Source organism: Delphinapterus leucas, chromosome 8 (genome assembly GCF_059928025.1).
Source record: "Delphinapterus leucas isolate spDelLeu-1000000601 "Yukka" chromosome 8, BTC_Dleu_Yukka2, whole genome shotgun sequence".
Classification (NCBI taxonomy): domain Eukaryota; kingdom Metazoa; phylum Chordata; class Mammalia; order Artiodactyla; family Monodontidae; genus Delphinapterus; species Delphinapterus leucas.
The window spans coordinates 21,449,964-21,556,836 of NC_143136.1; the positions used below are offsets into that span (position 1 = coordinate 21,449,964).

The 106,873-nt window shown below is 40.2% G+C and overlaps 1 protein-coding gene across 2 annotated transcripts; it reads right to left on the bottom strand.

Moving 5' to 3' along the window:
* Nucleotides 1-5,100: 5,100 nt before the first annotated feature.
* On the bottom strand, nt 5,101-103,043 carry XRCC5 (X-ray repair cross complementing 5). Of its 2 annotated transcripts, XM_022567633.3 has the most exons (21): nt 102,939-103,043; nt 98,035-98,148; nt 95,028-95,211; nt 94,077-94,125; nt 93,503-93,625; nt 90,508-90,699; nt 87,596-87,710; nt 86,092-86,230; nt 83,124-83,236; nt 79,702-79,764; nt 75,095-75,232; nt 74,141-74,231; nt 70,534-70,667; nt 56,947-57,143; nt 49,017-49,110; nt 47,457-47,526; nt 25,152-25,261; nt 23,426-23,522; nt 21,535-21,602; nt 10,999-11,073; nt 5,101-5,349 (listed from the first exon to the last, which is right to left on the bottom strand). In XM_022567633.3, exons 1-21 carry the CDS (start codon nt 102,957-102,959, stop codon nt 5,335-5,337), a joined length of 2,202 nt encoding a protein of 733 aa, XP_022423341.2. In that variant the 5' UTR covers nt 102,960-103,043; the 3' UTR covers nt 5,101-5,334. The 2 variants fall into 2 exon arrangements, with proteins under 2 accessions (XP_022423341.2, XP_089772524.1); XM_089916398.1 differs by lacking the exons at nt 5,101-5,349; nt 10,999-11,073 and adding an exon at nt 11,080-18,214.
* Between the last annotated feature and the right edge of the window lie 3,830 nt (nt 103,044-106,873).

Genomic DNA, 106,873 nt, shown 5'->3' on the forward strand with positions numbered 1-106,873 from the left:
GCAGGCCACAGGAACTCAGTGTTGACAAACAGGGTTCTTGGGTGCTGCTAAAGCTGCAGAAATGACACGTCAGCCTTAGGATAGCTTCTGCTGGATTCTGCCAACCCCTATCACACATTCCCAGGTGGGACTAGGGTATTACACCACCTGGCATCAGAAATGCCTTATAACTTCCTTTAACCCCCATCCTCTGCCAGCTTCTGTCAATGCAAACTAGTAAGAAACGACATATTTTTCAACCTTTTATTCTTGCTAGGGCAGGGACAGCGAAAAGCCACGCACACATTACTTAAGGTTGGATTTGCCAGAGGTTCACCATGCCCTTCCTTCTGCCTCTCTGGGCAGGACTGTTTCTAATCCAAGTGGGTGGACCACCAGAATAGGGAGAGGAATCTCTTTCCTGTTTTCAAAATCGCTGGAGACCCCTCAGCAGGGCACAGTCTTAACACTATGGACAGACATAGCATCCTGTGAAATACACAACAAAGGCACGTGGCCACGTGGCATGCGTCTGCATCTTCGATGGTGTGTTGGATCTGGTCTCAGTTTCCCTCATTTGATCAAATTCAAGCCCAACAGCCGGGAATGCCATTTTTAAATTAGGAGCAATGAAAAAGGTATCACAGACACTGCCTTCTGTGCTGTCCTGGTCCAGCTGTTATCTGCTTGCTGTTACTTTCAAGAACAGAGTTCATTTTCGTTCGTACTCCTGGAAGGGGAATTGTTACACAGATGTTTGGTTTTGGCCATGAAACCACAGCTTGGGGGCATGGGGGCCTATACTGTGACCTAAGGAGTAGAGTTCGCTGTTACTCACATTTGACTAATTTCAGGTTTCAGCAGTAAGGAACCCACGTAATTCAGAGATGACTGGACTCTCCGTGGGCAGCCTATGTCACCCTTGCCCTCCTTGATGCAGGTCAGAGTTCATCACAGTTATACGCATCCTCTAAAATAACCAACTCTAAACACACTAGTGAGAAATAGAGATTTCACTGAATATTTAGAGGGGATGTGAAGACTCACACCCCACACGGGAAAAAACTAAGAACAACGTGCCCCACAGATGCCCGTGCTTCCCTACTCCCAAATTTCCCCTCCCTGCCAGCCGCTGGACCACTCTTTTCTCCTCAATCTCCTCCATCTCTAAAACTCTGCCCTCATTTACAACACAACATTTATCCAAAGGGAGGCTGGTAATTACCCAGAACACCCTACCACCACTTCTGTTGTTCCCCAAGCTTCCCCGTGATGACGTCATCTTCCTCCCACGCCCCTCTCCCCATCCTGCCGTCACGCTATGTGCTCACTAATCCTAACAACCACTCTGTGAGGGGCTTAGAGAAATTCAGAGACTCACCCAAGCTAAGACATGATAGTCGAGCACTCCTCCCAGGTCTGTCAGACCCCCCTCAGGGTCCTCACCCACCCCACATGCCGCAGTGCAAAGGCCATGGGCCTGGGGAATGTACACGTGAGGCTGGGAGAGGGGCATGTGTCTGGGGCTGTTTTCTCTACACCCCGGGCAGCACCTGTTCCCCTTATTCAAGCAGCTCCTACAAAGCCAGCTGTGAACCCCCTTTGAGTGATAAGGTCCTGCCTTCTCCCAGGCCATCCTGCCTGCTGCCTGCTGGGAGGAAGACTTACCAATGTGATTGGTGACTCGACCTTATTTATTAGGGGTCATTAAAAGCCCCGATAGATTGTAAGTACATTAAACTACATATGCATTTCTTCTCTCCTCCAGGCGGCCAGTCTGGCCCTACTCTTTCTGAGTGGGCCCAACAGGATGCTCTTGCTCTGCCCCAGGCTTGGCAGCCAGCTGGTGGCAAGATCTGGATGCAGGAGGCAGGCTACAAACATAGGTCATGAGCTACAACCCAGCTGCCCCTGATTTCCACCTTGCTGTTTGCTCCCTGTGTATTTAGCTCCAGCAGGGCACTAACAGGAGAGGGGTGGTTCGCAGGGTAGGGTATGTCCATTGCTTGGGCCCTGGTTTTGATACTAATTTAATATGATCAAAACCCAGGGGGACCATATAATCCATACTCCATATTAGGAGGACACTTCTGAGAGTGAAAGCGGACACTGTTAATTATGCCAGGACAACAGCTCCTAAGTAAACTGGGATGCGTGGTCACCTTATTGAAACTATTAAAAACCTGGGCTTCCCTGGTGGCGCAGTGGTTGCGAGTCCGCCTGCCGATGCAGGGGACACGGGTTCGTGCCCCAGTATGGGAAGATCCCACATGCCGCGGAGCGGCTGGGCCCGTGAGCCATGGCCGCTGAGCCTGCGTGTCCGGAGCCTGTGCTCCGCAACGGGACAGGCCACGACAATGAGAGGCCCACGTACCGCAAAAACAAACAAACAAACAAACAAACAAAAAACCTACCCTGGGTCCTAACACCCTACCTTGATCACACAGAGACTGGAACACTCAAGGTTCTGCAAGAAATAAGATGGAAATAAAGACAGAAGGCAGACCTATTAAAAAGTTCTGCCCATGCCTTCCTTCTACTTTGAGTTTTCATAATACCATAATGTTTCATTCATGTAAAGCATTTTATAGTTTACCAAGTACTTTCATGAGCATGCTCTTCCTTAATAAGCCTGGAAGGCAGGTAATATGTTTAGCATTTTGAAAAGGCCACAGAGTGAGCTGCAGAGGGAGAACACGAATCCAGGATGAGGGTGAGCCTAGTGTCCTTTCCTCACCCACACCGTGTCCCCTCACGGCCTCTACTCTGGACTGAGCTACCAGCTTGTGTTCTGAACCTAGCATACCTGGGAGAACAATATAGTGAGGCCAGTGGGTGATGGTGGACTGCATCAGTGTTGTCTGAATCGAAATGAGCTGCAAACCCAGTCATCAGCGCTGTGCATATTCAAAATAGAAGTATATATGTGTTCGTTTGCTTTCAAAACCCAAGCTGGACTAGGTAAGACACTGCCTATCCCCAACATGGCTTTCCAAGGAATTTTTCAAGATTCTAAATTTTATACATATATTAATTGGCAAAGGACCAAACTCCAACATTTGAGACAGTGGCTTTTAATGGGGGGCAGCACATTTGGGCGGTGACTGGGGGGGAGTCCCCTCCTTTATCTCTACCACCTCTGCAAGTCAGTGAATGTTAGTGACACAGAGGTCCAAAGGCACCAGGCCCGATAGCAACTTCCAATTCCCACACAAGCCTACCGTGTGTGGGACTAGTGGCCTTCCGGGGACTAGCCTGCAGCTAATGATGACATCTTGCGTGCTGCTCTCTGGGGCCACGGCAGGCACAACACCTAGAAGTTCTACAGATCTGCACATCTCATTTCAGGGAAACGGGACCTTGGTGTGTTCATCTAAAACATGATGCCCCTACTCAAAAGAGTATGTTCTGAACAAGTCCACACAGCATGGATACTCTGCCTACATGAAATTACATGGCTAATTTAGTCCTTTCTCTCCCTAGCCTGTTAAACTTGCTTCTTCTTTTGGGTATTAAGATAACTTAGGTAAAAGTGGAGTTAGGGGAAGCACAAATAATCCCACTGTGTATAACATAAATCAAAAAGTATCACAAAGGACTAACCTGATGCAAACTTTTCCTGGTTTGACAGAAGGACTGATGTTTCCGAGAAAGAATTCCCCAAACCGTCAAAGACACCGGGATGCTTATGAGGCCATACTCATGGAACTGATTCACACTGCCAGGAGGATCTGATGTGAATAACGAAGAATTTAGAGAAAAAAGTTTGCCCTCTTGATTCTGACAAATGTCTCAGTTTTGCCCAAGTCACAAAGCTCCCCTGGGCCTCAACTATCCAACTGGACAGTAAGATATGATATCCTTCATTGGGGTTGCTTTAAATGGGCAAACTGTTTGTCAAGATTGATTGAAGTGTGCACGGTATAAGAAGATGTCCTAAAGGCCCAGAGTACACAGCTCCCCTCTCTCTTCATGGAGTTCCATTTTCAATCAAAGCACAGAGGGTTTTTAATTCTCAGCACAGTACTGAAGAATTCTTCTGCAATTAGTAATTAGCAGCAGTCCACAGGAGGAATGAATCATTGATGCCTTTAATGTTCGCAAAATAAAGTGAGTCAATGACTATTTATGGGGCTCCTGAGGATATGGGAGCCTGGGTACCATGAAGTTTGTGACACCAAGGAAGGAGAAGTTAGAATTTGGGGAAGAAATGAGGATAGGAAGAAAATAAGGGTTTCTTATTATAGGAAAGGAAACATCATCCAGAGAGATAGGAAAGGAGACTTGGGTAGAGCTGGGAAAGATGGGGAAATTAAGGAAGAAGTGTTTTAACACAACCGAACTTTCTGTGAGACCTGCAAGTAGAATGTAATGAAATGACAGAATCTTTTAACTATTGGTGATGAATCTCTCAGTTATTGTGTTGGTTTTATTTCTTCTTCTTTTTTTTTTGCGGTACGCGGGCCTCTCACTGTCGTGGCCTCTCCCGTTGCGGAGCACAGGCTCCGGACGTGCAGGCTCAGCGGCTATGGCTCATGGGCCCAGCCACTCCATGGCATGTGGGATCTTCCCGGAACAGGTCACGAACCCGTGTCCCCTGCATCGGCAGGCGGACTCCCAACTGCTGCACCACCAGGGAAGCCCTGTTTGCTGGTTTTTGTTTTAGGGTTCACTGATATGTCAGAGGCTGGGTCAAAATAGCATCCTTTCTTCGTGAGCACATCATCGTAACTTTGCTTAAAATGGGTACACAGGGAAACGGTGCTCCCGCTCCCACCCTGCTGTACAGCCAAAGTAATGTGATGACTAAAATGCTTAAAAAAAAAAAAAAAAGCTGGCCATGATTTTCCAAAGCCAGATTTCTGTTGGTAAGAAACTAATGCCACCATTTGATCAGAATAAGCTGTGATGCTGTAAGAGGATCAGACAATGGACTAGACCTCACGGGGAGTATTGACAAACTCACCAGTGACCATGCCATCATTCTACACGAGATAATTTCATGAGGCCTGCAATCCTCAACAATATACCAGATCGGGATGAAATCCATTTTCCAGGAACTTCAAAGCACGTGTGTAATACACTGAGATCAATAAGACCACAAAAGAAAGAATACACCGATCAGAAAATAATGACTCTTTATTAACTCTTTAACTCTTTATGGGGTCTAAATTATCCCTTATATACGTTTGTATTCATTCCACAGGGAATTAGGTGATTCACTTCTATATAATCTGCAGGGACCATCTCCAGATCTTCCGGTTCTACTCGAATGACCTCCTCTAGGTTGTTCTGTACAGAACTCTCAGCACCACAGTGATAGAAACTCTGGTAGATTCCCCACACATCCATGAGCTATATCAAGTCCAGCTGTAAACAGGAACAACAAATTTAGAGAGGAAGCAGGCCAACTCCAGAACACTGGTTCTCTGGGGAGAGAACCATAGTGACAATGGTTCTCTTCACTGGTGGCATGCATGGACTTGCACACTTACTCACTGCTAACTAAATTAGGAGTTAAATTTAGGAGTTAAATTCTAAGTACCTCTTCATTTCAATCCTAAGAACTTCTCCACAAAACGGCTGAAAGTTTTTACTGGACTGCTGTCATGTGAGGCTTAAAGGCAGGAAGTTTCCACACATGAAAGATGGATACAAAAGCCAATACTCTACACAGCGTCCCAGGCATCCAGACACAGTGTGATAAGGTCCAGAAGTCCCCAAATACCTATCAGCCTATTCTGTTTACATAAAGTTAACTGAGAACATTTAAGAATTAGGCTTTTTAAAAGCTGTTTTTATTTGTCAACCCACACAAATCGTACATTGTATTGCTTATTTTGGTTGAGAGCAATTTCAGTAAATTATGACATTTTGCTGCTACAGGAATAGCCTTCCCAGCTCTTTTTTAGTCCTTCAATGACAGGATTAAACTGAATGAACAATAAACTTAAAAAACCATAGAGCACAGGAACATCCATTATGAAATTACTTATCTGATTACAAGTATAATGGCAATAAATAATAGTGTAGAGAGTTGCTGGTATGTTAGAAATTAAAACACAAATATGTGAGCTGGAAAACAAAACGGTGGAAATAACTGCTGAGGAGCAGAATAAAGAAAAAAGAATGAAAAAGAATTGAAGACAATCTCAGAGACCTCTGGGACAACACTAAACACACCAACATTCGAATTACAGGGGTCCCAGAAGAAGAAAAGAAAAAGAAAGGGTCTGAGAAAATATTTGAAGAGATTATAGTTGAAAACTTCCCTAATGGGAAAGGAAACAGTCACCTAAGTTCAGGAAGAACAGAGAGTCCCATATAGGATAAACCCTAGGAAAAACACACCAAGACACATATTAATCAAACTAACAAAAATTAAATTCATAGAAAAAATATTAAAAGCATCAAGGGAAAAACAAAAAGTAACATACAAAGGAATTCCCATAAGGTTACCAGCTGATTTTTCAGCAGAAACTCTGCAGGCCAGAGTAGGATATACTTAAAGTGATGAAAGAGAAAAACCTACAACACAGATTACTCTACCCAGCAAGGATCTCCTTCAGATTTGATGGAGAAATCAAAAGCTTCTCAGACAAGCAAAAGCTAAGAGAATTCAGCACCATCAAACCAGCTTTACAACAAATGCTAAAGAAACTTATCTAGGCGGGAAACACAAGAAAAGAAAAAGACCCGCAAAAACAAACCCAAATGAATTAAGAAAATGGTAATAGGAACATACATATTGATAATAACCTTGAATGTAAATGGATTAAATGCCCCAACCAAAAGACACAGACTGGCTGAATGGATACAAAAAAAAGACCCACATATATGCTGTCTACAGGACCCACTTCAGACCTAGGGACACATATAGACTGAAGGTGAAGGGACGGAAAAAGATATTCCATGCAAATGGAAATCAAAAGAAAGCTGGACTAGCAATACTCATATCTGATAAAATAGACTTTAAAATAAAGACTGTTACAAGAGATAAGGAAGGACACTACATAATGATCAAAGGATCAATTCAAGAAGAAGATATAACAATTATAAATGTTTATACACCCAACATAGGAGCACCTCAGTACATAAGGCAAATGCTAACAACCATGAAAGGAGAAATCGACAGTAACACAATCATAGTAGGGAACTTTAACACACCACTTACATCAATGGACAGATTATCCAAACAGAAAATAAATAAGGAAACACAAGCTTTAAATGACACAATAGACCAGATAGATCTAATTGATATTTATAGAACATTCCACCCGAAAGTGGCAGAATACACTTTCTTCTCAAGTGCACACGGAACATACTCCAGGATAGATCACATCTTGGGTCACAAATCAAGCCTCAGAAAATTTAAGAAAAATGAAATCGTATCAAGTTTCTTTTTTGAACACAACGCTATGAGACTGGAAATCAATTACAGGAAAAAAAATGTAAAAAACACAAAATACATGGAGGCTAAACAATGCCCTACTAAATAACCAAGAGGTCACTGAAGAGATCAAAGAAGAAATTAAAAAATATATAGAAACAAATGACAATGAAAATACGATGACCCAAAACCTATGGGGCACAGCAAAAGCAGTTCTAAGAGGGAAGTTTATAGCAATTCAATCTCACCTCAAGAAACAAGAAAAATCTCAAATAAACAATCTAACCCTACACTTAAAACAACTAGAGAAAGAAGAGCAAAGAAAACCCAAAGTCAGTAGAAGGAAAGAAATCACAAAAATCAGAGCAGAAATAAATGAAATAGAAATGAAGAAAACAATAGCAAAGATCAATAAAACTAAAAGCGGCTCTTTGAGAAGATAAACAAAACTGATAAACCCTTAGGCAGACTCATCAAGAAAAAAAGGGAGAGGACGTAAATCAATAAAATTAGAAACAAAAAAGGAGAAATCAAAACTGACACTGCAGAAATACAAAGGATTATAAGAGACTACTACAAACAGCTATATGCCAATAAAATGTACACACAAAGAAATGGACAAATCCTTGGAAAGGTACAATTTTCCAAGACTGAACGACGACAAACTAGAAAATATAAACAGACCTATCCCAAGTAATGAAATTGAAACCATAATTTAAAATCTTCCAACAAACAAAAGTCCAGGACCAGATGGCTTCACAGGCAAATTCTATCAAATATTTAGAGAAGAGCTAACACCTATCCTTCTCAAACTCTTCCAAAAAATTGCAGAGGGAGAAACACTCTCAAATTCATTCTACGAAGCCACCATCACCCTGATACCAACACCAGACAAAGGTATCACAAAAAAAGAAAATTATAGACCAATATCACTGATGAACATAGATGCAAAAATTCTCAACAAAATACTAGCAAACAGAATTCAACAACGTATTAAAAGGATCATACACCATGACCAAGTGGGATTTATCCCAAGGATGCAAGGATTCTTCAATATATGCAAATTAATCAATGTGATATACCATATTAACAAATTAAGGAATGAAAACCATATGATCATCTCAATAGATGCAGAAAAAGCTTTTGACAAAATTCAACACACATCTATGATAAAAACTCTCCAGAAAATAGGCATAGAGGGAAACTACCTCAACATAATAAAGGCCATATATGACAAACCCACAGCAAGCATCATACTCAATGCTGAAAAACTGAAAGCGTTTCCACTAAGAACAGGTACAAGACAGGGATGTCCACTCCCACCACTCTTACTCAACATAGTTTTGGAAGTCCTAGCCACGGCAATCAGAGAGAAAAAGGAGAAAAAGGAATACAAATTGGAAAAGAAGTAGTAAAACTGTCACTGTTTGCTGATGACATGATACTATACATCGAAAATCCTAAAGATGCCACCAGAAAACTACTAGAACTAATCAATGAATTTGATAAGGTTGCAGGATACCAAGTTAATGCACAGAAATCTCTGGCATTCCTATACACCAACAACGAAAAATCAGAAAGAGAAATTAAGGAAACAATCCCATTTACCACTGCAACAAAAAGAATAAAATACCTAGGAATAAACCTGCCTAAAACACTTGTACTCAGAAAACTATAAAACACTGATGAAAGAAATCAAAGATGACATAAACAGATGGAGAAATATACCATGTTCTTGGATTGGAAGAATCAATACTGTGAAAATGACTATACTACCCAAAGCACTCTACAGATTCAACGCAATCCCTATCAAACTACTAATGGCATCCTTCACAGAATTAGAACAAAAAATTTTACAATTCGTATGGAAACACAAAAGACCCTGAACAGCCAAAGCAATCTTGAGAAAGAAAAACGGCGTCAGAGGAATCAGGCTCCCCGACTTCAAACTATACCACAAAGTTACAGTAATCAAGACAGTATGGTACTGGCACAAAAACAGAAATATAGATCAATGGTACAGGATAGAAAGCCCAGAGATAAACCCATGCACATATGATCACTTAATTTACAACAAAGGAGGCAAGAACATACAATGGAGAAAAGACAGCCTGTTCAATAAATGGTGCTGGGAAAAGTGGACAGCTACATGTAAAAAAATGAAATTAGAACACTCCCTAACACCATACACAAAAATAAACTCTAAATAGATTAAAGACCTAAATGTAAGACCAGACACTATAAAACTCTTAAAGGGAAACACAGAAAAAACACTCTTTGACATAAACCACAGGAAGATCCTTTTCGACCCACCTCCTACAGCAACGGAAATAAAAACAAAAATAAACAAATGGGACTTAATTAGACTTCAAAGCTTTTGCACAGCAAAGGAAGCCATAAACAAGACAAAAAGACAACCCTCAGAATAGGAGAAAATATTTGCAAGTGAAACAACAGACAAAGGATTAATCTACGAAGTATACAAACAGCTCATAGAGCTCAATAACAAAAAAACAAACAATCCAGTTAAAAACTGGGTGGAAGACCTAAATAGACATTTCACCAAGGAAGACATACAGATGGCCAAGAGGCGCATGAAAAGATGTTCAACATCATTAATTATTAAAGAAATGCAAATCAAAACTACAGTGAGGTATCACCTCACGCCCATCAGAATGTCTATTATCAAAAAATCTAGAAACAATAAATGCTGGAAAGGGTGTGGTGAAAAGGGAACCCTCCTGCACTGTTGGTGGGAATGTAAATTGATACAACCACTATGGAAAATAGTATGGAGGTTCCTTAAAAAACTAAAAATAGAACTACCACATGACCCAGTGATCCCACTACTGGGCATATACCCTGAGAAAACCATAATTCAAAAAGAGACATGTACCACAATGTTCACTGCAGTACTATTTACAGCAGCCAGGACATGGAAGCAACCTAAATGTCCATCGACAGATGAATGGATAAAGATGTGGCACATATATACAATGGAATATTACTCAACCATAAAAAGAAATGAAACTGAGTTATTTGTAGTGAGGTGGGTGGACCTAGAGTCTATCATACAGAGTGAAGTAAGTCAGAAAGACAAAAACAAATACTGCATTCTAATGCATATATACGGAATGTAAAAAAAAAAAAAAAAAAAAAAGGTACTGATGAACCTAGTTGCAGGGCAGGAATAAAGATGTAGATATAGAGAATGGACTTGAGGACATGGGGTGGGAGGCGGAAGCTGGGGCGAAGTGAGAGTAGCATCGACATGTATACACTACCGAATGTAAAGTAGATAGCTAGTGGGAAGCAGCCGCATAGCACAGGGAGATCAGCTCGGTGCTTTGCAATGACCTAGAGGGGTGGGATAGGGAGGATGGGAGGGAGGCTCAAGAGGGAGGGGATATGGTGGCATGTGCATGCTTATGGCTGATTCACTTTGGTGTACAACAGAAACTAGCACGGTATTGTGAAGCAATTATATTCCAATAAAGATCTATTTAAAAAAAAAGAGAAAAAGAAAATAAGAAGCAAGTCTATGATAAGCAGGCTTTGTGGCTGTATTTACAGCTTAGGCAAGTTCAAGCATTAGAACATTAGAACTGCTATATATTAAAAGTACTTACCAAATCATCCACGTCACCACCTTCCTCACATACAGCTGCTGTGTCTTCATCTGGATTTTCTTTGGGGGCCAGAAACTGTGAATAGAAGTCAGGCACAACACCAAAAGGACGTTTTTGCCTCCTTTAATGGAGGAACGCATGCAAATGGCCCCAAAGAAACACCATCTTGACGTACGCTCCTTCATTTGGCTCTGGATGAGAGGACCAATTGTGAGGTTGAATAGTGCACTAACTAGTCACAGAGAAAGTTCTTGACGAGAGGGAGGAAATGACACGGCTCGCCAAGGCAGCGAGCACGCGGAGGGTCCTACATCAGGCACAGAGGACAGCAGATATTCCCATTTCTGCTTCCACAGGGGGCACGTGGGCTCCTGAGGGTTCAGAAGAGAACCAAACACCCCAAACAGGTATGTCTCTGCCTCTTTTGAAGAGAGCATTAAGAATCAAGTGTCTGGACTTAAAGATTATAACCATCTATTCCTCAGTTTCACTGAGGACAAAAAAGGTAAAAGGAAGGACTTCTTTTAGAGATGTGAAACACAAAAATGGGTGAGCTTGGGAGATTGTTCAATTCTTTTCCTGGCAATCTTTAAATTTCTGTTAGAAATTGTTTGAAAACAGGAAGGTGGATGAGAAAACTTCTAGTGTACACTTCTGCTTAGCATCAGTGTTGTAGACTTGGAACTTCTAAAAGGCAGCTACGTAGAAAAGCAAGGGCCCTGAATTGAAGTTTGCAAGCATCTAGGAATGCAACTCAGATGTTAAAAGGGTAGTGAGTGCCCTTGAAGACTATCTGAACATTCCTGCCCTCCATCCTGTCCCTCCAAGAGATAGCAGTGGGGACTCTTATCCTTTAAGGTGTGTGGTAACTGCATCTAAGAGCTAGTTTCTATGAACCACTTATCCATCCTCACACCAGAGTTGATCTTCTTGTAGCACAAGTACATAACATGGTGGCAGAGACAAGGCTGCAGGAGTGAGTGTTTTTAAAAGGGGAGGTGGGAGGCGAGGCACGCCTCTCCCGGCAAGCATCCCTCAGGGTCAGTGTGCACGGAGCCTGCAGGCAGTGAGCGAGGCTTTCGGCCCACTTGCTCCTGTAGTAGCTCCACCCAAGAAGGAAAGGTGTACTCGTACGCACTTTCCTCACTTTCTCGACATGAAAGCACGGCAAGAACCGCTTTCCCTATATATCCCTGTGATTTCTACGGTACAGTGGACATAATGGAGGCCTCGGAAACCTAAGATCTGTAAATAGGCCTTGTTAGCACCTTGGACATGGCCATGACAGGTTTTTTTGGTTTTTTTAAAATTAATTAATTTATTTTTGGCTGTGTTGGGCCTTCACTGCTGTGCGCAGGCTTTCTCTAGCTGCAGCGAACGGGGGCTACTCTTCGTTGTGGTGCACGGGCTTCTCATTGCGCTGGCTTCTTTTGTTGTGGAGCACAGGCTCTAGGTGCGTGGGCTTCAGTAGTTGTGGCTCTCAGGCTCTAGAGCACAGGCTCAGTAGATATGGCGCACGGGCTTAGTTGCTCCGTGGCATGTGGGATCTTCCTGGCCCAGGGCTCGAACCCGTGTCCCCTGCATTGGCAGGCGGATTCTTAACCACTGCACCACCAGGGAAGTCCCTGACAGTTTGTTTTTGACTCAACATCCCTCCTGGAATTTTTCCTCCTCAGTCAAAACCATCTCATCATTCATTAACTTCAATTTTGATTGAGAGATTAAGGAATTTTTCTTCTTCTAAGGACATTTACAAATCTTTCCATAGCCCTCTGTTGACCCTGAACTGGACTGTGTTCGGCGCTGGGCATCTACAGTTTAGGGGACAGAAAATGCTAGCAGTGGGCACACAGCCTGGAACAGAACTGTAACGCAGCATCCATATCATTAATTCTATTTATTCTGGTTGATTTTTAATAAAGATATCTGAGGGCCACATAGAGATACATGAATAAGAAATTCATACTGTATTTGCATATGGTTTACATCTAAAGCTTAAACCCTGCTCTTAGATGCCCAAATTAATCTTTACTTATGATTCTAATTATTATCAATATTAAAAAAATATTTTTTATTTTATTCCTCTCCTCTCCTACTCACGATCATTAATCCCCACATGGTTTTCCCTGCAGCAAGAATACCAGCGCAAAGGACAAAGACTTATCCAGCTGGTAAGAAGTGAATAAAAGGTAGAGCTGTGTCTTACCATACGCCTCTGGGGGGCTACAAACAACCGGCACCTTCAAACACAAGCTCCATGGTCTCAGTGTTTCTGTAGTCCACTATGTCTTTTATCATCCCTTAGAAACCTGATACATGGTAGGTATTTATTGATGAATCTAGAAAATTCCTAATGTTTTTTGGCACGCAGCCTCTAAAAGCTCTAATTCCCATTCCCTCCTCACCTGCAAAAGCCCCTTTCGCACTGCAATTACAGGATAAATGAAGATAGGGCTGTCTGCACAGTACGACCATGGTATATACAATTCAACACAAATGGCATGTCTCTGAGGTGAGGCCAAGCTCCTAGGAAGAAAGGAACGGCAGCAAACAAACTCCCATTTCCATCAAGTGCTGAACATCTGCAACTGATTTCCTGGCAGGTCTGCGTCACATTCCTGCTCAAGCGAATTACAGCTAAGAGCTGGGCTGCCATCCACTAGCCTCCCCAAAGCCCCAGGCAAGGCTGATCTCTTACACATATCATATCACTCCTTACCATCAGGGTTTTTAACTACAAGTAATTTCCAGGCTGTGCAGTGACAGGGAAGCTAGAGGTAAAGCAGAGAATTCAACGACTGGCCTGTTTTCTCAATAAAAGCAACAGGTTCTCTGAACGCAGCCGAAAGGGTCACACGTCAACTCTTGACTTTTCTTTTGTTCTTTCTCTCTGCAATATGCTGAAAAAGCAGAGAATAAACAGAAAGAACCGTTGTGTGACACAGTCCTCCATCCTCAAACCACCATCATTTACTTGGGGTTACCAAGAAAGAACCTCCTTACTTGGAGATCTTTATGAAATGGATAAACTACTACTTCTCAGGTACACCGAAATACAATCCTGGCCACAAGCAGAGAAACGGCATCAATAACCTCTATAGAGAAGCTTCCAGTCCTATTCCTCCATAAGACTAAAAACTAAAAATCAGCTTGTCCTCAGACCCTTACCAATCCCCAAATTGAAAACACATGGCTTCCACCGGGCTTATTCCAACACCATCAGGTGATTCCAAAGAATCACCCATAATCCAGATACACAAAAGCATCAGGAAGAAAGAAAATCTGCTTGCATGAATTTTGTCTAAAATGACACACACTTAGGTTTCATTAATGCTATTTTCATGCTATAAAGGCAATACAGTGCAGCAGAGAAATCCTGCAAACTAGTGTGGAGGAAAGAACCATAACCTAAGCACTGCCCGTTCCTCAGTAACCCTGGGCAAGCCGCCTGGCCTCTCTATAACTAGTCTTCCTCAAAAATAAGATGGGAATACTACTACTGACCCTATCTATTTCATGGGGTTGTATTGCTTCTCAGGTAAAATAAAGTATACAAAAATGCTTTGTGGTACTGTAGATTTTATGTTCCAATTCCTAGGAATACACCCAAAACATGTCTACCGAATGACAGGTATAAGAATACTCACAGCATTTTTATTCACAATTCCCAAAGTTTGGAAACAATCAAATGTCCATCATTAGGAGAATGGATGAATAAATTGTGGTACAGCCATAAAAGCGAATACTACCTAGCTATAATAAAGAATGAACAATTTTAACATCATGGATGAATCATAAAAGGCATGATTCCAATTATGTGAAGGTTAAGCCAGGCAAAATGACTCTCAAGTGACAGATGTCATCAGGGAGCCTTCTGAGGAGTTGGAAATGCTCTTTATTTTGATCTGGGTGGTGGGTACTCCGATATATGAGCATGTAAGAATTTATCAGTGTACACATTTAAGATTTGTGCATTTACTGTATGTTCCACCTCAAAAAAAAGTTTTAATTGTATCTTAAAAGTATCAAGCTCTAAACAAATATAAGGTAACACTGTGATATTTTAATTATCGCTTTTCTCATACTAACATCCAGAACAATTACACTAGAGATTTAAGGCAGAAAAGGAAAGTGGAAAAGAGCAAAGAAAAGTGTCATGGGGTCCAAGAGCGGCCGGCAGTGAGAGAAAACTGTTCTCAAGAAATGATTCCTAAATTTTATCTTATAAACCTTCACAAGGTTTTGGAGATCTCTTTTGAAAGAGGGAGCATGAGCCTCTTTTCTTTATGTACATGCGGCTGGTGGCATTCTAAGGCATGGAGATGACTATAGTGGGAATCCAGGGTCTGGGCTCTAGGCAGTTCAGCTAGCCATGAACTTGTTGTGAGACACCGAGAAAGTCAACTTCACATCTCTAGACTGCATCTAGAAAATGACCAGATCACTAAGCATTGAGCATCTGTGATGCTACGATGGAAAAATCAATAAATGTCAACAACAAAAAAGCAGGCTAGATTAGGCAGCTATAAGGAAAACAAGTGCTAAAATGATGCTTTCTCCCCCATAGATTTTGTATCAAATGATTGTTTAGACATAGCTCAGCATCCTGGAATCCCGTGAGAAACAATATTCCAAAGCCATGGGAAGAAATCCTCTTTCCCCTCTGTGCTCTTAATATGGAGTAAAAAGAATGGAGGACTGGGGGTCAGTCCAACAACTGGATTCCTGGCCAGTGACTTACTATGAGATCTCAGACACATCATTTTACGTCTCAGCCCTAAGTTTCTTCATATATAAAATAAGGAGTTTGGACTAGATCAGTATTTTTCAGGTTCTGTTCCTTGAGGTCCTGAGGGTTCTTCCAAGTCCCGTGGGCATGGGTAACCCCAATTTGCCACTCCCACTGCCCATCAAGTGAGAAGCATCACCTTTCTCTGTTTTATCTATCAGGCTTCCTTGTAAGCTTTCAGTTTTAAGAAATAAAAACTCAGCTAGGAGATCATGAGGATTCATTCCAGCTGAATAAAATTCTACACAACTTAAGCCAGTATCTTCTGCCTTAGTGAAGGCTCTGACTTGTTTAAATTCTTTTAGCCCAGGGCTTCTCAGAAGCAGCATCCTTTGTTGTGGGGGCCTGCACCCACTAGGAGGCAGTAGCACGCCGCCTGCTGTAACCACCCAGAATCTCTGGACAATGGCAATGACTCCTGGGGAACAAAATCAACCTTGGCTGAGAACCACTGTTCTATCCCTAACACAGGTTAGTAGGAAAAACTTGAAAGAAACATTTTTTTTAATAAAGAAGATAAACTTCAAGTGAAGAATCAGCTTATCTCGACCTTTCACAAGTCCAGGTCTCTCACTGACTGTGGTTCTCAGATGCTCCTGGAATGTGCCAGGATAAACAGGCACACCTCCTACCCACCACAGAGCCACGCCCTGTGAAATGAGCTGACGGAGGGAAGGGTGCACAGGCGCTACGAAGGCCCATCCATGTTGTCGCAAATGGCAGGATTTCCATCTTTTTACGGCTAAGGAGTATTCCATTGTATATGTATACCACATCTTTATCCATTCATCAACAATGGGCACTTAGGTTTTTTCCATATCTTGGTTATTGTAAATAATGCTGCGGTGAACAAAGAAGTGTATATATCTTTTTGAATGATGGACCTTGAGAGTATTACGCTAAGAGAAATAAGTCAGATAGAGAAAGACAAATAGTATATGATTTCACTCATATGTGGAATATAAAACCAAAACGAAACAAAATAAATGAACAAACCAAACTAAACAAAAACAAACACACAGATACAGAGAATAGAGTGGTGGTTACCAAAAGGGAAGGCATGAGGGGAGGGCGAAATGGGTAGAGGAGGTCAACTGTATGGGGATGAATGGACACTAAACTTTTGGTGGTGAGCATGCTGTAGTGTATACAGAAGTCAAAATATAATGTTGTACACAGAAATTTACATAATGTTATAAACCAATGTTAACTCAATAAATATAAATAAATAAAATAAAGCTGGAGGAAAAAATATAAAAGACCTCATCAAACATCAAACATTGATGGCATGTCTAACAATAAAAACTAGAAACAGAAAAGTTAAATGAAAGAATTCACAGGTTATAATGACAATAAGCATGAATGAAAAAGAGGGGTAATATTTATGTCTAGGCTTTGAAATGAAACAGAGGTATCAGTTATTGAAAAGAAAAGTGACTGTCTACGCTTATGTCATGAAAGAACTTTCTATTTCTGCAGCAAGGCTGGAGTACCTATGTTTCTCAAAGAATCATAAAATCCACATATTTCTAGAATACACTGGAGGGAAACAGCTCTCCTTAAGACGTACAAGTGTAAAGTTATGATTTAACTTTCATTTAAAATGGACATCCTGAATAATTATTTCCTTTCAAATCATCAACATTTAATAGCAATAATGTGACAGCTGCTAACTTTAAATAACTTATGGTAAATATCTTGAAAGAATTTTAATGGACTATGAGGACTGTTCTCCAATCTCTGATTATAGCCAAGTTTCCTTAAGTGATTATTTGGTAAGTGGCCAAACTTAACACTTGCTTTGGGACTTCCCTGGTGGCGCAGTGGTTAAGAATTCGTCTGCCAATGCAGGGGACACGGGTTCGAGTGCTGGTCCGGGAAGATCCCACATGCTGCGGGGCAACTAAGCCCCTGTGCCACAACTACTGAGCCTGCGCTCTAGAGCCCGTGAGCCACAACTACTAAGCCCGCGTGCCACAACTACTGAAGCCCACACGCCTAGAGCCTGTGCTCTGCAACAAGAGAAGCCACTGCAGTAAGAAGCCCATGTACCGCAATGAAGAGTAGCCCCCACTTGCCGCAACTAGAGAAAGCCCGTGTGCAGCAACGGAGACCCAACACAGCCAAAAAAACAAAAAATAAATAAATAAATTTAAATAAATAAATAAAAACACTTGCTCTGAAGAAAATGTAAATGAATATTTTAGTGTATGGCCAAAAGTGATTACACTTCCATAACTTACCTAAGAGAAAAAGCTGAAGCATGTCTCTCCTATTAAAACCACAAGGAATCAACTTCCTTGAGCCAGAATCTCACTAATTCTCCCCATTATCATCTGTATGTACACTTTTCCTTCCACATTTCTCTCCAAAAATCAACGGGTGCCATTTAAAAATATTTTTAATATAAAGGATTAAGTTTTCATTCTGAAAAAAAAAATGAAGGATTCATGTGATACTGAAGCAGACACAAAGGCATAACTGCAAGTCAGACAGGACAGAGTGTGCGCTGAGCGTGAATCACAACAATGGGCTCCACTCTGCTGTTTACCATGTTTTCTTCCTATTCAAACATGGTGATGTTTTCAGAGTTGTCTTAAACCGCAACCAACTGAAATCAGTTCTGTTGATACTAGAATCATGTAAGGACACCAGCCCATATCTAGTCTTAACTGAAACTCCTCTCTGCAGCTTCATTACCAGACATTACAATTCATGATGGTTAGGCTCTGTGCCCTTAAATTCCAAAGATGATACTGCATTTGCAACAAAGACTAAGCCCCAGACACTTGCAAGCAGCACACTATCCCTTCCTAGATTTCTTTCTTTTCTGATTTTCTGGAGTCACTTAGCTGTGACACCTTTGGTTAAGAGGTACTGCTGGGAGGAAAGACTACCTTTTTCTCCCAAAACTGTAATGTGTACTCAACTCTCACCTGGATGATAGGTTTTTTTTTTAATGCAATGACTAAAATTATTTGCCTTGACTTATTTTACCTGTTTAACAAAAACTGATTGATAAGCTTTCACCCTATGTGATTTTATGTGTCAACTTGGCTACACTATGGTGACCAGCTGCTGTGTCAAACACTAGTCTAGAGGTTTCTGTACAGGTATTTTGTAAATGCGACTAAAATTTACAATCAGCTGACTTTAAGTAAAGGTTACCCTTGGTAATGTTGGTAGGCCTCATCCAATCAGTTGAAGGAATTCTGTCTCTGGACTGTAATAGAGAAATCCTGCCTGAATTTCCAACTTGCTGGCCTGCTCTACAAATTTCAAGTTTGCCAGCCCCAACAATTGTGTGAGCCAATTCCTTAAAATAAATCAGTCCCCACCACCCCCATACATACATACACACAGACACCAGACACACACGCATTCTATTGGTTCTGTCTCTCTGGAGAGTCCTGAATGATGCATCCTAGTTCAAGGGGGAAAGATTATCATGCCATTGTATAAAATAACAAACAGAAATAGAACCACTTAAGTGGCACTCTGAAGCCCAAGGCACTCAGTCCTGACTGTGGCAGAAGGGGGTACAGACACCACTGAACCCTTTCTGAGACAATAATCAGCACCTTGGAGTATGCTTTTTTTTTTTTTTTTTTAAATCCTGGTTTAAAAATTCAATTATTGGGGCTTCCCTGGTGGCGCAGTGGCTGAGGGTCCGCCTGCCGATGCAGGGGACACGGGTTCGTGCCCCGGTCCGGGAAGATCCCACATGCTGCAGAGCGGCTGGGCCCGTGAGCCATGGCCGCTGAGCCTGCGCATCCGGAGCCTGTGCTCCACAATGGGAGAGGCCACAACAGTGAGAGGCCCGCGTACCGCAAAAAAAAAAAAAAAAAAAAAAAAATTCAATTATTTCCCTTTGAAGCATGAGGATGGATAGCTTCACTTTAACTAGGCCCTAACATCAGCCCATCTCGCCAAAAGACATTTAACAAGACAAGTGATGTTTTCTACTCTTATATAGCAGTCCACGTGGCCTTCTAATCCCAAGCTGGTCGTGGCGAGGAGGCAGAATCCCTCACATCCTTTCTCTGAAAATGGCTGCTGCTACTTAAGCACCTCAAGCATCTGGAAACCTTCATTAACTGATGCTTACTATGAAGTTTAAAATTAAGCAAAAAAGGCCTCTGCGTAATCGTACTTCATAAATATTCATCTACTATGATGTATGCCTCACTGGACGTTAACTCTCGTGGGGACTGTGGTTAACAGTGCAGAGGGCTTGGCCTCTGTTCGCCCAGGCTCTTCCTATCCCAGGATCCAGGGCCATGGGCAGCTTATCTAAGGAGACAACATGGAGTATGCTTTTTAAATTCTGGGATCTTACTTCCTGAAAGCGGGGGCCATATCTGTTCTTTAACAAAATGCTTTTGCCAGGCAAAGTGCTTAATAAAAATTCTTGTATACTCTAACTCCTCTGCCAAACAATATTATGGTTTTTTCCAAGTGCATTTATTGAGCTGAAAATTCAAGGTATTTAAAATTTGGCCTGAATTTGGCCATAGATGAACATCTCCAGCCTTGTTTCTGCCATTTCCTTAGATTACTGTCCACCAGTCCCAGACCAAGCTCTCCCTTAGCTTGGCAGTTAACTTTTGAGTCTCCAGTTTTTCCTTCTACTACCTTATAACCAGCTGTTTGAGTTTCTAGAGGGCGGAGTGCTGTCTTATCATCGAGCACAGTGCCTAGCAAACAGCACAGGCTTAGCACATAACTGACAGATGCCAGGTGTGGTACTAGCAGGGCTGGGTCAACCAGTGACTGGAAGTGACACTGAATGTTACAAACCATATACTTTTGAGCTACTCAACTTAATTTCATTAAACTTTCACCACAAATCTGAGGTATAATGAAGGACTACTGAGCTAAATAGCTATATGTTTTTGACTCATAACTGAAATCAGATTCAATGCTCATACATCAAGCAGGAAGACACCAAGCATATTGACCATTTGTGTCAATATGAAGATCATGGCGTCTGCATACATGGGGTGCTCTACTGTAAAGACCTAGATATGCCTTATGTTAGAATACCACTACTGTTCTACCTTGTTGCACATCACAATCATCTGAGGGGCTTTAAAAACTCAAAATCATGCCCAAAACACATCTCAGACCAACAGAACCTCAGGGGAGAGAGAGAGGTACCTGTCATCAGTAATTTTTCTTTTAAAATAGCTCCCCAGGTGACTAACAGGTGGCCTGGCTGGGAATCACTGGGCTGGATAGATTTCCTAGCCTTAACCAGGGTCTAGACTAAGCGTGGTTTATACTATGGACCAGGAACTCTAGAGGTACTGAGTTCTAGAAACACTAATCTAGTTACCCTTAGAATTTTACTTCTTCAAGAAAGAATGGGCATCAGGACTTCCCTGGTGGCGCAGTGGTTAAGAATCTGCCTACCAATGCAGGGGACACGGGTTTGAGCCCTGGTCCGGGAAGATCCCACATGCTGTGGAGCAACTAAGCCCATGTGCCACAACTACTGAGCCTGTGCTCTAGAGCCCGTGAGCCACAGCTACTGAAGCCCACACACCTAGAGCCCGTGCTCTGCAACGAAGAGTAGCCCCTGCTCGCTGCAACTAGAGAAAGCCTGCACGCAGCAATGAAGACCCAACGCAGCCATAAATGAATGAATGAATGAAACTTAAAAAACAAAAAAGAAAGAATGGGCATCAAGAAAATAATATCCACTGCAATAATTCATCTAAAGACAGGGAGCTACCCCTCAATACCTTTTTGGCTTCCTCAGCAGTAACAGAGCTTCCAGAGGCTTCATCTTTGGTGATCAGAGTAATTCCATCTAGAAAGTAATTCACAGAGTAAAATTCAAGTACAAAGAATCAATCCCAATCCCACCTTCCTTTCCACCACACCTCCTCACATCTTTGCACTGGAGATTTTTAGAACTATAAAGGTGCTCTTCTCTATAAGAAATATAAAACTTTATTAAAGGCACTCAACTCACATTGCTCCTCCCATCTTACATTACCCTTTCTCCTATTTTTGCTTATATAAAATGAAGGGCACATCGCAAATGCTACCAGCTGTGTGCAGTCTTTCTTGATTGACTCTCCCCTTTAGAACTCTCAGATCAGTTTGTTTATCCCCTTGAAATGGCTCTCATCATATCGTATCCCGTATAACTATTCGTACATATTTTATCCCTCCTAACAGATTACACTTTTCTCTAGGGCAGGGACTATGCTTTATTCATCTTTATATTCCTCTCAATGTAGTACATAGCAGGAGCTCAGTAAATAAGTGAAAACTGAATGACTATACTTTGGTCCCAACCCATGAGGTACCAAATACGGGAATGTGCAGTAAAATTTTGACTTCTAGTAGTGTTACTGGCTATTGATGGAATGGCAAGAGAGCTAAGGTCAGGAGGAAACATGCTCTTACAATGAATGGCCTTGTCTATCATTTAGCACAGTACATCGAGTTTAGCTCAGTGAGAGCAAATCAAGGATAGAAAATTTACCCTTTAGTTTTCTCTTTTTCCTAAGATTTTCTTCTGCCTCAAATGGCTGATGCATGAAACGCTTTCAGAAAAGCACATGCATTTAACATCCATTTGCACCTAGAAATGGCACAGGTCATGTGTATTCTCTCAATAGGTTATAGGCTCTTAGAAAATATGTATCTTGTGTGTGTCCTACAAGTTTCTTTTCAGCAAGCAGTATGTTAGAGGCATTCAATAAATACCAAAACCAATCGCTTTCATCTATTGGGTCGGCAGCAGGGACACAAAAGCGATTTGAATAAGCCCCACTCACCACCTATTCTAATAGCTTTTGCTCCCGAGTGTAGAAGTTAAAGGGCTGAAAAATTAACTGTCAGAGAAATGCTTGCCTGAGTGATGAAAAGCTGCCTGTTAGAAGCTGGATAGATAGGAATGCAACTCCTTTTATACAGAATTTGCATAGAAAGACAGGTTGAAACTAATTTGGGGGGCTCTACTTCAAGTACAAAGTTTCGTACTTTGCAATATCATTGTTTTCATAATATGTACTTTTAATAGGTAACCTCTTATATTTGGGTTCTGAAAGAAAATCAAGTCAGGTTAAAGAAAATGGGCAAAGGACATGACAAATCAAACATCAAGCCTAAAATTGAAAGATTTGCCCTCTTTCTACGAGTAATTTGCATTGGTCACTGTAAGTGAGGAACTGAATGGCTTTGGTGCATGAAGATGCTGGTCAGCTGATATGGAAAGCCAAAGAACATGGCAATGAAAGGTGGAGGAGGGGAAAATGTGGGGGAGGTCAGTGAAAGTGCTGTGGATCCAGCAGGACTGACAGGTCTAAGAATCGCAGAAAGGGGACAATGTCTGCCTGCACAGTTTCTTTACTCATCAAACAGAAAGGCGTAATCTCTGAAAGGGTCACGCTGCATAACGAGTTTAAGATGGAACTTATATGTTTACTTATTATTTATCACTTTGTATTTATGCTTATTAAGCAAAATTTTTAGTTCACTGAATCCTGAGCGTTTCCCAAATCCACATGGAAAGTTATCAGGTCCTCATATAACACATCACACAATATAATTTATATTTAGAATTTATACTTAGAAAAAAATAGCATAAATATTTGGATAAAAAGATAAATGACACCTTACCCTGGATGACAATCTCCCAGAAATGATTTAATTGTTTAACTTCCACTTTCTCTCGAAGGGCTTTCAGGAAACTGTTAAAGTGCTGCTCTTCTGAAAACTGTGGTAGCATGTGGAGGTAGAGGAGGTGGCAGGTCAGAGCTCATACAGAAACGTACTTCATCCCCAGACCAAAGCAACACATATACAAGAATCCACGATATTTATTAAAAATATATAAAATGTTCTTCTTTGGTAAATGGGAAACTGGCATTTCAAATTTCACCTTCATTTGCTGGGAGCCAGAAGAAATCTTTCCATCTGTTGAAGGCGCAGAAATTTCCATAGCCACACAGTTTTTTTGGTGGCCTGGTACTTTGGTTTTTAAGTTTTAATACAGACAGAGTCAAACAAAGACAGAGTAATTTAGTGGGATGCTTGTGTACCCATCACCCAGCTTCCATAACTGTTACGTCGGCCAATCTTGTTTCATTGATAACCCTCAACTTCTCCCACAACCCTTGGATTGTTTTGAAGCAAATTTCAATCACATTAGCTCATCTATAAATATTTCAGTATGCAATATCTAAAATATAGAGACTTATTAAAATATTCACAAAAAATTAATAACAGGAGCAAATAACCAGTCACATTTTCCCAACTTACTTTCTTTTTACATTTTTAGTTTAAAAAGGTCATTAAGATGGACTGATATGTCTCTAAAGTCTCTCTGGATCCTCCTCCATCTCCTTCTCTCTCTCTCTTTTTTGGACTCCAATGACCTGGTACTCTAAAGGACATGTGGTGGCAACAGTGCACAGAAGCGTTATCAGATACTCCATCCAGCCTGGGGGCGGGGCATGGGGTAGAGGTGCTAAAAAACCATTTTCACTACCTTTTCATCTAAGCAAATCTTTCTCCACCTGACTGAGTCATCCTTAGTCTTATACTGACTCTACTTTGCCAAAATTTTGTTTTTTTATCTGTAGGGAATTTGGATTATCTACCTCTGAATCTTTTATCCCATTTTAATTTGAACAATTTTCTCATTTTCTTATCATTCTTTGTAACTACCTAAACAATTCAAGAAGTAATTTGTTCATTTACTCAGCAAATACGTAATAAGCACCCACATACAAACTAATGTACACTACAACCGTGCCTACTTTAAAAATATACTTTCTAATTTCAACTTACTCACTCTCGTCTACAGTTTATGTATAAAAGCCTAGAAATAATTTGGAAGATTTTTAGATGCGTTTTCTAATATTCCTGCTAAAACAAAGAGAAAACCTCACAAAAGGTGGGACAGGAGTGCTGAGTTATTCATTTTCAGTGTTCTTTTTTTCCTGGCATTCAGATCCCTACTTCTGTCTTCATCAAATCCTTCTCAATAATTACACAACTATATTTTTTCCATCCATTTCCCTAAAATAGTTAGCCAAATATAATACAATACAATAGAAATTTCATTGGCTCCCTAAATAGAAATCATAAAGCCAGAGCTACAGAGTGTAATAAAAAGCTAACTCCCAGGGATAAAAGATCCCACTCACCCACACATCTTTATTCCTCCTCAGAAATTACACCAATAGCAAAATGAGTTAGTCATCTCTACTTCCTTGGCATACGCTGCTCTTCACAGTAAGGATGAGTATTTCCAAAGCCTAGGCTTATTTGTGGGGTGCTGTATGTCTCCCCGCTGTGATGGTGACCAACTGGTTAGGAAGAGGACACAGGATAGCATTACCTGAATGGCTTCTTCCCGGAAGACTCTGATACAGTCCATGCTCTTCATAAAATACAGTGTTTCGTTAGTATCCAAAAACTGCTCAATGTGATTTATTAACTGGTGACTTGCTAGAACATAAGACAATAAATTTATTTTCCTTGATTTGAGTGATGCTTGTTAGAGAGAATGTATGCTCTTGTGTGCTTGTAAGTATGTGTTATGGATCAAAAGCCTCGTGGTCCCTATGCACAAAAGCCATTTTTCTTGTAAGGGGGTGGATGGGAAGGAAAGATGAGATGCAAAACACTGACTTCAAAAGTCTACATTTAGAAAGTCTGCATAATACTTATTGACATTTGACAAGAAATAAAATTTCTAAAATGCTTAGAATTATAGCTAAATGTTCCTTTTGGAATTTCAAACACTAAGCTGTTGCTGCTTTTTATTTTCCCCCCACAATTCAGGGGTCATTTGGATATTTCAAAACTGCCTTTCCTGATACAGTCATAGAAAGTAGATCTTCTATTCCCTCCCCTAATTCCACTCAGGATAAATGTCAAACAGTGAAATGTCACACAATGAAAAATAATGAGCCAGGGACACTCCGTCTTCTAATCACAGGTCAAATTAGAAAAGACCAGCTCTCATCTTAATTTCATAAAGTCCTTTTAGAATGGAAAATCATTGCTACCTATCTTCTGCCCTTAGCTGAATCTGAATAGTCTCTAAGTTACTCAGCACTCTACAGAGCCATGAATACTTAACAATAATGGTCGGCAAGCAACATCATAAATGCTATAGGAAGAGGAAATGCGTTAATAATGTTATAGTTTCCAAGGTGGTTTGCAACTTGAGACTACCTCATAAACAAAAAAATAAACATTCTTCATAAAAAAAAAGCAGAGGAAAATAAAAGCATGAAGTCATTAGGGAACTTAAGTTGCTGAGCAGATCAAAATAGACACTTACGATCTGTGTGGAGGAACAAACCAAGGAGATGTGCAGTCATGGCCTAAAGGCTCACTCTCACTTGTCCCCTGAAACTGCTTGCTAGCTGGCTGTTCAGCAGTTTGTGCTGAATGGTCAAGATATTGTAAGACTGCAGGTCTGCCATCGTCGTGGCCTCATCCAAGCATTCTCATAGTTACGAATGTGTGTGCGTGCAGTAATAATGAAAACTACTTTCAAGGCTTGCCCATAAAGGCTCAAGGCCACTAACTGAATCACAGTGACCTGAGCATTGCTCAATGCCTTATGAAAGACATGAAACGCGGTGCCATCAACTTATTTCCTAAGGATCCTGCAGCATGTGTAAAGGATTAAAAAACTGGACAGAGTATTTCCTAATATAATAATATTGCAGCAAGAGAAAACATCCCCAGTAACCATTTCATCTTTTCTACCAACTAGGAGATTATTATCTCTATTACAATAAAGTACTTAACCAACTTGAGGGATTAAAGAAACACTTCCCTGCAATTTCAGAAATCTTTACCAATGTATCCGGCAGCAGTGAATTAATATCCAACTACAATTCAAAGGAGAGAAGGAACGTTTGGATGGGTCTTTTTAAACAAGGTAAATAACCCTAATTAGTAAGCAGAGCAGAAAACCATCAACAAGAAACTCAAAGCAATAGAAGCTATCTCCCTTTTTTAGCCTGGAAAGGCGAAGTAACAGAAATGTTTGATATTTCCTATACCACTCAAGTAGCCTGCTTTCTCAGACAGTCTGATATGAAGTTCACTCAGCGTTTCATATCTGTGCACAAATAACAGCCTTTACAGGCCAAGGGCAGTAATCCCGGAGATGCCAAGTTTCTCATTTCTTTTGAAATGTGAATAAGGAGTCTCAGCAAGCTATAATGTAAATATTTCTCTTTGCTTGATTTAGTGATTATTTTAATTTAGCCTAGTACATATTTACTGTGTAACTGCTACATATAAAATGCTATGCTACATTCTATAGGAGATACAATTAAGTTGAAGATAAGATCCTTACCCTTGGGAAGTTTACAGTCTAACAGAGGATATAATACATATACACAAATAGTAACAGGAGGTAAATGTGAACAGGGCTGTGAGTGGTACGGAAATATATCAACTATTCTGAATTTTAAAAAATCTTTGGTGATTAAAAGAAAGCTTCATGAATTAACATGGCATTTTTGCTGGGCAATGAAAAACAGAATTTGGCTATCAGACAGCAAAAAACAGAGTGAGCAAAAAGTATAAAGAAGAGAGGTGGGGGCTTCCCTGGTGGCACAGTGGTTGAGAATCTGCCTGCCTATGCAGGGGACACGGGTTCGAGCCCTGGTCCGGGAAGATCCCACGTGCCACGGAGCAACTAAGCCTGTGTGCCACAACTTCTGAGCCTGTGCTCTAGAGCCCGTGAGCCACTACTACTGAAGCCTGTGCACCTAGAGCTTAGGCTCCGCAATAAGAGAAGCCACCGCAGTGAGAAGCCCGCGCACCACAAAGAAGAGTAGCCCCCGCTCACTGTAACTAGAGAAAGCCTGCACGCAGCAACGAAGACTCAACACAGCCTAAAATAAATAAATTTTTTTAAAAAAAGAAGAGAGGTGGGAAAGCACAGGGTGTATCTGGAGAAAAGCACATGGTCCAGCACATGGAGTCCATGGACAGGAGTAGAGAAGAAAAAGGAGGAGGAAGAATTAGACAGGAGAGGAGGTGGGAGGAAAGGGAGTTCCAAGGAGGACGAACAATGTGTGCAAGGGGCCTGTGGCAGGATAGAGGAAGTGTAGGAAAAAAAAGGGTTCAAGAACAAGCCTTTTAGGAACTGCAGCGTTTAGAGGTTGTACAGCGGCAAGGGAGCTGACAAAGGAGGCCAAGAAGGAATGGTCAGGGAGATGGGAAAAAGGAGGGTAAGGCAACACAGATACTGAGAGAAGAAATTATTTGAAGAGGAGAATTGTCTACTGTGTTATAAAGTATTACATAAATAATATTATGTATAATTATTATATAAATTCTGCAAGAAAGAGTATAATGAGCACAAAAGATTAAGTACTGAAACTTAGGGTGTCCTTACATCCAGGAACCCATGAAACAACTAGAGACTGCTGAATGGCTTTGCAAAAAACACAGCTTCCAGACCCATTTTTATCTTGAAATATGATGGAATACACACACACACACACACACACACACACAGTTGCCATCTTATAGAAAAAAATATTCAAAAGAAACTAAAATAAAGCAAGTGCAAAGCCAAAAATCCATGTGCAATAACAGTATGGAAAAGAAAAGATACAAAGAAAAGAAGTAGGAGTCTCAATAACCAGTTTCCGTTTAAGAATGAAGTCTTTATGTATTTGCAGGCCTATCTGGATTTAGTTTTCTTATTTACATGTTAGACCGTTCTGTTCTTTCCTCCAGAAGGTTCAGGAATGCAGGTACTAGATAAACATATCCAAACTTCTAATAAATCCAATGAATACACAGAACCAGGTTTTGCCCTTCTAGGAATATTCAGTTACATGGCCTGTGCGTCTGGTCCATAGTTCTGAATTCTGTCCCTCTACCTAGACTATTTTGTGGTTCACTGACTATAATGAATCATTTAACACCAGTGAACAGATGTGATGGATGATGCTTTAATATACTGAATATCAGAATGGGATGTGGATAAGGGACCTCTCATCCAAACTTTGGTGGATTTCCCTGCCATTTTTAATAAAAGTAAAATGCAGAAATGGCTAAAAAAATAATCTACTTTGACTCCCACTTTCCCCCTGCTCCTCATACAGGAAATACTGATCATCAGGGTGCTTTTCTCTGCTTCTACATCAATTATAGGGCTAAGGAATGGCCTGTCAGTGTTCATACTCAGTAAATCACAGCCCTAATTATAATTCACCAAAATGCTTTTCAGAGTTAGTCAGAGGCTCAGTAATACTCATTAGCAGATAAAATAAAAAATGGCCATTGGAAAGGCCAACCATCTTAGGATACCAGGTCAGGCAAAGGCTGTCATTTATCTCAAGAAGTTTTCAAAAACAAAATGTCTATTCTGGATTTCAAAAGTTTCTGTTCTGGATTTTGAGGTTTATAATAGGGACATTATATATTAAGCCAGCATCTGACAGGAGTACAGACTGTCGATACATAAAATGAGTCAACACAATAATACTTTAATGTTATATTAAAATGTTATCGAGATTCAGAAGTGTCATGTAAGAGGAAAATGGCAGTGTTTCCTTGTTTAATCTCTTTAGAGAAAACATTCAACACCTTCCAAAGTCCTACAAAATGAGTCCTCTCCCTTCCTGCTGCAGTCACAAACATCTGGGGCCATGTGCTTGCTGGCCTCTGACTTAACATTTACTTACTCCCTCTGTTCTCTGCAAAGATGTTTCCAACAAAGTGAAAGGAAGTCATTTGTTGTGGGTTTTTTCCCTCCACCGTACAGAGCCAAAAGAGCAGTAGGTTCATTGAGCTGTCACACATTATATATAAAGGACTGGGAAACCATCTCAAATGATTTTGCTGAGCCCAGACATCATTCAGGATGTTTCCCAGTTTAATTCTTCTCATGATCTCAATCAATGCCTTATGAGAATTTTACTTATTGAAGAGGTGCACATTTTGCAGATGTCAGCAGTTAAATCATTTTTAAATGTCAAACAAACAGTTTACATAGTCAATGGCATCTTTATAAAACAAAATAAGGTGACAATAAAGATCAAGCATTTAAATCAAATAAGTATATGATCAGATCAGTCATTAAGAGAATTAAAAGGAATAACATCTATCAGTAGCAAATAAAAATCTGAGCAAGTAGTCCAGTCTGCCGCCAATTAAATCCACATGTAAATTACAATCACTGTTTTAAAGCAAAAACTTAACAAGAAACACTTGCCTGGTAAGAAAACAAGTCTGTGTTTTTAGTAAAGGTTACAGAAACAGAAATCTGTCACAAAGAAGCTTCTTTGTGTCTCTTTACTATAGGGTATAAACTGGCCATTGTGGTTAGAGGCTTCGTGTATTATTGGCCAGGGTCCAACCAGAAAAACAGAAATCACTGAATATTTAACCAGGAAATTTAATGCAGGCAACTGTTACACGGGTGATAAAGAACTATTAAGCCAACTGAGAATGGGTGCTGTAACCCAGAGATTAGGAACAGCAAGAAGCTCCTAGCACCCCTGGCACTGTGGAGGAGAACAGAACAGAGCAGAAAAGAAATGAGAGGGGGTATAACTAAAGTTCAGGGGCCTGTCCTATGGGAGCCAAAACCATGGAGGACTTGGAGCTACTGCCCTACTCGGTAAAGGAAAAAGAGAGATATCCTGGCTTCTCCCTCCTTCCTTACTTCCCCCCAATCTCTCACACTGGCTGAACCCAGTAGGAAGCTAGCAGCTGTGGGAGCCTGGAAAATGCAACCCGCAGGGGCTGGACCTGCCCCAGTCCTCCCCCAAGAGCTGGTGCACACAGGGGAAGGGTGAGCTACATACACTTCCCTTTCCTTCAGGTTTATGATGAAACACAGTCAACAGGTTTCTCACAATTGTGTGGACCATGTTGATAAACCTGAGTAACTAGAAGTGACTGAACCCTTCCCATGGTATTCATGTCCTTTCAGGAGCAAATGCACTTCTGAAAATGTAAGTACAAAAAAAAGGTATCCTAAATATTTTCCCTCTAAATGACATTTTATGCTGATTTATTTCTTAAATACCCTTTCTGCTTCCATTTCCAAAAGAGTCTGGATCTAAGATACCAAGGATTTGTCCTGAATGTCTGTGCTCCTTGGTCTGGTGTTATTCCCGTTTTTAGTCTTACAGTCTTTAATGAAATCTGCTTACTAGGGGAAAATAAATCACTGGTGGCAACAAAAGAAACTGAGAACTAGGGAAAAAATATAAGCTTTATGAGCCTGAAAGTGTAATTCAATTGTTGTCTTATTTTTAAGCAGGTGGACTGTGGAGTAGACACAGCTCTGTCCTGCACTCTGCCTCTGCCCCACCCTTCCCCCTTTTAGAAACTGTTGTGCTAGATTCTTTGCCACCCTTTTAAGAACAGAAAAAGTCAGTAGATATGACAGAGAATACCACAGCAGTAATATTATGCATGATCAGTAGCACAGGAAATTGTACGAAGGTATATAAAGCACTGACCACTTCAACAGTACAGATATAGCCCTGGTTTTTTAAATTATTATTTTTCTTACCAATAACTAAAAAACTCAATTAAAACCTCAACGTTTAAGCTCCATAAGTTTAGTCACAGCCCATTTTTTCCATGCTTAACGATTTTCTCATTAAATGCAGTCGTTTCTTACAAATTGCACTAATAAAAGTAAGTCCTGCTGGGTGTTTACCCCCTTTTTAAACGCTAACTTTTCATTGATGTGTTAAATTAAAACCCCAGGCACAGGAGCAGAGTAAATGCAAAACCTTTATTGTTAGACTCCAATCCTGCAGACTATGATCTCTCTCTTGTTTTATTTTTGGAGTTCTACTGTGTAGCCACAGGAAGAAAGATTTTGAAGGTCTCTTGGTCTTAGCTCACTCTAGAAAAAAAGGTGATAGTGTAAGCTAATGAGAAACTAAAATAATGGCATCTGGTTCAGCCCACTGGCCTCAAGACGAGTTTATATAGGGAACATTACGACAAGTCTTTTTCATTCTGGATGAATAATATATCTCATCTTAAATAACTCGTATGTAAGACCAGACCTGTTCCCAAGTCAGCTGGAAATTTTTAAGTTTGCTGGCCAATGGGTGGGTTTCATGGCATTCTATGGTCTTTTAATTTTTTTACTAAAAACACTCAGTTTAACTATTAAAGACCCACTGAACATGTCCCATAAAACCTGAAGGTTATTAGTTCATATTTACAGGGCATATAGCAGTTAAGTTAAGAACAAGGAACATCCACTCTTTAGTCTAATTCCTCCATTTCCAGAAAGGATTGCACTTGAAGTAGTGCAAAACCGGGACATGATGCTAACATAAGAAAGAAACTAAAGGAAGTTCTTTTCATCAAATGAGGAAGTGATTTTTTGCTCCGGACACGCAGGCTCAGCGGCCATGGCTCACGGGCCCAGCCGCTCCGCGGCATGTGGGATCTTCCCGGCCCGGGGCACAAACCCGTGTGCCCTGCATCGGCAGGCGGACTCTCAACCACTGTGCCACCAGGGAAGCCCTCGAGGAAGTGATTTTTTTAGCTCATTTATGTAATGTACACATGCTATATGCTTGGCAGTGTGCGTTGAGGTTGGGAGTAGGGAGTGGAGAGGGCAGAGAAAGAGCATCTCCAAGATTTTCTTTTTTTCTTTTTCCATAATTTTCTAAGGTCCTAAAACAAATTCTAAAACTTGGTGAACCATACTAAAATATGATAATTTACTAAATACTAAAGTGATACAGAATTCAGAACACCGTCTAGACTTGATCCCATTCTAGATGAGTGGTAGGAGGGAGGCAGAATGCAAGATGACAGGAGTGCTGTAGTAATACTGTACTAATAGTGCTGTAGTAATTTTATAGTATCTGTCTAGCTTCAGACCTGAGTGGGTGCCATCAAACTAATACAGGAAGTTGGCAGAAGGAACCAAGTAGCCATAGGAACAGTGCAGCCAAGAGAAAATGCTCTGGAACAGACCAATCTGGCAATGAGATCCAGCTAGAAGTTGGTAATTGAATGAAACTGAAATTCATGGATTAGCCGAAGAGATGCAGTGAGTGATGAGTCAGACCCCTCAGCAAGGAGAGAAGCAGGTGGCCACCAGTTGAATGTGCTTTTGTGGATGATGGAGGAGGGGATGCAGCTGGATGCAAACATCCAGCACTGTTTTGCAATATGCCTCAAGAATTTGACTCATTCTTAAATGGAAATATCAAGTACCAGAAATTTTCAAACCATATTCCATGTAGTAAATCTTCTTGAAAACTGGTAAATAATGATGTACTGTGTTTATATTGTATCTTTCCTTAAGGACCCCTCATTTTTTTTCTTTCATTTTTTTAAAATCTTTTTCTGATTTTGTGAAGAAAGTTGTATAATATTCTAGAGCTCAAAATACAGAGATGTTATTTTTCTCTACTTCTTCTTCGATGAGGCTAAGATTTATAAATCAATACAGAGAACCTGAGGATTAGTTCTGCTGTAATTCAAAATTTCAAATCGTTATTATTAAAGACAGTGATGGAAACAAAAAAATTACTACTAACCGGCAGTACTCAGAGAGCATAAAAATAAATAGAGGTTTTATTTGTCCCACTGATGGCAGACCAGCAGCAGCACCTTTGATAATGAATCATATTACAATAAAACTACCACTGGGCATTAGTAACCCAGCATACACTGGCTCTTAAACCTCAAGAATCTCTTTAGAGGAAATTTGGGGGTGAGAAAAAAGAATGGACATTCTTTGTGGAAGAAAAACATACAGAAGAGCCGGAAAGCCAAGAGTATTAGCGGGAGTACAGTTTGGTTTGAGTACAGGGTGCACAGAGGGGACCTGTAGAAATATGGGTCTAGAATGGTGGGATGGGACAAGGTTGTGGAAAGTCTTGGTTGGGGGACTAATTTCAAAGAAACAGAGAGTGACTAAGAAGGGCTGACCCATAATCAGATCTGTGCTATAAGAAGCTAAATCTGTACCAACATACGGGATGAGTTGAACAAGAAGAACTTCGAGGGTAATTAATATAGGATGCTATAACTGTCCAATGGTAAAATAATGAAAGCCTAAATTAGTGTTTTTTAGGATGGAGAGAAAAAGACAGATATGAAACAACTGGATTAGAAAGTGATTAAAATTAGAAGAAACTTAGAAATGGTACAAAGTGGTCAGAAATGCTCATCAACAGTAAACTCAAGAGACAAAGTAACAGCAGTAACAAAAATCCCTATTTCTGGAGAAAGTCCTGTTAGTACTCATAGCACTAGGACACCCCATCACTTTGGCTGTTGCCTCACTTGGGATACCTTTCTCTGGGCCCTTTCCTATCCAGCCTTTTATGGCTCAGGTCACGCCAGCCTCTTCCACGAATTCTTCCTCAAACTGGTCAACCCACCTGCTTCTATACCCATACTCTGCATCCTTCCTATTGGCTTGGATGAACTATCTGTGTGTGCATCTATCTAAGTTACCCCTTCCACCTGTGCCCTAGATCCCACACCTCTGCCCCACTTAAGGATCTCGCCCATTCTCATGTCTTTATAGACCATCTCTATGATGACTTCTCCCAGATTTATATTTATAACCCAGGACTTTTTCCTGAAGTCAAGACCTATATAACCAACTTAGTATGTCTTTCCCTTCTCAGTAAATGCCAATTCCTTCCAGTTGCTCAGGCCCAAAAACTTAACAATCACCCTTGACTTGTTTCCTTTTCTCACATCCTATTTTCAAACTGCCAGCAAAACCTGCCAAGTCTACTTTCAAAATATATCGAGCGTCTGACCTCTTCTCGCTACCTCCATCACTACCTCTCTCACTTGGATCACTGCAGTAGCCTTCTAACACATCTGCCTACTTCAACCTTGCCCATGCTCATCACGGCAGCCAGAGTGCCTTTTAAATCAGATCATCCTCTACTTAGAACTCTTTAGTTGTTTCCCATTTCACTCAGAGTAAAAGCAGAAGGTCTAGGAGGCCCTATGTGATATGTGCCCCAGATACCTCTCTGATCTCACCTCTGCTTCTTTCCTCCAGACACACTGGTTTCCCTGATGCTTCTGGGCAATGCTCCCTCTTGTCTGCAAGGCTTTCCCCAGAGATATCCACCAGGCTCTATCTTCCACTTTCCTCAATTCTCTGTTCAAATGATAACCAAGCAACAAGCCTTCCTTGATCCTCTACATAAAATCACAAGCCCCTCACAACCCCAGCAGTCACCATCCCACTATCCTGTTTTAAGTTTTCTCTATAGTGCCGTCATGAGTTGAACAGTGTTCCCCCCCAAATTCAAGTTCTTTCCAGAGCCTCAGAATGTGACCTTATTTGGAAATAGGGTCCTTGCAGATGTAATCAATTTAAGATGAGTTCATAAAGGGGGGTGAGCTAATCCAATATGACTGATGTCCATACAAGAAGAGGTCAATTTGGACACAGTCACACACAACTCCAACTGAAGATGCGGCAGAGACTGGAGTGATGCATCTACAAGCCAAGGAACACCAAGGATTGCCAGCTGTCACCACAAGCTAGCAGAGGGCCATGGAATGGATTCTCCCTCAAAAGTCCTTAGATAGAACCAACCCTGTTAACACCTTCATTCTGGGCTTCTAACCTCCAGAAGTGAGAGAAAATAAACTTTTGTTGTTTTAAGCTAGCCAGTTTGGTTACAGCGGCCCTAGAACATAGATTTTATTTGTTTATTGTCTGTATCTTGCCACAATGACTAGCACATAATAGGCATTCAACAACCATTTGCTGAATGGATGAATAAATGATCAAGGCCTCACTGAGTTACTCCTCTAAAAGCTTCATGTCTAAAAGACATGAAGATGTCTTTTTGTGTTCCTTCAATTTAAACCCATACACTGTGTATTCAGTACTGGCTATTGCTGAATGGATGAATAAATGATCAAGGCCTCACTGAGTTACTCCTCTAAAAGCTTCATGTCTAAAAGACATGAAGGTGTCTTTTTGTGTTCCTTCAATTTAAACCCATACACTGTGTATTCAGTACTGGCTATCACTGAATGGGGGAATGGACAGTCTAGAATTCTGATCACCACCCTTTACCTTAATTTTATAGCAATATAAATGGTTAAAATAAAGCTCTATGGAAAGGGAAAATACATAGACAAAGAGTAATGGGCTATGTAAGATGTATGCAGGTATGTGTGGATAAGATATCATTTCCACATTATCATGACTATATATGTAGGCATCTTTGTTGTTGTCACTTACTAAGTATGAATTAGCCTCATCCCATCTTGTTGTAAGCTCTTTTTTTCCCTCTTAGGTCAAGATGCTTGATCCCATGAGGAATGGGAGGTTCTCTAAAATGTACTGCCTGTGGCTATAACCTCAATTTACCATACACTAAAACAATTAACCATCTTGACTATGATATAGAACATTAATAGGGATTAACAGGGTTATTCCTATGAAGTGAGAGAAAGCAAGACAAAGAATGTGGGTATGAGGAGGGTTTGGAAGAGAGGGGGACAATGAATGAAGAGAGTTCCCCTTTTTATGTACTACTGAATTACTATTTGATTTTTTTCCAATGAGCATGTATTTATTTTTTAATGAGACGCCAAAGAAGCAATTAAGTCATCTTGAAATATATAAGAGACTATTACATAAGTTAACAATAAACAATTGTTTGTATTTTTAGTGAGTTCTAAATGGAAAGACATTTTTCATGGGTTGACATTTACTGATGGCAGTTACTCAGGACCCTTCTATTTCACTGATCCTTTGATTTCTTTTTTGTTTTATTCTTTCTCTTCCACCTACTTCCTTCTGTTTATTACTCATATACTTAAAGGAGAGTACGAAAAAGGATCTTAGAAATTAGTTAATTTCACCCACCATCCTCAGGATAGTCTACCAATTTGAACCAGATTTGTGGCAGGCAAATTTTATCCTTAGTTTGTAGATTCAACCTCCCCTGTAATTCTATACATTTAAAATTCCAATGTGTAAGTCCTGCTGGCTTCATTATAGTCCATCTAAGAGTAATTAGAAATGGGACAATTATGAGATAATTGGGATAATCCAAACTTATGTATGAGGCAAATAATGAATCAAACAAAATACACCCATGCTTGAGAAAAAGAGCACCAAAGAAGAAACAAATGAAAGGAGGGAGCAATGAACCTATGAATTTTCCGAATCTTTAAAACACTGAAATAAGACTTGCCAGCAAGTTCCTGAAATCTCCACAGTTTTTCCTGTACTGAGTAAGCTTGTCATTTACTAACGTAAGTGAATTCCTCCTATGAAGCAGAGGACTCTGAAACACAAACATAATCCTGTGATACATACATCTAAGTTGTTTTTTTTTTAACTCCAATACCTGAAGACCTTTATTTAAAATACACTCTATTACTTGAACTGACAATGTTTTCTTTATTGGTACTCTAGAAATTCACTTGGGTTTCTAGATTTTTGTTTAGCTAGGTGAGGCAAAAATTATAAAGGTCTTAACAGCCCACAAGGTCTCAAGGTGAATAAACCTTCAATACTCAAACCATCATGGAGAACAACTAGACATAACATCAACAAAGATATAGATTTGAGAAAACTATCATCCAAACTGGCCAAATTGACATTTACAGAACCCTCAACCTAGCAACAACAGAATACATATTATTTTAAAGGGCATATGAAACATTTGTCAGAACAGACTATATGCTAAGCTATAAAACAAGTCTCAATAAATTTAAAAGGACTGAAGCCATTCAAAATATGTTCTCCAGTCACAACAGAATTAAATTAAAAATCAACAACAGAAATAAATTTGGGAATTTCTTAGTATTTGGAAATTAAACAACACAGTCTTAAATAATCCAGCACAGTTCTAAATAATCCAAAGGTCAAAGTAATCACAAAAGAAATTAGAAAGCATTTCTAATTGAGTGAAAATGAAAACACGTTATCACAATTCATGGTGTGCAGCTCAAGAACTGGCTAGATGAAAATGTATAGATTTAAATACCTATGTTAGAAAAGAAGTTTCAAATCAGTAATCTAAACTTCCAGTGTAAGAAACTAGGAAAAAAAGCAAATTAAATCCAAAGCAAGTAAAAGGAAGGGAATAATCAAGATCAGAGCAGAAATCAATGAAATTTTAAAAAAATATAATGGAGGAAAATCAATAAAACTAAAAGTTAGGATCTTCTATAAAAGAGAAACAAAGCCCATAAACCTTTACTTAGGCTGACCAAGGAAAACAGAAGATACAAATTACCAAAATCAGGAATAATAGCAGGCATATAACTATAAACCACAGAACTTAAAAATATTGTAAGGGAAAAATAACATGAACAATGTTATGCCAACAAATTAGACAACTTAGATGAAATGGACAAATTCATATAAAGACACAAATGACCACCAATGACTCAAGAAGAAATAGAAAATCTGACTAATTCTATCATAAGTAAAATGACTATATTAGTTTTAAAAAGCTTCCCACAAATAAATCAGGTCCAGAAGGCTTCACTGGCAAATTCTATCAAATGTTTAAAGAAGAAATCATACCAATTCTGAAGAGGAGGAAAGAATACTTCTCAACTCATTCTATGAGGCCTGTATTCCCCTGATACCAAAGTCAGACAAAGATATCACAAGAAAACTACAGAAAAGTATCGCTCACGAATATATACACAAAAATCCTACCAAAATATTAGCAAAATGAATTCAGAAACATTCAGAAAGGATTATTTACCATGACTGACTGGAATTTACCCCTGTAATGCAAGGCTGGTTTAACAACTGAAAATCAATGAATATAGTATACCATATAAATAGAAGAATAAAACCCACATAATCATCTCAATAGATGTAGAACGTGCATCTGACAAAACTCAACATTCATTCACAATAAAAACTCTCAATCACATAGGAATGGAAGAAAACTTCTTCAAGATGATAAAGGGAATTTGAGAAAACTCAGAACTAACATCATACTAATGGTGAAAGTCTGAAAGCCAACACTGTACTGGATGTTCCAGCCAGTAAAATTAAAAAAAAAAAAGAAAAAAAAAGAAATTAAAAGCATACAAGTTTGAAAGAAAGAAGTAAAACTGAGTTTATTTGCAGACAATATGATCCTGTAAGTAGAAAATCCTAAAGAGTATATAAAAACAACTAGAACTAATAAACAAGTTTAACAAGGCTGCAGGATATAAGGCCAATATACACAAATCAATATTTCTATATACTAGCAAGACAGTCCAAAAATAAATTTTTAAAAATTTCATTCACAATTGCATTAAAAATTAAAAAACACTTGGCAAAAATTTAACAAAAGAAGTGCAGGTCTTGTACACTAAAATCTATAAAACACTATGGAGAGAAAGTAAACAAAATTTAAATAAATGGAAAAAGAATCCATGTTCATGGATTAGGAAATTCAATACTGTTAAGATGGAGATTCTTCCTTAATTATTTTATATACTCAATGCCAATCCCTATCAAAATCCCTAAAAAATCGAAAAGCTGATCCTAAAATTTATATGGAAATGTGAAGGACCTAGATTAACCAAAACAATTTTAGAAAAGAACGAAATTGGAAGACTTATGATACAGTATTTCAAAACTTACTATAGAGCTAAAGTAAACAAAGCAATGTATTAGTGAAGGACAGGCATAGATCAATGTAATTAAATTGAAGACTACAGAAATAAACTCTTACACTTATGGTCAAATAATTTTCAACAAGGTGCCAAGGCAATTCGATGGGAAAAGGACAGTCTTCTCAACAAACGGTGCTGGGACAATTAGTTATCCCTCTGAAAAACAATGAACCTACACACTTACCAAATACTCATTTACAAAAATCAACTCAAAATGAATTATAGGCCTAAAACTTTCAAAAGCAAACACAGGAGAAAATCTTTGTGGCTTGGGCTAGGCAAAGATTTCTTATAGATGACAACAATATGACAGCCCATAGAAGAATAAAAACATGATAAACAAGATAGAAGATATATGAATGGCTAATAAGCACATGAAAACTGGTCAGCGTCATTAGCAGTCTTTAAGAAACTGCAAACTAAAACCACAATGATACACTGACACATTCGCACTAAAATAGCTATAACTGAAACGACTGACAATGCAAGGTTATCAAGGATGTGGAGAAAGTGGAACCCTCATTCACTGCCAGTGGGGATATAAAATGGTACGCCACTTTTGAAAAGAGTTTGGCTATTTCTTAAAAAGTTAAACATAAACTTCCCATATGGTTCAGCAATTCTACTCCCACCCAAGAAAACTGAAAACATACAAAGACTTGTATGCAAATATCCATAGCAGCATTATTTGTAATAGCTAAAAACTGGAAACAATCCAAATAGCCATTAATTGCCGAGTGGATAAACAAACTGTGGCATATTCATTAAAACCGAATATTATTCAGCTCAAAAAGAAGTCAATTATTGATACATGCTACAACATAGACAAACTTCAAAAACCTTACGCTAAGTAAAAGAAGTCAGATGCAAAACACTGCATATTGAGTGATTCCATTTACGTAAAATTTCCAGAAAAGACAAAGCTATAGAGACAGAAAATAGTTGCTTGAGGTGGTGGTGGGGGAAAAAAAGAACTGACTACACACTGCCATGGGGAACTTCCTGGAGTTGAAGGAAAAGTTCTTTAACTGGGTTGTGGTGATGACTGTATAACCTTTTCCATTTATAAAGGATCACTAAATTGCACTTAGAATGACTACACTTTATAGTAGAAAATTATACTTCAATGAACTATTTAAAAACTGGCAATAAATAAGTGCAATTTAACTGAGAGATTTGTGGAGATTTACCACAGACAGAAAGGAGACACTAGATGTTTCTTTTATAGAATAACTGCTGAAAAGCTCACACAGTAAATCTTATCCTCAGTGCCCCAAGGAAACACTACAAGGTTCCAAGGGCAAGAGAATTATAGTTAGATAGTTCTCATATAAGAAATGGCTCCTGACTCCAATGGCCTACCAATGAAATACAGTGACTAGCTTGAGTGTTACAGTTGCATCTCATTACCACTAAAAGACATAAAGAGATAAAATACAGGATTTCAGCAGTTTAATCTGACAAAGGAAAAGAAAATGAGCCTGTATTAGTCAGCTCAGGCTGACATAACAAAATATCATGGGCTAGCTGCCTTCAACAACAGAAATTTATTTTGTCACAGTTTGGAAGCCGGTGCCAGCATGGTCAGGTTTGGGTGAGGGCTCTCTTCCTGGCTTGCAGACAGTCACCTTCACATCACAGAGAAAAAAAAAGAGCAAGAAAGAGAAGAGGAGAGTGCAAACTCTGGTGTCTCTTTTTATAAGGGCACTAATCCCATCATGAGGGCTCCACCCTCATGACATCATCTAAACCTAATGACCTCCCAAAGGCCCCATCTCAAAATACCATCACATGAGGAGTCAGGGCTTTAATATATGAATTTTGGGGGGAACACAATTCAATCCACAGCAGAGTCTTTAATCATAACTATTAACTAAAGATTTTTCTGCAACTGTCCATAAGAAACTACAAAAAAAAAAAGTTAATTTATGTCTAAGGACATCTACACTAATAATATTCTCAAGCCCTGCTGAAACTGTGTTCTATATCTGAACCAAACTTCTCTCCCTTTTCTGACCAAAGAAACTAGTATGCCATTTTAAAAATTTTATGTAGACATGGGAACAGACAGGACTAAGTGTACTAAATTATACTTGCCACTTCTTTCTGTGTAAGCATACTTTTTGCCCTGCGCTTATAATTTGAAAGGGGGAGGGGACCAAAATACTTTTACTGCCTTTAAATGGGACTCCAAGCTGTTTCTAGGTTCCTCTTAACACATTTCAGCCCATTAGTTACTATTTTAACAAAAGCCTAACATCCTTTCCTAAACATCTTAATTGGTTAAGAGCTTCTGCTGTTTGCCACAAGCAGTCACTTTAAGTCATTGATGAAAGCAGTTTGCACATCAGCACAACCTGAAATCAGTTTCCTTTATCAACCAGCTGGGCTTAAGAAACAATCGTGAAGACAGTTCTCCAATTCAAGGAGAACCAAGTGCAATGCCCTGCATGACAGTGATCTACCATGCACCATGAATGCACCATGAATTTATAGGCAATAAAGAAAAAACCAAATTGCCGTGAGTAAGTACTTCAACAGCTTTTTGCTTCACAAATCATTCTCATTAGCACTTCCTGCAAGGGTGAACTCCAAAAGCAAGTTGGGTAACACACCCTTTCTCCAAAGCACCCATCATTTAATTCCGTGTTTCCAGCAGCTGGCGCGGGTCAACAAAGCAAGCCAGTGGGTCACTACGTTAAATGCAGGCTTGAATGGACTCTGTTCTTCTAGCTGTTCTGACACAGGGAAAGCATTCATATGAGTTCCAAATTTTCAGCCAGAGGGAAAAATATTCTTTTATTTTTAACCTAAAAAGGGAAAAAAATACTCAGCAGGTTTAAGGCAAGCAACTTTACCACCTGGCATGAGAAAACAAAACACTGGGAGAATGAAAATGCTGTCGTGTATCACATACAGACGTCCTTTAATGCTCTCAGGAAGAAATCTTGGTGCTCACAGAGAGCTTACCTATAGCAAACAGGATTTGTACGCTCTCTTTTTTTAACAGACAGCCAGGCTACATTTTACAAGAGCCATACTCTGTAATTAGAGATATTCTGATCTACAGATTGACAGGAATTTGAAAAGATGCTAGAAGCTGAGTAAGAATGGACAGACGCCTTTTAGGGAGAATTGTGAAAACTGAAAACACTTACTTATAAAGTGGTTGTGTGTATATGACGGTCTTTGATTTCTAAGCTATGTCTTTTTTATTTTTTCTTTTTGTCTTCATTTCAATGATTTCATTTTAATTATTTGGTTAATGAGTTTTATTATATTAAAATGTAAACTTCAGAGCAGTGCTGTGCTGTCTAGTGAAATGTAAGCAACCAATGAAGATGTTTAAGCCACAAGAGGCCAAGAACTGGCTCTCTGGAATCTGATCCACATATCTGCAATAATCCGTGGAAAGTCATCTCAGCTATTCTGGGCCTCAATCCATGCCACACGGAAGATGAACAAGACCCTAAGGGTCACTGATACACAATTACCATGTCAAATAATAACATGTCCTTTTAGTAGTTATCCTTTACAATTCCAAATAAACTGATTTTTGTTTTCAAATGAGACTACTTGTCATTGATAAGTGAGGTGTAAAATAAGCCTGGATCATCAAGTCCCGGAGTTTAACAATTTAAAACTAGACAAGTTAAAAAGAAAGCCAGTGAAGAACAAGTAAGGTAGTTAATAAAAAATATAAAAGTATAGACTAAACCTCTAGAATATGTACTCATGTATTTTCTCTCTTGTGATTAGATGGATCACTGCTATTTTGGGAAAGGACTAAGAAAGTATGTCAAACTGTTAAAAAACAAAACAAAACTTTTATACAGCTAAAGATACTTAAAATTTTAGTTCTGTTTGTATTTGTATCCTTCTTTCAAGACGTTCAAGGTATTTAACGGAGGTTATTTTTCTTAAATTTACCAGCTCTGTGCAAAATAATAAAGGCCATATTTTTATCTTCTTATGTTTATCTGGAAAGAGCTATAATAGGTTACATAATCCATAGCCATAGATTAATACACCATTAAAAAAAGAAAATACATAACACACACACACACACACACACACGAAATTTCTCCTAGATCCCAACTCTTGAGAATCCACAAGTTAGGCTTGATTCATGGCAGAAAATCATATAATGTGTGTAAGTAAACTGCTCTACCCACAGAGTTGAAAAAAATTATCTATTTGACTTTGCTGAATAATATAACTTTATTACTAATTGTGGTAATAACGTTCTGCCTAATTTTGGGAGATCTTGCAGAAGTGAATTTTAAGAAATGTCCTTTAAAATTGAAAGGATGTTGTTTGATGTATGAGAATAAGATAGGTTAGAGAACAAAGGCAGCAGACTTGAGGATGAGATGTGATCCAAACAAAGTGAGAGAGAGGAAAGAGATGTGAGAAAAATGAAATATCTCAGTAGCCACAGAATAAAGTCATCATCACCTATCAAATGGACGTGTGCACATTACACTCACTGCACATGAATCTAATGTTAAATAACAGACCCCAGATAGGAGTCCATACCACTTCTACTTAGGACGCCTTTTCTTGACAGGTTGTTTTTTCAACCAATCAGGCTCCTGTGAATTCAGCTTGGTGGAACAGAGCTCTGCCACCCTGTCACTGCTGAGGAGTCTCTGAGAACTCTGTGGACTCAGGTTCTCCAATAATCCACAACTACACACAACAGACATCACAGATGATGGTGCTGATGTGCTTACGAATACTATGTGAGGGAAACAACCCCACTTTCACAACTGAGCGATGATTATTATATATACAGCTGTGGTCAAGAATTTTCTATTTTAAAACTGTAGTAATAGAAGAGTGGGTGGGTAGTGAGGGAGAAAGAAAGGGACCAGAAAAAGAAGAGCACCTGAGAATCAAAGACATCTTACAGAAGCATCAACAGCCAGAAAGAACACATTCCTGGGGTTCAGTGTTATCTACTCTATGCCAATAATCGTAGGACAAGAAACATCCCTCACACCAAAAACTAGATAAGAAAATGTGTAGCTGCCTACTGCTGATGTCAAGGGGATAGGGTCACAATACTCTCAGTATGACTCTGCTACTAGTACAGGTAAAAAGGAATTACACCCATATTTTAGTTTGTAACAATAGGTGAAAGGGCCAAGTTCTAACTAAGGGTAAAACTATCTAATATTAATCATGCTTTTGGCAACTGAATTTAAAAAACAGATACACTAGAGAGAAGAGAAGGGCTTCTGCCTCTAGAACACCAATACCAGGGAGGCAGCTTTAAGTCTGGAGGGGTACTTTGGGCTTGCAAGGTGAGTCCTGGCTCACAAAGAGCTTAGCAAAGAGATATACAAGTAGAAGAACAAAGGTAGAAAAGTAATGAAGAAACAAAATTTCTGGAACTTGAAGCAAAAAAGGGAAGCCAATTTAGGACCATGAAACAGAACTAGTTGCTAACAAGTGGGCAGTCCCATTTTCTTGCAGCTCTGCAGAAAGTCTGCTTTTGTGAGGTCACTGGAGATCTCTGACTGATAAGTCCCAGATGGAGGTACAGAGGGACATCCACCATCACAGCACTACAACGTGCCAGCATGCAGTCACGTTCAACAGAAAAGAACCGTCTACTCATCAAAAATCCTATCTATGGGCACAAGGTTTGAGATGCTTGACCTTATAATGTTTAAACAAAGAAGCGTGTAGGAAAGGAAGGCATTAGGAATCAGGAGAAATAGTACTGCTAGGTAGAAAATCCAGTATTCGAAGGAGACATGGATTTGAATCCCTGTGTGATTTGGAGGGGAAGTTCATTTCTTCCAGTTTTACAGTTTTTCCACCTATAAAATGGGAATAATAATACCTATTATAATCAATATGCCATCGAGGGGCCACTTGCCCTTGTTATTTTCACAAGACTGCTTTAAATCCCCAATTAGTCTAGGAGAAACACTGTTTTCCTAAGATGTAAGCAAATTCTCAGGAATTTACTCTCATGACCTCTTTAGACTCTGGCCTCTGGTGCTCTCAGGAGCTTTCTCTGCTCTGCCTGAAGGACTTTCAGACCCCAAACTGCCTCCTCACCAGTTTCCCCAGATGGAGCATTCCAGCCAAGCATTCCAGAGTTTTACTGACACCGAGTATCTGCAGTCATGAGCTGGGAACGTACTGCAGAACGCTGTGCCCTTACATAAATACATTCACATCCTCTCCCTCTTACCTGTTCTCCTCACCCCCTTCCCTCCTGAAACTAGCTCCAGTTTTTCCACTTCTACGGTGCTAGCAGCTTCCTCCTCCTCTGAACCCCAGCACTGGCCAACAACCAAGCCTGGGGACACGGACTCAGTCTCTACCCCAAAGGCTTATCAAAGTATTTTCCCAATAAACATAACTTTCTTTTTCAGAAAATTCTGACACCAGCTGTTGGAGCTCTACTATTTTCTCCACTTGCTCACGTGACTCTGCAGGACCGCTATGTGGAATAACCGAGACAAAGAGTAGATGCCAGCACAATGACCTGAACTAACTAGTAGGCTGCCTTTATAATTGTGATGATGCTACATTAGGTCCCTGAAGAGATCACACCTACACCAACCAGGAAGACCAATTACTTCCAAAGGGACGACCTTTGACTTTGGCTGATGTAATCCATAACATATCATCACAAGATAAGAAGGCCTCAATCTGTCTTCAAAAAACACAACAACCATGATAGATGACCGAGTTTGTTGACTTGTCACAGCGTTGTTTCTGCCCCCTTCCAAACACACAGTCACAATATGCAGCCTAAGAGACAAGACAGGTTCAATGCTGTGAAAGCCTCCTTTGAATAACCCAGTATTAGAAGGAGAGAAATTCTGAAGTACTGTTTCCCCCAATCCTTCTGGAAGCTGTCACTTTAATTTTAGATTTCCTCCTTCTATTTAGATGTAGTTTTGTTTTATGTTAAAACTCAAGGTTTTCTTCTATACTTCAGTCTTTAACAGGGCAAAAAGCTCTTCCCCATTCTCAGAACACAAAACGTACACACCCCACCTAAAAGAATGCAGATTACCATGAGGATGGGCTGGTCTTCCTCAGGAAATTCTCATGGGCTTGGCCTCTGTGTTCCCACCAACAAGATTTGGCAGATTATATGCTCTCAGCTGGTTATAACTGCCTTTGGGCAACAGCACAGGAAGTCTAGGCATCTTGCTAGGATTCTCACACTCTAAGCGGTAAGGCCCCTAGACCTACGCTAGGTACTATAGATGATTAAAAAGCTGTAGTGTTTCTAGGCATTTAGGACTCATTTCCCCCAAAATGCCAAGAAGTTGGAAGAGAAGGTTCTGTGCACACATGAACATAAACACTCAGAGAAGGCAGCTCGCAGTCCTGACCCTGGGTAGCAATAATGAATGCAGTACTGTTACACACAAACCTGCAGGATTACAATTGCCAGCTGCCATTCATTAAAGGTGAATGAACAGGAACCTGAATGCAATCAAGTGAATGAATGTCAGTCTGAGACCCTCTATCCATCCCTCAAAGCTGTTTTAATATCAGCTCAAGCCTAAATGGAATTCTAGGTTATATCTGAAAAGAAAAATGTGAGGACAGGGTCAATTTCAGAAGGATCAAATCTAAGGGCAGCAGTAAGGTCTTTCCGAGATTACTGTCAAGGGGCTGAAACTCTTAGGAGAGAACAAAAATTATATGTCTCAGAAAATAGGAAGATATGACACAAAAACGTTTTATTCCCAAAGGATTTCACTGAAGTGGAACTAAAAGCTCCAAGATTCTGGCCCCCAGTTTTCTTAACAGGGAGACCTACAAATTAGCTTGTCTCTGTTTAGCAGACCTGTGCTGAGTTTACCCTCCTGGGCTCATAATGTTATCTCGGTGAGCTTACTAACAAGGGACAGTCACAAAGATCCACCAGGAAAGAAAACTGCTATATAAGGCATTATGACCAAAGGTGACACTTACTAGTCTAGACTTAAATCAGTTAACCTAATTAACCACTTTTCCTTAACTGCAAAGCCTACGGCACATCTCTTACCTTCCTCAAAGCTGGTCTTCTTCTGCCTCACTAGAACACGGAAGTTTTCAGCAGGATTCACACTTCCAACCTAGAACACACCCACAGACAATGAAACTGCAGGTCACTTCTCTTTTTGGCAGCACCCAGGCAAGACAAGACAGCTTGATGTAATAAGTGTGTTCTCATAAAATAGAGGCAAAGACAAAGTGAAGGCCCTTTTCTGTTCATTTTCATTTCTACGGATCTGTTAAAAGCTAGTGGATTCCTGTGGTCAAAGGGCTGTCCTCTGTCTGTATTTTCACTTACCTCTCCTCATGCAAACTGACTTCTTTCCGGAGGGGTCAGAAGTATGACCCAAGGCGCCCAAGGCACCAGGCGGCCCAGTTTGAAGGCTTTATGTGGCAGACTGCCTGTCCATCCTGACACCCAACCAATTAGGAACGGGAGGATTCTGCAGTGCAGGGTCAGTTCAGAATACCTTTGTTCCACTAAGATGACACGAGAAATAATAGCCTGATGCTTAATTCACTGAACTGTCCTTCCTGGGGGCTGCTGCTGACCCTTTGGCATTGAAGTTTTGGTAGACTACTCAAACATGCCCAAACTAAACATGTCCCCCAGAGTAAAAGCAAATCAGTGCTAGGTGGGAAAGTTTCAAAGAAGAAAATCTCTGCCACACTATACGGCACTTTCTGATCATACCTATGTCTTTTACCTTCCGATCCCAACCTTAATAGGGCTTAAGTTCAGCTCGAGGGGGAGAAGACAATGGGATTCTACAATGGCTGGGAAATGTTGGTACAAAATGTACTAAAGTTTCCAGTCCACTCTGGTATAGAGCAGTCAGAAAAGCTCCCAGAATAAATAAGGTCATGATGCTTTTTCCTTTACTACAAGACATTGAAATAAAATCCAAATCATTTTTCAGACATTCAGTTTTTCTGAGAGCATTACTTTCTCAGGTGGGGAAAAGGTATGCCCTAGGGCTAGCTATCCTTCCTAGTACATTTGGCTAGTAGTAAGGGACAATTTTTAAGATCCACTGATTCAAAATAATGCCACTTAAAACAAGGCAATACGTTCAAGTTCCAAAAACCATCCCATTAAATAAAGAAGATCTCAAGTGTCAAAGGATACCTGGTTTGGGGAAATCCTAAACTAGTGAAAACTGTTATGAAGTTGTATATTAGAAAAAAGAGAATTATACTCTTAAAGCTTACATACTTGGAGATTAAGACTCGTATCATTAACCCCCCCCCACTTATCCTACCATTGTGACTAAACAGAAAGCTGCAAAATGAAGTTACCAAAAAAACTCTACGAAAGTGATGTTTCACGCTGTGTATACTATATAGTGCTCTATGTACTATATATATATATCAATATAAATAATTCTACAGGTAATTCACTGACAATAATTAAAGGAAGAAAGGAAAAAGTGTGGGATGGACATATATGGCTTATATGTTGAAAGGACCAAGGAAAGTGCTACGTTAAAAGACTAACAAAAATTGATGCAATCTCCCCAAGCCCCAACCTTCCTGAAAGAGGGGAGCACACCCAACAAGTTCTGCTTACACGGGTGACACTGCCTTCAGCCAGGCTGGAAATACTAAAGTGGGCTTCATCTCCCTCAGTCTTCAGTTTTTTAGAGGTGGGTCCCTCTTCATGGCTGGAAAAGAAATAAATGTTTGGTTTTTCTTTTTCTCTCCCCTTAAAACTGAACAAACAATACAAAACCCAGAATTGCTAATGTGAAAAGTATACATTTATTTTTCAAGACTCAAAAATAAGCAGCTGCGCTTAGTCCTCCTTTACAAACGGCTGCCTCCCCTCCCACCCTCTGGACCCCTGACAGCCTGCCTGGAGCAGCCCTGGCTTTGTTTCCAGCAGTAGGGAAATCAGAATTAGCAGCCGCATCACAAAGCCCTTTCAAAAGATGAAACTGCAAGCACAGGTAATGGAAACTTAGCATCTCAGTATGAAACCCATTTACCCTTCAGTTATTATGTGCTAGTTTCTGCCTGAGAACTGATAGCTATTAGCTTTCCATGTACATAGAAGACCTTTGTGTCTAATAACCTGTCTTCTTCATCGTGTATGTGAGAGCTTTATAAGCTTCTACTTACAGCTGTCAAAACTTACTAGACAATCCTCAAACATGCAAGAGCTTGCTCTTAGAGAAGTCTTAAACTAAAAAAACCACTTTCAAAAGAAAACTTTTAATCTGTTCCTTCATAAACCTAATTCTGTCTTGGGCAATATGCTAACAGTCCAAAAGCATCTGTGTGATAAGGGAAAGATGACTCGGAGGAAGTATATCAAACATCTTGCTTCAAGTAACAAGCTGGCTTTAACAGCCTGCCTAAAGTCAAAAGGAGGTCAAGTCAATTGCAAAGGAGAAAAAAAATCCAAAGACTCTGCCCATAATCTCACTTAAGCTGCTGAACACAAGAGATTATGAAGATCCTTCTCCCAGACAAATAATCAATCTGGGGCAAAAGCAGCTGTCAAGAAATGGCTGAAGATATGGGAACATATGTATATGTATAACTGATTCACTTTGTTATAAAGCAGAAACTAACACACCATTGTAAAGCAATTATACTCCAATAAAGATGTAAAAAAAAAAAAAAAAAAGAAATGGCTGAATGAGAAGGGAAATTAGTAACTAAGAGTACTACTATTAGTAACCATTTCTAAATGTGATGTTTTTATTCAAAAGCCCAGCTTTCAGATAGTGAGGCTTGAAGAGGTTATCCTAAAAATAAAGCAAAGTAAGACCTAAGTTAGCTTATTCAATGATATTTCAATAATGAATCTCCTCTTACAGCTAGATGAAAGAACTAAAGTAATCATTACGGCCTTACAAACAAGAATTAAGTTTTATTACTTGACATCTTTCCCATTCACCACTTGTCTTCTTCCTTTTGAGAAGTAAAGAAGAGATAAGGGGTGAGTCATTCAGAGCCCTTTCCTTCAAGGAGAATAATAAATAAACACACAAAGCCTTGGTGGCAAAAATGGAGGGAAAATGCACAAATCTGAGGCAGCACAAAATTCTATCAGAATTTGAGTTCTTTAAAAAAAAAAAAAAAGTCACAGCCACTTCAGTTAACCTTTGCCGGTTCTTCCCAAGAGAAAGACAACATGGTACTGCTGAAGATTTGGAGGAAAAAGACCCAGATTCTAGTCTCAGTTTTGCCACTGGCTAGCCCTGGAATCTTACACCTTCTTGAAGGTATTGACTGTGTATTCATTTTTGTATGTCTAGAGTTTAGAGTCTAGTAAGTTACTGTCCTCTCTGATCTTCAGTTTGTTCCTCAGGAGAACACTACAACAAAAAGTACCATATCAACTATTCACCTATTCTCTTCCAAAAATACAAATTAACTTATACAGTGGTATTAAGAAGCATTAAACATACAAAGCACTATGCTAAGTTCCATGAGAAAACACGGTTGAATCACATGAAGAATTTCTTAAACCCTCCCAAATAAGATTCTAGGGAAGGAAGAATAAGGAGACATATATACTAATTCGCCAGAACTGCACAGGTAAAGGCAAGTCCAGAAAATAGCAGAAAGTAGTGAAAATTTAATATGTTTAATAATCTCAAGATTGAATCATTTAACAGGATTTAATTAGGAATTTTACATATATTAAACTCATAATGTCTATCTGAAGTGGGAAAGCACAATGACTCTCATCCCCAAATTATCTATGAGGGAGCTGAGCTCTGGAAGGTACACATTATCCATGCAAGGTCACAGCAGACACAGAAATGTTAACAGTTGCTGCATTTGGATGTTGGGACCCTGGATAATTTGTTGTTCTTTCTTCTCTTCTCCTTTTCTTTCATATATGAGTATAAACCTTTTTTTTTTCTTTTTTTTTTTTTTGCGGTACACGGGCCTCCCACTGCCGTGGCCTCTCCTGGTACGGAGCACAGGCTCCGGACACGCAGCCTCAGCGGCCATGGCTCACGGGCCCAGCCGCTCTGCGGCATGTGGGATCTTCCCGGGCCGGGGCACGAACCTGCGTCCCCTGCATCGGCAGGCGGACTCTCAACCACTGCGCCACCAGGGAAGCCCGAGTATAAACCTTGTAATTCATTTATTTAGCCACACATTTACCTAATACTTACTATGTGTGGACCCCTAAATTAGGCTCTAGATTCTAAATATATAAAAGTTAATAATCATCACCTTCAAGAAGTTCAGCCAAATAAAAAAGATAAATATATAAACAGGCAATTAACAAAATATTGTGGTAAGCAGCATATCCCTTTGAGAGGATAGCAGGTAGCTGTGTTGGGCTGGGGCATGAAGTGCAAGCTGGGAAGTAGTGAGAGATGATGATAGAAAATATCTAAATCGTAGACACAAACTGTGAGGAAAGAAAGTGGTTCTCCAGGTAGCTGGACAGACATTTCTCTTCCTTCTGCTTATCTGGGTTTTCTCATCTGTGTAACAGAATTTGGTCTTAAGCTGAAGGTAATGGAAAGCCTTGAAAGCAAAGGTTTTTAATCAGGCATCCAAGGATGACATCAAGGAATTTGTGAACCACCTAAAACTACATGCAAAATTTATTATGTTAGGGCATTTTCCTGGGGAGAGGGTTCACAGTTTTTATCAGATTATCCAAAGGGTCCATCATGCACAAACACACACAGATTAAGAATCACTGCATTAAAGAATTTTAAGGAAGGGAGTGATGTGATTTGTTTTTAAAAAAATCACTCAGCAGAATGCAGAATGGGTGGGAAGGGGCTAAGACTGGAATTAGGGGAATCAGTCAAGGGGTTATCTCAGTAAAGCAGGCTAAAATGAAACCTACATAAAAGCAATGGCAGTGGGCGATGCTAGTAAGAACTAACTCACCATCAGTCACGGAGCCAAGCACACGCGTCAGCTATTGTTATTGTTATGTCCCTTTACAATTAAGCAAACCAAGGCTCAAAAGGGCCTGACCTTGTCTAAAGCACACAGTAAGGGGTCCACAGCCAACTCTGGACTTTTAACCACTCTCCTGAACAGCCTCCTAAAAGGCAGGTATTTGTTATCACAACTTGGCACACAGCAACTTGCCAATTTTAACCACTATTAAAAAGAAATACTTGGGTTTTGATCCAAATCAATGCTATTAGCCACTGTACTAACCCGAAGCAAAAGGAGTGAACTTGAGGTGAACCTAATACAACTTGGTAAGGCAGTTACATGTGGGCAGTGAAGAACAGGGATGACTCCCTGGAGATTAGGTGTCATTCACTGAAACAGAGAGTCACAGCATGAAGAGGGGGTTGAAGGGAGTGTGGAAAGAGAAAGAAGGTGATGAAGTCACTTCTGGACATACTGACCTTGAGTTGTCTGTAGACACTTAAGATCCAGCGGATAAGATGGAAGTATATTAGGATAGACAAGATTTTTAGTCATTTCTGGAGACCCATATGTGAAATATTGATAATAAAGGTCTTAGGATGTGCAGCCTGGCATAATCGTTGACAGGGTAAGCTCTGGGGTCAAACTGCCTGCGTTTAAATCCATCTCCATCGCTTAACCAGCTGTGATCCTGAGGAAGTTTCTTACCTCCTCTAAGCCTCAGTATCCTCAGCTTTAAGATGAAGTGAATAAAAGAATCTACTTCATAAGACGGCCAAAAGGATGCAAACAGATAATACATACCTGTGTCCAATAAATGTCAGCTCTTTCAGAGGAGGAGTCCTACAAAACATCAACATTTAAGGTTGATGGGGAAAGAAAAGCAGCCCCCAGAGGAATCTGAGAGGGAGCCTGTCAAAGGTTTAGAGAGAAAAATGTGGAGAATCTGAAGTTAAGGAAGACATATGAGTTTCAAGAGGGAATGGATAACTGACAATGTCATGTGCCACAAAGAGGTCAAGAAAGAAAAGGGGGCTTCCCTGGTGGCGCAGTGGTTGAGAGTCCACCTGCCGATGCAGGGGACACGGGTTCGTGCCCCGGTCCGGGAAGATCCCACATGCCATGGAGCGGCTGGGCCCGTGAGCCACGGCCGCTGAGCCTGCGCGTCTGGAGCCTGTGCTCCGCAATGGGAGAGGCCGCAACAGTGAGAGGCCCGCATACCGCAAAAAAAAAAAAAAAAAAAAGAAAGAAAGAAAAGGACTGCCACGCTTAAGTAAATCCAGCAGTTAGTGTCTTTTAGAAGACCAGTTTCAGGGCAGTGGTGCGGGCAGAAGGCTGAGCCAGTGAGTGCTAGGAAAAGAAGCAGTATAGGCTCTTCTGCTAATAAGCCTGGCTATGGAAGGAAAGATGATGATAACAGGGAGTAATAAGAGAGAGGAAACTGAGGGGATTACTTCATTTTCTTTTAGAGGAAAGAAATAAAATGTTAATGTGTGGAGGGAAAGGAGCTGGTACACAGGGAGAAGCTGAAGATACAGAAGGAAGGAAGAAATTATCAGTGGACTGAGGTACCAGATGGGACAGAAATAGCATCCCAGGACATAGGTGAAAGGATTAACTTGGGACAGGATGAGGTACCCTCTTCCACTGAGGCAGGAAAAAAGGAAGTGAAGGCAGATACAATACAGATATGTTTTTAGGTAAGATGGGCCAGAAAACTGAGACGTTCCCACCTACTGGCCTCTATTTTCTCTGTGAAGTCACCATCATGATCGTCGCCACTGCCGTAGTTGGTGAAAATGTGCTAGGGGCAGGACTAGGATCTTGTAAATCATCTCTTCACAAACACTATATTCTTACTATGTGTTCGGCACTGTGCCATTCTAGGGTGACAACAGTGAACAGCATATATTACTCAACTAACCTGCATGACAACTCTATGAGACAGATATTCCTATTATCCCTATTTACCCATGAGGAAACTGAGGCTTAGGGAGGATAAGCAACTTGCAACTAAGGTCACACTGCAGAGCAAGGGGACCAACTCACACTGTCTTGACCCTGGAGTCTGAAGTCTTAGCCAGTAAAACCAGGTGAGGTTGGTCTCTGACAGTAAGTAGGGACTGGGGTCTTAGGGGACTTGAAAAAAGTAGAAAACTTTACACTATTTGCATATAGAGATAAAAAGAAATCAAGATCACATACTAGTTCCATAGGCAGGATCAGACCTCAGATGTCCCTATTCTCATGTAAGTTCTGTCCAAGAGATGATGCTTTCATTTCAAGGGTGTTGTTCAGCAACACTAAGGGAAGCAATGCTTTTCTGTGATAAGAGTAATATTCAGTACATTTTTGGAATGCAATGTCAGATGGTACTTTTACCCTCTTGAACTGAAGAAATCACTTCAACACTAGGGATTGAACAGGTTCAGCATGAATAGTAGATCTTCTCAAATATTCAATGTTTTTATTGATAATGACAGTATTACTGCTCTGGGTTTTGACTACTGCCTTCCCTCCAAATAGTTTAAAGTCCTTTAATATCTGTGATTTTACTGTTATAATGTCTCCTACGATGAGCCTGTTTTTAGATGAAGGAACTCTCATAAAGGTAAAATTATTTAACCAAAATTAGATCAGGAGTGAAAAAGCTGGAATGAAAACTAGAGACTCCTAACTCAGAGGTCTTTCCTTGGCCTCTGACACTTCCTGAACAGACATTTGCCCCTCCCCCCAATCTCAGCCCCTCATCCGTATACTGGAAGTATGTACCCTGGACACAGGGATGCTGAATATAAACAAAAACATAGCTGGTTGTTAGCAATCTTTCTTTCCCTTAGGGAGACCACCTGTAAAGCTGATTGGAGCCTTATCACAAAAATTGAGTGGCTGTAAGAACCCTGCAGAAGGACTGAGTCATTCTTGAATATAGGAGGTGCTCAATAAATATTTGTTAAATGTGTCATTTCTGCAGTTCTTAAAAACTAAGACTTCTGAGAAGGAAGAGTAGAGAATTGGGGTGTGCGTAGGTGTGTGTGCGCAAGATTATTCTCCGGCCCCCCACAGCTAATTTGGCTGTGTGGCAAACCAAACCCATTATGGGGGCAGAGAACAAGAAGCCTGGCAGGCTCAAGCTTCCTGAAAGAGTGAGAGATGGGAACAGGGCTGAAGGTGTAATCACAGCAGGGATCAAATCACAGAACAGCCTTCTGGGCCTAGCTGGTATGTTTTTTTTTTAACCAGCTAATTTACAGTTTAATCAACAGGAGGAGGAGAAAATGGCCCACTTCTTTCCCACAATACCAGAAGGTAATCAAGATCATGAACTGGAGCTTTAATACACAGAGAGGGAACAGCCATGACTGCAGAAGAGACTAAGGCAAGGCTGTCATGGGAAGAAAAGGACTCAGAATTTTACTGAACTGTTCTCTAAGATACAAATCCAGCGGGATCTAGGTAGATGAGGAAAGCAGAATTTTTAGTGACAGTCTTCCTATGTAGAAGAAGCCGTGACAGACTAAAAAGAAACATAAAAGCCTCCAGGATGTGTTAGAAATGTACATGAGAGAATCTTTCAATCCCACGATTGTTTTTTTTTTCTTTTTCCCCCAATTCTGACAAAGTTTGGGGTATTAACCTCTAAAAAGCCACCGAAAATGCAAACCTGTCTTTTCAACTTGGCAGATAATTCACTAAATTAACAATTTACAGAACCCTGTAAATTGAAGGTTTCTGGAAATTACTCAATACTGGTCCAATGGGGTATTTACAAATAAAAGCTTTACTTTGTCAATACAGACACAGCCATGGGAAGGAACTCAAAGAAAAAGGAAAAAAATTGTGATCTAAAACTGGATCTTGGAATGCAACCTAAAGAAATGAGTAGATCGTTTTCATTTGGGGAGAAAAGTCACCAATAATAAAACCAAAACCTGGTAAAATCAATGTCATACACCCAAATAATTCTGGATAAGAACAGCTTCTTAAGGTTTGTTTTTGTTCTGCTTTGAATGGAAACTGATATAATTCTAAACAGACTTGATGTGGGGAAAAAACACTTAATAGCTACCTGAGAGCTTGATCTAAGGATATGAAAACCATTTTACAATCCTTAAACTACACCTCACTAATGGTATAACCAAGCACATCAACACAGTAACAGCACAACTACAGAGGGCCAGGTTTTTCATTCTCCTTCCCATTTTCCCTCCCAAAATCTCACCGATATTCTCCTGACACCTTACCTCCAAAACGAAAAACCTTACGACTTTCACCCCTCTCCTCTCATCCTTAGCACTTTACTTTAAAAATGTTAAAATTCAGTCTTAGATATTCAAAGATTGTTTGTCTTCCTATATATATAATTCATCAAGAATCTGATGCTGATCAAAAAGTCAACAACCCCAAAGGTAGCTCTAATTTCTAGGTGCACAAGGATAAAATATATCTACAGTGGACAGATGTGAGAAACCAGGATTTCCAATGCAAGGCTCAAATAGCAAAAGGTTTCTTCCTCCCACCTTTGTGATTCCACAAACCCAGGTTGCAACCCTTAATGCCACAGCCCCTCTAAGACCACAACCAATCTTTGTGTTCCAGCATCACACACAGCTCCATCGAGTACTCACTTATCTGGGAAAATGTCCTGAGCAGTCACTTGGTCCTTTTTCTTGAGGACTTCAGTCAGAGGGAAAAGGGTCTTTATTTTAGAGACAGGAACCTGACATTTAGCTGTCACCTCAGTGGGGGGATCCAGCATATTCAAAACGTGTTGCTGAATTGGGGGCAGAGGCTCCTGGGGGTGTAAAGCTCTGTGCAGCAGACACTGTGGAAAAGGCATAAGGATTTTAAAATGCAGATGCAGACATCACACACAGCTTCATTACACTCTTCTGATCGGGGATCCTCATTCTTTAATTTGGGAGGGTTATGGGATTCCTACCATGTGTAAAAGACAGTAAAGAGGGTGGATCCAGAACCGCCTTGGTTAGCAGGACGTTGGTAACGTCTAAAAGCAACTGTAAAACAGATCTAAGCCTAGCAGCGCCGTCAGCCGAAGCCATCCTGGAAAGGAGCCTCATCTCATAAAAAGAGGCCACTGCTCTGACTACTTGGAGGATATACGAGGTTCCCTGAGATGCAATTCCAAAAGCCTCTGACAATCTGCGATGATAACTTTTTGGTTATAATCCTTTAACCTCCCTCCAGCATGCTGTGCTTTCTCCCTTGCACAACCTTAGAAGACAACCTAAGGTGGATGAATCAGGTGCTAAAGGGGAGGTGCCCATGCTCTGTGAGTCCCAGGATGAACACTGTGGAAGAGATGAGACTACTGGTCTGTCCCAAAACTCCCCCGAGTGCCGAGCTTGGGCTATTCTCCACCCATCTACTCACTTGCGTCCATCTTCACTATACCACTCTTGTCCAGGCACCATCACCTCTCATGTGGGCTACCACAATCCCCTCCTAACTGGTCTCCCTGCATCCATTTTCACGGCTCTACTGTAGCTCAAGTCATCTTAAAACAAGTTCCTTTCCATATCCTAAAGTCAAACCTAACACAGCCCCTGCGTGCCTCCCTCCTCCTTGCTCACCCCAGCCGCCCCGTTAGACTGGTTTCCTCCTGCTTCACGCACATGCCAGCCCACTCCAGGCTTTGGGTCCTGTGCTTAACGCTCCCTCAGCCTCTTCTGCCTTCCCTTACATCTCAACAGAGCTGGCCTTTTTTAAAATCATTCTGTTATTTGCTAAATTATCATCTCTTCTGAGAGGATTTCCCTGACACCGTATGAAGGAGCCCTTTACCCCCATGTTACCACCCTGTCATTCTCTATCATTAAACTTGTCTTATACTTCTTATAGTATTTATCATTATCTAAAATTATCTCACCAATTTTTTAGTTTATCTTTTGTTACCTCCACTTACCCCTTGAAAGTAGAGATCTTGTTTGTCTTGTCTACTGCTGAATTCCAAGTACTGAAAAGAGCACCCCACACATGATAAGCACCTAAAAGGTACTGGCTGAGTGAATAAAGCGCTCTTTCTCAGAACTCTACAGAAGAGCTGACAGAGGTGTCAGGAAGCAGCACCAGGAGTGGGGCCAAGATCAAGCCAGGGCAGGTTCTCCACTGCTTACACAGGTGGAGATCCGGACCGCAAGCCACTCCCATTCAATCACTGACACTGCTTTCAGACTACCAGGCCTTGGCAGTAGTGTTATCTGCCCAGAAAAGTAAGTACTCTAAAAGGAGTGCAGGAATGTAATCAAAAAATGAGATAACCGTTAAGAAAAAAAGAAAAAAATGAAACTCTCAATTCATTGATGTTTTACTCCCCTTGCTAGAGGATAATTCCAAAATTAGGTTGGAGAACAAGGCTCCTATTCCCACCTTTGAACAACTTATATGTTAGTAATTGTAAAGAAAAAAATGGAGCTGAATAGCTCCTGCAATTTTAAAATTACTGTTTCATATCACAAGGTATATGATTTAAACTACTCCATGGATTGTTTTCATACCCTGCAAAAATGGAAGCTAGACTTCTCGGTTCTAAAAAAATAAAGATACTTGGGCTTAAACAGTAAATGTCATCAAAGAGTCAATGTTCTACAAATTCAGAAAACCCTGAAGTATGTATTAAATAGCAATTTCCTCTAGAAATTTCATGTTCTGCTCCCGATTTCAAGAGACCAACCCCAAGCCTTCCTTCTAGTAAATTCATTGTTTCAGAGCCTGACTCCTGCTTTCCTTTTCCATAATTACTCTACTTTCCCTGGAGCATCAATGACATTAGGCCTGTTTAATGTAAAGCAAAAGGGGAAACCAAAAAGATCCCAAACCCTGTGAATCTACCCCAACCTTCTAATACATAATTTGCAATTCACAGCGCTCACCTTCAGGTCAGCTATTAAAATACCAAAAACAGGACTTCCCTGGTGGCACAGTGGTTAAGAATCCGCCTGCCAGTGCAGGGGACATGGGTTCGAGCCCTGGTCTGGGAAGATCCCACATGCCGCGGAGCAACTAAGCCCATGCGCCACAACTACTAAGCCCACGTGCCACAACTACTGAAGCCTGTGCACCTAGAGCCCGTGCTCTGCAACAAGAGAAGCCACTGCAATGAGAAGCCAGCGCACCGCAACGAAGAGTAGCCCCCGCTCGCCACAACTAGAGAAAGCGTGCGTGCAGCAACGAAGACCCCAATGCAGCCAAAAATAATAAACAAATAAATTTATATTAAAAAAAAAATACCAAAAACAGCTTACAAAGCCCTAAAGATGTAAGCAGAAATCCAACACCCAACATAGCAGACTACCTCGCAAATACTCTGGGAGATTCTATCTGTGATATCCAAGTGACATTTGTGGAAAAAGAACTCTGAATTCCAGGCAATTCTTTCAAATAGTGTCATCACCCATAAGTCAGTAATAAGGGACCCACAAGAGATGTTCTAAAGCATCACCTTCTCATATTTTCTTAAAGGCCACATTTTAGATAAAGCTAAGTAGCATAAAAATTCAATCAAAAAAATTCCAATTCATTAAAAAAAAAAGGTTATGAGAAAGTGACACTTTTTAGTAGCTGAGAAGCTGAGATCTCAGTCCTCAAACTACTTAATTTCTCCTTTAAGCAACCGTTTTCCTTGATGTGATTTTTACAATTTGAAAAAGACTAGAGAAAAAACTGCAGGCCACCGTGGCTAGCTCGTAAGTTACTAATATGTTGATTTCAGCAACCCAGTATCAATTATTTAAAAGGCAGTATTAACTGTACACTTGACAAAAGACATATTTTTCAGCATTTGTTTCCAAAATTAGAATTAAATTAACCTCTTGCCAACAAGTTGATTACTAACCTCTCCCTCCTTCTGCCCCCTACTCCCAGCTCATTTACTCTTAGTTATAGCTATTTTAAAAGAAAAAAAAAAAGTCTTCCTGGGTCCTACATCCTCCTGTAGCTTCCTGGATCCTCTCTCTCTCTCTTCCCTTCATCAGTAAAGGTTTCTCCTACAGGTACTGTAACTGGCTAACGCCCCATCACTCTACTCCCACTGGGCCCTCAAAGTCATCAAAGACTTCACTACAAACCCCAAAGGCCCTTTGCCAGGCTCAGCTCTCCTCACCACTGTGCAACGTCTCATTTGTGATTCTTTCCTTTCCAACACTCTTCTAGTTCTTTCTGTCTCTCTGACCTTTTGGGGAGGGTGGAGGTAGGAACACTGTTTCATTTCTGGCAGCTTTTCTGTCTATCCCTAATTGTCCAATCACGGTGGTGTTCAGGACTTCATTCTCCCTCCTCCTCACTCAACAGACTCTCCCAGGTGACCTCATTCACTTCTGTTTCTACCTAAATGAGGAGGACTCTCAAATCTATACATTTAGTCCTGAACGCTCTCCTGGGCTCTGCACCCCTATTTCCAACTTCCCACTGAGTGTCTGTACTGGGACAGCCAACAGATAATAACTCAAATTTAACACTTGCAAGAATACATGAATTACCTTTTCTGTCTGTTCATTCTATATTCCTTATCATAATTAATGGTGACGTCATCCTTCCTGTCATCCAAGCTAGGATTCTGTTATCTTCAATTCCTATTTCTCATCAACCACCATCCAGTCCCTTAAGTCCTATCTACTTTACCTTCTAAATTTTCTCCTCTCCGCTCTCCGTCACTGCTTTAATTCAAGTCTTCCTGGGGGCCACTGCAGATTTCCTAACTGGTCTCTAGTCCATTTCCCATGCCACCATCAGACCTATTTTCTAAAAATCATGTCACCCGCCTGCTGACAAAATCCTTTAGTGATTACCCACTGCCTACAGGATAAAATAAAAACTACTGGCTCTTCATGACCTGTCTGCTACCTGCTGCCTTCTCCACCATTTTCCCATAGAGCCTATTCTCCAGCCAAATGGAACTATTTGTGGATCCCTAAATACATCACACTTCTTTGTGTTTTCTTGCTTTTGCATGTGCTACTTCTTTTGCCTGGCATGCCTACAGCACATCACACATTGCCTTTATTCCTAAATGAAATCTTCCTGAAGTCACTCACCTGCAAGAATCTCTCTTTCCTCTTATTTCCACAGTATTTTGTACCCACCACTATTGTGCCTATTGGTTTTATCTCTCTCTTCTCCTCTCACTCCTCTGGAGGGGTCCTTTCAGGTAATGAGCTCATAGTATCACCAGCACGTGCTACATTGTTAGTACTCAATAAATATTTGTTTTAGAAAAAGTGAATTCAATTTATGCATACCCTAGCAATGATACTTCTTTATACAGACAGGCCATGTTAACAACTCTCCGACGGCGGAGGAGTAAGATGCGAGATCGCCCTCCTCCCCACAAATACACCAGAAGTACGTCTACACGTGGAACAGCTCCTACAGAACACCTACTGAACGCTGGCAGAAGACCTCAGACCTCCCGAAAGGCAAGAAACTCCCCCACGTACCTGGGTAGGGCAAAAGAAAAAAAAAAAAAGAGACAAAAGAATAGGGACGGGACCTGCACCAGTGGGAGGGGGCTGTAAAGGAGGAAAGGTTTCCACACACTAGGAAGCCCCTAAACTGGCAGAGACGGGGGGAAGCTTCGGAGCCACGGAGGAGAGCGCAGCAACAGGGGTGCAGAGAGCAAAGTGGAGAGATTCCCGCACAGAGGATCGGTGCCGACCAGCACTCACCAGCCCGAGAGGCTTGTCTGCTCACCCGCCGGGACGGGCGGGGGCTGGGAGCTGAGGCTCCGGCTTCGGAGGTCAGATCCCAGGGAGAGGACTGGGGTTGGTGGCGTGAACACAGCCTGAAGGGGGCTGGTGCGCCACAGCTAGCTGGGTGGGAGTCTGGGAAAAAGTCTGCACCTGCCGGAGAGGCAAGAAACTGTTGTTTTGCGGTGCATGAGGAGAGGGGATTCCTTCCCCGTCTGCCAACAGAAGGCAGAGCACCGCCTAAACGAGCTCCAAAGAAGGGCGTGAGCCGTGGCTGTCAGCTGAGACCCCAGAGATGGGCATGAAACACTAACGCTGCTGCTGCAGCCACCAAGAATCCCGTGTGCAAGCACAGGTCACTATCCACGCCCCCAACCCCCCAGGAGCCTGTGCAGCCTGCCACTGCCAGGGTCCCGTGACCCAGGGACAACTTACCCGGGAGAACAGACGGCGTGCCTCAGGCTGGTGCAATGTCACACTGGCCTCTGCCGCCACAGGCTCACCCCGCATTCCAATTATAACTACCGCGCCCCTCCCTCCCCCCAGCATGAGTGAGCCAGAGCCCCCTAATCGGCCGCTGCTTTAACCCCGTCCTGTCTGGGCGGGAAAAGATGCCTGAAGGCGACCTACACAGAGAGGTGGGGCCAAATCCAAAGCTGAACCCCAGGAGCTGTGCGAACAGAGAAGAGAAAGGGAAACCTCTCCCAGCAGCCTCAGGAGCAGCGGATTAAATCTCCACAGTCAACTTGAGGTATGCTGCATCTGTGGAATACTTGAATAGACAACGAATCATCCCAAGTTGAGGAGGTGGACTTTGGGAGCAACTGCAGACTTGGGTTTTCTGTCTGCAACTGATTTGTTTCTGATTTTTATGTTTACATTAGTTTAGCCTTTAGCACTTGTTATCACTGGTGGATTTGTTTATTGGTTTGGTTGCTCTCTTCCTTTATTTAAATTATTTTTTATTATTTTAATAATTAAAAAAATTTTATTGATTGACTGACTGATTGATTTTCCCTTCTTTTTTTCTCCCTTGTCTTCTGAGCCGTGTGGCTGACAGGGTCTTGGTGCTCCGGTCTGGTGTCAGGCCTGAGCCTCTGAGGTGGGAGAGCCGAGTTCAGGACACTGGACCAGCAGAGGCCTCCCAGCCCCACGTAATTATCAATCGACCAGAGCTCTCCCAGAGATCTCCATCTCAATGCTAAGACCCAGCTCCACCCAGCGGCCAGCAAACTCCAGCGCTGGACGCCCCATGCCAAACAACTAGCAAGACAGGAAAACAACCTCACCCATTAGCAGAAAGGCTGCCTAAAATCATACTAAGTTCACAGACACCCCAAAACACACCACCAGACGCAGCCCTGCCCACCAGAAACATAAGATCCAGCCCCACCCAACAGAACACAGGCACCAATTCCCTCCACCAGGAAGCCTACCCAAGCCACTGAACCAACCTTACCCACTGGGGGCAGACACCAAAAACAATGGGAACTACGAACCTGCAGCCTGTGAAAAGGAGCCCCCAAACACAGTAAGTTAAACAAAATGAAAAGACAGAGAAATAAACAGCAGATGAAGGAGCAAGGTAAAAACCCAAGAGGCCAAACAAATGAAGAGGAAATAGGCAGTCTACCAGAAAAAGAATTCAGAGTAATGATAGTAAACATGATCCAAACGCTTGGAAACAGAATGAAGAAAAGTTTAACATGGACCCAGAAGAAAAACAATGATGAACAACACAATAAATAAAATTAAAAATTCTCTAGAAGGAGTCAATAGCAGAATAACTGAGGCAGAAGAACGGATAAGTGACCTGGAAGATAAAACAGTGGAAATAACTACTGCAGAGCAGAATAAAGAAAAAAAAAATGAAAAGAATTCAGGACAGTCCCAAACACCTCTGGGACAACATAAGATGCACCAACATTTGAATTATAGTGGTCTCAGGAGAAGAAGAGAAAAAGAAAGGGTCTGAGAAACTATTTGAAGAGATGATAGTTGAAAACTTCCCTAACATGGGAGGGGAAATAGTCAATCAAGTCCAGGAAGCACAGAGAGTCCCATACAGGATAAATCCAAGGAGAAACATGCCAAGACACATATTAATCAAACTATCAAAAGTTAAATACAAAGAAAAAATATTAAAAGCAGCAGGGAAAAGCAACAAATAACATACAAGGGAATCCCCATAAGGTTAAGAGCTGATCTTCCAGCAGAAACTATGCAAGCCACAAGGGAGTAGAAGGACCTATTTAAAGTGATGAAAGGGAAAAACCTACAACCAAGATTACTCTACCCAGCAAGGATCTTATTCAGATGTGATGGAAAAATTAAAACCTTTACAGACAAGCAAAAGCTAAGAGAATTCAGCATAACCAAACCAGCTTTACAACAAATGCTAAAGGAACTTCTCTAGGCAGGAAACAAGAGAAGGAAAAGACCTACAAAAACAAACCCAAAACAATTAAGAAATGGTAACAGGAACATACATATCGATAATTACCTTAAATGTAAATGGATTAAATGCTCCAACCAAAAGACATAGACGGTCAATGGATACAAAAACAAGATCCATATACATACTGTCTACAAGAGACTCACTTCAGATCTAGGGACACATACAGACTGAAAGTGAAGGGATGGAAAAAGATATTCCATGCAAATGGAAATCAAAAGAAAGCTGGAGCAGCAATTCTCATATCAGACAAAATAGACTTTAAAATAAACACTGTTACAAGAAACAAAGAAGAACACTGCATAATGATCAAGGGATAAATCCAAGAAGATATAACAATTGTAAATATTTATGCACCCAACACAGGAGCACCTTAATACATAAGGCAAATGCTAACAGCCATAAAAGGAGAAATCGACAGTAACACGATAACAGTGGGGGACTTTAATGCCCCACTTTCACCAATGGACAGATCACCAAAAATGAAAATAAATAAGGAAACACAAGCTTTAAATGACACATTAAACAAGAGGGACTTAACTGATGTTTATAGGACATTCCATCCAAAAACAACAGAATACCCTTTCTTCTCAAGTGCTCATGGAACATTCTCCAGGACAGATCATATGTTGGGTCACAAATCAAGCCTTGGTAAATTTAAGAAAATTGAAATCGTATCAAGTATCTTTTCCGACCACACTGCTATGAGACTAGACATAAATTACAGGAAAAAAAAACTGTAAAAAATACAAACACATGGAGGCTAAACAATACACTACTAAATAACCAAGAGATCACTGAAGAAATCAAAGAGGAAATCAAGAGATACCTAGAAACAAATGACAATGAAAACACAATGACCCAAAACCTATGGGATGCAGCAAAAGCAGTTCTAAGAGGGAAGTTTATAGCAATACAATCCTACCTCAAGAAATAAGAAACATCTCAAAAAACCTAACGCTACACCTAAAGTAATTAGAGAAAGAAGAACAAAAAAAACCCAAAGTAAGCAGAAGGATAGAAATCATAAAGATCAGATCAGAAATAAATGAACAAGAAATGAAGGAAATGATAGCAAAGATCAATAAAACTAAAACTGGTTCTTTGAGAAGATAAACAAAATTGATAAACCATTAGCCAGACTCACCAATAAAAAGAGGGAGAAGACTCAAATCAATAGAATTAGAAATGAAGAAGTAACAACTGACACTGCAGAAATACAAAGGATCATGAGATTACTACAAGCAACTATATGCCAATAAAATGGACAACCTGGAAGAAATGGACAAAATCTTAGAAAAGTACAACCTTCCGAGACTGAACCAGGAAGAAACAGAAAATATAAACAGACCAATCACAAGCACTGAAATTGAAACTGTGATTAAAAATCTTCCAACAAACAAAAGCCCAGGACCAGATGGCTTCGCAGGAGAATTCTATCAAACATATAGAGAAGAGCTAACACCTATCCTTCTCAAACTCTTCCAAAATACAGCAGAGGGAGGAACACTCCCAAACTCATCCTACGAGGTCACCATCACCCTGATACCAAAACCAGACAAAGATGTCACAAAAAAAAGGAAACTACAGGCCAATATCACTGATGAACACAGATGTAAAAATTCTCAACAAAATACCAGCAAACAGAATCCAACAGCACATTAAAAGGATCATCCACCATGATCAAGTGGGGTTTATCCCAGGAATGCAAGGATTCTTCAGTATATGCAAATCAATCAATGTGATACACCATATTAACAAATTGAAGGAGAAAAACCATATGATCATCTCAATAGATGCAGAAAAAGCTTTCAACAAAATTCAACACCCATTTGTGATAAAAACTCTCCAGAAAGTAGGTATAGAGGGAAACTACCTCAACATAATAAAGGCCATATATGACAAACCCGCAGCCAACATCATTTTCAGTGGTGAAAAACTGAACCCATTTCCTCTAAGATCAGGAACAAGACAAGGTTGCCCACTCTCACCACTATTATTTAACATAGTTTTGGAAGCTTTAGCCACAGCAATCAGAGAAGAAAAAGAAATAAAAGGAATCCAAATTGGAAAACGAGAAGTAAAACTGTCACTGTTTGCAGATGACATGATACTATACATAGAGAATCCTAAAGATGCTACCAGATAACTACTAGAGCTAATCAATGAATTTGTTAAAGTGGAAGGATACAAAATTAATGCACAGAAATCTCTTGCATTCTCATACACTAATAATGAAAAATCAGAAAGAGAAATTAAGGAAACAATCCCATTTACCACTGCAACAAAAAGAATAAAATACCTAGGAATAAACCTATCTAAGGAGACAAAAGACCTGTATGCAGAAAACTATAAGACACTGATGAAAGAAATTAAAGAGGATACAAACATCTTCCCTGCCAGGAGGCAGAACATTAGACCTTTCGACTCTGAGCCTACGCAGGACAAAACCTCAATAAACTGGACTGTACATGCAAAGGCAACTTGTGTTAATAAAAATTCTCTTAATTAAGAAAATGCCATTTGTTGTTTTCAAGTACTTAGAACAACAGAAACCAGTGTCAACAAAGGGTGTGGACTGTTTCAATGAAAAAATAAAAAAAAAGTTTAATGAGCACTCTGTATGCAAATAAATTTTGCTAAAGTTTTTTTTTTTTTTTTTTTTTGCGGTACGTGGGCCTCTCACTGTTGTGGCCTCTCCCGTTGCGGAGCACAGGCTCCGGACGCACAGGCTCAGCAGCCATGGCTCATGGGCCCAGCCGCTCCGCGGCATGTGGGATCCTCCCAGAGCAGGGCACGAACCCGTGTCCCCTGCATCAGCAGGCAGACTCTCAACCACTGCACCACCAGGGAAGCCCACTAAAGTTTTTGAAGAGAAAAAAAAAAGACAATACAAACAGATGGAGAGATATACCATGTTCTTGGATTGGAAGAATCAATATTGTGAAAATGACTATACTCCCCAAAGCAATCTACAGATTCAGTGTCCCTATCAAACTACCAATGGCATTTTTCACAGAACTAGAACAAAAAATTTCACAATTTGTATGGAAACACAAAAGACCCCGAATAGCCAAAGCAATCTTAAGAAAGAAAAACAGAGCTGGAGGAATCAGGCTCCAGGACTTCAGACTATACTACCAAGCTACAGTAATCAAGACAGTATGGTACGGGCACAAAAACTGAAATATAGATGAATGGAACAGGATAAAAAGCCCAGAGATAAACCCACACACATAGGGTCACCTTATCCTTGATAAAGGAGGCAAGAATATACAATGGAGAAAAGACAGCCTCTTCAATCAGTGGTGCTGGGAAAACTGGAGAGCTACATGTCAAAGAATGAAATTAGAACACTCCCTAACGCCATACACAAAAATAAACTCAAAACAGATTAAAGACCTAAATGTAAGGCCAGACAGTATAATACTCTTAGAGGAAAACATAGGCAGAACACTTTATGACATAAATCACAGCAAGATCCTTTTCAACCCACCACCTAGAGAAATGGAAATAAAAACAAAAATAAACAAATGGGACATAAGGAAACTCAAAAGCTTTTGCACAGCAGAGGAAACCATAAAGACGAGAAGACAACCCTCAGAATGGGAGAAAATACTTGCAAACGAAGGAACTGACAAAGGATTAATCTCCAAAATATACAAGCAGCTCATGCAGCTCAATATAAAAAAACAACCTGATCCAAAAACAGGCAGAGGACCTAAACAGACATTTCCCTAAAGAAGATATATAGATTGCCAACAAACACATGAAAGGATGCTCAATATCACTAATCATTAGAGAAATGCAAATCTAAACTATAATGAGGTATCATCTCACACCAGTCAGAATGGCCATCATCAAAAAACCTACAAACAATAAATGCTGGAGACGGTGTGGAAAAAAGGGAACCTTCCTGCACTGTTGGTGGGAATGTAAATTGATACAGCCAATATGGAGAACAGTATGGAGTTTCCTTAAAAAAACTAAAAATAGAACTACCACATGACCCAGCAATCCCACTACTGGGCATATACCCTGAGAAAGCAATAATTCAAAAAGAGTCATGTACCACGATGTTCACTGCAGCACTATTTACAATAGCCAGGACATGGAAGCAACCTAAGGGTCCACTGACAGATGAATGGATAAAGAAGATGTGGCACATATATACAACGGAGTATTACTCAGCCATAAAAAGAAACGAAATTGAGTTATTTGTAGTGAGGTGGATGGACCTAGAGTCTGTCACACGGAGTGAAGTAAGTCAGAAGGAGAAAAACACATACTGCATGCTAACACATATATATGGAATCTAAAAATTAAAAATGGTTCTGATGAACCTACGGACAGGACAGGAATAAAGATGCAGATGTAGAGAACGGACTTGAGGACACAGGGATGGGGAAGGGTAAGCTGGGACGAAGTGAGGGAGTAGCGCTGACATATATACACTACCAAATGTAAAATACATAGCTAGTGGGAAGCAGCTGCATCACATAGGCAGATCAGCTCGCTAGGTGCTTTGTGACCACCTAGATGGGTGACATAGGGAGGGTGAGAGGGAGACGCAAGAGGGAGGGGATATGGGGATATATGTATACATATAGGTGATTCACTTTGCTACACAGCAGAAACTAACACAACATTGTAAAGCAATCATACTCCAAAAAAGGTGTTAAGAAAAAATAAAAGAAAAACTCTCCCCTACAAAAGAAAACAAAGTTGATAGGTTGTAAAAATCAAAGTTGCCAGTTCTTAAAGCTTTAAAAGATAATAATGAAAAAAGATAACAATGCCTGCGCTTATGGTTTGCATCTGTTCATTAATACAACAAATATTTGTTGAAGATAATAGTACCTACCCTTGGTATCTGCCAAGTATTAGAAGTTTCTACTTTTCACCATAGTGACCTGTTTTTGCAAGGTTTCCACACCAACTAGTCTGCTCCTCCCTTCTCTACAAATGGCAAAGGCCTTCAGGTCTTGAAGTCTACTTGTCAAAAACCGCAAAGAAATGTATACAAGTAATTTATACTTGATTACACTTAGAATATGAAAGTATTCACTGAGTCAGGTCTTGACCTGTTAATCTTCATAGTTCTGATTTTAGAAAAAAAGATTTTTTTTAAATTACAAACATCAAAAAACCAGGCAGTTTCTTCTGAGTAGAAGATCCCTCAAAATCACAACAGGCCCTAACACGGACTTGAGTTAGTTAAGGATGCTTTGAGAAATGAGTCAAAAGGGGCAATCAAGGAACTCCCCAACATGCAGCCTCCTTTCCCACCTCCCCGCCTCCCCCCACCTGCCACAGCAGTAGGCCCTCCATTCCCCGAGGGGAAAAGTTTGCCTGGCAAAGCTGCTTGTGATTTTTTTCACCTTTGTGGGGTTCAGAGAAGCTTATGTCCTGCTTTCACCAGGTTATTCCAGGGTTGGGATAGCCCTACCACTTCATCCTTGGTCCATCCCTCCCCTTCCTTCACACAAATCAGCTCTCTTGTCAAGTTACCCAGCTTCCCTTAATCCAATGTCCATCTTCTAGTTCCTTTGTACCAAGACTCAGAAATTTATATTTTATATTTTTCTTTATTTTAGCTACTCTTTAATAAGTTCATACTATAACCTCTCTGACCTCTAACACTTCTTCCCTAATAATGGTTACATATTACACAGTTCATAAAAACCCCCCTCCTATTTGGATATTAAAAAAAAAAAACAAGGAAAAGTCTCATTCACATAAAACAGAGGAAGAAACCCAGTAAAAAGCATAAAAGAAGAATCTGCTTTTTATTTAGCCCTCCTGTTAAAAAAAAAAAAATCTAGCCTTCTCCCAGAAAAAAAATTTAAAACATCCTAACTTTACTTCTTTCTTTCTAAAAGCTCAGAGTATTTTTTTAATCTTTTTTCAGTAGGTAGAGAAAAGTGTTATTCTTCCATTAAATAGACAGAGCAACTGAGCCCTCAGTTTGATTGGGACCAGCCAATTACCCTAACTTCTCACTTAGCTCTCTTTCATCTAAAAAAGGTATGACTGGTTCACCTTTCCTCTCTCACCTGAAATAATCTCTGAAATTGAGGATTTGGGATTTTGCTGGTTGGAAATAAGTCTTCAATGGTGCCCTCCTCTTCGTCTTTCTTTACCAAGCTCATGGAGTCAATCAAAGCATCAACAGCACTCAACTGCGCCTCTAAGACAAGGATAAACAGAGCAGCAAAAGGAAATAATGATTACCTCCATTAGTCTCCAAAACAAATGCTTTCCATTCACAGATATTCACAGCAATACTGGCAGGATATTCAGTCCTGGCCCTGCCAAAAATACTCTCTAGTTATGCAAATCATTTCTTTACTTGAGCCTCGGTTTTCTTATTTGCAAAGAGAGCTATTTAGAGTAGCTAGTCTTTTAGGTACTTCCCAGCTCTAATGAACTTTTGATAGTGGAATATCCTATCAAAAGCAAAAGAGTTTGTTCAAGAAAAATGCACCAGAGCCATACAAAACCCACTTTCCATATGCTAATTCAAAATACTCAGTATTCATTGAGTTGACATTAAAAAAACTGGTAACTGGCAAAGGAGAATAACATTAAAAAAGAAAAGGAAAATGCCTTTGGAAATGAAGCATTAGCTTTATAAGGATTTAACATTACCTGTATCAGAGTATACCAACTTAACAGGAAGACGCCATTGGATCAGAGTGAGTGGATTCCTTTAGTTTCCCCAAGTCAGAATGAGTTCTTTCACAATGAATGAGTTTCTCTCACAAACCTCACGAAACTAATCACACAGACCTGTGTGCATGTCTTTTTTTTCAATCTTTTTTTTAATTGAAGTATAATTGATCTACAACACTACGTTAGTTCCAGGTGTACAACGTAGTGATTCAATATTTCTATACATTACAAAATGACCAACATGATAAGTCTAGTTACCATCTGTCACCATACAAAGTTATTACAATATTATAGACTATATTCCCCATGCTGTACATTTTATTCCTGTGACTTATTTATAACTAGAAGTTGGTACCTCTTAATCCCCCTCACCTATTTCACTCATCCCCTTACTCCACTCCACTCTAGCAACCCCCCAGTTTGTTCTCTGTATCTAAGAGTCTGTTTCTGTTTTATTTGTTCATTCGTTTTGTTTTTTAGATTCCACATTTAAGTGAAATCATATGGTATTTGTCTTTCCCTGTCGGACTTATTTCACCTAGAATAATACCTTCTAGGTCCATCCATGTTGTGGCAAATGGCAAGATTTCATTCTTTTTTATGGCTAAGTAATACTCCATTCTCTGTGTGTGTGTCTCTGTGTGTGTGTGTGTGTGTATCACATCTTCTTTGTCCATTCATTTATTGATGGACACTTAGGTTGCTCCCATAACTTGGCTACTGTAAATAATGTGGCAATGAACATAGGCATGCATATATCTTTTTGAGTTCGTCTTTTTGTTTTCTTTGGGAAAATGCCCAGAAGTAGAACTGCTGGATCATATGGTAGTTCTATTTTTTAATTTTTTGGGAAACTTCCATACTGTTTTCCATAGTGGTTGTACCAATTTACATTCCAACAACAGTGCTCAAGGGTTCCCTTTTCTCCACATCCTTGCAAACACATGTTATTTGTTGTCTTTTTGATGACAGCTATTCTGACAGGTGTGGTTTTAATTTGCACTTCCCTAATGATTAGTGATGCTGAGCATCTTTTCATGTGTCTGTTGGCCACGCGTATGTATGTCTTCTTTGGAAAAAAGTCCTGCATACATGTCTTACCCCACTCCATTCAAATTCTAAGGATCCTCGAGAGCAGAAACATGACGTCCTCTTCTTTATGTCTAATACCAGATAGGAAGCAAGTTCTCCCCGATAAAAATCTACCAACTCAGTGAAAACAACACAGCCCAAAGCAATGTGGATGAAAGGCAACTCTCCCAAAAATGCTTCTACCTAAACTGCCACGTGTAACTTTCATTCTGCTGATTCATATGGCAGTTCAGCTATTAAAACCGAAGTGCTATTTTGGGATCATTCACAGTCACTAGGCAAAAGGCAGAAAAGAGTAAGCAGTTCCTAAAAGTTCATTATGCTTCTATTCTTCACCTTTTCAAATATCCCTTTTGGACAGCTACTACAAAATGAACGAGCATACAGATATTTATCATGAGACATTTCTATCCCATTTTTGGAGTTTCCAAGGGAGGTTTCAGGCACCATCTCAAGCTGACTACTGCAGGGTCCACCCGGTAATAGGAAGCAGGTGGTATCTGTGTGGGTGAATATTTGGTGATTTCCATCTGCTATGACAGGCTAGTATCAGGCCAGACTATGCTGGCATTACACACCCCTACATAAATGCTGACCTGGGAAATATGCCAAACAATTTTAATGATCCGTTTTTCCAATGGAGCAAATGCAAACAAAAATGTCACAGAACTCACACAATATAAAGCAACAGGTAGAAAAATACTTAATGTTTTAGCTCCTGAGTGATTTATATCTATAAGGTAATCTCTCAACAAAGTTCTCTTCTTTAAATGTTCTTCTCATTTAAAGTTTGGAATTACCAAGAGGAAGAGACAGAATACTGTAACACGCTGGCACCCTCTACACATTCAAGTCCATGCCTGGTTCCACGTGATGCAGAGAGGCTCATTTCTGGAAGGTAAAGATACAAGCCCTAGGGGCCCATTTGATTCTTAGCTTTTGCCCTGCACACTGCTCCCAATGTACAGAGGGCACCCAGTTCTGAGACTCACCGCACAATTCCCTAATCCTACACTGATGCAGATTTCAACTTGTCAACTAAAACATCTACTCATCATTCTGTGTTCTTTTTGGTATGTTCTCTACATTCAGCCCACTGGTATATCTTACGATAACTGCCGTAAACTGTGAGATTTCTGGAAGACAGGATCTGTGTGTGTGAGAATCACTCTGGGTAGCACCCTGACATTTGCAGCCAGATGCTTAATAAAGACCTCTTCTCATTAAGCTCCCAGTAACTCCTGGAACAGGACTTGCACTGATAATGTAAACTGTGAAGAAAGGGCAAAGAGAAAAGGGCATCTACAGCACTGTCACTTTCTGGTTAAAGTTACATCATATTTTACATAGGACACTAGTCACAGGTTTGATACCACATGTCAGTTCACTTCAGTAGAGGGCAAACCTTCTGCTCACAATTAAAGAATGTACATCCATTTCCAGCAAGCTGCTCCCCAGATACAAGCTCTAAGTCAGAAGGGGGAAACTAGACAATGTTTGGAGCAAACCTATCCCTGCTATTGGAAAAAAATCACCCTCATCATTACCATATATGAGTGTGACTGGAATCCAACTACAGTTGACCCTTGAACAACGTGGGTTTGAACTGCTTAGATACACGTATATGTGGATTATAAGTATATATGTACATTACTACACAATCTGAGATTGGTTGAATCTGCAGATACAGAAGCATGGATACCAAGGGCCAACTGTAAAGCTATACGTGGACTTTCGACTGGGGGGAGTGGTGCCCCTAACCTCTTCGTTGTTCAAGGGTCAACTGTAACTCCACCCTGTGAAATCCTAGCCCCAAACCATGACTAAAGGCAGGTGATTTCCCCAAAACAATCTGTGTTTAGAGACAATCAGTGAGCAAAATGGAAATAAACTCACCTGTGGGAGTGCATTTCCTATTATTTTTCAAGGATGAAAACATGTACTGCCGCAAGTCTTCCATGAAAGGCAGCTGTACGTACATTAAACACTAATGAGAAAGAGTGGAGGTAAAAACAGAAACAACCGAATTAATGGAAAAAATTTAAAGTTGATCTCAAACACTGTGAGAGTGGCACAACAAAAGGATTTCAAAAATCAGACGGCTCAAGTCTGGGACATGGAGAATAAAGTGTTCCAATTTCTGTGATTAGCTGTACACAACTGCAAACAGTACAAAGAATATTAAACATAAAAGAAACGCTTAAAAGAAAGACTATCAAAGAATACCTACAAAATGCATGACCAACACAACAAATGAGAGAGTCAAGGTGACTGGCAAGCTGATGTGGAAGTCAAGATATCTGCCTTCTCGTTCCATTTCTGCTACAGTGAGTTCTCTGAGAAACGGGAAACGGCGAGGGATCTAGACCTGTATTTTAAACAGGAGAGCCCTAGGAAAACGGAACTTCACCAGGATCACAAGAAAATCACACCCTCAACCTTTATCCACACTAAAGGCTGTTGTAGAAAGGGAGGTAATCTGTACTCCCTTTAGATTCTGAGAAGTCAAGAAGGATGAGAATGGAGAGAAGGTCCCTGGACTGGGCAAACAGAAGATCACGGTTAACGTTTACTGATTTGATTTAATAAGAAGCTCTTTGCATCCTCTTATAATTCATGTCCTTTCACTGCATCTGAAAGTGTGGTTCACAGACCAGCAGCAACAGCATTACGTGGGAGTTGGTGAGAAATGCAGAATCTCAGGACCCCACCCCAGACCTACAAAATCAGAAACTGCATTTTAACAAGATCCGCCAAGTAATTCTCATGCACGTTAACAGTTGAGAAGCATTGTTTATAAAAGAACTGAAGGGAAAAAAATTAATATGAATAAAAGACTTTCAGGTTTACCTCATAGGCGTCCCTGATATAAGGAAAAGCCACGCCAACTTGAGGATTAGCTCTTCTGTCATAAGCATATCGAACTATGGCCACCATGTCCAATTCATCCAAAGCATGAATCAGGGAGGAAAGGGCAACTGCTGCCGCCTAGCAAGAAAGATGCATGTGTTAACACGTATCAAACACGTGAGGATTTTCACAGCACAATACTTACGAGATGGTTATTCGCTTTCTTCCTGTTTTAGATTTTAAGTGCCCCTCTAACCACTTTAAGGCTACACTGTGCACATCTGCATTTAATCACATTTACTGTACCTCTTCTGGAACTTTTCTTCACTATATTCTCTCATTCCTTCAATTTTCCTTCTCCTCTGAATTCCCACCCTCACTCTAAACAAAACCTTTCTTTGCCCCTCTCTCCACAAATTAGTATCTATAACTTTCTTTCCCTTCATCTTTACATTTCATGAAATAATAATCTTGCTGTTTCACTGCTTAGAACACAATTATTCTTCAATCTAATCAAGCTACTGACCCACTTCCTTACTGAAATTATCCTCTGAAGTCCCCCATGATCTCCAAATTGCCTAACTCTTAGTCCGCATTCTATTTGCTTGATCTATCAGTAGCATCTGACCATCCCTCTTTCTCTACACTTTCTCCTTCTTTGGCTTCAGAAGCAACACTCTGCCCTGTTATTCTACTTCTGTACACCACTCCTCCCCCAGCTCTTCTGTTCTTCCAACTAATCTTGAAATTCTGCTCTTGGCCTTTCTCTCCTCCTCTCACTCTAAAACTCTACTTTCACGACTATTTATTTTATCCAGTCCCATGAGTTGATGAATCAAAAGTCTGTACATTCAGCTTTAAAACTCTCCCAAGGGACTTCCCTGGTGGCGCAGTGGTTAGAATCCACCTGCCAGTGCAGGAGACACGGGTTCGAACCCTGGTCCGGGAAGATGCCACATGCCGCAGAGCAACTAAGCCTGTGCGCCACAACTACTGAGCCTGTGCTCTACAGCCTGCGAGCCACAACTACTGAGCCTGCATGCCACAACTATTGAAGCCTGCATGCCTAGAGCCCGTGCTCTGCAACAAGAGAAACCACCACAATGAGAAGCCCGCGCACCGCAACGAAGAGCAGCCCCCACTCGCCCCAACTAGAGAAAGCCCGTGCGCAGCAACAAAGACCAATGCAGCCAAAAATAAATAAATAAATATTTAAAAAGAAAGATTAAAAAAAAAAACTCTCCTGAGATCCAGGCTTATATCGCCCACTAGCTGGTAGATAACTCGTACAGTTATACCTTAGGTATCTCAAACTATCCATGACCAAAACTAAGCTTCCTGTCTTCCCCCTCTTCTCCTCCTGTGCTCCCTGCTTCCACAACACCACCTCCCAGTCAACCAGGTGAGAAGCCCTACAGCTGATGACGCCTGCCTACAGTCCCTCACCTTCAAGTGTTCACCACACTCTACCAAGTCTACCTCTCTGCCGTCTTTCAAATTTTATCTCTTCTGTTCCATCACTGCCTCCCCTGTTCCTAGAGCTGATCACGTCACTCTCTTCCATAAAAACCTCCAAGGGTTCCTCTATCCCTGCCTTGGTAGAGCTGATCATTATTCACGGGCAAGTCTTGTAGTCTCCCACCTCGGTAGCTTTTTGCTTGTACAGTTTCCTCCTCACTAGAATGCTCTCTCCAAATCTCTGGCTCTCAAGCTTCTAACCCATTTTCAAGGCCCAGTAAATTGACAAGCTCTCCATTTCAGATTTGCTTTACTCAGCTCTCTCCCTCTCCATAACTCCCCAAAAACTTTGTACTTTTCTCAGTGTTACAGCTAACCTTTAACAAAGTTAGCTATGTGTATTCCCACCTCCTCCACTAAAAACCTATGACATCAATACCTAGTCATCAAGATCCTCTACAGATTTCATGACAGATTGATTACCTTTTCAGTTCAATTCAAGGAATATTTACTTTGTGCCTACTCTTGGCTAAGCACTATCTTAGGCAATGTAAGAAAACAAAGTTGAGTCCCTGATCTCACTGAGCTTCTTTACTAGCAGAAACGAGATGTGTACCAAGTACAGAATGTATATATTCTAACAAGTCCCATAAGAGAGGCCAGATAAGCACGACGAAGAAGTGATTAGAAGAGATTACTTCCAATTTGTTTGCAAGTTTTTATTTAGGTGTCTTTGATAGGACCAACTGGGATACTTAAAGAAGGAAGGATGGGGCTTCCCTGGTGGCGCAGTGGTTGAGAGTCTGCCTGCTGATGCAGGGGACACGGGTTCGTGCCCTGGTCTGGGAAGATCCCACATGCCGCGGAGCGGCTGGGCCCGTGAGCCATGGCCGCTGAGTCTGCACGTCTGGAGCCTGTGCTCCGCAACGGGAGAGGCCACAACAGTGAGAGGCCCACGTACCACAAAAAAAAAGAAGAAGGAAGGATGGGGTCCGGAATGGCAGCCAGGACACCATATTACACCTGTGGGAAACTCAACTAAAGCTCCATTTCCTTCCCTTTCTCTTCTCCCGTTCTCTTCCACATAGTGAAAACCAGCACATAAAAATGTAGATTCTCCATACAAAAAAAATTATATGCTAATGACCAGAGAAAACATTTTTTTTTTTTTGCGGTACGCGGGCCTCTCACTGTTGTGGCCTCTCCCGTTGCAGAGCACAGGCTCCGGATGCGCAGGCTCAGCGGCCATGGCTCACGGGCCCAGCCGCTCCACAGCATGTGGGATCTTCCCGGACCAGGGCACGAACCCGTGTCCCCTGCACCGGCAGGCGGACTCTCAACCACTGTGCCACTAGAGAAGCCCAAGAGAAAACATTTTTAAAAAGGAATATATTCATAGAATCATAGAATATTTGAGCTGAAAAACAAAAGTATTCATCTAGTTTAACAACCTACATGATGAAGGAATTCCCTTCCTAACATCTGATTGGTAGAGACTCTGCTTAGAAACTTACAGGAATGGGGATCTGACCATCTCACAAGGAACCAATCCATCTGGAGACAGTAATTCTTGTTGATAAAATAATTCTTCATCTTGAACAAAAATGACCACTTGTTGGTTCCAATTTACCCTCTGGTAGGAAGCATAGTTTAGTTTCTAATCCATATGATAATCCTCTAAGTATCTGAAGAAGGCTATTGTCTCTCATCCCTCCTACTCCCCTGCCTACCTACACAAGTCTTCTCCATGCAATGGATTCTCTATGCAATCTTTTACTCAAAGTCCTCATATGACATAGTTTCTTTACTCCCCTGCTTATCTCATAGCCCCAATTAGTTAATATTATTCTTTGACTATGACATCAAGAACTGACACCAAAGAGTAGCCCTTTGCCATCAGTAGATGAAGTTTTTTTTTTCTTTAGTGACTCAAAGTGACCCTGTGATCTATAGGGTCTGTATGAGGCTGGATTTGAATTATGCAAGTCACAATACTGCCCTGACCTGAGCCAGCAAGTCTAGAGAATCATATGTGTCAACACAGCTTTGTGATATGACTTTCCTTACTGCATACCCAGCAGTCACATGAAGTGATCAGAATTTTCTTTGGGTAAAGGGACAGTAAGTTGGAGTTAAAAACCTCAGCAGAAGTGAAAAACGCAGTTAAGTTGTGTTCACAATAGATACTAGAACTGCCTGATTCCCATTAGGATTTGATTCAGGAGAAATCCATGAACTCGGATTCTCAAATTTGAGGATTCACGTACACCTACTGTGCTTTAATGAATCCATTTAACACTGAGTGGGAGCCAAGCATTTTCTTCTCTTAATTTTACTGTTCTAATAGAATAATGGCATATCCATTCACTAAATCAGCAGCCAGCTACCCTTCAGAAGTGAGGAGAAAAAGAGGACTAGATCACTTATATCACCACCCTTCCCCCGACCCCAAACAAGCCATCTACATCCAGTTTACCAGTTCCAAATGCAAGTAACTTCTGGAACATGGAGACCTAAGTAGTCTTAAACAGACACTGGATGGTAATCTTCCAGTTAACATCAAAATCTCCAAGGAAATAACAAGTTCTTACTTGAAGACTACATAGAAAATATTTATAGAGAGGGCAGGTGTGAGTGTAGGATGCAAGAGTCACGGGTTGTTAGCTAGGCAGAAACCAGCCTGCAAACAGAATCTCTTGGGGATGTAAGAAAATAATGAAAAGAAAGAGGTAAGGGGGATAAGACAAATTTCTCAATGATGGAAGTAGTCCCGTGAGTCAGTGAAGCTCATCTTCAGGTGGCTTAAGCCAGCACTAAATGTTCTGTTTATGAAAATGAAACTGTTTACCTGACCCCAACCTTCCTGAACCTGTGACCATGAGATCCCCATACTTAAATGTATTTGTTCAAATGTTTTTGTTTTTAATACTCACCTGATCTCCAATTGCAGAACTATGTCCTCAGGCCTTGTGCTCATGCTATGACAAATTCATTTATCATTTCTCCATTTTCAGAGTTAAAGGTCAGTGAATTTTCCCACTGCTATTGCAAGAATTAATGTCATTTTAAACTATAAAAGCCCCAAACAACTCACTTAAAGTGACAATTCAATTCTACGGCACTACCTCAAAGACCTACTGTCAACTCACCTCATCATCTTTTGTTGCAAAGACCTTTAGAACTTGATTTCCCATAAAATATTTCATGTGGACCTACAAGAGGAAGTGAGGAAGAGAACTGGTTTCAATCCAAAATAAGTAACACAAAAAACCATAATGCCACACATTACTAGGAAATTACATTCAAAATGCTCTTACTGGAAAACATTCACAGGTACTAGAAACAACTTACTATTTGAGGTTCAAATCACTTAAACACAACAAATATATGAGTGCCTAGTTTATGTCAAACATTGTTCTGGGCACTATAAACACAATAATGAATAGGATGTAGCCTTGTCTTGAGGAGTGTAGATAAATATGAAATTAACTGCGGTGGAGTATTACCAGACAGTGCTACCAGCCCACAAGAGTACAGTATTATAGTTCAGTGCTACAAGAGCACATAAGAAGGGCAGCTATCTTAGTCATGAGGTGTCAGCGAAGGCTTCTGCAAATGGTGACACCTAAGTCAAGACTTAAAGGATGGGTAGGAACTAAGATGAAAGTCTGGGCACAAGTGTCCTCAGCAGAGATAATAGTGTGATTAAGTCTGGAGTGACATAAACACATAGTGCATTTGGGGAACTGCTTTAGGAGTAGCGCAGTGCCACAGTGCAAGGGGGAAAGCTGAAAAGTTAGATGAGTGAGATTAGCAAAGATCAGATCATGAAGTCTCTTATGAGCAAAGTTAAGTGGTTTGGACTTCATCCTAAGAGCAATGACAAGGCATTGATGAACTGCAGAGACTAGAGTACGATGTGTCCTTTAAATTACTCACCTAGCACAGTATCAGAGGAGTCAAAGACTAGAAGATGAATACTAAGAGTTCCTAATACTATAACCACCTGCTTCTATCAACCAAGATCAACTTCTCTTCAATCTCTGTCATCTTGAGCCTGGAGTGTATTTATAAGAATGTGTCGTGAGAGAGGCAGTGCTTCTCAAATATTTTTTCTGCCCTCCCAGCTCTAAGCTGAGAAATTGTGAGCACTTTCACAGTAACAGTAGCTCAGGAAAACTGAGTCCCAAAGGTGTGGGGGTGAGGCCCATACAAGCCAAACACCTCCATCTTCATTTCCATTCCCCATCTGAAAACCATTATTTGAAAAAATATGGGAATAATCTTATATTTCCGGTTTGCTACATCCATATAGATTTATTTGCTCTCCTATTAGAATCTGTAATAGTTCTTGACTGATTCAAGAACAGTTAATGATACCTTTTCCTACGGTACCTAAATGACTTCTCAAAGGACAGTCAGACATTTGGGGAAATTCTGGCTAAATTCTTATCCATCCTATAATTAGATACCCAGAACACTGACAACATGGAAGAAGGCAAATTGAAAGGACTCCTGAAAGTTTAAAAGAGAAGAGTAATTCATAATTCATAAAAAAAAAAATTCCAAACCAAAAAAAAAACTATTTTATATTATGAAAAGTTTCACACTAATTCAATCCAGAAATATTAGTGTCCCTCAGATTAAGGGAATCTGGAAAACTATGTGATCTTATTAATTTAAAGCTAATTACTAGTTTATTAAAAGGTACATACTTATACTTTACCTTAGTTGATATGGAAAAACCTTGTTCTTAAGATGACGTGTATGCATTTGCTAACACAATACACAAAAGCAGGTATGTAAAAACTAGACTATTCAAAAATGAGCCTGTCTATCTGGTGGGCAGATTATAGCTGATTAATGGCATAGCTTTGGAGTCAGAGAGACCTGGTTCAAAACCCATCTCTACCACCTTCTAGCTGGGGACCTTGGGCCAATTACCTAACAGTGCTGAACCTCAATATCCTAGTGTATAAAATACATATCACGGCACCTACCTGAGAGGACTGTAATAAGAATTAAATGGGAATTTATATAAAGTGGTTAGTATATTGATTATAATATTATAATCACTCAATAAATGGTAGCTATTATGACTATCTTTATTGTACCTGTCTGATATTACACTTAAGACAAAAATAATTTAGAGCTTAAAAACAACAGAAAGTTGGTTTAGAAAACACTTCATGACTTAAAAGTTAATTTTAAGTCAATAAAAATCTTTTAAAATGGAAAACGTACCTTTTCAGCTCACTTTTTCTTGCTTTGCCATCTAACTAAATAGGTCCCCACACCTACCATGGCACAGATGATTTCAGTTTTTTGAGTCCTAAATTACAGTTACAGGAGTTTTGGCTAGATCTTTTCTGCCTATCTGGAATTAGGCAGACCCAGTTCCCAATAAGCCAGTTTCTACAAATAGGTCCGAATGGAGGTTCTGTTTCACTGAAAAGACTCATAAGCACCGACATTAAGAACCAAAAATTTTAAGCTTATATACCTCCCAAAGTGAATAATTTTAAAGAAAAGCACATTTAGTGTAATTTGTTAGAGAACTGTTAGAGATACTCAACTTCCAAAAGGTAATTATTCTCACCATTAACTGTATTGACTTTAAGTAAATACTCTCAATTTTTGGTTTATGAGTCTTAAAACTGTATCTAACAAACAGTTTGAGCATATGATGGAAAACATTCTCCCCACCTCACTGAATTATTCTGTATCTAACAGTTTGAGCATATGATGGAAAACATTCTCCCCACCTCACTGAATTATTCTAACACTGAATTATACAGGGACTGCATGCTGGAGCAACATGAAGAAATTTAAATCTGGTATATTGGGTTATATTTATTTTTATTTTTATTCTCACTTGAGTTCTTCTAGAACCAACAAAAATCTCTTCATCCCTATAGAGCCTGAAAAGATGCACTTTCTACTTATTCATTCTGTTTGGTTGCCTACCTCAAGAACATTTCATCTAAGACTGCTGGGAATCTTTAATGACCCTTTCTTGGATAGTATACGGTATCCACAGCCTTCAATAAGTTACTGCATTTTCCACTGTGTCTCTTTTGTATATCTGTATTGCCGTCTAAAAAACATATGACTCATGAACAAGTTTTGCATCCTAGACCTCTTTGTTGGGCGTTGAGAAGAAGGGTGACTAGCATAAATCAATGATATTCTAAGAAATCTATGGTCATTAAAAACCCAACTAGACCCTGACTCCTGTAAAACACTCCAGTACACGTAACAGTTAGAGAAAGCAATACAATAGCAAAGAACTGGATGCTGGTTCTTTAAGGCTACTATGAGCTATGACCGACACCAAAGTTAAGGAGTGACTTTTCACTGAATCTATTCTGATTTATGCCGACTTCTCTACCTCTTGATTTTTAACCTTCAAAAATCAAGGATAGCAGCACGCCAGACTACATTTTAGAAAAACTAAAAGTGAAAAAAACATATTATAAGTAACAGGCCCAATCCAAAGCACACCATCTCAAATAATGAGAAAAAAGCTCATCTGTTTTGTTTACAATTAGTAGACAAATACGTGCTTTACCTGAGAAGATCTACAAAATCCCAAAACAGAGAAGCACTTCCCCTCCGATTTATATTTCATTTGTTCCTCATCCACTTTAGAGAAAGGAATGATATCACTCCCATAGCGGAACCCTAAAGAACAAGAGAAGAGCATCTGTTAAGCGTATGGGGCCTCATTTTCTACAAGCTGAAATTGGCCCTATACATACATTAACGATACATGCACACTCCGGATCAAGCCTCCATATACTGTTTCCCGGAATCAAATTTCTGCCCCTTGTGATCACTGCAGAAAAAGAAGCAGCAGATCCACAAACATATATGACACAGAGACAATTAAAATCTAATTACAGCTTTTTAAGTAGCATATTCTGCAATCTAGTTTACCTTAATGATTATCCATCCTAGAAGGAAGAATGTAGCAAATGCAATGTACTAGTTATCCTCCAAAGATAAACCATGGTTGACTAAAGTACAATCATGACTTGTAAACATAATAACAAGAACACATTTATTTAGAAACCTGGAGACCCACAGAGAAATGTGCCCATAGGATTTTCAGAACAAAATGTTCTCAAAAATGGATGCTGGAGATATACAAATGCCTAACGGAAGAAGCCAAAATTTTTCTATTTAGAAACATTCAATTGACAAGCTGGATATTTTTCTGCATTTAAATTTATTTTATTTCTGGGATTGGATTGTCTATTTTTTTTTCTTTTTGATTACTTAGGTTATTACAGATATAGGCTCTTGGCTCCTTAAAAAAACTCCAACCCTGTTCCAGGGCCTCTCTGCTCTATGGAAGGTCATGCCCTTTCACTATACAGTCTTATATGTTTAATGGGGAGAAAGATCATCAAAATCTAAGGATTATGACCTTGAATAGATGAAAAGGAAAAGCATATGCATCTTTACTCCAAGAAACAAAGAAACTTGTGTGTTTGGGGGCAGATTCTGTGATCCAGTGTTTATTAGTTCCCTCACTCTGCACATGCCATGTATTTAATTAAAAAGAAACGCATTTCTATTTTCATATATGTCTTTTAATAAAAGCTGGTGATATAAACAAAAATTTCAACACGAAGTTAAGAGGGAAATGTATGGCACATAATTAAGAGTGGTATCTAAACCCAATGTTTTTTCAGACATCTTACTTGAATCGTTTAAGAGTAACCTAAAACTTCTAATTAAAACTGTCTTATGTTTTCTGGCTCATCTTTTACAGGGCAAATCAATAACTGTAACTTTTGTACATGGCAAAGAGTAGAGAACAGACTACAAATACGACCATAGTCCTTTGCTCACATAAACTAGTCCCTCTATCTGAAAAAGAGAACTCTACATATTAGGGGATAGAAAGTGGAAGACAGGCAAAGGAAGTATGTGGGTAACTGCAAAAAGGTAAGAGAGAAAAGCTGCACATCTGTGCTCTTCGAACTGAAACAATGTTTAACTCTTCCCTCTCCCTTGCTCTACCAATATGTTTGCTTTCTGTCGAAGACAACCAGAGCTGCTTTCTTTGCTTGCAACCGAAAGAATTGGTACCATCTCTAGTCCCTTCTCCTTTCAATCCATCCTATACCCAGATGTCCTATTAATCTTTCTAAAACACAGTCCCCATGACACTCTGCTCCTCAAAATTATAAACAGCTCCATGTCGCTTCCAAAATCAAGCATAAACTCTTCAGCATATCATTCAAAGCCCTTCCTAATTCAGAATAGCATGTAGAAACAGACTCCTGCAGCCCTGGGTTCAAATTCTGCTACTTGTTAACTATGAGATTTTGCAAATGTTAATGAATGTCTTTCAATCTCAATTCTCTTATCTGTAAAATGGAAACAAGAGTGCCTACTTCACTGGTTGTTGTGAAGATTAAAAGAGAAAATGCAGATTGTCTTTTAGATACTACCCTGAGTACGAATCTGCATATGCCCAATACACCTTACCCAACTACTTGGTATCACTGAGAAGGCCCTCTGCTTTCCCGGTCTTATGCCCTTAATCACGCTATTCTTCCTACTATGAGCCAGTCATTACACGAGGATTAAATGACAAGCAAGTATTGGAGCCATGATTCTAACCAAGGTCTGACTCCAAAATTTCTGTTCTTAACCACACTATACTATTGAGTTGAATTAAAGAATTAGTAGAGATTGTGGGTTGTTTATTACATTCTAATCCATCAGAAGAAAGAAAGGGGTCATGACCACCACTACCTTTAATCACTCTCCCACCCGCCAAGACCCCTGCAAAACATATAAATATGCAAATACTGCAACGCAGTGCCACAGATGAAAGGACATTTTTTAAGGCTTGCAAATTAAAATTATACTGAGTAGCACATAGTCTGGTGATAGATTTATATAAAGACTCTGGTTTCTATCTTAACCATCATTTGGTGTCTTATCATTTTAGCTCTTGAACACTCAGACACCCTCAGCTAGCTTCTAAGCCCTCTGGATAGAGATGCCATCTAAATACACTACACAGAGCCAATGGGTACAAATATATGAAGTACAACTCTAAAGATCCTAGTGAACATAAGGCAATATAACAAACACAAATAATTTTTCTTATCCCCTAAATTACCTTAAGGGAGCTAAACAGGCAGGATATAAGACCTGAAATTGGCACTCAGAAAAATGATCACTATGGAAGTCAAAGGTAAACAAAAAATTTGCTTCGGCCATGTTAATATAAGCATTTTCCTAGCTAGTGAGTTTCAAACTTTAAAACAAAGCCAAGTATTAAGTCCTGTCACTTGAGACATTTAAAACCCAGAGAGACTGAATGCCCGAGTATACTCCTGCCTCGGAACCATCCTGCCTGAGACCCAACAGATGACCTAAAGGATCCAGTGTCTCATGATCCCCTCATATAGTTGTGTCTCTAGACAAATAATAATACAAAACCTAGCCTGCCTCCTATCATCTTGAAGAAAATTTTCTAGGCGAAAGTGAAACTCTCACTGGCATAATAATACCTTGAATAGTATCCTCTTTTGGAACTTCAGTTTCATCATCGTCATTCAAGCAATAAACTGTTTCTTTTTGTATATCTTCTTTTTTTTGAGTTCTTGCATCCACAACTGTCCAACACTTTTTAACTCTCTCTTGTAGAATCTGATTTCCAAAAGAAAAATAAAGGGAAAACAAGGAAAGCTATGATTCAGATGGACAAAAGATGAAAACCTAATATACTCTCTGCTTTACAGAAAAAAATCCAAAACAATGACTCCAGCTACATTGGTTTGTTGTCTCTTGCCTACTGTGTAAATTTTAGTTTATTTTATAATTCTTTCTACCTTTTATTTTCCCCCAAGGGTAATCCACAGATAAATATGAATATCTGTATATATTCAAACACTTTCTATACAAAACCCTCAGACTGTCTAACAAAAGAGGGCCCTACATTTTGTTACCACAGTTTCCCAACACACGAGAAAGGGGAAAGCAGTCTATCAGTACTCAGAAATCAATAAGGAAATATGAAAAAGTAACTAGGAAAAAAGAAGGAAAGAGACTGTATTCTCATTCCCAGGGACACTATTCTAGGCCTTGAAGTACCTCCACGGTTTTCACGCATGTAGGGTGTTTTGGAATTAAGTCCTTGAATATTAAAAAAAACACTTGAATATATAAAACAACATGTTTTTGTATATTTTGTACATTTTATATATTTAAATGTTTTTATATATTTATTTTGTGCGTTTAAAGAAAAAAGACAAGGAAGGTCATGCGGAGGCATGGATCCAAGACTCATACTCAAATTGGAATTTCATCAAATAATTACCAAAAGCAACTCATTTTTGAAAATATACTATTACGTACAAATGTACATGTTACAAAAGGCCATTTCACAGTAACAAGTCAACATCTTTTGATATTTCTTAGATGCTGTTACTACCAGATCATTAACAACTAAATTAGATGTGACTGAGTTTTCAAAACCCTGAACTGAACTCTGGTGTGTATCTGTATTTCTGCTATAATACCACAATGATACAACTTAATGCATTTCATTTTCTTTCTTTAAAAAAAAAAAGAGAAAGACCTGAAACTCATGATTAACAATCAATTGTCAATGGAGAGAAAGAGAAAAAGGAGGGAATCAACCCCTATTATAGACCATTCTTTTTTTTTTCCTTTTTTTTTTTTAAAGTAGTTGCAGCGCGCGGGCTTAGTTGCCCCGTGGCATGTAGGATCCTTGTTCCCTGACCAGCGATCGAACCTGTGTCCCCCGCATTGGAAGGCAGATTCTTAACCACTGGACCACCAGGGAAGTCCCTATTATAGACAATTCTTAAAACTTCCTCTGTTGGCATGCCTTTTACATAAAAGCTAAATAGAGATGAAATGAACAGGGAGAGCAGTTAGAGAAGCAGTAATTATGGTTTTGAATAACCCACACACAAATTGTCAGTTCCTTATATAAGCATATTTGTCTGCCTGCTAACATTTCTTTAAAAATGTGTACCTACCACTTACCGATTTATAAGCCACAATCTTTATAGACAAATTGGAGCCAATGGTCAGTTGACAGGGCCAGGGCATGGAACGCCTCTCAATTTTCTTAAAGACACACAGCTGTCTCAGACTCTCACTTAATAAAGAAAAATGTATTATGAAAGCAGCAATTTTAAAAATGTTAACCTGTGCTGGATATTGCATTTAGTTGTCTAGAATGAGAAGTGAGATGCTGTTGATCATAAAGAGAGGAACAGCAGGGGATGGCAAGGAAAACTCGTGGCGACCATCAGTTGGGAGAGAGCCAGAATACAAATGAGTTGGCTTAGGAGGAAGGAGTTGAATTCCTTTACTGATAGGTGAAAAGGAACATCTTTACCCTCCCCCTATTCAATCTTTTCTTCAACTTGGCCAGTTGTTCTTAACATTTTTTTTCAGGACCAAGGACACTGTGAGGATGTGATAAAAGCACATTCATAAATGTGTTTGCATACGCCAGCTCCCTGAAAACCACGGACCTGAGGATAAAAAGCCCTGCTCTAAGATATCAAAGGGTGGGCTCCATCCTGTATCGTCACTGTTCACAACGCTGCAATTCTTTAGCGCATTTCCATTCTCTTAAATAAAAGACGTGGTAAGTATATGCACACAGTGGAGAGAATTAAATAATGACTCTCCATGGGATAAAGGAATTTAGCAGTCCACACTCAGTCTTAAAGCAGGTTAACTCTAGGTTTCTCACTGCATAGGGAAAGGGAATTGGGAAGTAGCAAACACAATGCAGAGGGCTACTTCATTTGAATACTAGTGAAGATCAGTTCTATTTTCATCTGGTTCCTAATCAAACACAACAGAGAAAATCATAGGAGATAGGTGGAATTTGTGGTATTCACTAAGGATTATCTGACGTTATCCAGAGTTATGGACAAAGAGGCCTCAAGAGACTCCAATTCTCAGAAATAATCTACAATGAATAGTAGATATTCTACCTGATACCCTGCTCCAAAGCTTACGGTACACCTTGACTTTGTATTCGCTGAGGAATGAATGGGTCTGAAACCAGGTTTAACCTGTCTCATAGGACATTGCTAGTCTGATTATGAGTCACGTCTAAAACCATCAAGAGGTATGGATTCTGTTCCAGGGGAAATTCTAAAGACCAGCCTCTTATATGTAATATCTGAGAACAACTGGATGAGTTCTGCAGATTTGAAGCTCCCCAATGAGAAGTCAAGTTATCTTCCTCTAATGTCTTCTAGATGAGGATAAGTCTAGTCCAGGGCTGTCCTGTACAACTTTGTGCAATGAGGGAAGTATTCTATTTCTAACTATTCCTGTCCAATAGGGTACTGAGCTCTTTAACTCAGTGGCTACTATGACTGAGGGACTAAGTTTTAAATTTTATTTAATTTTAATAAATTTAAATAGCCACATGTGGATAATGGCTACTGTATCAGATGGCAAAGTTCTGATCCACACCTTCATGGCGGACCTAAAATCAAAGTAACTTCAAATGGCTAGGACAGCACATAGTAATTTCCCTCCTTGCTATGTTACAGGAAAAGAAACTTTTTTAGGTAGTTTTATTGGCCTATAATTCTTCTTTACAATATCATGGTGAATATGTTAGCTTTAGACATGTATTCCCATGTTAGAGAAAGCCATATCCAAATTTGAAAGAACAATAATTTAGGAACACGTATTTGCATGTATTACAATTAGAACACATATTATGGCAAAGAAACATCACTTTACAGGATTCTTCATTGACTCCTTTGACAACCCCTTGGGAAATTACAGTTCAATTTCCAAAATTCCCATTTACCTGCAATTTTTCAATAGTATCTATGTTTAGAAAAGCAGGCTGATTGCTTATCAATTATAGCTCACCAGAAATATTTGAAAATCGTGGTTGAGAATAAAAAGTAGAGCAGATACACACTATTGCTACTCAAAAAAATCCTAATTGTTTAACCTTTATTTCAACTGAACCTCTACTTCAATTAAGAACTTCTCTTAAAATGCTTGTATTTTGTGTATTTATTAATAAACTGGAATTAATTCTTTAACATTAAGTAGCAGTATCCCTGAGGATTTGAAACTCCACAGCCATACAGTGTGGTATTCTATTGCCACTTTTACCAAATCAGGCCCTTCAAATACACACCGTTCTAGATGCTATGGACCCCTCTCAGGTTCTTTGATCAAAATATATATCCAATTCCAACCAAGAATAATACAGATAAAGGAGATCATCTCTCCCACAGTCTCTAATTGGATGGCCAAAAAAAGTAGCTTGACTAATCGTTATATGGTACTTCAGGGATTTCACATTTCTTAAATCATTTTGCCTTTACAAAGCCCACATGGAATAAACAGGTTGTAAATTCTTAATATTTCGGGGTTTTGCTTTGTTTTGATTTGTTTTTGCCTGACCAAACTATGTTGAGACCAAAAGTTTTTTTTAAAAATCTCTATATTATAGTATACTGCCTCCTAAAACCTAAATCAGAAGATTAGAGGATATTAAGTATTATCTCAGATCTGACACCACTTTTTATAATTAAGAATGTTTTTTAGGTGTATGACAAGGAAGGGCCCAAGAAATGTGCCCCAAGCTTGGCATAAAGAAGAAATCTACTACCTCATCTTTTATAATTTGACTTGTTAAATCGTTCGTTATATTTATGTATTTCCAAACTCTATCGACATAGTCTTGGAAATAAATAAGAAATCTTGCACCAACCATGCAAACTTCAAAAAATGGGATTAGGGGCTGGTGCACCATTTCTTTAATAAAAATTGAAATACTAAAGTATAACTGCTAATTCAAAAGTGGCCCAGAAAAGGAAAAGCATTAGGGAGCCGTCTGATCAGAAGAAAAATTAATATGCTTACAACTGAAAGTTGTAAACAATGCTTTCATGTCTTACCTGAAGGAATAAATTTCCTCCAGCCCATCTTCACCTTCTAAAGACATCATCACCTTTTTCACCATCCGAATACCTTCTTTTTGCTGCTCACTGATTCCTTTTAGAGGAAAGGAGGACCCATGGTGGTCGGAGAGCAAGTTGCCATCTCCTCTGTCCCCAGTTCCATCTTCCTTGCCAACTGGGAAAGGCAAACTATCAGGAAAAGACCAGCAGTACTTAAGAAGAAAAGCTCTGAAGCCAAATAATAAACGGGGTTCCAATTCTGTGACTGTCACTCACTAGCTATGAGAAAATGGTCAGTCAGCCTCTCTGAGCTTTACATTTCTCAACCATCAAATGGCACTATCTACCTTGACCAATATTCTATCAGTTTCAAGTGACCGAAGTCTCTTTGGTTTGGCTTTTATGGGGGTAATTTATTGGCTTAACATAACAAAATAATTGAAAGGGCAAGGCTGCACATGGCCTTAGGATGACTAGACCCAGAGTCTCAAACACCACAAGGATTCCGTGACCCTCTCACTCTCTATCTCCATATTTCATTTTCATTTGCCTTTATGCTGGCCCCGCTCTTTCAGACTGGCTTCCTCCACATTGTTTCTGAACACTTTCAAGCTCATAATGCCCAACTCCACTACCAAAGAGGGACTGAGGGTTTAACCCTCTACTCTCCAATTCAAAAAACCAGGAATTAGTGGTAGCCTAGGAGCCAGATCTAGATGTCAGCTCTCATTCAAGCCATGAAGTTAAAAAGTAGGAAGGAACGCTTCCTAGAAAAAGGCTGGGTGACATTCTAGGCAGACAAAAATAAACAAACAAATGCCCATTAATGATCTCTCAAGATTATTATAAAGATTAATAAGAGAAAGTGTATAAAATACTTAAAACTCAAACAATGTCGTCATCATTATTTCAGATAGAGAATTCCTATACAGAAACCAGTTAATTGCTAGAAATAAGTAAAACCAATTTTGTTCCTGTGTTTCACTCCAGTTGTTTGACTGAAATGAGACTAAAACTAGAGTGGGGTTACCAGTCATGGGAATATTCAATAATCAATATACAAACTGAAAAGTAAACCAACCAAACACATTTTATGATAATATTCTACATGACACTTTATAAATGTTTTTATATAAACAATCTCATTTCATCCTTATGTGTTAGTTGGATAGAGATTTCTACCTCCATTTTCTGAAAAGGAACGGAAGCTACAGAAATGAAATAATTTGGCCAAAACCGTATAGCTAATAAAGCTAATAAGTGATTGAGCAAAGACTCAGTCATCTGACTGAAAGAGCAAGGTTCTTTCCACTGTAGCATGTCACCCTAGTTTGTCCCTGGAAACCCAAACAGCTGAATTCAGCGATCTTTTCAGTTTACTCAAAATTACCTGCTGGTCACCCCATGTGGATTTTTAAGGTGATTCCTTTATCATTTCATTTGTTATCATCAAAACAGAGCTTCATGTTTCCATTTTTTCTATGTATTCTTAGCATGAGAGATGTGCATGTCCTGCATTACATGAAAAAGAGCTTCCAGCAAGCAGGGTACGGCACGTCAGGTTTGCACCAGGCTGTTGCTGTTTCCAGAGCATCAACCAGGAAGAAGGAACGATTAACATGAAAATGAAGGGTCAGGAAGGTCCAGTCCAACTAGAACAATCCACCATACATGGGATACACCAAACAATAAGAGCAAAAACTCTACTTCGCATGCTAGAAGTTTGCAGCAAAGGAAGAAGGGTATTACCCAAGAAAAAAATACAACCAGTCAAATAACAAGCAAGTGGAAGAAGAGGCTATGTTCTGTCTTCAGCTTGCTTTACAGCATTGCTCATATAAAAAAAAGTAGCCCTTTCCAATGACATTGACAGAAGTGCAGTATGTGTCAAGGATGTAAAGGCATCTGAGATTATGAACAGGGAACAGAAACCGAGCTGGGCTTTTGAAGTGCTGAGAAAACCTCAACTCAATAAGAAAAGAAGAGTCACTTAAAAAGCACTTAATTTCTCTGAAGTACCGTTGTATCAAGTATCAGCTTGATGGGTTATTCTGAACTATTTTTCTACAGTTCTACAGAAAGGAGTTGCCCCTCAGCAGTCTTAAGAGGTACGTACATGCAAGAGAGGTTCTTAATTCTCCATGGCAGGCATTTTAAAGAAGCTGTAGGCTTACCACTCAGAGCTGGAGGCTTCTTGGTAGGGCTCTCAATCCGAAAAAGGAGTGTCCCTAATAATTCAACATTCTATACTACCACTCTGCTTTTACCAAAAATAGGACAAGAAAAAACAGGTTTCAGATGCAGCAGGAAGGATTAATGTAGTGGAAAGAACTTTCTGTTAGGGCTATAAGATAAAGTAAGTGCCTGGAGGGGAAATTCAAGTTATTGGGGGAGGAGGGACTCTCTCCCTAACAAATTGTGAAAAATATTTTCCTCCTAAGTTTGTATACCTCATCTGTAAATATGCACAAGCAAATTACATTTTATAAATGTGTGTGTATCCTTTAGATCTGAAAAAGACTTAAAAATAAGCATACGTGTTTAAAATCGTTCCCAAGTTGACATTCCTCTCTATCCTAAAAACATCTACTGTCTTTAAGACACAGTCCTCTAGGCTGTTTAAGAAAAGACACCACCAATCTGGTAATTGTTCGGGTAAAGTCTTCTATGCAGGCAGGAGATGAACTGAATGTCCTTAAAAGATTCCTCTAATTCCTCAATTCTTTGGGTCCAAGAACAGCACAAGCAAACATCTGCTACTGAGCTAAACTCCCAGGTTTCCCCGTGACATTCATCCCTTTATCATCAAAACTCAGAAGAGTTCCTGGAACACAAGAGAGTAATCAATGAACGTTGGCTGAAGTCAGTGATCTGACAGATTCTGACTCAGAGCAGAGAGGACTCTTGAGAACTGAGTGCTCTACGAAGGGGTCCTATCACTGCATTATAAGAGCACAAGATCTGTCTGCAAATATTATTCTTATGGACTTACAAAAACTGCAGGGAGATGCCAGATTTCTTCAAGTTATGAATTATAATACCCAGCTGATCTCTGCTGAATGGGCTGCTGAGGTCAGTGAACACTTCAATATGCCTCTTCTCAAACTTCTTTCCTCTAGAAGAGAGAGTTAGCATGTTAAGAAATCATTCTCCTGAGTTATTTCCTAAACATTCAAATGTACTTGGTCACTGAGCAGAAAAAGGGTAAGGAATGAATCTAGCTCCTGCTAACAAAGGTGATTACATTCCAGAAGTCCGTGTGCTGCTGATGCTCAGCTAGGTTCCTACTAAACATATAACCAACCCAGTCATGACTCATGCTTTGAACATCTTAGGCAAAATTTCTGAGCATTATGGAAATAGTATGTCTCTGATTTCCTAACTTTAACTTCAGTTAAAGATGTGGTCACTACGATAAAAAAGGATCCCCTCCCAGCCTCCACAGAGGTATGTACAAGCAACTCTCCCAGGTACTACAATTATAGCCTTGCAAGGGTTCATTTTCCAAATGGTCTGATTCCACACAGACAGGCTCATTTCCAGCTCTCTTCAGTTGAGATACTTACACAGTTTCTTGTTGAATCAAATCCATGCACACAATGAGGGCATCCAGAACTCAGCTAGTTAAGGGCAGAAGATAACACCAAACAGTCCCTTTATCCCAAGAACATGCAACTTTTTTCCAGTGAAATCTACAATGCTGGAAATTGTGGACACTGGGCTGACGGTGTGATGAGTTAAAAGTACTTGCCCAAGTGCCCTTCTTCCAAGTCTATTTCACTAACATATATTCATATATGTTATAAATCAAAGTACACTTCCTGAAACATATAAACAGGAAAAATGAAATAAACCAAAAGGTAATCTGACATATTCCGCTCATTTAATGAAAAATTATGATGCCATTTTACAGTACCTAGAACCCATTTTCTGTGATTACAGTCCATTCTTACACATGAAGTGAGCCATAAGGTAGCATTTGTAAGTCACTCCCAGCACAGCAGCACCTCCCAGTGACCAGGGATGGCACCACTGTTTAGAAAAATAAGAGGAACCCCTTAAAACCAGGGCACCTGTGGAAGGAACTGTTAGTCTCACAGTTTGGGTTATCAGTCTGATTTTTGGCATACAATTATCCTCCATCCAGGAAGGCTAGGAGAATGCTAATGCTATACTCTTCTAAAAATAGCTTCTCTATGTCCAAACATTTCCAACCATTGCCACCACCAAACCCTCTACACACAGTCAACACATATACCCCCTTCTGATACCTCCCAACCTCTCAATGTCACCAGTGCAGAGAAGGAGCAAGTTACTGCAGGGTGTGGAGTCCAGGCACCCAACCCAACCTAGTTAATTTCACATTCAGTCCTAACACACATCACCTCCGTGTTCTCAGAGCCAAAAACGTCCACATACTCAGAGCTAGGACTCTTAGAGAACCTCACCAAACTAGATTACAATTCCCCAGATTAAAGGAAATTTCTTAAGAGTCTTCTCTGGATCAAAAAGGATACAGTCAGCTTGTTGAGAACCTGGTTGGATTTTGCTTTCAATGTCCTCCAGCAAGTCAAAATCTGGTAGCATCAGGTGTCTGTGCACTGTGATGTTCTGATACTGGCCCTCACCAGCAAGGGCGTTCTCAGTGCCATCTGTACCAAAAAGGACTAATGCAATTTCATCCTTGCTCTCAGCAAACACCTAGAGAAGCAGGTTAGAAGGTTGAAATCATACAATATCACCTGGAAACCATTAGATATCTAACCTTCAGGGAGCAAGACAACCATACCTCCCTATGGCAGGTCCCTGGGGCCACCGTCAACAATAGAATATTGGGCTAACTGGTCCATGGGACTGATGAGCAATGATAATTCCTAGGTTCTAAGCAGACTTTTTCATTGACTACAGTTCCCATCCTTTCAGCACAATTTGTGGTGGAGGAATGGGAGGGCAGTAACTGCTCTTGATGAGTTTCTTTGATTTGCTTCCACCCAAATCAGACTCTAATTCCCAGTGAAAACTAATTATGTATCATTTGAAGAGATTTTAGTCTGTCTTTCTGGAATGACTATACAAAGTTTAAATTTTCCAGAGATTAAAAATAAATTGCTGATTCATATTCTATATCCCAGCAATTTCACTTACAGGTATATATACTGCAGAGAAGTTCCTGCACATGTACACAAAGAGACAAGAGACAAGAAAGTTCCAGTTCACTTCAGCACTGTTTATAACAGGGCAAATCTGAAAACTAACTATCCATCGACTGAAGAATGCAAAAGCACACTGAAAAATATTTATACAATGGAATATTACACTCTAGTAAAAAAAAAAAAAAGAATGAATAAATTTGTTCAATGTTTACCAACATGAATAAATCTCAAAAACAAAAGACTGAGAAAAATAAGTTGTGGAATTATATGTACTGAATAATACTATTACATACACTTTTGAGAGCTTCATACAATACTAAATATTATTTATAGATACACTGAGATCCAAGGTATAAAGTATGTGCAGTAATAACTATGAAAATTCCGAGGAAAGGAGGGGAAGAAGAGGAAAGAAAAGGGTTGGGAGGGGATACACAAGGGGCTTTAAGTTAACATTTTATTTTTTAAGAAAAGAAAAGGAAAAAGAAATCAAACAAATATAGTAAAACTTTAGGGCTGTTGTAGTTCTAGACAATGGGAAAACAGCTTTCCATCATATTATTCTCAGTTTGCTTCTTTTATGAAGCATTCCACAATGAAATATGAAAACAAGAAATAGCATGCGACACAAAAGGCAGTCCTGTTCCCACCTACTTATTAACAGAAGCCTTCTGTATCAGTAAAAAGAACACTGCATGCGCAGAGGATGGAATCCTGTCATTCTTCACCTCTGTTTGGTCTGTTAACAACTCCAGCTGCAACTGCCAGTTGTACATGGAGGGAAGGTCCCAGCTGCTGGGGTTCAAATATTCCCAGCACGCCAGTGGGGCAAGCCAGCTAGAATTCTAGCCGCCTCCTGCACAAGAATTCATCTTAAGGCAAGGTAATCTTGTTCGACAACAAAACCTCAGTCAGGAGAGGGGAGGAAATTTGAATGCAGCATGGGAGCGGCACCAGGTTTTGTCTCCCAGCCTTCCAGATTTCACTTCAACTCCCATGCGAGGGGCAGAGCCAAAAATAAAAACTGAAAGCACTGTTTCCCTTTTTTAAAAAAACCTATACTACGTTAGGGCACAGCAGCACTACTTGAATACAACCAACACAAATTACTATAACCAAGAATGGGGTTAGAAGCATCCTCATTTTCTTTGAGATATTAAGGACTCCAGGTTATCAGAACTTGTAAAAATCTAGGATGACAGGTGGGAGGTAACAGTGCCCAGTAGAAAAGGCAACACCCAGAAAAAACAGCAGACGTGTCCAGAGGAGTAGTGAATGAAGGACTTCATGGACTTCGCAAAAGTAGCAGTCAGACCAGGTAGAAAGGGCAGAAATTAATAATAATGGTAGTAGTAGTAATAATGATAATAAAAACACATATAGCATTTACAATACGTCAAGTACTAAGTACTTTATCTTAGAGATATTCACTGAGGCACCGTGGTAGAGAGTCTTCAAGACGGCCTCCATCCATTCCTTCTCTCCCTGTATTTGGAGGCTACCCCTTAAAACAATAGGGGACTCTAATTCCTGCCCCCTCCCCACCCCACTGAATGTGAGATAGCTTAGCGACCTGATTGACTAATAGAAGGCAGTGGAAATGACCTTCTGGCATTTCTAGAGGTAGGTCATAAAAAGCCACATAAGCAGGTCTCTTAGAATACCCACTCTTGGAACACTCCTTTTTAGAACCAACTGCTATATTGTGAGCATCCCAAGCTACATGGAGAGGCCACAGGTAAGGGTTCTGGGCGACAGCCCCAGCTGATCTCACAGCCCCCAGAAGGCATAACTACCAGCTACAGGGGTGAGCCATCTTGGATGTACGTATAGCCCCACTGAGCCTTCAGGTGACTCAGCACCAGCCACCACGTGAGTACACCTGCACAAGAGGCCTCAGAGAGAACCACCCAACTCACACGCCCAGTCATCTCACAGAACCATGAGAGATGATTTTTTTAAGGTCATTTAAGACACTAAGTTTGGGGAGGGTAGTTTGTAACCAGTAAACGATAACTGGAATAGGCACAAAGTAGTTGAAAGACTTATTCAAGATTGCAAGGTTAGTCAGTATCATGGCAGAGCAAGGATTCAAACCCAGGCCATCTGGCTCTAGAGATTACACATTTAAACATCACATTGCCTCTTGCTTCTGATAAAAGTTGTAATATCCAGTGGAGGAGCCAAAACGAGAAAAGAAAAACATATCAGGCTCCAGCGGTAGCATATGAGTACATGGAAGTATAACCCCTCAGCTTCCCCAGAACACTGAGGGTGGACAACATAAAGAGGGTGGCATCTTGCATTATTAAGTGGAAGCAACAAGCAGTTAAACCACGAGTTACAAGCTCAAGACCAATGTGAATCTTACCTGTCGCTGCACAAACATGGTCACCACCTTCTTTGCTAGTTCAAATGGGGATTCTTCACCAGGAACAGAGTTACTCATGGCAAAACACACATCCATACACAGCACCACAGCTGCCTGGAAAAAAAGTCCCAAAGAACATGTGAGAAAATGTTATTAATGGTTATTAAAAAAAGAAAAAGAGATGTCCTTTACTTATTTCACCCACAGATATTCAGGGTATGCATGATAAAGGGAAGGGAGGTGTTCTACTTAGAAAGTGTATGTAAGGCACATAAATTTTCACTATGGAGAAACTTTAAATAGTCCTGATATTTCCTGAAAGCTAGAAAGTATCTGCCAGGACAGGAGCATACTCCAAGGAGCTGCTGTTCCTCTGGCCTGAGCCTGAGCACAAATCCATGGGGAGTAGATCTGAAAACAATCTGCAGGCTAGAGCTAAGTCCAACCCAGCTGAGCCAAAAATATTATACATCAAAGCAAATGCAACTGATATGCTGACCCACAGTATGAATACAGATGCTTTTGTTGTAAGCCACTGACTTGGGGTGTAGTTTGTTATAAAGCATTTTGGTGGCAATAGATGACTGTCACAATCTACATATGCTAAAATGATACACTCCAATAATTTGAATCAGTTTGTAAACTGGGAATCTAAAGTGAAGACTAAGACACCAAATCCATTCTAGCAGGGGACACAGCCACTTAAATGATACCAGCACAATATTCCATGACCGAGGTATACAGTGGACACTAAGAGAGCACACAGGAGGGGCATCCACCCAAGGCTGGTGGAAGGGAGAGAGGACGGGTAAGGAGGCAGAAAAAGCCTCCTGGATATGATCCTTGGGTGAACCTTAAAGAATGAGTAGGCAGAATGGGAGAAAATACTTGCAAACAAAGCAACTGATAAAGGATTAACCTCCAAAATATACAAGCAGCTCACGGAGCTCAATACCGAAACACCAAACAACCCAATCCAAAAATGGGCAGAAGACCTCAACAGACATTTCTCCAAAGAAGACATACAGAGTGCCAACAAACACATGAAAAGATGTTCAACATCACTAATCATCAGAGAAATGCAAATCAAAGCCACAATGGCCATTATCAAAAAAATCCACAAACAATAAATGCTGGAGAGGATGTGGAGAAAAGGGAACCTTCCTGCACTGTTGGTGGGAATGTAAATTGATAGAGCCACTTTGGAGAACAGTATGGAGTTTCCTTAAAAAAACTAAAAATAGAACTACCACATGACCCAGCAATCCCACCACTGGCCAAATACCCAGAGAAAACCATAATTCAAAAAGATACATGTGGGCTTCCCTGGTGGTGCAGTGGTTAAGAATCTGCCTGCCAATGCAGGGGACACGGGTTCGAGCCCTGGTCCAGGAAGATCCCACAAGCCACGGAGCAACTAAGCCCATGCGCCACAACTACTGAGCCTGCTCTCTAGAGCCTGTGAGCCACAACTACTGAGCCCAAATGCCACAACTACTGAAGCCCTCGTGCCTAGAGCCCGTGCTCTGCAATAAGAGAAGCCACCGCAATGAGAAGGCTGCACACTGCAATGAAAGAGTAGCCCCCCTCGCCACAACTAGAGAAAGCCCACACACAGCAACAAAGACCCAACACAGCCAAAAATAAATAACTAAATAAATTTATTTTTTTTAAAAAAGGTACATGTACCACAATGTTCATTGCAGCACTATTTACAATAACCAGGACATGGAAGCAGCCTAAGTGTCCATCGACAGATGAATGGATAAAGAAGATGTGGCACATATATAAAATGGAATATTACTCAGCCATAAAAAGGAACGAAATTGAGTTATTTGTAACAAAGTAGATGGACCTAGAGTCTGTCATACAGAGTGAAGTAAGTCAGAAAGAGAAAAAGAAATACCATATGCTAACACACATATATGGAATCTAAAAAACGGTACTGATGAACCTAGGGGCAGGGCAGGAATAAAGATGAAGATGTAGAGAATGGACTTGAGGACATGGTCGGAGGGGGAGTGAAGCTGGGATGAAGTGAGAGAGCAGCACTGACATATATAAACTACCAAATATAGAATGGATGGCTATGGGAAGCTACCGCATAGCACAGGGAGATCAGCTTGATGCTTCGTGATGACCTAGAGGGGTGAGATAGGGAGGGTGGGAGGAAGGCTCAAAAAGGAGGGGATATGGGGATATATGTATACATATAGCTGATTCACTTTGTTGTACAGCAGAAACTAACACAACATATAAAGCAATTATGCTCCAATAAAGATATTAAAAAAAAAAAGAATGAGTAGGAGTTGGTCATGTGAACAAGGGCAGTTTTAGGCAGAGGAAACCACATAAATACAGACACCTGGTCACTGGCTAACAATCATGTATGTAGGGGACTAAGGAAATAGGGCAAACGTAAACTAAAAGTAAAATGGATGCATGTAAAGTTCTGTGTTTGGCAACCAAAGTTTAACTGATTTGGGTTGGAGGAGACCTGAACAAATAGCAGCTCCATTTCAGGGTGGATTATAAAATGACATTATAAAATGTCACCAGTACGACATGGCTACAGGAGTACATTCCCCACACCTACCCCATTCCATCCTCCAAAATATTTTCAGTCCTATCAATGGTGTAGTAAATTTAAGGAAGGAAAAGACAGGTTTTATGGTTTAAAAAAAAAACTAAACTAAACTAGATCCCAGGAGACCTGGGATCCAGTCCCATCTTTATCATCAAGTAGCTAAATTCTTGGGCATGTAACTTAAATTCACTATTAATTTGTGGAGGCAGGAAGCAGTTGTTGGACTAGATGAGATCTAAGGTATTTTCCAGAGTTAACATTCTTTGACATTGACTGACAGTCTCACCTGTGCTTTGTACTGATCAGACCACACTTGACAAACGGTGAGCAGTTCTGATCATCATGTCTTATGAGAAACACTAATTACAACTGAACATGAAATGAGCAGATTAGAGAAGGATCTGGAGAATATGTGACCTGAGGAACAGGTGGGAAAGACTGGTTATTTGAACCAGACGAGAAGATTTAGAGGAACCTGACTGTTATCCTCAAATAGTTGACAGCTGTGTTATAAAAAGATAGCTCCGCAAGAGAGATAATAGGATCAACAGATGGAAGCTATAGAGATTGATCTGACACCATATTAAGGGAGAAAAAATAATATTTAGAAGTAATAAATGAAAGAACTACTGTTTTCTGAAGCAATGATCTCCTGAGCCTAAAACTGTTTGAAAAACCTAGATGAGCTCCTATCAGGGACATTATAGATGATCTCTAATTTGGTTACATCTCAGGCAAGGCAAAACACAGAAAGAAAAGACTATTTAAGTTTTCCCCTAGTTTACAAAGAATTAAACATAATGCATTAATATTAAGAGAGTTCTAGATTATAAATAGCATGTTTGGAGAAAGGGTGGTAAAAAGCTACAAAATTCCTTTGAGAGCAATAAAATTTACATCCCATAGTTTCAATGCTCTGAGCATAAGAACCTTTAAAAAATTAAGAGTCTCCAAATGTGCTGCTGCACCTATTTAATATATGTTCATAAAAGCTACTTTTATGAACAAAAAACTCTAAATCAGAGGACTAAAGGTCCTTTGCCAGGAATCAGGTATCCAAAAAATGGCATCAAAGGGTTTCACAGTATGGAAGTTCTTATCTGGAAGCAGAAGAATGGTCTACGTAATACCGCAAGCTCCCTTCTGGTAGCAGGAAGAAAACCAGGAGAAAGAAACTGAGCAGCATGGCAACCCTTCATTTAAACACGGAAGCAATACAGGCTATTAGAATTCTGCTGCAAGTCCACCTGCCATAAACAGCTGCTTCATTAGCGCTGAAAGTTTTCAGCAGCTGAAAGGAATAAAGGAGGTGAGTGGCATATGTTCATAATCATTTTAATCAGCATTTCCCTATGGGGAGTGGAGGAGACTAGGGATCAGCTGCTCCAACTCCTATCTTGTTTATCTGTATACCAAATGCCTAATAAAGGGCCTAGCTTTGAATAGATGGATGGACAGACCGATGGATGGATGAATGAATGAACAAGTCCTTGGAACACACCTCCCTCTAGAGACCCTTCAGAGACAACTACCACGCTCTGCCTATATTGAAAATGCCATTTTAAAAATCCATCATAATGTTATTAATCTGGGTCACTGAGGGTCATAGATTCCTAGCCAGAGAGACATTCTCCCGGACTCTGACAGCTGAAAGCCTGTGTTCAAATTCAGATTCTACCACTTGTGGACTGGGTGACCTTGGGCTAATCACTCCACTTTCTTTAGTCCTCGGTTTTCTCACCTGTAAATTGGGGATAAAAGTTTTCAACTCATGGGCTTGTTGTGAAGATTAAATGAGACCGGAATAAAGCGTTAGATCAGTGCCTCACCAGAGTAAGCTTTCGCAATAAATGCGAAATATTAGATTATTATAGAGGTAATAAGACGTTTTACATTTCAAGTTATTTTACTCAATCCTTCTCTGAAGTTTTACAAGCCTCTGGGATTGGTTCGTTTCGTGGCTAACTTCCATTCTCACAGATTTAAAAAACCCAGATTCAGAAGTAATGGAGTCGGGGGTAGGCTGGGATAGAGAGGTACGGAGGGGAGGTCGGAGTGGGATGGAAAGCAGGATGAGGAAGTGAGAGGATGGAAGGGCTCAGTAGGCGGCGGGGGTGGGGAGTGCGCGAGGCTCAAATTCCCGCCTTAAGACTCCAAATCGCCAGCTTTTCTCACAGCGCAACCCTCGACCCCGGCCCTCCTGATCCAGCCCACCACCGGGATCTCTCTTCCTCACTCCTTGGCACCGCCGTGATCCCATGATTCCTAATTCCGGACCCCCGGCACAGGCAAGGCCCAAGCCTACAGATGTTCCTACCTTATTCCCCGACCGCGCCATGTTCACGTTCCGCAAGCGCCTTGGTCGCCTCTTCCGAGCGGGAACCTGCGGCGCCGAAGCTCAGTTCCGCCGGACGCGAAGCTGGAGGGCCGCAGGAAGAGCCGCTTTCCGTTGAGGCCGGAAGGGGCGGGGAGACTGTACGTCGACGTTCTGAGCATGCGCAGATGCCCTGCGTTTCTCCCCTTGTTGAGGAGCTGTGTGGTCTTCGGGCTTCCCAAATCGCTAGAGTTAGGAATCACTTCTCCGGAAGATTCATTCCCCTTTTCTCACACTGAGAATAATGCCTACAGCGTTTTATGTCAGCTATCTGGAGTTAGATTTCCCTGAATATGAGCATGAATCCAAAAAGTCACTTAACTTACCTAAAATTCTGTTTCTTCTTCTAAAAATAAAGATAATGAAAGACGACAGATGCGATGACCTTAGATCCAACTCCTGAAGGAAAAGTAGTTTTCCAGGCAATCAAAAGTGGAAAGAAGATTCTTCCTTGGAAAGGAGATGGGATGTAAAAAAGGCCTGGAGGCATGAAACACCTGAAGCGTCGCTAGCTTGGAAAGGAAGAAGTGAGGTTTAATTCCAGAAGACGAATCTAGGGAGATGTTCTAGAAATGGCAGCTATCAATTTCGGTGCCCGACAATCGCTCCACCCCCTTTCAAAGGAAACTGTCCAGCCTGTAGCCCTTGACTCTTTGAGGGAGGCAGGTCCAAGTTGAACCTTACAGAGAAAAGGCTCTTTTCTGTACCAAATGACCCACAAGCTGAGAGCTGACTGGACGAAGGGTCTGGCAACCTGCAAAGTGTCTGCCAGCCTAGAACATTAAGTCCAATCAGCTTCTGTCCCTCTTGAAAATCAGACCTGGGTAAAGCAGGCCTGCAGCTGGAAAGATGTGGAGAGGCCATGAGGAGGGAGGGGGTCTTGAGGGACCCTAAGTTATAAACACACTGAAGCCAGGAGAGTCAGACACTTTCAGATGGTGCTTTCAGAGCCTAGAGGGTTCATCTAGTTTTCGATTCAAGGAGTTCTTTTAAGGCTGAAATATTATTTTTAAAGTATTTTTCATATGACAGGTAAATAGAATTACTGGAGACTCACCATGGTGAAGGCAATGTCTATGCTTTATGCCCATGATTTTATCTTGTGTTCAGTCTCTATTTCCTTCCCTTTTTTTCTCTTCCTCTTGTACTTTCTCTGTCCCCTCCCCTCTCTCTTTCTCACACAACACACCCTCCAATACAGATTTGTTTCCTGGGAAAAATTTTTAAAATTCTAGTGCGTGTGCTTGTTTGCATTTCTCCACTGTCCTTATAGAAGTCTTTAGGATCATACACTTCCAGACAGCTAGGCAGCGATGGTGTTGAGAATGGATATGGACTTTAAGCACTGCTTCTCCTGGCAAAGGGCCTCCATTAATCAAGGGTGAGGGACAAACATTACCAATGTGACAGTGTAAATGGCGACTCCCTTCTTCCTCCACAACGAAAGGATTCTGACTTTTTTGGTTCCATTTCAGCCTGTCAGTTCAGGATCGGTTTAGATTTGTGTGATACGGAATTAGGTGGAAAGGGTAAAGATAAGAGGTGATGCGCTATGGCTAGTAGAGGAGAAGGGGCATTTTGTACAGAAAGAGAAGTGCATGGGAGCCACTGTGGCATATGAGGGAAATGGATGAAATAAGAAAAGGAAAATCATTATTTGGATGGCCCCCCAATAGCCATGCCTCCCAGCATCCACATCCTTATATAGTCCCTTTCCCTTGAATCTGGGCTGGCTTTAGGACCTGCTTAAAATGCAATAAAATGTGGTGGAAGTGACACTGGGCCAGTTTTGGACCAAAGGTTTCAGAGTACCTGGCAGATTTGGTTTTTGCACTCTAGTGGGAGCCAGATACCGTATATAAAGACTGACTACCGTAAGACTACATGCTATGAAAGCCCAACCTAGCCACGTGGGAAGCCACACAGAGGAGCACTATTAGGGGTTATGTGTTTGTGTCCTCTCCAAATTCATATGTTGAGGCCCTAACCCCCAATGTGATGGTATGTGGAAATGGGGCCTCTGGGAGGTACTTAGAGTTAGTAGAGGTCATGAGAGTGGGGCCTTTATGATGGGATTAGTGCCATTATAAAGAGAGTTAGTGTGCTTGCACTGACTCCCCGCTCACCAACCCCACCAGCCATTTGCACAAAGAAGAGGTCATATGAATATGCAGAAGGCAGCCATCTGAAAACCAAGGGGAGAGCTCTCCTCAGGCTCAATTCAACCGTGCTGGCACCCTGATCTCAAACTTGCAGCCTCCAGAAATATAAGAAAATTAATTTCTGTTGTTTAAGCCACCCAGTCTATGGTATTTGTTATGGCAGCCTTAGCAAACTGATACCAGCACTGAGCACCAATGCCCCAGGGGCCCACCCAGATGACAGCCAGCACCACTTTCGCAGAAATGCAAGTGAGGCCATCTTGGGAGTAGGTGCTGCATCCCCAAGGGAGCTGTCCCAGCATTAGAGAGACATTGAGTAGAGACCAGTCGTCATCAAGCTCTTCGCAAATCGCAGAATTACCAGCAAATAAGTCAAATGACGGTTATTTTAATCCAGTAAGTTTTACGTGTTACGCAACAAGAGATAACTGAAACAATAGGGATATTTTAAACTCTTGCTGTAGTGTAGAATATGCATCCCTTAAGAGTAGTTAACAAAAGCAAGTAAAGAATTTTATTTTGAAATTACAATTGAAGTTGCTGAAGTGTGTTTGAGTTTGATATTGCTCTGAGAGTGAACTACATAAGTGATGAATTCATGAACATTATACAAAATAAAAATGTGCAGGCTTTGTGTTCTGACAGAGGTGTAACAACGTTTATATGGGCAATTGGAAAAATTAGTTTAAAATCTTAATGTGGTACAAATACGAAATAAAAGTTTATATCCCAGAAAGATGTGAGTGGTGATGTACCATATTCTATGTGATTTTAAAATACCATTAAAAAAACATGTAAAATGCTTGTTAAAAATGATTAAAGAAGACAATTTCAATGATACAAATTTTATTTAACACTTTATGAGACAGACTGTTTCCATTCAAAGGACAACAAAATGAGACAAAGACAGGAAGCTTTTACAGGATAGATAATAACGAATAAGGAAGAGAAAAATAGAAAATATCGGATTGGCTGCGGCCACATAGTCAGCCTTGTTTGGAGTGAGAAGGAACAAGGAAAGAAGTATAGAGCCCGAGCTGCCTTGCTGTTTGGGGGTTGGCTGACTGGATATACAGTCGGCCCACCATATGCATGGGTTGGGCAGCCGCAGGTTCAACCGACTGCAGATCAAATTCAACCCCTGGTTCATTGAATTTGAGGATGCAGAACACAGATATGGAGGGCCGGCTGTACTGCCATTTTATGTAAGGCACTTGAGCATCCCTGTGGATTTGGGTCTCCACAGGGGTCCTAGAACCAATCCACCACTGATGCCAGGGACGATTGTACTACATTTCTGGTCAAGCAGAACATGTAAAGGGATGCAAAAGTGACCTAAGTTTTGGTTTGCTGATGTGGTATCTAGGCAGGAGTGGCTTCATCTTGGGCCTAGAAAGTATTTCAACAGGCTCATGTTAGTAATTAAATTAATCGAAGAGGGGAAAATTTCTTTTTTTTAAATTAATTTTTATTGGAATATATTTGCTTTACAATGTTGTGTTAGTTTCTACCATACAGCAAAGTGAATCAGCATTATGTGTACACATATATCCCCTCTTTTTTGGATTTCCTTCCCGTTTAGGTCACCACAGAGCATTGAGTAGAGTTCCCTGAGCTATACAGTAGGTTCTCATTAGTTATCTATTTTATACATAGTATCAATAGTGTATATGTGTCAATCCCAATCTCCCAATTCCTCCCACCGCCCCCCCTTTC

Bases quoted from the DNA above. Each gene is read 5' to 3' on its own strand.
- XRCC5 (XM_089916398.1), bottom strand. From the start codon at position 102,959: ATGGCGCGGTCGGGGAATAAG. The intron at 70,668-74,140 runs GTGAGTTTATTT...TCCTTGTCTTAG, and splicing joins TAGGAAATGCACTCCCACAG to AGGCGCAGTTGAGTGCTGTT. The intron at 25,262-47,456 runs GTAAGAGATGTG...CTTATGTTCTAG, and splicing joins GAAGACCAGCTTTGAGGAAG to CAAGTCACCAGTTAATAAAT.